Genomic DNA, 144,179 nt, shown 5'->3' with positions numbered 1-144,179 from the left:
CAGAGCCCACAAACCCAGAGCCTGTGCTCCACAACCAGAGAAGCTGCTGCAATGCAAAGGCCGGGGGCTGCAACTAGGGAGGAGCCCCTACTCACCGCAACTAGAGAAAGCCTGCGTGCAACATCGAAGATCCAGAGCAGTCGAAAACGAATTAATTTTCAAGTTTTCATTTAAAAAAGTGCCTAGGATCTGTGCCACTGAGTGGGCAGCCAACATCTAATCTTACACTTAGCAGAAGAGCTACCTTTGCCTTAAGACCTAAGAGTACAGGTAGTCCCATTAGGAAAGGAAACATTCTCACAAATTCTTTACACCTTGCTAGACAAAACTGCCTGTGCTCTGCACAGCTGTTCCTCCATGGCCCCACTCAGGGAGTCAAGTACCACGGCTTTCTCGCTCTCAGACCCTGCACAACAACACATTATCCCGCTCTGGAATATCTTCAATTTAAAAGAAGCTGATCTGTATGATAGAACTAATAAAAATGCCTTTCAGTGGGGAGAAAGACAGCTGAGTTAGAAGCTATGGAGCTATCACTTTCCAGGTCCTTCTCCCTGTTCAGTTTCCTTGTTAATTTAACAGCACTCCAGGGTCTAGACACGGGCTGACCCGGTCTGAGTAGAGTTTTAGCGCGGTCACTGGAGAGGGTGGAGGACGGATTTAAGAGGGCAACCCTGGAGCAAGTGAGACCTGCTCAGAGGGTTTGAAAGGGGCAAAAGGAGGCAGCCAGGGAGCAGAGGCACTGGGTGTGTGACTTTAAGGAACAAGAATCTGCCGGCCTTGTGATACACTGAGTATGGAGGCTGATGGGGAAGAAGTCTAACACGATGCAGGATTCTGACTCCCAGATCGGAGTTTAGAAAGAGGAATGCGTTTACAGGTAGAGAAAAGAATACTTGGTTTGGGAGACATGCAATTGTTTTCATGTGTTTGGAACAGCTAAGTAAAAGTATCAAGTAGTTAAGAGTTATTGATCCAAACAGATACTGGGGGGACTTCTCTGGTAGTCCAGTGGATAAGAATCTGCCTTGCAATGCAGGGGACATGGGTTCAATCCCTGGTCCGGGAACTAAGATCCCATGTGGCTCAGAGCAATTAAGCCCATGCACCGTAACTAGAGAGGCTGGGTGCCACAATGAAAGATCCTGCATGAAGCAACCAAGACTGGATGCAGCCAAATAAATTAAATAAATAAGCATTTTAAAAATAGATACTGCAATCAGTGCTTCACCAGCCTTATTTCTCAAGTCTTTTGAGTCTTTCGGAGACAGGCTTTCCTTTCAGAGAGGCAAAGAATTCATCAATAAGCTAAATAGTGTAAGGTGGGTGATAGAATTGAGGATATTAGCACTGAGCGACCAGTTTCACTTTTCACTTTCCTGCACTGGAGAAGGAAACGGCAACCCACTCCAGTGTTCTTGCCTGGAGATTCCCAGGGACGGGGGAGCCTGGTGGGCTGCTGTCTATGGGGTCGCACAGAGTCAGACACGAATGAAGCGACTTAGCAGCAGCAGCAGCAGCACTGGGAGAAGAGGGCTGCCCTGAGGGCCTGGGACTTTGGGACTGGAGCTGGAGCCAAGGCCACACAGGAGAGAAAGGAGGTGGGAAATGCACATTCAGAGAGAGAAATCTGCCAAGGCCACCAAGAAGCCCAGAGAGGTAGGAGGAAGACCAGGAGAGATGGCTCTCTGAAAAGCCACGCAAAAGGAAGTGACGTAGCAAGTGAAGGACAAAGTGCCAGATAGGAGAAAAGACAGAGCCACGGGGGTGGGACTTAGCAGCTTCCCATGGGTGATCTTCCCCCCGAGTAAGTTTCATCAACCTGTGGGCACCTAAAGCCAGAGGATTACTGCGGCGTTGCAAGCACACAGAAGAAAGGAAGAGGAGAAAGATACTCATTTCTTTTTTGAGGCAGGGTGACTGAAGAGGAAAGAGCAAAGGCTCTATCAAGATGAGAGTCCAAGAAAAGTTTTTCATAATGAGAGGGCAAACTGTATTATCAAACAGTTTTAAAATATGTATATATCTTTGTAACTACCTAAACTTTTATATTATGAAGTTGCTCAAACATACAGAAAAGTGTAATGATATAATGAACCTCCTCGCCCCGACAGATTTTATTTTCTTGGGCTCCAAAATCACTGTGGATGGTGACTGCAGCCACAAAATTGAAAGACGCTTGCTCCTTGGGAAAGCTGTGATGAGAACAGTTAGAGATTCCTTAAAAAAACTGGGAATAGAACTGCCGTACGACCCAGCAATCCCACTGCTGGGCAGACACCCTGAGGAAACCACAATCGAGAAAGACATACATATCTCAATGTTCATCGCAATACTATTTACAGTAGTTAAGACATGGCGGTGACCTGATGTCCATCAGCAGATGAATGGATAAGGAAGTTGTGATACATATATACAGAGGATTATTACTCAGCTATAAAAAGGAATGCATTTGAGTCAGTTCTAATGAGGTGGATGAACCCAAAGCCTATTATACAGAGTGAAGTAAGTCAGAAAGAGAAAGATAAATACTGTATATTAACACATACATATGGAATTTTGAGAAATGGTACCGACAATCCTACATGCAGGGCAGGAAAGGAGACACAGATGTAAAGAACAGACTTTTGGACTCAGTGGGAGAAGGCGAGGGTGTGATGACTTGAGAGAACAGCACTGAAACATGTACATTACCACATATAAAACAGATGGCCAGTGCAACTTCGATGCATGAAGCAGGACACCCAAAACCAGTGCTCTGGGACAACCCAGAGGGATGGGGTGGGGAGGGAGGTGGGAGGGAGGTTCAGGATGGGGGACACATGTACACCTGTGCCTGATTCACGTTGATGTATGGCAAAAACCATCACAATATTATAAAGTAATTATCCTCCAGTTAATATAAATGAATTAATTTGAAAAAAGAAAAGCAATGACAAACCTAGACAGCATATTAAAAAGCAGAGACATTACTTTGCCAACAAAGGTCCATATAGTCAAAGCTATGGCTTTTCTGGTACTCATGTATGAAAGTGAGAGTTGGATCACAGAGAAAGCTGAGCACCCAAGAATTGATGCTTTTGAACTGTGGTGTTGGAGAAGACTCTTGAGAGTCCCTTGGACTGCTAGGAGATCCAACCAGTCCATTCTGAAGGAGATCAGTCCTGGGAGTTCATTGGAAGGACTGATGCTGAAGCTGACACTCCAATACTTTGGCCACCTGATGTGAGGGGCCAACTCATTAGAAAAGACCCTGATGCTGGGAAAGATTAAAGGTAGGAGAAGAAGGGGATGACAGAGGATGAGATGGTTGAATGGCATCACCAACTCGATGGATATGAGTTTGAGCAAGGTCCAGGAGCTGGTGATGGACAGGGAGGCCTGGCGTGCTGGAGTCCATGGGGTCGCAAAGAGTCAGACACGACTGAGCAACTGAACTGAACTGAACTGAATCAGAAGGTACAAACCTTCAGTTATAAAATGTGTAAGTTCTGGAAACCTAATTTATAGCATGGTGACTATAGTTAGTAGTTGATACTTGAAATTTACTAAGAAAGTAGATCTTCAATTGTCTTACCACCCCCAGCAACCCCCTCCACACACACCCAAGCTCAAATGATAACCACGTGAAGTGATCGCTATGTTAATTTGCTTGTGGTATCATTTCACAATGTAAAGGCACACTTGGCTCATTTTATTGTAATTGGCAGATACCGTGTATTAATATTTTACAGACTGAAAGTTTGTGGAAACTGCATCAAACAAGTCTTTTGGCGCCATTTTTCCAACAGCATTTGTTCACTTCTTGTCTCTGCGTCACATTCTGTTAATCACCACATTTCAAACTGTTTCTTGTTTATTTATCTACGGCTGCGCATCAGCGTCTCCCGGTGGTGCTCCTCTTGCTGCGGAGCACAGGCTCCCGGTGCGTGGGCTCAGGAGTTGTGGTGCGCAGCCTTCGTTGCCCTGCAGCATGTGGGGTCTTCCCAGACCAGGGCTTGGACAGTGCCCCTGCATTGGCAGGCGGATTCTTAAGCACTGGACCAGCAGGGAAGTCCCAGACTTTTTCGTTATTATTATTTTTGTTATGGTGATCTTTGATGCTATTACTATGACTTACTGAAGGCTTAGATGATAGCATTTTTAGCAGTAAAGGTTTTTTTGTTCTTGCGCTGTTTGCATGATCATAGTTTCCCGATTAGGGATCAAACCTGGGCCCTTGGCAGTAAAAACACTGAGTCCTAACCACTAGACTGCCAGGGAATTCCCCAGCAATGAAGTATTTTTCAATTAAGGTATGTATCTTGTTTTTTTAGACATACATTGCATACATAATGAAAACCACAATAGAATATAAACATAATTTTTACACTGGGAAATAAAAATAAATTTTATTTACATTGATTATGGCTTTCACATTAATAATTACTTACTTGGAAAATAGTTATTAGGTGCTGGTATTAAAAATGATTGATGACTCATTGGTTTATATGTTTCAGTGTCTTCATTTACCATTAATTTTACTAATTTTTGCCTCAGTTTGGATTACTATTTATCAAAGATACTGGGTTATCTGTTTGTTTGAATGAGATATTTATAGTTGTGGAAATGTTTGCCCTAATAAAAGTCTACTCGAATGCAGCAATATTCACTTTATTGAGGTGATCTGGAGTTGAACCCACAGTATCTTTGAGGTCTGCCTGGTGCATTTGTATTTCACAACATCATGTTGTCTTGAAGACACCTTAAATACATACAATTTTATTTATCAACCATACTTCAATAAAGCTGGAAAAACAAAAATAACACATTAATTGCATAAAATAGGTAAAACATGCCATCTTTTATTTTTGGCTTGCAGGATCTCAGTTCCCTGACCAGGGATTGAACCCAGGTCATGGCAGTGAACTCCTAGAATCCTGACCACTAGGCCACCAATGACCTCCCAGCCTCCACCTTTTCTTAAATTGTAATGTAATGTAACATATGTAATGGAATATGAGTTAGTCCAGCTTTTTTAATTAGTTTTTTTGTTTGCGCTGGTTCTCCATCGCTGTGTGGACTTTTCTCCGGTTGCAGCGAGGTGGGCTACTGTCCAGCTGCGGTGCGCTGGCTTCTCACTGCAGCAGTTTATCTTTGGTGGAACACCAGTGCTAGAGCTCAGGCTCGGTAGCTGTGGTGCATAGGCGTAGTTGCTCTGAGGCATGTGGGATCTTCCAGAATCAGGGATCAAACCAGTGTCTCCTGCACTGGACAGTGGAGTCTTTAACACTGAGCCAACAGGGAAGCGCTGTACAGTTTTTAAGTTTAGAAAAGTCTTCTCTGAGTCTTTTGAGTCAAGTGACCATTTTTTCCCCAATCTTCATTGATTTTTACCTATTTTAGTTACTGTAAGTGAAAGTCGTGTCCAACTCTTTGTGACCCATGGACTAGTCCATAGAATTCTCTAGGCTAGAATACTGGAGTGGGTGGCCTATCCCTTCTCCAGCGGGTCTTCCTGACTCAGGCATTGAGCCCAGGTCTCCTGCATTGCAGGCAGATTCTTTACCAGCTGAGCTATCAGGGAAGCATCTGAGGGTTTCCTTGGTGATTCAGATGGTAAAGCATCAACTGCCTGCAAATGTGGGAGACCCGGGTTCAATCCCTGGGTCAGGAAGATCCCCTGGAGAAGGAAATGGCAACCCACTCCAGTATTCTTGCCTGGAAAATTCCATGGACAGAGGAGCCTGGTGGGCTACAATCCATGGGGTCGCAAAGAGCGACTGAGCAACTTCACTTTTAGTCACTGTAAGAAAAAAATAGATCAGAAATATTTTAAGTAAAAGAGAAATTTTCAAATCTTAGAAATTAAAGATAAACACTATTACCAGTTTCACATACTTCATCCTCCTAATCTTTAGAAAATCTTAAAATTATATTATATACATATACCTTTTGTAACCTGTGTTCTTCTTCTTTTATCAATAAATTTTGCCTTATGTCACTCAGTTCAGTTCAGTTCAGTTGCTCAGTCTTGTCCAGCTCTTTGCGACCCCATGAATCGCAGCACGCCAGGCCTCCCTGTCCATCACCAACTCCCAGAGTTCACCCAAACTCATGTCCATTGAGTCGGTGATGCCATCCAGCCATCTCATCCTCTGTCGTCCCCTTCTCCTCCTGCCCCCAATCCCTCCCAGCATCAGGGTCTTTTCCAGTGAGTCACTTCTTCACATCAGGTGGCCAAAGTATTGGAGTTTCAGCTTCAGCATCAGTCCTTCCAATGAACATCCAGGACTGATCTCCTTTAGGATACACTGGTTGGATCTCCTTGCAGTCCAAAGGACTCTCAAGAGTCTTCTCCAGCACCACAGTTCAAAAGCATCAATTCTTCAGCGCTCAGCTTTCTTCACAGTCCAACTCTAACATCCATAAATGACTACCAGAAAAACCATAACCTTGACGAGACAGACCTTTGTTGGTAAAGTAATGTCTCTGCTTTTCAATATGCTATCTAGGTTGGTCATAACATTCCTTCCAAGGTGTAAGCGTCTTTTAATTTCATGGCTGCAATCACCATCTGCAATGATTTTGGAGCCCCAAAAAATAAAGTCTGACACTGTTTCCACTGTTTCTCCATCTATTTGCCATGAAGTGATGGAACCAGATGCCATGATCTTCGTTTTCTGAATGTTGAGCTTTAAGCCAACTTTTTCACTCTCCTCTTTCACTTTTATCTAGAGACTCTAGTTCTTCTTCACTTTCTGCCATAAGAGTGGTGTCATCTGCATATCTGAGGTTATTGATATTTCTCCCAGCAATCTTGATTCCAGCTTGTGTTTCTTCCAGCCCAGCGTTTCTCATGATGTACTCTGCATAGAAGTTAAATAAGCAGGGTGACAATATATAGCCTTGACGTACTCCTTTTCCTATTTGGAACCAGTCTGTTGTTCCATGTCCTGTCCTAACTATTGCTTCCTGACCTGTATACATAGAAAATTGTCCTGTTTCTATACCATATCAAATTTCTAAAATTTTATTATTAAAAACAATCCATGATAATATTGTAAATCAACAGTACTTCAATATTTTAAATCTTTTGAATTATCATTGAAAATATTTATGATGAACAGTCTTTCTCTTCTTGCAACATTCATATTTAAACATTTAATAAATAATTAAAGTATTATTATTAATTATTATTTAATCAATTATTATTGATTAAAGAATAATCAAATATTCACCCTCTTCACCTTCCCCGAAAAAACTCAGTATTTCAAAATGTTACTCCAGAAAACTTCTACTACTTACACTCACAGGAACAGTACATGGAACGGTGGCTTGTCTGTTTTCTGCTAAGCATTTCATAAGTACCTACTGCTTTCTCTGCTGTGTAGATCTGCATGGATTCTCCTTGGCCACCTTGAGTTTGGTGAAGTGAGCTCGCTCAGTCGTGTCCGACTCTTTGCAACACCATGGACTGTAGCCCGCCAGGCTCTTCCATCCATGGGATTCTCCAGGCAAGGATACTGGAGTGGGTTGCCATTTAACCTTACACTATTATAAGCAGTTATCCTCTTCTGCTTCTTTTGTAGTTGGTGCTGTTCAGTTCCTAAATCATGTCTCTTTGCAACCCCAAGAACTGCTGCATGCCAAGCTTCCCTGTCCTCCACTATGTCCCAGAGTTTGCTCAAACTCATGTCCACTGAGTCAATGATGCCATCCAGCCATCTCTTCCTCTGCTGCCCTTTCTCCTCCTGCCCTCAATCTTTCCCAGCATCAGGGTCTTTTCCAACGAGTCAGCTCTTGGCATCAGGTGGCCAAAGTATTGGAACTTTATCTTCTCCATCAGTCCTTCCAATGAATATTCAGGGTTTATTTTCTTTAGGATGGACTGGTTTAATCTCCTTGCAGTCCAAGGGGCTCTCAAGAGTCTTTTCCAACACCACAGTCAGAAAGCATCAATTCTTGTGCACACAACCCTATTTATAGCACAACTCTCACATCCATACATAACTACTGGAATAACTACCCTTTTTTTTTTTAGCACACTTTATAAACTTCTAGCTTAAAATAATATTTCTTCCATTGAAACACAAGTTTGAGTTTGAAACATATATCACTTTTTCTTGTCCATGATTTTCTTAATTTGAATTTCTTTTTATTAACTGAGTTAGTAGTTTCAAAATTTTTTCCAAGCTATACTGTTCACCATCAATTATATAAAGGCAAAAAAATAGAATTGATAGGCAAGCCAATACAGTTTTTTAAAAATTAAAATTCATTTTTCAAATCCCTAATTTTATATAAAATATGGCAAAATGTTAAGGTATGGCTGAACTGGAGTGTAAGTGAAACAGATACTTTGTTTTTATCACCTTTAGCAGATAATTCATCATTAACAGTTTGAAAAGGCAAAATGACAGGATACTGAAAGAGGAACTCCTCAGGTCAGTAGGTGCCCAATATGCTACTGGAGATCAGTGGAGAAATAACCCCAGAAAGATGAAGGGATGGAGCCAAAGCAAAAACAATACCCGGCTGTGGATGGGACTGGTGGTAGAAGCAAGGTCCGATGCTGTAAAGAGCAATATTGCATAGGAACCTGGAATGTCAGGTCCATGAATCAAGGCAAATTGGAAGTGGTCAAACAAGAGATGGCAAGAGTGAACGTCGACATTCTAGCAATCAGCAAACTAAAATGGACTGGAATGGGTAAATTTAACTCAGATGACCATTACATCTACTACTGCGGGCAGGAATCCCTCAGAAGAAATGGAGTAGCCATCATGGTCAACAAAAGAGTCCAAAATGCAGTACTTGGATGCAATCTCAAAACGACAGAATGATCTCTGTTCATCTCCAAGGCAAACCATTCAATATCACGGTAATCCAAGTCTATGCCCCAACCAGTAACACTGAAGAAGCTGAAGTTGAACGATTCTATGAAGACCTACAAGACCTTTTAGAACTAACACCCAAAAGAGATGTCCTTTTCATTATAGGGCACTGGAATGCAAAAGTAGGAAGTCAAGAAACACCTGGAGTAACAGGCCAATTTGGCCTTGGAATGCAGAATGAAGCAGGGCAAAGACTAATAGAGTTTTGCCAAGAAAATGCATTGGTCATAGCAAACACCCTCTTCCAACAACACAAGAGAAGACTCTACACATGGACATCACCAGATGGTCAACACCGAAATCAGATTGATTATATTCTTTGCAGCCAAAGATGGAGAAGCTCTATACAGTCAACAAAAACAAGGCCAGGAGCTGACTGTGGCTCAGATCATGAACTCCTTATTACCAAATTCAGACTCAAATTGAAGAGAGTAGGGAAAACCACTAGACCATTCAGATATGACCTAAGTCAAATCCCTTATGATTATACAGTGGAAGTGAGAAATAGATTTAAGGACCTAGATCCAATAGATAGAGTGCCTGATGAACTATGGACTGAGGTTCGTGACGTTGTACAGGAGACAGGGATCAAGACCATCCCCATGGAAAAGAAATGCCAAAAAGCAAAATGGCTGTCTGGGGAGGCCTTACAAATAGCTATGAAAAGAGAAGTGAAAAGCAAAGGAGAAAAGGAAAGATATAAGCATCTGAATGCAGAGTTCCAGAGAATAGCAAGAAGAGATAAGAAAGCCTTCTTCAGCGATCAATGCAAAGAAATAGAGGAAAAGAACAGAATGGGAAAGACTAGAGATCTCGTCAAGAAAATTAGAGATACCAAGGGAACATTTCATGCAAAGATGGGCTCGATGAAGGACAGAAATGGTCTGGACCTAACAGAAGCAGAAGATATTAAGAAGAGGTGGCAAGAATACATGGAAGAACTGTACAAAAAAGATCTTCATGACCCAGATAATCATGATGGTGTGACCACTCATCTAGAGCCAGACATCCTGGAATGTGAAGTCAAGCGGGTCTTAGAAAGCATCACAACAAACAAAGCTAGTGGAAGTGATGGAATTCCAGTTGAGCTATTTCAAATCCTAAAAGATGATGCTGTGAATCCTAAAAGATGATGCAAACTCAGCAGTGGCCACAAGACTGGAAAAGGTCAGTTTTCATTCCAGTCCCAAAGAAAGGCAATGCCAAAGAATGCTCAAACTACCACACAATTGCACTCATCTCACATGCTAGTAAAGTGATGCTCAAAATTCTCCAAGCCAGGCTTCAGCAATACGTGAACCGTGAACTTCCTGATGTTCAAGCTGGTTTTAGGAAAGGCAGAGGAACCAGAGATCAAATTGCCAACATCCGCTGGATCATGGAAAAAGCAAGAGAGTTTCAGAAAAACATCTATTTCTGCTTTATTGACTATGCCAAAGCCTTTGACTGTGCGGATCAGAATAAACTGTGGAAAATTCTGAGAGAGATGGGAATACCAGACCACCTGACCTGCCTTTTGAGAAATCTGTACGCAGGTCAGGAAGCAACAGTTAGAACTGGACATGGAAGAATAGACTGATTCCAAATAGGAAAAGGAGTACGTCAAGGCTGTATATTGTTGCCCTGCTTATTTAACTTATATGCAGAGTACATCATGAGAAACTCTGGACTGGAAGAAACACAAGCTGGAATCAAGATTGCCGGGAGAAATATCAATAACCTCAGATATGCAGATGACACCACCCTTATGGCAGAGAGTGAAGAGGAACTCAAAAGCCTCTTGATAAAAGTGAGAGAGGAGGGTGAAAAAGTTGGCTTAAAGCTCAACATTCAGAAAACGAAGATCATGGCATCTGGTCCCCTTACTTCATGGGAAATAGATGGGAAACAGTGGAAACAGTGTCAGACTTTATTTTTCTGGGCTCCAAAATCACTGCAGATGGTGATTGCAGCCATGAAATTAAAAGATGCTTACTCCTTGGAAGAAAAGTTATGACTAACCTAGATAGTATATTCAAAAGCAGAGACATTACTTTGCCAACAAAGGTCTAGTCAAGGCTATGGTTTTTCCAGAAGTCATGTAGGATGTGTGAGTTGGACTGTGAACAAGGCTGAGAACCGAAGAATTGATGCTTTTGGACTGTGGTGTTAGAGAAGACTCTTGAGAGTCCCTTAGACTGCAAGGAGATCCAACCAGTCCATTCTGAAGGAGATCAGCCCTGGGATTACTTTGGAAGGAATGATGCTAAAGCTGAAACTCCAGTACTTTGGCCACCTCATGTGAAGAGTTGACTCATTGGAAAAGACTCTGATGCTGGGAGGGATCGGGGGCAGGAGGAAAAGGTGACGACCCAGGATGAGATGGCTGGATGGCATCACTGACTCGATGGACGTGAGTCTGAGTGAACTCCAGGAGATGGTGATGGACAGGGAGGCCTGGCGTGCTGTGATTCATGGGGTTGCAAAGAGTTGGACACGACTGAGCGACTGAACTGAATTGAACTGAATTGCAGGTTTCCAAGTGAGCTGGGTGGCTCTGTGATCTGGCCCATCCAGGCAGTGGAAACAATGTATGCTAAGGAAACGAGGTGCCAGACCACACTTGGGGAGGGGCTGGAAGATAAAGCATAAAGGAAGTAGGGGAGATGGCCAAGAGAAAGGAGAAAAAGGAGGCCAAGGCCTCAGGAACATCAAAGAACAGTGGACTTAGGAGGAAAAGAGGCCTTGTACAGTCTTTATTTAAGAGGATGCACTTGGGAACCTAAACTGTCTCGATTCACATAGCAGCTGTGAGACCTTGAACAAGTCATCCAACCTCTCTGAGCCTCAGATTCCTCATCTACGCATGCGGGCTAAGTCATTTCAGTCATGTCCGACTCTTTGCAACCCTATGGACTGTAGCCCACCGGGCTCCTCTGTCTATGGGATTCTCCAGGCAAGGCTACTGGAGTGGGTTGCCATGTCCTCCTCCAAGGGATCTTCTCGACTTAGGGATTGAATCGTGTCTCTTATGTCTCTGGCATTGGCAGGTGGGTTCTTTACCACTAGTGCCACCTGGCAAATTCTCACCTGTAAGGTGAAAAATAATCATAGAGTGGTCATGAGGATTAAATGAAATGTACTCCCTATAAAGCAGTTAGCATAATGTCCATGCTGCTGCTGCTGCTGCTAAGTCACTTCAGTCATGTCTGACTCTGTGCGACCCCATAGACGGCAGCCCATCAGGCTCCCTCGTCCCTGGGATTCTCCAGGCAAGAAACCTGGAGCGGATTGCCATTTCCTTCTCCAGTGCATGAAAGTGAAGTGAAAGTGAAGTCGCTCAGTCATGTCTGACTCCTAGCGACCCCATGGACTGTAGCCCACCAGGATCCTCCGTCCATGGGATTTTCCATGCAAGAGTACTGGAGTGGGTTGCCATTGCCTTCTCCATAGTAGCTGATCAATAAAAATGTTATTTTCATTAAGGAAGTTGGAAAGCTTGGGGGTTGTCTAAGGTTTAAGATTTCAGATGCAGAATTATTCTTTTTTGTTTTTTTTTTGACCACAGTGCGTGGCATGTGGGATCTTTGTTCTCTGACCAGGGATCAAACCCACACCCTGTGCAATAGAAGCAAAGTCTTAACCACTGGACTGTCAGGGAAGTCCCCAGAATTATTCTTAAGTACAAGTAATTGTTTCCTACACATAACTGTTTCCTAATTTTATTTCTTAAGGAAATGTCCATATTATTACATCACTTGCCCATTATACATGTATTCACACTGTGTTTTAATTATTTGCTTCCCTAATATAAACGAGGGACTCTGAAAGCTCGGGTGGGCCTCATTTTGGTTATGTTCCCAGAGCACCAGGCATTTTGTCAGCCCATAGCATTTGTTGAATTGATTTTGGAAACCATTCCCACAGAGGCAGATGACTGAGGTAAAGAAGAAAGATCTCCAGGAGGGAACTTTGGGTCAGGAACGACACACTTCGCTAGAGACTAGCAGTCTACAGATTAGATTTCTCTTCTCATTAACTGTGCACTTCCAAGTCTCACAGAAACATATTTTCACAGTGCTACCATCTGCTATGTTCATTACTTGGCTTCTTGCTGCCTCTTTATAAAATTGATAATAAGCATGGTGGTGATTTATTAAAAATTTAAAAAGAGCAAACCTCTGCTGCCTTATTGTTTACACAGGCAGAGATAGCTGCCCCCTATGAAGTCAGACCTTCCTGACTGGGGAAAGGGTAGTAGAAAAAGCAACCAATTAGAAGTAACAGCTGGGTTCCCAAGCTGCCTTTGCTGCTTACTACCTGTATGAATTGAAGGAATCAGTGAACCTACCCAAATCTCACCTGTCTCAACTACAAAATGAAAATAAATACTTGTCCTACCCTTTTTCTTTTGAACAGATTTAAGTGCTTGGAAAGATTGAGAGCAGGAGGAAAAGGGGACGACAGAGGATGAGATGGTTGGATGTCATCACCAACTCAATGGACATGAGTTTGGGTAAACTCTGGGAGTTGGTGAAGGACAGGGAAGCCTGGCGTGCTGGGGTTCATGGGGTCACAGTCAGACACGACTGAGCAACTGAACAACAAAACACATGGAATATTGCCTGTGAAATCCTTGAATACTGCATACGTGCATAGTCGCTCAGTCGTGTCTGACTATGCGACCCCAAGGCCCACTAGGCTCCGCTGTCCATCTGATTTTCCAGGCAAGAATGCTGGAGTGCATTGCCATTTTCTCCTCCAGGGGTTCTTCCCCACCCAGGGATCGGAAGCATGTCTCCCGCAATCTCCTGCCTTGCAGGCAGATTCTTCTACAGACCAGCCGCTGGGAAGCTCCTGAATACCGCATGGTTCCTTCTCTCTTATTTAAATGCACAACAGTGCATCACACATTCACTAGAGCCCAGTTTTTTAAGCTCTTTCTAAAATGGTGCTACTAATAATGCTGTGAAAACGCTTCAGCTCAACACTGGACGCTGCGACATACATTAAGAGCAGTTTACTAGCCAGCTGACATATCCAGTGCGGCACGATATTCAGCAAAAAGTGTTTGATAAATACTTACTGAATGAAAGACAGAAGGAGTGAAGCTGGGCAAGTAGGTACAGAGAGTAGGCTCCTGGCTTTAAACTGCATGAAAGCAGGCAGAGTAGCTGTGTGAAGGAAGCAGACCGATCCCTTTAGGGTTTTGTTTTGGTTTTTTTTTTTTTTTGCTACATTGCTCTGCTTGGGTGATCTTTGCTCCCGGACCAGGGATTGAATCACACCCTCAGCAAAGAAAGTGCAGAGTCCTAACCACTGGACCACCAGGGAATTCCTGCTGCTGCTAAATCACATCAGTCGTGTCCTTAGGCTTTTTAGGCAGGATTTCCAGAATGAGCTCATTGTGTGTTTCCAGAGCTCGTTGTGGCAGACAACGATGAATCTATTTCCTTTCTGTTTTGTTCCCATTGAAGCCATCTCCTCTGTGCCTTTGACTAATCTAAGGAGGTAGGAACAGGCATAAAGAAGAGGGGTTGAATCAGCATTTTTTTTTCCTGAAAATATCGTTAGTGAAACACCAGCAGTTAACAATATTTAACAACAATTAAGAATGGAATAGCGCCGCCCTCGCCACCCATATCTAGACTGCTACCTCTCTTGGGTCTCCCGGCCTAGGGAAATGCTACCTGCTCCAACCGCGCACTCTCCCTTCCTCATACCTCTGCTCTGACACCAATAATCTTTCTTCCCAACTGCCTGCTCAAGTCTTAACACTGCTTTCAAAGATTTCAAAGAATTACTTACTGGATCAACAAGTATTTATTGTGTTCACTGACTATGTAAAATGAGTAAGGATGAAGGGAGTTCATAGTCTAATTCCAGTAGAGGAAAAAATACATACGGACACATTGTTTTAATGCTATATGATAAGAACTTCTTATGCAACAGCTTTATTGACATACAATTCACACACCATAAAATTCTTGCTTTCACAGGGTACACTCCAGTGGTTTTCAGTATAGCACAGAGTTGTGAAGTACACATCACACTCTAAAGTTAGAACATTATGGGAGAATGACATTCTAACATGTATACTATCATGTGAATTGAATCGCCAGTCTATGTCTGACGCAGGATGCAGCATGCTTGGGGCTGGTGCATGGGGATGACCCAGAAAGATGTTATGGGGAGGGAGGTGGGAGGGGGTTCATGTTTGGGAATGCATGTAAGAATTAAAGATTTTAAAATTTAAAAAATAAAAAACTAAAAAAAAAATAAAATAAAAAATAAAGTTAGAACATTACATTACCCCCAAAAGAAACTCCATGTCTATTAGCAGAAATCCCTGATTCCCCTCTCCCTCCCAGTTCCTGGCAACCACTAAACCACCACTTTCTGTGTCCATGGATTTGTCTGTTCTGGCCATTTCAGGCAAATGGAAATATACACTATATGGCCTTTTGTGACTGGCTTCTTTTACATACTGTAATGTTTTCAAGTTTCACCCCGGTTTACAAGCATGTATCAGTACTTCATTCTTCTTTATAGCTGAATAATATTCCATAGCAGAAATATACCATGTTTCTTACAGTTAGGTCTATGATTTTTGAGTTAGTTTTGGGTACAACATTATGTAAGAGTCTAATTTCATTCTTTTGCATATGGCCATCCCATTGTCTTAGAACGATTTTGAAAATACTATCTTTTCTCTATCAAGTGGTCTTGACATGCTTGTAGAAGATCAATTAACTAAGTTTAAGAGCTTTTTAAAAATATTTATTGACATATATTTCATTTCAGTTCAGTTCAGTTCAGTCGCTCAGTCATGTCCAACTCTTTGCGACCCCATGAATCACAGCACGCCAGGCCTCCCTGTCCATCACCATCTCCCGGAGTTCACTCAGACTCACATCCATCGAGTCCGTGATGCAATCCAGCCATCTCATCCTCTGTCTTCCCCTTTTCCTCCTGCCCTCAATCCCTCCCAGCATCAGGGTCTTTTCCAATGAGTCAACTCTTCGCATGAGGTGGTCAAAGTATTGGAATTTAAGCTTTAGCATCAGTCCTTCCAATGAACACCCAGGACTGATCTCCTTTATTTATTTATTTATTTTTACCACCACCACTTCAACTGCTTATGTTAGAACATGAGACCCATCTTTTACACCTTTTCACCTTTATTCCCCCAAATCATCAATTTCAGCCAATTTCAGTTCTTGCAGATGTCAAAGCTGATCTCCTTTAGAATGGACTGGTTGGATCTCCTTGCAGTCCAAGGGACTCTCAAGAGTCTTCTCCAACACCACAGCTCAAAAGCATCAATTCTTCAGCGCTCAGCTTTCTTCACAGTCCAACTCTCACATCCATACATGACCACTGGAAAACCATAGCCTTGACTAGACCTTTGTTGGCAAAGTAATGTCTCTGCTTTTGAATATACTATCTAGGTTGGTCATAACTTTTCTTCCAAGGAGTAAGTGTCTTAATTTCATGGCTGCAGTCACCATCTGCCATGATTTTGGAGCCCCCCAAAATAAAGCCTGACACTGTTTCACCGTCTATTTGCCATGAAGTGATGGGACCAGATGCCATGATCTCAGTTTTCTGAATGTTGAGCTTTAAGCCAACTTTTTCACTCTCCAACTTTTTCACTTTCATCAATAGGCTCTTTAGTTCCTCTTCACTTTCTGCCATAAGGGTGGTGTCATCTGCATATCTGAGGTTATTGATATTTCTCCCCGCAATCTTGATTCCAGCTTGTGCTTCGTCCAGCCCCGCGTTTCTCATGAGGTACTCTGCATAGAAGTTAAATAAGCAGGATGACAATATACAGCCTTGATGTACTCCTTTTCATTTACAATGTGTTAAATTCGATTGTACAGCTTTTTTCAGCAAAGTGATTTAGTTATACATATTTATACATTTTTTCATATTCTTTTCCATTATGGTTTATCACAGGAAATTGAATATAGTTGGATCTTATTGTTTATCCATTCTGTATGTAACACTTGCATCTGCTAATCCTAAACTCTCAGTCCTTTCCTCCCCCACAGCCCTCCCCCTCGTCACCCACAAATCTGTTCTCTATGTAAGAGTTCTCTATGTTCTCTGTTTCTGTTTCATCAATAAAAAGTTCATTTGTGCCATATTTTAGATTCCACATATAAGTGTTATTATATATTCGTCTTTTTCTGTCTGGCTTATTTCACTTGGTATGATAATCTCTAGGTCATTTGCTATGGCAAATGGCATGATATGATTCTTTTTCCTGGCTTAGTAGCATTCCATTGTATCCCTGCACCACGTCTTCTTTATCCTTTCATCTGTAGATGGACATTTAGGTTGCTTCCATGTCTTGGCTATTGTAAATAGTGCTGCCATGAACATAGGGGTGCATGTATCCTTTCAAATTATCACTTTAACCAGCTATCTGCCCAAGTAGTGGGATTGCAGAATCATATGGTAACTAAGAGTTTCTTTTTTGATTCTCGATTGTATTCTATTGATCTATATGTCTATCCATATACTACATTGTCTTGGTTACTACAGCTTAGTAGTAAGTTTTGAAATCAGGAAGTGAGAGTATCAAACTATCTTCTTTTTCAAAATTCTTTTCACTATTCTGGTTCCTTCAGCCTTTAATATGAATTATAGGATCAGCCTGTCATTTTCTGCAAAAAAAAAAAAAAAAGGCCACTGGGATTTTGATTGGGATTTAATCCATGTATCAATTTGAGAAGTTCTATCATCTTAACAACATTAAGTCTTCCAGTCTATAAACATGGGATGACTTACTGTTTAGGTCTTCTTTAGTTTCTTCCAACAGTGCTTTGTAGTTTCCAGTGTATTCATCTTACGCTTTTGTTAAGATCATTTCTAATGATTTTATTCCTCATGATGAGACTGTGAATAAAATTGCTTTTTAGTATCATTTTTGGGCCATTCATAGCTACTGTGTAAAAACACAATTGATTATTTTAGTATATGTGCTGCTGAAGTAGGCACTACAATTGATTTTTGTACATTAATCTTATATTCTGTAACCTTGACAGTTTTTTAATTCAATATTTTTGCATGTGGATTCCTTTTGATTTTCTATTACAATATCATGTCATCTGTGAATTATTTCTTCTTTTCCTATCTGGATGCCTTTTATTTTCTTTTCTAATTACTTGGGCTAGAACTTTTCAGTACAGTGTTGAATAGAAATGGCAAGAGCAGACGTTCCAGTCTTGTTCCTAATCTTAGGGAGAAAGCATCCTGTTTTTCACCATTAAGTGTGAGGTTAGCTGTGGGTTTTTCATAGATGCTCTTTATCAAGTTGGGGAAGTTTCCTTCTGTTTTTAGTTTGTTGAATGTTTTTATCATAAAACGGGCTTCCCTGGTGGCTCAGACAGTAAAGAATCTGCCTGTGATGTGGGAGACCCAGGTTTGATCCCTGAGTCAGGAAGATCCCTTTAAGAAGGAAATGGCTACCCACTCAAGTATTCTTGCCTGGAGAATTCCGTGGACAGAGGAGCCTGGTGGTCATAAAAGAATGTTGGTGGTGGTTTAGTCGCTAAGTCGCATCTGACTCTTGTGACCCTATGGAGTAGCCTGCTAGGCTCCTCTGTCCATGGGATTCTCCAGGCAAGAATACTGGAGTGGGGTGCCATTTCCTTCTCCAGGGGATCTTCCTGACCTAGGAATCAAACCCAGGTCTCCTGCATTGCAGACAGATTCTTTACCAACTGAGCTATGAGGGAAACCCTAGTAAAGTGAGTCACTCTGTTGTGTCTGAGTCTTTGTGACCCCATGGACTATACAGTCCATGGAATTCTCCAGGCCAGAATACTGGAGTGGGTAGCCTTTTCTTTCTCCAGGGGGTTTCCCTGGAAGTTCAGCTGGTCAAGAATTGGCCTGCAATGCAGGAGACCTGGGTTTGATCCCTGGGTTGGGAAGACCCCCTGGAGAAGGGTGTTGGATTCTTTCAAATGCTTTTCCTGTGTTAATTGTAATGATCATATGGTTCTCACCCTTTATTCTACTAATATGGTGACTTATACGGACTTTTATATATTGAGGCAAACTTACATTCCTGGGGTAAATTCCAGTTGATCATAGTGTATAGTTGCTTAACATGTTGCTGGATTCAGTTTGCTTTATTTTCTATATTCATAAGAGATACTGGCCTGTAGCTTTGTTTTCTTGTGATATCTTTGTCTGATTTTGGTATTAGGGTAATACTGCTATTACCAGTCAGAAAGTATTCCCTTTTTTCCATCTTTGGGAGAGTTTGTGAAGGATTAATGTCTTCTTTAAATGTTTGGTAGAACCACCTGTGAACCATCTGGCTGGAAGAGTTCTTAAATACTATATGATAGGAAGTTTGGAGAGTTTCGGGGGGCTGGAAGAGCAAGTGACCAACTCTGACTAGAAGAATGGAAGCTGGAAAAAGAGGAAATAATAATAGTTTTATTTTTATAGCTGATATGTTAGGGGTAAGGAGAATGAGGAAAGGGGCTGGAAAGACAAGCTGGAGATCAGGAAGCAGGACACGAACATGTGATCCAGACCCTCACCAGACATAACCTACTACTTCTCCTATCTGGTTGATGTTGCCATTGTTTTGAGGGCAGGGGATGTAAGGAGGTTAACTGAGGGCTTTTTACGAAAGAATAGAGCCATTGAGCAAATGATGGTGGAAATTTAGCAAGCAGACTCTCTGTCGGTAAAGATCACACTTCAAAGGGAAGAAAGAAGTTGAAGGCTGAGTGCTCAGTAAGGAAGACGGAGAGCGGATAGAACAGGAAGCCCAAGTTGGAGGATGGAACAAGATGAGGATAGAAAACGGGTGAGCCACGCCGGTGACCGAGGGGTTAAGAGGAGCGTTCCTGTTCACACCATCTGCCCCAGCATCCTGGGGCTTTCTCTGGGTCAGAGCTGTGTTCTCACAGAGTCCACACCTCACCAAGCTCTTTGAACTTTGCCTCTTTTATCAGATTTCAATCTCCTTAACTGCAGAGATCATGTCCTGTGTATCCATCATCTACACAGAGATTCATGAAACTCAGAACACACCCAGCGACTTCCCTGGCAGTCCAGTTGTTAAGACTCCACACTTCCAACGCAAGGAGCAGAGACTTGGCTCTGTTCGGGGAACTCAGATTCCACATGTTGTATAGTCCAGCCAAAAAATAATTCATCCATTAAAATTTCTTTGGATACACTTTTTTTTTTTTAAAGGCTCACCAAAGGCCCACCTCCTATTCTTACTCCTGTTTCTCTTCAAAATGAACCTTTCCAAGTCCACCTCCCACCTTCTGCCCCACCACCAAAAGTAAAAGTGAAGTCGTTCAGTCGTGTCCGACTCTTTGCAACCCCATGGACTATACAGCCCACCAGGTTTCTCTGTCCATGGAATTTTTCCAGGCAAGAATACTGGAGTAGGTTGCCATTTCCTTCTCCAGGAAATCTTCTGACCCAGGGATTGAACCCAGGTCTCCTGCATTGTAGGCAGATGCTTTGCCAGCTGAGCCACCAGGGAAGTCCCACCACCAAAACCCTTCTAAATTCTCAGTGTGTGAGGCACTAGTTCCAGACTCAGACTCCAGGGAAGTAAGAAGCAGTGTGTCAGCCTCAGAGGTGGACTCCCAAGTGATGGTTCTAATCCCTAAGCTCCAGCGAAGAGCTCTCCACCGAAAATGTCTTTTCCCTACCAAAAGGGATAACCTTAACCCAAACCAGCTACACAGACATCTCCAAGTCCCATCTAGAAACCCTATCATAGTCTCAGAGGGAGCACACTGTCTGTGTAGTCATGGACACAACAGGGAAAGAGCACTGGGCTGGGAGCCAGGAGACCTGAGCTCCTAGTACAGTCCCTGCGGCTAATTAGCTGCGTCTCCTAGGTTGGGCAGGTCACTTAACTTCTCTGGCTGCTTGTGAAACAAGGAAGTTGGAACATAATTTACAAAAGTCTCTTTCAAGTATGAAAGCAGTAAGCTTTGATGACACACTTGGTATTTTCACTACCATGCTACTGATAACTGTTCTAGAACGTTACTTCTAATAACTCTTAAGTATAATTTATAACCTGTGGTTCTCTTGTAAACAAGCAGAGGTGTCAAATGCAGATTATTTTGTAAAATTTAAGGCGTGATATTGGGCTTCCCTGGTGGCTCAGCTGGTAAAGAGTCTGTCTACCATGCAGAAGACCCCCTGGAGAAGGGAAAGGCTACCTACTCCAGTATTCTGGCCAGGAGAATTCCATGGACTGTATAGTTCATGGGGCCACAGAGTTGGACACGACTGAGCGACTTTCACAAGGTGTGATATTACTAAACTGTTAAGTCAGTTTACTGTAGCTTTGCTTTGGGGGCTTGTTACTGGTTGTGTGTATGTGGTGAAGCTCAGCTCTTGTAGGGAGATAGGTCTGCCTTTGTGATAGTTTGCCTTTTATTTTTGAGAAAAGATTTCTATAGCGCAAAAGTGGCTCACGTAAGGAGAAAGATCTTTCTGCTCTCTCTCCATCAACTTACAGAGTAGATCCAATGATTTTTTGTGTTGCCTTCCAGAATGATGAGCTGATTAATATGCTGTTTGCAGAAATGAATTCTGATTAAAATCAGATATTTTCCCTCCAGCTAAAGCAGGGACACCAGTCTGGACAATAAAGGGAGGTCCTCTTATTGGCAGCAGTTCTACTTCAGAAGCATTTATTCTTCCCTCTCAGGCCAGCAAAACTGATAGGTACCCTCACCAGATTTCTTTCCCAAGTTTTAAGCACAAACAAGTTCTACCGGTTGTTATATGCATACAAAGAGAATTTAACCATGGGAATGAAACCAGCCACGAGGACAGTGATCAATAATTGAGTCTAGAATTTTAATAAAAGCTGTTGTCTACTTGAAGTAGATAATACAGGGCAGCATTCTAAGTGTACAGTCTATCATAGTAACGACCAAGAGCTGTATCTGAGCAGCAGAAGCATCATAGATGGATTTCAGATTTTATATAAAGAGTATATACTTTATTTCATAGCTCCAGTTCCATTTGAGAAGGGGAGCAATACAAAGTCGGCTTTTAGACTTTAAAAAATGGTGTTTAGAATTAGATATTTACAAATGAGACGGTAACTACAAAAACAGAAAAAGGTTGAAAGCGGACAGTAGCTGCCTCTTGGAAGCAGTAATCAGAGTTCAGGGGTATTATGTTCTTTATTATAAGCCGTGTACAACTACTAGATTTACAAAGTGGTATATATTACTTTAAATAAATATATATTAATGTTTAAAACAAGGGAGTTTTAGGAAAATCAATTTGTTGGTAATTTTCAGAAGGGGTCAAGGTACTGGCTCCAAAACCGTAGCATATAATTTTTTTCCAATGTGAAGTTGAATGAGACAGAAAAGGGCAATGTGGTAAATTTTTCACAAAGCTGATTCATACAACTAATATGAAGATCGTCCTTTATTCTGAGATTAGTCTTTCTTTTTGGTGTTAAAATAGCCTTTCTTTTATGAAATAAAGGAGACAGTAAATGATAATTGGTTTCGTTTTAAAATACCCTTCCTGGGAATTCCCTGGTGGTCCATTTGTGCTTTCACTGCTGTGGGCCCAGGTTCAATCCCTGGTTGGGGAACTAAGATCTCACAAATCCTTAGCAAAATTAAAAACTGAAATGCTTTCGATGGCAGTCACCCTTCCCTCTGTTTTGACTTAATTGGTCTGCAAAATTCAATATTTCTATAAACCACTGAATGTGTGGGAAAGGTTAGAGCACAGTGGACAAGTTGCAGCCATGAGAAAGATTCCACAGTTTGGAGCCAGAAAGGTCACCCGAGTAATGTAGAGGGAGTGACCAAGGAGACTTCAAGGGACTTGGTGAAAATGCGGATGGGGCTGGTGGGGTGGGTGGGGGTGGCTGGGGGGGGGGGGGTGGCTGGGAGGGTGATGCCGAAGGCCTTGCCTTCTACTCCAGCACCTTCAGTCTCCATTTCCATTGCCACTACTTCCCATCACAGGCTCTGCACACCATGCTGCTGAGACATCTCGTTCCCTCTTCCTTACTCGCCCCTACCTCTGCCTATTTCACTCCTCTTTCTGGATTTTAATTCAAACACTGCTGCTCACTGGCCTTTCTGGTCTCCCTTATAGTAGTTATGTTCTCTTGTGCAATCCGAGAGCACTGTGTACCTTTAGGATTGCAAATCACTGTTGCAGTGGTGCGTTTGCTTTTGTGATTATTTGCATCCCACACTTAATAGGGGTAAGGACCTTATTTGCATTTATTTCCTATATTTTGTATGTTTTCAGCGCCTACTACCTGTCTTGCCTGGTACACAGGCTGCTGTCAGTACATACTTTTTAAATAAATGACTGAACACTTCCACCAGGACCGACACTTTGTATAGACTGTTACACGCATTTAGGAATCTCTAAGTGAGAATGCACTGACATGCAAATGAATAGAGATACAGTCCTGTCATAAAACTATCACCATTGTCTCCAATGGCAGTGTCCAGCAAATAAACTATCTCAACAGCACTTTGAATACTTCAGAAAGACACAAAACAGGGCAATAATGATTTTGAGGTCTTTGGGTTATATTTTATTAGAGTAACAAGACTGGCTTTTTATCAACCAAATAGATGAGTAGGCGAAGCACAGGGAAAGCAGAGGAACTTAGGAAATAAGAGTAACAAAACTTTTTTTCCTTCCCCCAAAATCTTTAAACACTCCCATCAACCGACCATGACTTAAAACATAAGGTCTGCTGCTGTTCTTTCCTCTCGGAGTGGCTTTTGGGAGATGCAGGGATGTACAGTCATCCCTCAGGGTCTGTGGGTAACTGGTTCTACCGCCCCCCCCCCACCTCCACATACCAAAATCTGAAGGTGCTCAAGTCCCTTCTGTAAAATGATAGTATTTGTATATAATCTACAGCACATCCTCCCATTTAAACCACCTTTGTTGTTCTAGTCACTAAGTCAGAAATTACAGAATGTGTTAAGTAGGGCAGAAATCAGTCTGTTCCTTGTCATTGTTCAGTCACTAAGTTGTATCCAACTCTTGACCCCAGGGACTCCAGCATGCTAGGCTCCCCTGTCCTTCACTATCTCCTGGTGTTTGCTCCAATTCATGTCCACTGAGTCAGTGATGCTTTCTAACCATCTTATCCTCTGATGCCCCTTTCTCCTCCTGCCCTCAGTCCTTCCCAGCATCAGGGTCTTTTCCAGCAAGCCAGCTCTTCACACCAGGTGGCCAAAGTATTGAAGCTTCAGCTTTAGCATCAGTCCTTTTAATGAATATTCAGGGTTGATTTCCTTTAGAATTGACTGGTTTGATCTCCTTGCTGTCCAAGGGACTCGAAAGAGTCTTCTCCAGCACCACAGTTTGAAACCATCTTTAGACTACTTATAATACTTAATATAATGTAAATTATATGTGAATTGTTGTACTTTTTGAATTTTTTTCCCTAATATTTTCCGTTCTCAGTTGATTGAATCTGCCTGCGGATGCAGAATCACAGATATGGAGGTCTGACTGTACTCCTGAGCAAAGGACGTTGAGGCCTGGAGGGAGGAACTCCCTAACTGGCATCTCTCCCTGGATGCCCAGTTTAAATGGATCAGTTCTGCGGTCCCCAGTGAGTGACAGCCGCTCAGTCCTGTCTAGCTTTTTTCGACCCCATGGACTGCAGCCTGCCAGGCTCCTCTGTCCATGGAATTCTCCAGGCAAGAATACTGGAGTGGGTTGCCATCCCTTTGGTCCACAAGGAGAAGTTATATCTTGCCCAGATTCATGACACATTTCTCCAGGTAAAGTTTTTCTGTATGTTTTCCTTCCACAGATAGCAAAATCTTATCTAATGTTTCACCCTGCCTTGATGATGTCTTTAATTTAATCTAAGGTGAGACCCATTGTGGTTGTTGTCTAGAGAGAAAAGTCACTCAGCTGTGTCCAACTCTTCTGAGGTCCCATGAACTGCAGCCCGCCAGGCTCCTCTGTCCATGGAATTCTCCAGGCAAGAATACCGGAGTGGGTAGCCATTCCCTTCTCCAGGGGATCTTCCCAATGCAGGGACCTGCATTGCAGGCAGAGTCTTTACTGTCTGAGCCACCAGGAAAGACCCCTCCTCAAGGGAAGGTTCCAATTTTGTAGTAAACTTCTTGGTTCTCAAGTTTTTCTTCTTTAAAGAAGACACTTCTTTACGTATTTCCTCTCCCCTGGAGATCTATGAAATACACATTATCATCATGCTCAATTATATAGGTGAGAAACTGAGTCCTGGTAAGGTTAAGGAACACACCCACAGCCGTGAAGGTAGCACATGACAGCGCCAATGATTAAACCCATACTTTTTACACACAGATCATCTATAATAATTGCCATAATAAAGGCTCAGACCAGTAATTTGTTTAAATGTGTAATGCACGGAGTAATTCATGGAAAATTATCATGTATTTCATTATCCTGACCATCCTGACTATCCCCCTACCTCTTCACTTCAGAGAGATTGGATTTGTCCAGGGAGTATAAAATATGATCTATTTTACAACTTTATCTGGTACAGATAACTAAGAAGTATCAATGGTTTGTAGTAGCCTCAGAACACAAGGTTTCTATAATACTTTGATTTGCTCTTTTAAAAACAGAAATCTAATTCATATACCATAATATAAACTTTTAAAACTGTACAATTCAGTAGTTTTTAGTCTATTTACATGTTCGTGCAATTATCACCACTATCTAATTCGAGAACACTTTGATTTCACTTTTGAAGGCTCTCTACAGGTTCAAGAGAACCACTGAATACGTGCAAGCGAAAACTCCAAGAAAGATCTGGAGACCTCAGAGCAAGACTGGAGCCCGCAAATGCAATACTGGTATGTAGTCTTCAAAGGGAAGCTGCCTTGTAAGCAATAAGAAGATGAATTCTGGGTTAGGATTGGGGGCTTTCACTGTCAGGCCTGGGTTCAATTCCTGGTCAGGGAACTGAGATCCCACAGCCGCGGGGGAGAAAAAAAAAAAGACTCTGATGTCTGGGTACTACTGTGTCAGTGGTCAGGCCACAGAGGACACATTTGTTTTCTGTCTAGTCTAAGAGCTGCTCCCTAAAAGTGGTAAGAGGGGAATGGTCCAAGGAGCGTGATGAAGATAAAGAGCAGGCAAGTATGATTCATGATGAAACCTTTAAAGAGCTTGCAGTAATTTAGTCTAGTAACGTTATTTAAGAAAACTTTAAAAGATATGAAAGAATTTTTATACAGAAAATGTGACCTTTACTCTCTCCTTTCACTAAGGAAAGGACAAAATGGATTCCTTCTATAGTATGGAGGATTAGGTTAACATAGGAAGTCAGGAGACAGACCCTTCTTAAACATCAAATGACGGTGGCAGCAAACAGTCCTCTGACACTAAAAATATTTGATTTATTAAAAAAAAAACACCTTCTTTTTAGGTTGGAAAGAATAGTATCATTTGTTCACTCAGATTCTACATTAACATTTTACATTTTCTGTATCTTTCTCTTTTTCTTCATATATGTGTATATACACGTGTGTATATATATTTTGGTCAGAATCCTTTGAGAATAAGTTATAGACAATGACTTCCCTTTATCACTAATTACTGGGTAATTCCTAAAGCAAAGGCCATTTTCCTGTTGAATCACAGTAAGATTACAAAAGTTTGTAAATTAACAGTGATACAACACTACTATCTAATTTTCAGAACTTATTCAAATTTTTCCTTTTGTCCCAATAATATTCTTTAGAGGGAAAAAAAAATTTTTTTTTCTGGTACAGGATCCATATTGCATTGAGTTGTCATATCTTAATTCTGGAACAGTTCTTCAGAAAATAATTTTAAGGTCTTTAAAAATTTTAAGAATACAGGCCAGTTACTTTGCTGCCTGTCCCTCAACTTGGGTCTCTTCGCTTTTAACAAAGGTCAGCTTCTGTTTGGGGAGTTTTAGGCGTGTCCTCAATTAAGATCATAGGTGGAGGGTTCATCTCTCACAAGGACTATTCCTATTATATATTCGAATCATTTGTAAATGGTGGGATGGACAATAAAACGTCTTTGTATTCAGAACTCATCGTTTTTGTATCACATAGTTTGCTCAGCGTTCCTGCATTTCACGAGTTTAATTTTTTTTTTTTACAATATCTTGATTTCAACAGATTTGTTTGTGAATAATTAGCCTACTCTTTCAAAAAACACTTGAGACATGAATTACCTATAAACTCCCCTTTTCATAATCTCACCGTTGCAGCCGTGGACTGTGCCCAGGCTCAGGAGACAAACAGCTGCAAAAACGGGTGGGTGTTGTTACTCGCTAAAATCTTTCAACAAATATTTGTGGAGTACTTCGTAGCTGTCAAGCTCTGCTCCAGGCCCCCGGAATCAATTCTAGAACAAAGTAAGGCAAAAAAACCTCCTGTCTGTGTAGTTGGAAGAATTAAAATTCAGATTAAAAAGAATCGGTTACTAGGAAATCAACTTCCTTCAAGAGGAAGCAGACAAGGCTTTTGAGAAAAGGGGTTAGCTCTGAGGTTCGATCCCAACGCGCCCAACGCCGCGGATCCCCGGCAAACGCGCAAGTAATCAAGTTTGCGTTTACCCAAAACGCACTCCCCAGATCCCGACACCAAAGGCCTGAAAGGACGGGTGGGGCAGGACTGCCGGAGCAGTTGTAACATTTTTTCAGCAACAGTCTCCCGCCCGGTGTGTGTGTGGGGAGGGCTGGTTGTTCCCCCCGCACCAGCCGCCGCCGCGCGGGGGCCCCGCACCAGGCCCCGCGCCCCGCAGGGCCGAGCGCCTGGGAACCGCGCGCGGAGAACGCCCCGCGGGCAGGCGGCTCGGGGGAACCGGCTCCTCCGGCGGCCTCGCCCACTGCAATGCAATCTGGGTGGTTTTTCCAGGTCCCTCCCTGCCGCCTTCCGCGCCCAGTCCCTGCCCCCGCGACGCCTGCGGGCCTGGGAGAGCGCGCGGGGACGCGCGGCCTGGGCGGGGCGAGGCTGACGCCGCTGAGCCCGCGGAGGGGGCTATGGGCGCCCTTCCGGATCCCGCACCTGAAAGCACGGGACGCTGGGGCTCCGGCTGCCGACAAGGCTGGTACCCAGCCCCTCTCGGAGGCCCCCGTAGTGCCCGGCATTCATTCTCCCGCTCTCCCGGGGCGCGCTCTGCGGTTACCTGCGTGGCGACTGTCCACGCGGCCTCGAGCTCCTGAAACCCTCCCGCCACCGGCCCTCTCGGCCCGCGCTTCCTCTGGGCGGCAAAGCCCTATCTCCAGCGTCCCCGGAGCATCCTGAAAGGGGCTCAGATTTGTACCTGGCGCGGGTTACTGTAGTGATTGGGGTACGGTTACCGGTTCTCCCACTATGAGTAAAGGGCCGGATAATTGGAGCCGAATGAGGAATACTTCAGACGGCGTTGTGTTCCCAATAAGAGATCGATTTCAAACAAAAATCCAACTTCATCCCCAGCACTTTATCTGGAAAACGGCAACAGAACCCACCAGACGGCCGTCCGACGAGGGAGCAGGGCGATGTGGGGGGGGGGGGGGGTGGTGGTGGCCCGCTAAGGTGGGCGCTCAAATTCCCGGCAGGTTTAGCTGAACGAAGGTAGGGAGATCGCTCGGGGAACTTGGCCAAATCGACACAGAAGTACAAAGGCAATGGTACGAGGTGGAGGGCGGGAGATCTGAGCCACGAACTGTGCAAAAAGCTCTGCTTTGGCTTGATTTAGAAAAACATCAGGTACAGTATTCGATACATTTTATTTAGGGGCCAGGGCAAAGCAAAGGAAGTGGGCCCCTGCACCGGAGGAGGCTGCAGTCTCCAGCGAGCAGCCAGCACCGAACGAGGAGGAGCAGTTAAGAGGAAACGGCGTGGGGGTCCACGGTGCCCGAAAGTTTGTTTGGTGGCCGAGAGTCCAGCCCTCTTCGCCCCCGAGACCCGCGCAACCGCGCGCGGAGGTTTCACTCCCCAAGGTGGGCAGTGAGTGACTCGGTCCGGAGGAGCGTGCGCCCCGAGCCGGGGGCGGGGGGGGGGGGGGCGGCCGGAAAGCTTCCGCCCGCTGTTTGCACTTAAAGGTGTGTTGGGCTCGGGAGCGGCTTTTCCGGGGCTTGGCCAGCGCGCCCGCCACCTCCCGGCCGCCGTTGGCCGGTCCCTCCCTCCGCAGTTCGCCCTCTCAGGGCGCCGCGCCCCGGGCAGCTCCGCACCTGGGCCTCACCTCTGTCCTGCTTTCACCTCCCCGCGCCAGGCCTTTGAGCTTGACCCTTTAGAACCTGCGGCTTCGTTCCCCACAGCCGACATTTCTCCCAGCACACCCCCCTCGCCCCCACCCCTTCAACCTCTCGGGTCCTTCCACACGGGCGACCCGTCCCTCCGCGCCCTCGACGCCTCACCCTTTCAAGGTCCGGCCTCGGCTCCCTCTCTGGGTGGCCGCCGCCTCTTCCCCGCCCCTAGCGTCTCCCCCTCCCCTCCGCAATCAGCCAGCCATTGTCTCCCGCCCCCTCCTCCCCTTCCACCCCACCTCTCCCCCCCCCGGCCCTGGGCGGCCTCCTCCCCCACCTCCTCTGCCACGTCGTGGTTTGAAGGAGCCAATGGGCCGGCCCCGCCAGGTGTCTCTTACCTGCACCACGTGGGGGAGGGGGAAGGGGCGGGCAGGTAGGGCCACATCCCAAAACAGAAAAGCTTTTCAGCCATTGCGCGCCTCCCGGGGGTGCAGCCTCGGCTCCCAGCTTTTTGCATAGCCGCACGGGGCCATTGAATTCAAAAAGGGCAGGCCTCCTTCGCCCTGCTTCCCACCCCCCTTCCTGCCCAGGGCGTGGAGCTCGGGCCAGGTGAGGGCTAGGGTGGTTGGTTACCGCCTTTTGCACCGGCGGCGGCGGCGAGGAGGAGGAGGGGGGTGGGGTGGGTGGGCGCTCTTTTTTTTTTTTCCTTCGCAGAGATTTTAGCACAGGTTTTCCCTCGTTCTCACGGCCGCCCCACCTCGCCGCCTCCCGACCCCCCTTCTCCCCCTCCCCACCCATCGTCATGACGGCGTCTCCGGATTACTTGGTGGTGCTCTTCGGAATCACGGCTGGGGCCACCGGGGCCAAGCTGGGCTCGGACGAGAAGGAGCTGATCCTGCTCTTATGGAAAGTCGTGGATCTGGCCAACAAGAAGGTATTTCTGCACGGTTTCTGTCCAAGGGATAGGCGTGGGGGCAGAAGCTAGTCCGAGTTGGAGTGAAGTAGGTAAACAACTGCTCTCCTTTGCCCACTGGTGAGGTTGGACCCGAGGTCTGGAGAATCCAAGGAGAAAACCAGACTTCTCTTCCAGCCGCTTTTGAACCAACCCTTTCAGCTCTCCAAAATCTGGCCCAGGTGGGGAGGCGGGCGCCGCCAAGCTCTGTTCTCCTGCCGTCGGGGGCCGCCCGGCGGAGGCGGGGTGGGGTCCCTGGGGGGTCCGAGCGCGGACTTCTAGGGCTTTTTCGGACCTGATCCGGGTGGGGGTGGGGCTAGGGGGCAGGGCTGCACCGACCTCTCGGCTACCCGAGCCGCAGGCGACGCGCGAGCCTGGATTCTGAAGCCGGACCCGCCGGGAGGAGTGGGCCTTCCCCACAGGGGAAGGGAGGGAGGAGGGTGAGGATGGAGGTCCCCGCGTTCAGGGAGGGGAAACTGACCCCCTGCTTCTTGTTTGTTTTCTTTCTTTTTCCCGGAGGTGGGACAGTTGCACGAAGTACTAGTTAGACCGGATCACTTGGAGCTGACGGAGGACTGCAAAGAAGAAACGAAGCTCGACGCCGAGAGCCTGTCCTCGGCGCCGCAGCTGGACCAAGCTCTCCGACAGGTGACAGCGCGGTGCCGCGCCGCCCACCCTATCCGCGGCGTCCAGGCGGCGTGCGTTGGTCCCCGGGGCGGGGTGTCGAGACCCGGGCTAGGAGCCCTCGGTGGACCCTGCGCGGCGAAGTCGCTGTTCCTTGAAGCCTCCCAGCTCCCCGGGGTGGTGGTGGTGGTGTAGTTGCTCAGTCGTGTCCGACTCTTGCGACCCCAAGGACAGTAGCCTGGCAAAGCTCCTCCGTGCGCGGGATTCTCCAGGCAAGAATACTGGAATGGGTAGCTATTTCCTTCTCCAGGAGATCTTCCCGGCCCAGGAATCAAACCTGAGTCTCCTGCATTGCAGGCGGATTCTTTACCATTTGAGCTTGGGAAGCCCAGCCCCCGGCGTCTTCGGGCCAAAACTTAAGTTTTCCGGCTGTTTCCTGAATCGCTCCTGGGGCCCGATATCCGCCGGGTTATTCTCCAGTCGTGCGTCTAGCGGAGCTGGAATCCGAGCACCCCCAACCCCAGGCTGAGACCCCGCTGTGGTCTGCGGCTCTGCCCCCGGGGCAGGGGGCGCTGCCTTGCCGGCTGGCGGGCAAGCCTCGCGCGGAAAGCTAGAGGGGGCGCCCCTGCTGGGTGGGAACCGCGGGGGTGGGGGGTTGCTGCTTGGTTTCAGGCTCCTGAGTTCCCCCAAGGGCCCGGTTCCGGTTCCGTTGACCTCTTTAGTGACCTTGGGCCCAGCGCCGGGAGGGTTTGTGGTCCCGACCAGGTGGGGCTGCCCCTTGGGTGGCCGCGAAAGTAGTGGAATCCCCTTAGCTGGGGTTGAGGTGACCCGAAAACTAGGATGCTGACGGGTACTGGACCGCGGCTAGGGCGGGGCGCTGAACACCTGTGCGCAGGTGAGTGTCCTGCGTACTCCCGGCTTCTGCCCTAGAACAAGAGTTGCTAATTACAGGGGAAAGTTACCATTGCTGGGGTGTGTTACAGGAGACATGATACTACGTTTAACAGAGTTCTATGTACCCATTTTTGTTGACTGGTCTCTAAGTCGTGTCCGACTCTTTGCGACCCCATGGACTGTAGCCCACCAGGCTCCTCTGTCCATGGGTTGTCATTTCCTTCTCCTGGGGATCTTCCTGACCCAGGAATCCAATCTGCGTCTCCTGCATTGGCAGGCGAATTCTTTACCACCGAGACACCAGGGAAGCCTTCTATATACCTATTAGCCACATTTACTTCAGAAACTGGCATCTTTAAGTCTAGAGCATCTTAACAGGGAAAAAAAAAAAAACACCAGAGAATGATGTAATCAGAAGGCAATTTGCTGATGAAATGAGACCTCTGACTTATAAGTCTTGAATAGATTTATTACAAAAATGCAAGGAGGAGGGATGTTGAAGGATGCATTTACTAAATTCTTCCGTGGGTTAACTGAGGATTGATTGGAAAACTCCGCTGTCTAAAGGAAGCTGGACCGTTTGGAGGGACTAGGTCCTTCTAATGTTGCCCCAAAGTGGTGTTCTTTGCAGCTGTTAGCTGGGTTTTTTCTGGTTTTAAATAAGAGGGGTCACTTTTCAGAGTTTAGTGAATCCTGCATCTTTTGCATCCCTGGATGTGTTTTGTTCTTTCCAGTTTAACCAGTCAGTGAGCAATGAACTGAATATTGGGGTAGGAACCTCCTTCTGTCTGTGTACCGACGGGCAGCTTCATGTCAGGCAAATTCTGCATCCTGAGGCTTCTAAGAAGGTAAGAGTACCCGTTTCCAGAAATAAATGATTAGGCCTTAGCAGTGACTGGAGGCTTGAGCAACGGTTTATCCAGGTTTCTCTATTTTAAAAATATGCATATGAGGAGTTAGTATGTCATGGGTACAGAATTTCAGTTTGAGATGACAAAGGAGTGATGGTGACGGTTCCACAACAATGTGGGTGTATTTAATGCCTCTAAATTACACACTTAAAATCGTCAAAATGGTAAATATTGTATTATGTATCTTTTACCACAATAAAAAATTTGCAACACTTTTATAGAAATATTTGAGGTAACAGTAGTTTTATAGATACCCTTTGGAGACTTAAAAGTTTGTTTTTGTGTATGTTAAGTTTTGGAGAGGCTTGACACTCTCTCTTTTCCAGAGCATATTAGCTGAATTTTTGACATTTAAAGTGGGTAAAACTGTAGTTAATACGTCGTGATATTCCCATCTGTGTAAAGGAGGGAGCAAAGAAAAATCTTTCAAATTAGAGTGTAATTCTAATGATTTCATTAAAAAGCTTTGCACTCTTTTAAGTAACTAGTTAAATGTTAATGATAGCATACTGTGTTTTGTCTGACTTTAAGTAAATGTGCAACTGATTGAATTTTGTATCAAAGTGATGGCGTCAGCCTCATCTTTTACCTTTACTCATCTTTCTGGTATGGAAAAAAGTATGAAATGAGAACGATAACTATCTTATGTAGATGTGATTTCCCTTCTGGGGAAGAATACTGAGGGATTGAGAAAAAATGGTACCCATAGACAGCAAACCCAGTGTGACCAATTATTGTTAATGTAGTTCATCTTATCAACTTAATTAGTTAGAGCTGTAACTTTTTATTGTGATAGGCAGACACTGAACTTGAAAAGATGGAAGTAAAATATTTTCATAAGGAAAGGTATGTGAGGTAAATCTTGTAATAAAAAGTGTAGACTGGCAGTTGATGTCACAAGTGAGTAGTCAGTGCAGACTTCTTTTTACTCCAGCAGGGAAAGGAAAGAAATGAATGAAATGTATAATGACAACTTTAAAAGTTTAAGGGAGAAACTCAAGTTCCTGTATCATGAGTTGGATAAAAACTCCTCTTTTTACAGCAACCTTAGTAATTGGTGAAAAGAGGAGGGTTATTTGTTAGTTAAATGCTAAACAAATTGCTATACCCTCAATCCAGAAAAAGATACATATATGGAATTTTTTTTTTCCCTTCAAACTCATATGAAGGATAAAATTTAATCTTTCTCTATTGGGTTGGAGTAAAGCAGCAGTTTTTTTTATTTTAGACACACTGCTTTGGATGTGAGACAACCTCCAGAGAAAAATTTTCCTGAGTAACTTCTGTTAAGATTTTGATAAAACTAAAACAATTAATTTAGCATCATAATGAAAATAATTCTATTCATTATAGAAAAATAAGAAAATGGTAAAACAAAATAATCCTTCTAGTCAGAAAACAAAGTGGTTTTTTGAATGTAAACATAATTGAATGTGTTCTTTCAGATTTTTGAAAAAAAGCCTTGCTTTTACAAGGAGCATTCATACTACATAAATCTTTTAGCCTATTTTAAGTTTAATATAATATCAGTATTTTGTGTAAGCAGTAAAAAAAAATTCACTGTCATAAATGGATATACCTATTTAAACCACACTTTTATTGTTGGACTTTTGAGTTATTGTCATTGTAAACAGCTTTTAAATAAGCATTTTTGTAGGTAATCTTAAAAGATTCACAATTCAAGATTGCCTGTTTTGAAAACATCACCATTATATACTGATACCTGTTTCAAATATAGCGTAAGCAAATCACATCTAATAAAATCCAATAAGGAAATTTAGAGACATTATTGCATAAACATTACAGGTCACAAACATTGAAAAGTTTATATCCTTGACTTTATAATGTACAAGTTCCTAATAAGTGAACATAGACTGTCTTGAAGTTTTAAGACAAATCTAAAGTCACTGTAACAAAACTAAACTTTGAAAATTATTCAGTGAGGATTTTTTTTCTCTCAGAAAAGTGACACAATAGTGTGATATTTGCTCTGACAACTGAGCTTTGTTTAATTATAAGAGTGATGCTAGTCAATAGGAACCATATCTTCTTTGCCACTGAGATTTGTGAGATATTCTTTTAAGTCTAATTTGAGTTCTCAAGGTTTAGCCAGAATAATAATGACCCGGAAAACTAATGTGGGACTGTAATTTGGCAGAAAAATAATCCTCTTCAGGTAATCAGGAATTTGCTATCTTATTCTAATTTTAGTGTGTGGAGTATGCTTTATCAGAACCCAGTATTTTAAGCTATGTTTTAATAGAAAGCTATATTTTGATAAAGACTTAGGGTCCTAGGTCTAGACATATGTTGTAAACATATGCATCTGTATGAAAACTGAGAGGACTAATATCCCTTCCTAAAAGTACAGATGGTCTAACATAATTGTGGCTAGACAAAGAACATTGTATTATCAGACAGGAAATATAAAATATAGTAGCCTAAATGTTTTATAGCTTCAGAACTGTTTTAGAGGAATACATAGTGGAGCACAAACGTATAATCCACTGCCTTAAAATGAATTATTTTTTCATGACACTTTTATATAGGATGTAATACTTTAACAAAAAATGAAGACACTGTTTAATTTTAAAAAATTTTTTAATTGTGGTAAAATATAATTACATTCAGTTCTTAGGTTCCTAACTGTTAGGGAGTTACTGAATTAAATGTGTCTAGTTAACAGTATCTACCTTGTCCTTCCTCAGAATGTATTATTGCCTGAATGCTTCTATTCCTTTTTTGATCTTCGAAAAGAATTCAAGAAGTGTTGCCCTGGTTCACCTGATATTGATAAACTGGATGTTGCAGCAATGACAGAGTGTATCCTTTAAGTGGTGACTCAGGAATCATTTGAGAAGACAGCTCTAGGAAAACATGACAGTTCAAGAAACTTTAAAACATTGTATGAAAATTCACTTGTCCAAAATTTGTCTCTAGTGCTAGGGGAAAACAGTACAATCAAAGTAATTATAATTGACTGAATTTGAATGGTGTTCTCCCTGGCGTTAGATGTTGATTTTTGTGAGGTGAACATATAAAATAGAATTCAATTTTGAATTATGGGAGTGGCTTGATTTTGTTTATTTTGTTTTTTCAATTGATGAATGGTTGAATGTGAAGACCAGAATTTTTTTTGACAATTCTAAGGCCACTTATTCTTGATTATCTTGGTTTTGGTGTTTATTTCTGCTTCTTTTGAATGGATAAGAGTGTTTGGGTTTTTAAATTGTGGATGTATACTCTTTACAAACAGCTGTTCATCATTGGCACCCTGTTTAATCTTCTCTGTTTTTCAAACACATGTAGATTGTGGTGATTACTATAACTTATCTGTTGAGATGATAAAATGAGGTTGAGATTTTACCCCAAATTATTTCATTACCAAGCTAATATATCTGATGCATCATGTACTGTAAAAGTAAATTTTATCATCACAAATCTTGTCATGAATGACCCATCACCTTTCATACAGTAAGTCTTTAAAGTGCTAACTAATGAGCAATTATGTGCCAACTATCATATGTAACACTGAGTAATAGAGGTGTTGGGGACCCACCCAAAGCCACTATGAGAATCATCATGAAGTCAGATTCAGGTTATTTTCAGGAACTTTTAAGTTACAGATGCTTATTCTTAAACTTCATTCTTTTTCAGGAGCTAAAGCCTGGTTTTTATTTCAAAATTTCTTGATGAAAAAGATAGTTTGGATATTTTTCCTAACCATTTGTAAGCAGATCAAACTCATTATTTGCTTTCTTGGAAGTAGATAGCTAGAATTTTAGTATAACTGATTTAGCGGCTCAGATGATAAAGAATCTGCCTGCCATGCAGGAGACCTGGGTTCAGTCCCTGGGTTGGGAAGATCTCCTGGAGAAGGGAACGGCTACCCACTCCAGTATTCTTGGCCTGGAGAATTCTATGGACAGAGGAGCCTGGTGGGCTACAGTCCATGGGGTCACAAACAGTCAGACACAACTGAGCGATTTTCACTAAGTTACTGGTTTAGCTCCCAGCAGTTGGGAGAAGGGTAGAATATGCTCATTTGAAGGAATTCTTCACAAGAGTTTTCATTAGAAGGTTGGGACAGTAGAAAAACATGTGTTATGTGTTTTGTTGGTTAGAATGCTGTATTAGTTAGCTCAGGCTGCCATAACAAATACCCTAGACTGGTGGCTTATTAGCAACATAATTTATTTTCTCACAGTTCTGGAGCATGGAAAGTCCCAGATTAGGGTACCATCATGGTTCATCTCTGGTGAGGGCTCTTTCTGACTTTCAGATAGCTGTCTCCTCCTTGCATCTCACAATGGGGTGGGGGCCTGGCACAGCCAGGAATGAGGTGGTTCTTTCCTCTCTTTATAAGGCCACAGGCCTAACAGGGCTCTTTCCTTGTGCCCTCATTTAACCTTAATTATCTCCTAAATAATCTATTCCCAGATAGTCACATTTAGCAGTTAGGGTTTCAACACGTGAAGTTTGGGGAGGGACACAATTCCATTGATAACAAGTGCTAAACAATGTGCTGGTACAAAATAATCAAAAACTTATGCAAAGTATTAATAGATAGTGGAGGGAAAGTCTAATAGAAAAATAATTTGAATAGGAAAGGCAGTATCTCTTTTAGCAAATAAAATCTTTCTCTAGTAATGATAAGTCAGATATTAGTAAAAATTTGCATAGCTACAAACAAGAGGTTCTTACATTTAGGTATTCTGGTTTTTTTCAATGTATTTTCAGTTGAGAGATAACTTGTTAAAAGCTTACCCATTTTTTCTCCTTGGTTTCTTAAGAGCTTAACATATATAAGATTTGGGGTATCAATAAACATCTTCAGTATGGTAACCTGGGCTTTTTACTTGCTCTGTGCTGTATTATCTGGGCTTCCCTAGTGGCTCAGATGGTAAAGAATCTGCCTGCAATGCAGAAAACCTGGGTTCGATCCTTGGACTGGGAAGATCCCCTGGAGAAGGGAATGGCTACCCACTCCAGTATTCTTACCTGGAGAGTTCCATGGACAGAGGAGCCTGGTGAGCTACAATTCATGGGTTGCAAAGCGTCAGACACGACTGAGCAACTAACACTTTTACTTTTCACTTCATGCTATATTACCTACAGATTTATGCTCCATACGCTTTAAAATTTCCATATACCTTTGTATAATTTTTGCATTATCTGACCTTTAGGTGAATGGGTAATATGCTATGCTGACTTTTTTTTCCTGTCATTTCTTTTCATTCTAGCTCCATAATTATTTGTTGGCAATTTTGGTCCCCCCCGCCCCCCAAATACCATAGAACTGAAAATCGGAAATATTTGACTACAATAAACAGGTGAATTATGAATAAAGCTAAGTTAGGCCCCATTTCAGGCACGTGTGTGTGCTCATTTGTGTCAGACTCTTTCGCTATCCCGTAGACTGTGGCCTAACAGGCTCCTCTGTCCATGGAATTTTCCAGGCAGACATACTGGAGCAGGTGACCATTTCCTGCTCCAGGGGATCTCCCTGACCTGTGGATCAAACCTCAGTCTCCTGCATTGGCAGGTGGATTACTTTGCACTGAGCTACCTGGGAAGTCCTTCTCTAGTTCCTCGACCACGGATCAAACCTGGGAGTGTGGGGTCTTAGCCCCTGGGCCACCAGGGAAAGTCCCTCAGGCCTCACTTTTATTTATGGCATTTCCCAGTGAAAGCTTTGTGAACCCTGGATGTGAATGAAGCAGTATGACCGCTTTGATAAAAGGTTTAGGCATTTCTTGTATGAGATTCCGGTTCTCATATTAGCACTTATTTTCCTCTTTTGTCTTTGTGTTGGTTCTAAAACCACTGCTGGAGTTAATGTTAGAGCCTCTCTGAGTTATTCCAGCTGCAGTTTTGTTACCTGCTTTTTTGAGTTATGCAGTCCTAAGTAGAGAGGAGACCTCACTTAGCAAGTGAACTATGGCTGGCATTTTGTAATCAGGTGAAGTGGTAAGGGTGTGATGATAGGAATTGGGGCCCATGTAATTTTTTTTTTAAAGGAAGAAATTTATCATGGATCCCTTGGGAGAAATTAATTCTACTTATCCCCTGCTGAAAGTCCATTTTGATTATGAGGCTGTTTGTATGACTTACCTGTTTGTTTGTTTGTTTTTTAAGAACAAACCTATTTCCCCCACTATCTTGAGTGGAATTACTTCCTCCTGGTTTCTTGACCTATTTGTTAGTTTTGTTATTCATGAGCTGATTTATTCTCGTTAATCGAGACCTTTACCGCTGTTTATTTCATTTTACCAAGCCTTTACTGAGAACTCATTTTAAATGAAGTATGGCCTTATCCAGAGAGCAGGTGAAAGTGGAGAACTGTCGATTGGCGTTTATTGTTTATCCCAGTAATAGCCTCCCAAGAGCCCAGTGGAGGGAAGTATTGCCCTCTTTTTATAGCTAGGGAAACTGATGCTTTGAGGTTTTGTCTTAAGTTAGAAATGGCAGCATTTAAACCTGAGTCCGATTGCAAACATCCTGCTTGTTAACTAGGGGATAAAATTCTAGAATTTGTAAAGATTATTTGACTATTGGGTTGCCTATTTAAATAGATTATCTCCCTTATAAATTTATATTGTTTCCTGAGACTATAATATTCAGGGGGAAAGGGAAGTTAATTTTGTAAAATTTCAATCCAGTAGAAGCGTATTACATCCATATATGCTGTTTGACATTATTAGCAAATGCCATTTCACTAGTGCAGCTTTACAATGTCACGGTAAAAAAAAAAATCACTAAACCACTCTTGTCTGCCCATCCAAGTGTTAGGAGTGTGTCTTTGTGTGTGTGTGTGTTTCACCACTTTGTGATAGGAATAAACCATACATGTTTTGTGGGCGTGCTACTAATGGTTGATGCTGCTGCTAAGTCACTTAGGCGTCTCCGACTCTGTGCGACCCCATAGATGGCAGCCCACCAGGCTACCCCGTTCCTGGGATTCTCCAGGCAAGAACACTGGAGTGGGTTGCTATTTCCTTCTCCAATGCATCAAAGCGAAAAGTGAAAGTGAAGTCGCTCAGTCGTGTCCGACCCTCAGTGACCCCATGGACTCCAGCCTTCCAGGCTCCTCCGTCCGTGGGATTTTCCAGGCAAGAGTACTAGAGTAGGGTGCCATTGCCTTCTCCGACTAACTCGGTAACAGTGGCCTGTTTTTCCCATATGGTAAAGATGGATGTAATAGCCTTACTGGCAGAGTGGTAAGAACACGAGCTCTGGGGTCAGATTTCCTGGGGGTGAATTTACTGGACCTACAGCCTCAGTTTCCCCATCTTGAAATGGGTGTAACTATTGTAGGAATAATGCTGTGGTTCATGCAGCTACTCAGCCACTGCCTGCCCTACCATGCACTCTCCAGTGTAGACTGGGTTGTTGAGTGTCATAGAAAAAGAGAGCCAGCTGCTGATGACTGAAAGGACTTCTTTATTGATTTAGGACCTTATCTAAACTATTTTACACCTAAATATTGTTTTCTAACCTTGTGTGAGACTGGGTATAGGCCTTTTAACATGTCAGCTACATGTTAGTACAGGTAAACTTAAGGGTTAATTTAGCTTCTCCATTGTAAAATAGTGTGTGAATGTGGTTCATTCTGCGCTTATGTGCTTGTTTTTATAAGATTTATCTTTAATTGATAATTTTACAGTATTGATTTCTGTCATACATCAACGTGAATAGCCATAGATGTACTTATGTTGTCTCCCTCTTGAGTCTGTCTCCCACCCATTCCCACCCCTCCAGGTTACCGCAGAGCCCCAGTCTGAGTCCACTGAGTCATACAGCAAATTCCCATTGGCTTTTTATTTACTTACGTTAATGTATGTGCAACCATGCTCCTCTCTCCGTTTCTCTCTCCCTCCTCCCCCACCCTTTGTCCATAAGTCTGTTCTCTGTCTGCATCTCCATCGCTGCTCTTTGAACAGGTTCATCAGCGCCATCCTTTCAGATTCCATATATATGCATTAACATATGATATTTGATTTTTTGACTCCACTCTGTATAATAGGTTCTAGGTTCATCCACCTCTCTAGAAGTGACTCAAGTGCATTCCTTTCTTTTGGCTGAGTAATATTCCCTTTACCACAGCCTTATCCATTCATCTGGCGATGGACGACTAGGACGTTCCATGTTCTAGTTATTGTAAATAGTACTGCAGTGAACATTGAAATACACGTGTCTTTTTCAGTTTTGGTTTCTTCAGAGTATATGCCCTAGAAGTGGTATTGCTGGGTAATATGGTGGCTTATTTGGTTTTTTATTTAAGAAAATGTTGTTTTGGTTTCGCTGGGTCTTCGTTGCTGCAAGAAGCCTTTCTCTAGTTGCGGTGTCTGGACTTGTCATTGTGGTCGCTTCTCTTGTTACAGAGCATGGCCTCTGGAGCACAGGCTTGGTAGAGGCTTGGGGGCTTAGTTACTCTGAGGCATGTGGCATCTTCCAGAGCAGAACCTGTGTCCCCTGCATAAGCAGGCAGACTCTTAACCACTGGGCTACCAGGGAAGTCCACTTGTTTGTTATGATTCGTTGAACTGGATCTTTGTGGTCGCACACACCTTCGTTGCCCTTCTTAAAAAAATAGAGGCAAATGCTGAATCCTCGCTGGTATCTTTTTGCATATGAAAGGGGTTTAAAATATCACCTAGTTAAGCTGGGTTGCTAGTTGACCTTGTTAGCTGAAGTGGGGAAGAAATTATCTTTGGCACCACACGGCCATGATGTGAGCCAAATCGGCCAGTAGTCTGGTTTGTGGTGTGTAATAAGTTAAAGTGACTAGAAATACTGTATATTCTTGGCCAGCACTCAGAGTTGTTATGTTAATTTTATGTGGTTTATTTTGATTATAAAATAGTTTACTTTTAAAATGTGAGTTTGGGAATTCTAAGATAGTTGTTTTGTTGTAGAAGGCTTTTGAAAACATTATCATGGAGTCTCTCCTAATTTGTTTATCCCATATAAATGTCTTTTTCTAAGGTGAAAGTTTTTCTTTTATTTTGCTTTGGCCCCTACTTCCAGCTTATTTCTTCAGAGGTATAACTGACTTGTCAGTTCTGTGCTTTTGTTAACAATAATTCCTCCTGAAGTAATAGTTGTTAGGATGAATCTCATTTTTCTCTCCCTCTTAGAAAGTGTAGGCTTCTGCGGAAGAGTTAAAACTACAGATATATGTTCCCCAGCATTTATTATACAAAAAGTTTTTGTTGCTTTTAATCTTAGTTACATTCTTTAATAGCGGCATTCTTATTTGCTTCTTTCAAAGCTTACTTTAAAATATAGCAGATTATTTGTACAACCTGTTCGATTATTTTATTTTATTTTATTTTGGCCATTCAGTGTGGCTTGAGGAACCTTAGTTCCCTGACCAGGGATTGAACTGTGCCCCCTACAGTGGAAGCACAGAGTCCTGTCCACTGGACTACCAGGGAATTGCCTAGAACCCATTTTTTTAAATTATGCAACTCCTATAAGGGTAATTTTATCACGTTCCCTTTTTTCCTTCACATAATTATAGGAAATTCAGTTCTTATTTGGAGCACTGTTTCAACTTTTTTTGTGGTCTATTCCTTTACACAGGAATTTTATTGAAAAATGTCTGTCTGGCAATATAGGCAGCTGTGTTAGACTATAAAAACGTAGAAGGGGAAGAAGCAAATTTTGTCTTTGGCGGGAGGTGGGGGGCTACTGTTTAATGGCAATGAAAAATGGCCTTGAGTTAGAATTTTGAATTGTGATGCAATTTTAACATGGTTTAAATTTAGTTGGTCCACAATGCCTTTGTTTTATATGTGTGCTTTCTTCTCGAAACTAAAAACTTGTTTTAAACTAGTTTTAAAAAGATGCTATTTATCAGGGAAAATTGAGTGTTCTAAAACGACATGTGTCGCCTTTCAGGCCGTCAAAAAAGGGAACTTCTTTTGAGTGGATCAGTTGATACTGAGGTGCTCTGTAAAATTTCTCTCTGAACTCTGCCTTCAGATAGTATAAGCATGGGTTAAGCCCTGAGATCTGTTTCATTGACCGGGCACCCTCTGTTAAGCTACCAGCGAGGTCTCCAAAGGTCTCCGAGATCTGTGTCAGTGCAGCCCTAGCTCAGGTGTAGCCTGAAACGCTCATTCTGTTCCCACATGTCTGGCTTTACCCTTCCGCGTTTGCTCACGGCGTGTCTCATTTGTAGAGCTGGCCAAGCCTGTTGGTGCTGTTGCGGCCGCCTCGAGGGCAGAATGAGTAAGCTGCATGACGAACCATAAATCAGGAGGCACAGACTCATCTTTCCTTCCCTCAAGATCAGACGCACAGCAGGTCATCCAGTATACACTTATGAATTGATAGCAGAAAGAATCAGTACTAAACGTGTTTTTCTCACTCTCCTCTATGTGGTGTTCATGTTACGTTCTGGTAAGAATTACTCAAAACTGAATGAATCTTCCAAAGACAGTGGTGTGGCTGAGTGGGGTGGTTTGGGCATGCAGGAGGTTGGGTGACTTTTAAAAGTTGCTAGGAGCTCAGAGCTGCTGATCTTCCTGGTGTGTGATGACTTGAAGGGAAACATGTTGGGACCTGTTATGTGGAACCAGGTTAGCCAAATGTCTACAACACATTCTTAATTCAAAAAGTCGAGTTCAGTAAAATAATTCTTCAGGTGCAGATCTATTCTACACAAACAGGGTACTTCACGTTGTTACTTCTGTTCTTTTTCACTTGGCTTTCATATATTTATTTGTTAATTATTATTTTATTACATGTATTATTCCGAAAGTAGTTTCCATAGGTTGGTTTTAGACTTAAACTAGATAAAACGCCTTCTCAGCTTTAGTACAACTGAGAGGATGTCTGCTTAGATGTAATCCGAGTATTCTCAGGTTCAGACGGGATCATGACCCCTGCTAGAGAATTTAGTCACTTAGTCCTCTTTTCTGTTTGTTGGTTTTCAAACTTTAAACTTTTAATTTCGTATCGGAGCATAGCCAGTCAACAGTGTTGTGGTAGTTTTTTTTGGGTTAACAGTGAAGGGACTCAGCCATACATATACATGTCATATATGCATTTAGAAAGCTCCTCACAAACTGTTGCTCAAAACAAATTAAACAGAGCTGTTTATCTCGGGGCAGCGAATTGCATACACATAGTCAGATCAGAACTATATGATAATTCCAGCTCCATTACCTGCCAGCTGGGAAACTTGAGTGAGATACAGAACTCTCCGTCTAGTTTCATCATCTGTCTGGCTTCACTGTCGTCCACCTGGCAGGGCTACTGCAAAAGTATAGGAGGAAGTAGTGTTTGGCACAAAATGGTGTGTAATAAATATCACTGTTTATGTCAGTAGAATCTTAGAAGTTAATAGGTGCTGTGGTAGATGGAAAGAGATCAGAGGAAAGGGAACCTGTGCTCAGGAAATGCAAAGTAGAGTTGAGGAGAGTCATAGTAATATTGTATAGAAATAGTATCTAATCAACTCAGATTGATGGTTGTGACCTCCAGCAGTTGAAGGAGGCTTTGGTGCTGAGTGGGAGTGACCCATGGTCTAATTTGGTTAAGGGATTATGAAGATAAGAGGATTTTATAGGGGAGTTACCTGAGCAAAGGTGACAAGGCTTATGCCTCTTGTCACAGAAGAGAAAAAACTGGTTTGAGTGGAGCATACTCTCCCCATCCAATTCCTTCGAAGTTTAGTTTCCCCCAAGATTCTGCTTTGGGATAGAACGTTACAATGTGGCAAATATTTCTAAAGCACTCTCTATTTTTGGCAGTTTTATTCCTCCAATTCAGAAGTTAGCAATCCTATTCACTAAAGGGCTAGAGAGGCCATGTTTTAGATTTTGGAGGCCACATGCAATCTCTTCTCATTCTTTCTTTACAATCCTTTTAAAAACAGGAAAGCCATACTTTTCTCTGGGCTGCCCAAAAATTGAATGAGGGTCAAGGGCTGCCTTTTGCTGTGTTTTCATCCGTGTTCCTTAAGGTATAGGGTGTGTGTCTCTGCTGATTGGGGTTTTGCCACAGCATCAAATTGCCTTATGTAGTATTTCCTTGGTCAGATATCTTTAAACTTTCTGTCCAGTAATGATCTCCTACATATAAAACTTTTCTCTGAATCAGTAGTAAGGGGTTAAGTTGCTACTCTTTGGAGCTGTTAGTTTTTAATGCTGTTTTTCAACCGGGGCTAGATTTTGCTCACCTGGGGACACTTGGCAAAAATCTGGAGACTTTTTTGGTGGGGGGAGGAGACATTTTTAATTGTTAAAACTGGGAGTAGGTAGAGGTTAACATGGTACTGAAAATCCTATAGTACACAAGACACCATCCCCACTCCCAACAAAGATTTATCTGCCCTACATGCCACTGATGCTGAAGTTGAGAAACCCTGCCTTTATGATGGATGGCATTGGTCTCTGTTTCTTGGATATCCTTCTCTTTACTTCATTGTAGGCCCTTGCAAGAGGGAAAGTGTTATAAGAATTGCAGGGTTCCGGATGATTGGTGGCATAGTTTACATGATATTTTATGGCTAGTCACAGCTCTTATTTCTTAGTTCTGTAAAGGCCCTTAAAGGCCCTCCCATCTCCCCAGAAAAATTAGCGCAGTTGTCTTCCTAAAGTATCTTCATCCTTTGGCTCCAGTTTTTCTGTCCTGTTATTACATTCTTTGAAAATGGCCCTGAATTAATAAATCCAGTACAGTCTGCCAATGATGATCATTTTTTTTTAAAGCTTATTTTGCACTGGGGCATAGACAAACAATGTTGTGATAGTCCCAGGTAGCAGGGAAGGGACTTAGCCACACACATACATGGATCCATTCTCCCCCACACTGCCCTCCCATCCAGGCTTCCACGCAACATGGAGCAGAGTTCCCTATGCTATACAGTAGGTCCTTGTTGGTTCTCCATTTTAAATATGCCAGTGTGTCCAGGCAACTGTAAGTTCATTCTCTAAGTGTGTGAGTCTTTCTGTTTTATAAGTTCATTTGTATCGTTTCTTTTTAGATTCTCTATATAAGGGATGTCATACAGTATTTCTCCTTCTCTTACTTCATTCAGATGACAGTCTCTAGGCCCATCCATGTTGCTGCAGGTGGCATTAGTTCATTCTTTTAGTGGTTGAGTGATAGTTCACTGTATATACGTGCCACATCCTCTTTGTCCATTCCTCTGTTAAGGAGGGTTCAGGCTGCTTCCAGGCTATCAGGTTGCTGTTGTCAGCAGTGCTCCAGGGAATGTTTGGGTGCATGTATCCTTTCAGATCATGTTTTTCTTCAAGTATACATGCTCAGTGCTTCAACTGAGCACACCCAAGAATGTTCTGTTTTGGGGCTTCCCAGGTGGTGCTAGTGGTAAAGAACCTGCCTGCCAATGCAGGAGACAGACTCGGGTTTGATCCCTGGGTCAGGGAGATCCCCTGGAGAAAGGCATGGCAACACACTCCAGTATTCTCGCCTGGAGACAGAGGAGCCTGGTGGGCTGCAGTCCACAGGGTCACACAGAGTCCGACGCAGCTGAAGCGACTGAGTACGCACAAGCAAGGACATATGCCCAGGAGTGGGATTGCAGGGTCCTGTGGTAGCACTGTTTTAGCTTTTTTAAGGAATCTCCCTACTGTTCTCTGTAGTGGCTGTATCAATTTACATTCCCACCAACAGTGTGGGAGGGTTCTTCTCTCCACACCCTCTCCAGCATTTATTGTTTCTGGATTTTTTTTTGATGATACCCATTCTGGCTGGTGTGAGGTGTCTCATTGTAGTTTTGTAGTTTTGATTCCCATTTCTGTAATCATTAGTGATGTTGAACATCTTTTCATGTGTCTCTTGGCCATCTGTATGTCTCCTTTGGCGAAATGTCTTATTTAGGTCTTCTCCCCATTTGTTGATTGACTTGTTTATTTTGATGTTGTTAGGCATCATGAGGTGTTTGTAAATTTTGGAAACCGGTCTGTTGACAGTCGTATCATTTGCAAATATTCTCTCCCAGTCTGTGGGTTGCCTTTTTGTTCTGTTGTTTCATTTGCTATGCAGAAGGTTTTGAGTTGAAGTAGGTCCCCATCTCTTTACTTTTGTTTTTATTTCCCTTATTCTGGTAGATGGGTCGAAAAAAGATGCTGCTGCAGTTTCTGTCAGGAAGTGTTCTGCCAGCGTTTTCCTCTTAAGAGTTTTATTGTGTCTGGTCTTATATTTAGGTCATTAATCCATTTGGGGCTTCTTTGTGTGTACGGTGTTAAAGAATAATCTAATTTCATTTTTTTACAAGCAGTTGCCCAGTTTTCCCAGCACCATCTGTTGAAGAGACCATTTCCAACATCGTGTCGTCTCGCCTCCTTTGTCACAGATTGACCAAGGACAATCATTTTAATGACCCCGGTCAGCGGTCATTACTTGGTTGCTTGAACAGCTCCTGGGATTGGTTTTCTAATCCCTCAGTGGGCAGCACATTTATTTCATCACTCGGTGATTAATGTAAAGACGGAATGCAGAAATTATCCACCATTTTAGCTTGATTATCCTATGAGTATACAAAAAGGCATCTGGTGAGCTCAGATGTTTTTTCAGTCATAAAGTGACCCTCTTAAAGTGTCCTTATCGTGGGTTATGAAAGTCAGTCACCTAAAATCGAGGAGCTTCAAGTATTAAATGCCTGCTTTGTGTCCTCATCTTGTTTTATCTCATTTAATCTTCACAAAAGTCCAGGAAGGTAAAGGTGACCACAGCTTTGGCTTTACAAATAGCATGAAGTTTAGTGGGGTTAAGTAATTTGCCAAGGAACATATGGCTGCCTTTCTACATGCAGTATATTTAACTACAGAGAAATGTAACTGGTTGAGAGACAACAGAAAAATGATTTTGCCCAGTGTGGGGAAAAGCAATGCGATGTCTCTATTGGAGAAGGGAAAGAGGAAGCTGATGTGGATGAAACAGAAAAGGATTTTGAATTGAGAACAGAAAAGAATATAACTCATTCAGAAGACTGACCATAATTCTTGGTGGGAAAGAGATCTCTGAGTTGTTTTTACGTTGTATCTTCTTTGTTCACAGTTAAATGGTACCTACTTTTTATTAATATTTGTCTTCATTTTTTACCCATATTACAAAATACCAGTCAGAAAACATTTTTATAAAACATGTTAACAACCACCATACAGATGGCTGTCTTCATTTTAAACTCGAGAAAAGGTAGTCCTGTAGTATTATTTCTTATGTGCATTGTACTACACTATAAAACTTATAACAAAGTGAATTCATGACAAAGTGACGGTAGCACTGAAACTTGAAAATAAAAGAAATGAACCATTTTAATGACTGTTGGCTTTCTAAGTTAACTGTTTTGACAAAGTCACATGCTTTAGACTGCAAATTCATAAAACCTGGCAGAAACCTCTTTTGGTTGCGTCTTCAACACAACTTGAGCCATGCATTTCTTAAAAGTCATGTTTCCTGGCTTATCCAGACAGTGTACTCACATGATCAGAAGTCACATTGGTCACGGTTGGCCCTGAGTACTGGAGTTGTTTCTACACATCTACTCTGAAAAGACAAGCATTTGTTGCCATCCAAGATAGCTGTGTTATGGTACTCCAAAAATCTTGTAGAAAGGAGTTCAGGATAAAAATAGTATCAGAGATACAATGTTGTCAGTAATCTGAAAAGTTTTTGAACATTAGGCTTAAAGCCATTTAATACCTTGTGATTTTGGTAGATGTAACTATATCTTTAGGTCAGCATGGTGGTTGCCTGTGTGTGCTGTAAAGGTAAGGGAGGGATTCTGTTAATTTCACTGTATACTTCATGGTTTGACAGTAAAGTGCTCATTATTCATGCATTCTCTACCCCTCAATAAACATTTTATTCCTGGTATTATTCCTCAGGACAGAATTGTTTGGCCATCTTAGTCCAAAGGGGCAATTGGGTACTTCAAAAACTGTGGGTGAAGTCCAGGCTGATGGGAAACAACTATTCTGAGATTTCAAAGAATTTTCAATCTAGATGCATTTTACTTGACTTCCTGGCTCCATGACAGTTTAATTTGGGGTTACAAGCAAGCTCATTTTACCTCCCCAAAATATTTCCTTAACTTAATTTCCCAGGTTTAAATTTTGAGAAGAATAGTTCAGCCTCCCGGTATGGAGCATCTCAAGTTGAAGATATGGGAAATATAATCTTAGCAATGATTTCAGACCCTTATAGTAAGTACTGGTGTTATAACAGTAGGGACCTAGAATCTGATCCCATCCACTTTCTGTCACCTATGCTTCTGAGTCCCATTCTGCCCCACCCCCCCCCCCACCACACACACCCCCCCACACACACTCACAGCTTTTTCTCCAGCTAAAAGGATGACTTGTATGTTCTCATTTTAGATCACAGGTTTTCAGATCCAGAGAGAGTAAATTACAAATTTGAAAGTGGCACTTGGTAAGTACTTGCATACTACTCCATTGGAGTCTTTCAATGTGTTTGTATTCATATTGTGGTATTTAACTCCCCTTATATTTTAGTGACTTTACTGACCCTTTTGGCTATCCATTTTCTACTATTATGTCATTCATTAATGGAGATTGTGATTTAAAGTGAGCTTGGATGTGGGGATTAACATTTAATGAAATATTTGTATCCTTAGTCACTGAGACCTTAGGGACATCTTGTGTTCCTATCTGTGATTTTTAGTTTAGCCTCTCTGAACTGTCCATCCTCACTGGAAAATTTCCAAGGGGGAAAATCCTAGGGCTTAAAAGAGTTCACAAGGTTTTTGCTGAGATAATTTTAAGCATGTTCTATCAGCTCCTACTTTAAAGCACAGGAAATAACTGGGGAGAAGTATGAAATGCTGGTATCTCCATTTGTGATCACAGGTAGACCTATTTGTACATCACTGCACTGGCTTGCGTGAGATTACTTGGTGCCTGAAGTGAACAGAAACTTCTGACATCTTTGCCCATTAGAGAGACAGTGAGGCCTATTGAGTTGTGGGAAAAGTGACTCATTAAGAAAATGTCCTCAAAGTACTGAAAATAAAAATGTGGGAGGAATAGAACATCAAAAGATGTCAAAATACAGAATAGGTGATTTACAAATGACTCATTAAGGTATGGGAACTCCCAAGCATTTTCATAAACACTCTATGATGCCTCCCTGTTTGATAGGGGAGATATTTTAATGGCAGACTTCTGACCGTGCACACGAATTACTGATGTGGGTTAATTACCAGCTTTATGGGAATCTTAAGTTTTTGCAGTCAAGCTAGATTTAAACCCCACTGGTGTACTGGCCAGATCAGAGAATGAGTTTAAACCTATGCTTCTCAGCTCTAGGAACTTAAAGGCCATCAGGGTATTGGGAGGATTTTTCTTCCTATGAATTGATCTCAGGTTCTTGTGAGAACAAGGAAGCAGCAACTTAGCTGATAGGCGGTTTGCTGGGTGATTAAGCTGTGCTGAACTTGCATAGGGCATTGCCTTTTTGTAGTTACCCACCTGAAGAGTACTTTGAACTATATACCCAGAGAATTTTTGAAGTTACGAAGTATAGTGGGCAGTATGACAAGTTTGTCTGAACTCCAAATGAAGAATAGCTCAAGTGCAAATAGGCCAGGTGTCTTAGGAGGGGGTAGTACGTCAGACTGCCTAGCATTAATCACGTAAGCTGAAGTTTTGCTTGATCCACAGCAGCAAGATGGAACTTATTGATGACAACACAGTAGTCAGGGCACGAGGTTTACCATGGCAGTCTTCGGATCAAGATATTGCAAGATTCTTCAAAGGACTCAATATTGCCAAGTTGGTTTTTCCTTAATCTCTATTTGACTTAACAGTCCCAAGGGGATAAATAGATACTCTGTCATTTTCCTCCTCACTGTTGTTGTTTTTCCCCCCATTGTTTTCTGTGATTTTTCAAAGGGGCGGTGCAGCGCTTTGTCTGAATGCCCAGGGTCGGAGGAACGGAGAAGCCCTGGTTAGGTTTGTGAGCGAGGAGCACAGAGACCTAGCTCTGCAGAGACACAAACATCACATGGGGAGCAGGTACATCGAGGTACGTCCTCAGCCTGACAAGGTGCCGTCTGACAGGCCTGGCGTCTTGAACGAGTGTGCGCGTCAGAAGGCTCAGAAACTGCATTTCATTTCCCTTTGTCTTTCCTTAGGTTTACAAAGCAACAGGTGAAGATTTTCTTAAAATTGCTGGCGGTGAGTACCTTTCATACAATGTGGCTATACTGAGAAGGATCTAAAATTTTACTTATATACCAAAGGCAGATAAATACAATCATGAATGTTTTTTTACTCCCAATGAAACATAGGAGTTGACTTTTATTCTTTTGACAGGAGGAAGAAATATCCAGTGGTATCAGGTAGTGTAACACTTGTCCTAAGGCTTAAGTCAACCAACTGTAGTTAAATAGCAATTAAACATATTTCTATACAAAGGCCAAAGGGTACATGTAAAGTCACGTACAAAGGGAAAGAGTCGTTCATGAAAGAAATTAAATAGTCTGAAAACTTTCAAACAGCCGTAACGGCCGTACCCAAATACCTGGAATCGTTGCATATCTGCTTCTAATTTTTCTCTCAACTTCATAACTCATCAGTGGCCAGGAACATGGTAGCTTTCTGGCTTCTAGTATTTTAGAATACGTGATGTTTGAAGTAACATGGTCAAAAAGAAGTAGGAATAGGAAGTCTTTATCTAATTCTGGAGTGATTTGTAACTGTAAAACCTAAAAATAATAGATAAAAAATGTCAACTGTGGTTTGTCCAGCAGATGTTTTTCTTTGCTCATATTGCTTTAATTTCCTTTCTCCTTTTAGTATATTATGAATATCTTCTTAAATATCTCAATGTTTCTCAGTGCTCATTGCCAGGCTTCCCAGGTGGTGGTAAAGAATCCACCTGCCAATAAGCAGAGGCACAAGATGAGGGGTTGATCCCTGGGTTAGGAAGATCCCCTGGAGAAGGAAATGGCAACTGACTCCAGAATTCTTGCCCAGAAAATCTCATGGACAGAGGAGCCTGGTGGGCTACAGTCCATGGAGTCACAAAGAGTTGGACATGACTTAGCACACATATGCAATTATATTTACCATAATTTTTTATGAAAACAATCATATTGGAAGTAAGCTCCAATTGCCCAACTTTTCACTCGCTAAGTATGTTGCAGTGAATATTTATTTATCTCTGTATGTGCCACTCATTAAGATAAATTCCTAAAAACGGGATAACTAGATCAAAGAATATGGACATCTTAAGGGGTTTTGGACACATATTGCCAAAATATGCTAAAGTAGCTTTCACTTAAATACAGAAAACTCTTATATTCCTTCATTATCATTTTGTTATTTATCCCTGATAAAAATTTTTACAACTGTAAAACTTGTAGTAACAACATTCTGTTAATACAATTTGCTGATATATTTCTTGCACTTATTTCTTGAAATAAACCAAGGTTTCCAAATTAAAAACTTCAAGTTAATAGGGTTTCCAGTGTTTGATATTCATTGGGCATAAAGTATATTTGGAAGTGCTATGGTCCTGAGGTTCCATGGTAGATAACATTGTACATCGCAGGTGGCAAAGTTGACTGAGTGTTTATTTGAGTATTTGCTACAAGGCAGCATTGTACAAAATGCTTCATGTTCAGCAGAGTATTGATAATGTTGAAACTAGCTGCCAAATGTGTTCATTATCCTCTCTACTTGAGTATGTTTGGACCTTTCCTAATAAGTAATTAGGAAAACAATAACAAAAATCACTAAATGCTTTGTATGTAATCACTTATTCTCATAATTTATGAGGTAGGTAATTTTACTCCCGTTTTACAGATGAGCACACTGAGGTACAGAGATTAAACTTGACTGAGGTCACAGCCTGGAAAATGATAAAGCCACAGTTGCACCCAGGCATTCTAGCTTCAGGGCCTGTGCCCTTAACCACCACGACTAGTTACTTCTTCTTCAAGAATATGATTGTTGGTCCATGATTTAACTGTATGGCTACTTTCTTAAATTAAGAGAAGTATTTTATGAAAATGGTAGAGGGGAAAGTTTCAAGTTAATTGGAAGTGAGTTCTGATTCCTGGAATGTTACTATGAATTCTTTGGGTAGTGCAGGTCTTAATTATAAATTCAGGACATTGCCAAAGATGTCACCATTTTAACTTTGGTGAAGTTGATGTCTTAACCGTTTCTCCCTGTGCTGCCTGCTGTTTGTCTTCCCAGGTACATCCAATGAGGTGGCCCAGTTTCTCTCCAAGGAAAACCAAGTCATTGTCCGCATGCGGGGGCTCCCCTTCACGGCCACGGCTGATGAAGTGGTGGCCTTCTTTGGACAGCATTGCCCCATCACCGGGGGGAAGGAAGGCATCCTCTTTGTTACCTACCCAGATGGTAGGCCCACAGGGGATGCTTTTGTCCTCTTTGCTTGCGAGGAATACGCACAGAACGCACTGAGGAAGCATAAAGACTTGTTGGGTAAAAGATACATCGAACTCTTCAGGAGCACAGCAGCTGAAGTTCAGCAGGTTGGTGGCTTTGCCTTATTTCTGTCCGCTTTTTGCTTAATTTATTTTTTAATTGAAATATAGTTGGTTTGCAATGTTTTAGGTATATAGCAAAGCAATTCAGTTTTATATATATATATTCTTTTTCAGATTTTTTCCATTATAAGGTATTATAAGATTGAATATAGTTTCTATTCATTATTTCAGATCCCACATTATTCAGTGTGCTAAAATAAAACTTGGAAATTACAGAAAGTATAAGCACATAAAAAAGTCTTATTCTGTAACTAAATGAGAGCCACTATTAATATACAAAAAAAATTCAATCTTTAATTCTGTATCTAACAGCAGCATATAATTCATTTAGAAAGTCTATTTGCCGGGTTTTGTTTTGTTTTGTTTCCTATCATTAGAAATTTCTAGGTAAACGTGCTAATAAAATGGTCAGTTTCTGATTGATTTCTTTAGAACTGGATATAGGGAAATAAGGTTTTAATGTCTTGCCAAATTTATTTCCCAAAAGGCTTGATCAGTTTCATACTGCTGGGAGAGTGCAAAGTGTCCTTTTGTCCTGCTGCTGGTCATCCCTTTCAGAACTGAGCACTCTTTTTGAGACACGGACAGAGCAGTCAATTCCCGAAAACATGCCAAGATCTAAGCATAAAACCATCTCTAGGGTCTCAAGCCTTTCAGCTGTTCTTCTTGACTTACAAGCTGATCATTTCACTTCAGGGGTCAGTTAGCTTTGCACCTGAGATCATGTTGACTGTTTTCACATGGCTCTTCAACTTATTCTACTTGATTCGATAGTAGGATATAGTCATTTTAGTGATTTTCTTTGGTCTTTTTTGCAAGCAGTTCAGACACTGACTCTACTGTTACTTCAGTGAGTTCCTAATATGATTTTGTCTAGCTTCTGCAAAGCCCATTGTAATGATTTAAAATAGTTCTCCAAAGTTAAATAGAACCATCATCTGCTAGAATATCAGACTGATTTTATGCTGAAATAAATGTAAGCGAAATGCTACATTTATTCTGTGTTCTATTGTACTGGTGCTCTTGAATCTTAAACTATGAGCATACTTGTAGTATAATCAATTGTACTTGTTGAAAGTGAGAATCATAAATTCTGAATCTCTAAAATATGCTGAGCATGCTCAAGGCTTAAAACATCCTGCCCAAACTAGAGGGCGGGGGGTGAAATTTTTATTTTAGATCTTTAATTCAAAAGAACTGTTTCATGGAAATCATGCCCTAGAATGTATTACCCCAGAGCCTTGGCGGCGGCGGCTGCTGCTGCTGCTGCTAAGTCACTTCAGTTGTGTCCGACTCTGTGCGACCCCAGAGACGGCAGCCCGCCAGGCTCCCCCGTCCCTGGGATTCTCCAGGCGAAAACACTGGAGTGGGTTGCCATTTCCTTCTCCAATGCATGAAAGTGAAAAATCAAAGTGAAGTCGCTCAGTCGTGTTCGACCCTTAGCAACCCCATGGACTGCAGTCTACCAGGCTCCTCCGCCCATGGGATTTTCCAGGCAAGAGTACTGGAGTGGGGTGCCATTGCCTTCTCTAGCTACTGTTTGTTTATTGGCTTGGATGTAGAGTATTCTGTCTCTGACTCTGCCATAGGTGGTTTTGAGTGTAGGGGGCAGTTTTCTCTTTCCTGCCTCCCATCTCTAATAATTTATTTTAATACGTACTGAAGTAGTCTTAGACTTTCCGCTGTCTTTGTTACTAATAATCACTTAACTCAGAATCTTTTTACTCACCTTCTATTTGGCAGGTACTGTAGGTGCTAGACCATTTCCTGTCCCAAGTTTGTTTATAACCACATTTGTTTTCTATTCATGTTCTTCCCCCAATGTTTGTACAGTGTCTGGATTGTTTGTATATTTTCTTAAAGTTTTGCTTTCTCTTTGGCTGTGTTGTGTTTACTTTTTATTATTGTCGCCTCTTATTCACCTAGCAGTTGGACAGGCTGTGAGTGAGGAAGTTAGGGCAGTTTGGAGGGAGTTCATGGATTGTCTTATATTTTTAGTTATGAGCTGGCAACTAGTTGGGCTTCCCTCCTAGCTCAGTCGGTAAAGAATCTGCCTGCAGTGCCGCCTGGGTCTGATTCCTGGGTTGGGAAGATCCCTTGGAGAAGGAAACGGCAACTCACTCCGGTATTCTTGCCTGGAGAATCCCATGGGCAGAGGAGCCTGGTGGGCTACAGTCCATGGGGTCCCAAGAGTCAGACACGACTTAGGGAATAGACCACCACCACATGAGATGATAAAGGCTACAGTGGTAAATGGTTCAGAAATCTTGGGGATTCCACACATGGCATTTGCACAAGGACCTCCTCGTATTATTAGCTAATAGGCGTACTCTAAACAACAACAAAAGTAGACAACAACTTTGTAACATCAATTTTGCCTGGGAGCAATTCTTTCTCCACTCCAAAATGTTCCTGACCTCTCATCCATTCTCAAGAGAGCTGAATTCCATGAATTTAAAAGACAGGATCCTCTCTTTAGCCACTCTCTCAAATTCACATGGAAATTGATTTTCTATTTTCACTAATGAATTTTTTTTTCAGGTTTATGTTATCCAGGCATTCTGCTTTACATATCATTATAAATGTGACATATTTTAATGTAATTGAGTCACTATTTGACCTGTGGTTCCTTTGCTGGGTCGTTTTCTTTATATTCTTGGGTTTGGAGGTGAAATGTGAAGATAATATTGAGAGCACAATTTAATGAAATGAAATCTAATAGGTTGTCCATAAGTCCGCATTTTAACAATATGTCCTGAAAAGCAGCAGACTTGAAGAGTACTTTCTCAAAGTAGATAGTGATGCATTTGTCTGTGGGAGAGGGTGAGGGTGGGATGATTTGGGAGAATGGCATTGAAATGGTATATTATCCTATGTGAAACGAATCACCAGTCCAGGTTCGATCCGTGATACAGGGTGCTCAGCGCTGGTGCACTGGGATGACCCAGAGGGTTGGTATGGGGAGGGAGGTAAAAAAAAAAAAAAAAGTCCTTAATCCAAGTTCATTGTGTTGTGTGTGGCATATACCTCAGAATGCCTCCAACAAAAGTGGGCTCACCATCTCCCAGCTGAAAAGCATGAATGACTTTCTCTGTGAATGCTTCTCAGACTATGATGCTGGTTGATCACCCGGGGATCTTGTTAAACTGCAGACCCATACGGACTGAGTTGGGGTGGAGCTGAGAGGATGCATTTCTAGCCATTCCCTAGGGACGCCAGCACTGGCCTGCAGGCAGCATTACAGTAGCGAAGCTCTAACTGACTTCTGTTTTGCTCCGAGCACAGGTGCTGAATCGATTCTCCTCGGCTCCTCTCATTCCACTTCCAACCCCTCCCATTATTCCAGTCCTACCTCAGCAGTTTGTTCCCCCTACAAACATTAGAGACTGTATACGCCTTCGAGGTCTTCCCTACGCGGCCACAATTGAGGATATCCTCGACTTCCTGGGGGAGTTTTCCACTGATATCCGAACTCATGGGGTCCACATGGTATTGAACCACCAGGTAAGAAAATCACTTACTGGAAAGCTGATTTGCTGCTTCTTCTTAAAGACACTCTTCAGTAAACAAGTAACAATTGTTCATCTGTTTGTATAGTATGTTTTGCAGGAAAAATTTAACTATAAATGCAAGAGATCTTTTAAGATGAGCTCCAGAAAGAATGCTGGAGTTGGTATAGTAATTCAGATTCAGCTTTGATTCCATTATCACATACATTCACCAAGGCATCAATAGCATCAGGTCAGAGAAAAAGACGTTATCAGCATTTTACTACTGCAAGTACCGAATTCTGCTGGAGTGAGAACGCAATCGTAGACAACATTTAAAAGCAATAAACATGTCTGTGCTCCCAAGTATTTTGTATCCATAGATGATTTAGAAATGGGTTATTTCATGTAGCTATCAAATCACATTTAGTAGAATGCAAACTCAGAAAGAATTTGTATCTATACCACTTGGAACAGTATGTGATCATAAGAGACATTCAAATGTATTAGTGTATTTGCGTGCGTGCTAAGTCATTTCAGTTGTGTCCAGTTCTTTGTGACCCACCCAACTTCAGCCCGCCAAGCTCCTATGTCCATGGGATTCTCCAGGCAAGAATACTGGAGCGAGTTGCCATGCCCTCCTCCAGGGAATCTTCCTGAGCCAGGGTTCAAACCCGCGTCTCTTACGTCTCCTGCTTTGGCAGGCGGGTTTTCACCATTAGCACCACAGTTGTTGAGAATCCTCTGAAAAATCTAACAGATTCTTAAAGTATGCAATATATATTCTAAGCATATTAAAAATAGGTCTCGGCTTGGTATCTCTTGCTCTTTAAATAAAATTAATTATATTAGTTGCTGGGCAATTTGCCAGTATGTTGTGTTATCATAAGCAGGACAGAACTCTAAATACCCATATAGCATGTAATTCTAATGAAAGTTTTGGAACTGTTTATTAAAAAGCCAGGTTGTATTAATTTTTGAAAAGATATTTTCTGTGCATTACAGTCTGAATATAGGTTTGTATTAGAAATGCCCACTTTCTCTAAACTGCTAGTTTCCCACTTTCTGTTCTCTTGTGAAGATGGGTCACATTCATAACCATAATCCAGTCTCACTGGAAAGTGCATGCCACTGGGTATAGGGAACCAGAAGATATTGAGTCCCCGGTTGATGCTCCACACTAACACGTGCTCACTCTTAGGTCACTTTTGAGCTATGTAACTTTTTATCCAACTAGGACTCCTCTCGGCATGTTTCACTGATGGGAGTCCTTTTGAATCAAATTCCCCACAATTCAGCATCACCAGAGAATTGTTTGGGTTCTGAGTCACCATTTCTAATAATCTAGGGGCCATTATTACTCTTTGATTAACAACTGTGGACAGATTTGCCTCTCATTGACCCTTGTGACCTACTGTGATTGCACCTGGGAGAAGTGCTTCTTTGATGACGGACAAGCTCTTAGCTGCCTCGAAGATGTTAGTTTTCCATCTTGGACTGGGTTTCCCTGGTGTCCTTAATTTCCCTGGTATGGTAACTCTGATGGTAACTTGCATGGTAATCATTTGCCATAACTAGTCCCTTAGAGACTCGAAAGAAACCCATAAAATTAAAAAAAAGGAGTCTTATGAGCCAGTTGTATCTTTCTTTCTCTCCCATAAAATGTCTATGCTAAATAGGACTAAGGCATTCTGGTCCTGTGTAGCAGAGATCCACCAGCTTTGTTTTAAATAGGATTTTTAGCAAGCTGTTAGTAACCGAGGAAATGTCTATAATACCTGTTGCCCAAGGTTTAAAATGGAGATGCAAAGAAAGAGGTGCGAGAAGGGCTCCCTCTCAGTGCTGGTGCTCCAGCTCCGGCCACCCTTCACCGTGCTCTGCAGTCCCAGCTCCTCTCCTCCTCCCTGCCTACAGGCCACATCCCAAGCTAGGCAGGCTTCAGGAAGGAGGAAAAGGCATGTTACTCGTCAGTGAGGGACAGACTGGAGAGCCCATAGAGAACACTGGTTTGTTCATTTTCATGTAGGAGATGGGTAAAGCTCTAATACTGGTTCTGTTACTAGCTTTTTTCAGTTGAGTGAGATTTAATCAGATTTTTCAGAAAGGGAAAAACCCAGTGTACAGTCCTGTAGTTTGAAACCGCAATCACAAGGAGACCCTTTCAAAAACCCATAAATCTAGTTGATAAAAACCCAAAAAGGATCACTTTCAGCTATGAGCTCTCAAAACTTACTTCTTCAAGGTTTTGTGGGCAATTCTGTTGATTAGGTGATGAAACATAAGTCAGGTTTCAGTAGATCTTACTGTCACCCAGATTTTGTGGCTAAAATGTCTGTACCATGGGTGATTGTCACTGTGCATGTTTTGTAAGCAACCACTTCCTTGTTGAAGGAGACAGTCTCCTTTTGTTTTTATTCTTCCTTACGCGCTCAGGGCCGCCCATCAGGAGATGCCTTTATCCAGATGAAGTCTGCGGACAGAGCATTTATGGCTGCACAGAAGTGTCATAAAAAAACCATGAAGGACAGATATGTTGAAGTCTTTCAGTGTTCAGCTGAGGAGATGAACTTTGTGTTAATGGGGGGCACTTTAAATCGAAATGGCTTATCCCCACCGCCATGTAAGTTACCATGTAAGTTTTTCTTGGGTCTTGGCGCTATTCTACGCTATATGCTGGTAGGTGCTTAAGCTGCTTTCATAACTTTCTGTGCCCCTGGTTCTTTCTAAGGCAGGTGAGGTGGTTACATAAGGCTTTCCCATCTGAAATCGGTAGTATCTGGTAATCATTTAAGACCTTGGTTGTGGACACCCATAATTAGAGATGCTACATATACCTCCTTTCAAATTATATTCTTGCTTTTCCAGTGATAAGCACTTGATTTCTGAAGCTTAGTGTGCTCAAGATAAGCACTGACTCTGGGAGGCAACCTGGCTATGTAGATATTTTAATACGCATTTAAAGGTTAAATATAACAGATCCTTTTTGTTTTTTTCCTGCAACATATTGTGGGTTGTTTTTTTTTTTTTTTTTTTTTTCCCAAGCAAAGGGTGATTTGATGCCCATTTTGCATTTTTAATTTTTTGAGCATTAAGTATTTTGGGGGAAGGATAACCTGAAGAGCATCTCTCTTGCTGTCCAGGATATCTGGACAGTTTAGTAAAAACTAAAATGCGTAAATAAATTAGCCAAAGTTACCATTGGATCACAGGATCAGTGCTTAAATCAAGCCGTGCTGTTGCTCATTGGCACCTGGGTGCAAGCCATCTGGAATCCTGTTTGAGAGGAATAAGCCCTTTAGCATGGAGACCAAGTTCTGGTTCACAACTAAGGAGCATCTGGAGATCTGATGTTCGAAACTTGAATTCCTGAGAAAGTTTTCCGTTTTGAATAAGACTTTTTCTTAGGAAGTATGTTGGGTATGTTTAAAGAATGTAGCACTCAAAGTATAGTCTAAAGATAACTAAGAAAGTGAACTGGATGGTGTGCTTGATTCCAGTAAAATGTGGAGTGTTAAGACATCACTTTCTCGTATAGAGGAATCCATACCAATAAACCTATTTGATAAACTGTTATTCATAGAACATTTGGTAGGGCTTAATCCTTTATTGCCCTTGGAATTCCTAAATGCTAATATTCCATTTATCTGCTGCTTGCTGTTGGTGAATATCTAAGAATTGATCACTAATGACTATAAAGTTTAAAACATTCTTATTGGGCTGAAGTGGATATCTTAATGCAATCTGTTGTTTGTTTCCTGTGCATAAACCACTGATAATATCAGTAACTTTTACAATTTCCTTTATTGATAATCTATCAAGCATTGTAAGATAAGGGAATTTCTCCATCATGTATAACCCCAATTCTTTATACTGTGATACATTTTTACTTCTCTCTTCCTAGTGAAAAAAATGGTCATTACAAGCTTCATAAGACTTGTATTTCTCTTTCCCCCATCACAAACCCTAAAATAATAATTTTTCAAAATTTAAATGCATTTGTACATAAAAACTTACTTCCATATTTTTATTTCCTTCTGAAGATTTTAATTAAAATTCAGCTGTTTGTCATTTTAATGGAAGAGTTTGCTAATCTAAAAAAATTAGAACCAGTTTGTGCACGCTGTCGTGCTTGTTCTGGTAGTTTAGTCGTTTAGTCATGTCCGACTCTTGCCACCCCTTGGACTGTAGCCTGCTGGGCTCCTGTGTCCGGGGAGATTCTCCAGGCAAGAATCCTGGGGTGGGTTGCCATTTCTCTCTCCAGGGATGCTTGTTCTGCTGCACTTACTTTTTTCTGCCAACTCACTTTAGGTGACCCTCTCTTTATGACTTAGGTGCCTCAGTTCTGTTTGCCCTTTTTCTGGACTTTTTCAGGCCAGGGATCATAATTCTAAAATTATCTACACACTAGGTATCTAACCTGTAACAGTTTTTGATGGATATGAAGGAGGCACCCCAAAGTTGAATATGAGATCAATATGTTAGTCTTGGGTTTCTGGTTTGTTTGGAGGGGTTGGGGTTTTTTGGTTTTGTTTGTTTGGGGCTGCACTGCTTGGCTTGCAGGATCTCAGTTCCCCAACCAGGGACTGACCTAGGCCACGGCAGTGAAAGCCCAGAACACTAACCACTAGGCCACCAGGGCACTCTCAGGTCTCGGGTTTGTGTACCCTTATTCAGCTAACTTACTCATCTCCAGAGACACACAGAAACCTCTAAGAAGACCCACAGACAGTAGAGGTTTTCATGTGAAAAGTTATCCATTGGGCCTCAGCTGTTTGCAAAATATATTAGGTGATCCTAGGTTTGAAAATTGAAGATAGGGACCCCACATTCAGGCTACCACTCAATTATCTCTCTTGTTGGGTGCAGATGTCCTGAAGAGTTGTGCTCATCCCACACATTAAAGCTAGGGACCAGCAAGTGGTCTGACTTAAGTGAGTTGCTGTCTTCAAAGACTTTGCATAGCCAGAAGACAAAAAATCCTGTCCTTTCTAATCTAATCTGAATCCACTTTTCATCAGCTGACTCTCAGGAAGACTTACACATATTATTTCTTCAGGATTCTTTTTCAAGGAATCTGACTTTTACTTTTTTTTGCACTGGTCTGAAGATGTCCATTCATTTTGAACACCCACCTTCTGGGTTGCCTTGAAGTGTGCACAGTACAGAGATAATCTACTTTTTGGTTACTCTGCTCTGTCACGGTCTATGCTTCGGCATAGCACATGGTCCTGGCGAATAGTATTTTACCCTAACTGTGCTGTGCTGTAGAATTGATAAAAGGATGGACTGGCAGTGGAGCTCTCAAAAGGGAAAAAAAAGAAAGCTTTTAGTTTGAAGTTACACAAGATGTCAGTCTGTCCTGTGTTTCTTTCCTCGAAGAGTGAGTTTGTGGTTTCTTGCACTTAGGAGCAGGGTTAAAAAAAGAAAAGAAAAAATTGTGTCACGAAATTTTGAGAAGACTTGAAAGTCCACTTAGAACCTTTTTCTTTTTTTTCCCCAAATTTCAAACTAAGAACCATTCTTTAGGTAGATGGAGTGTGTGAGATTTGAGATTGCTCCTAGGTATTATCTATGTAATCAAAAGGCAGTTGCCTGGGACGGTGTGCAGAACTGGTCTCTTTCTTTAAATGTGCCTCAGTGCTTGCATGCGTCAGTATCACTAATATATCTCAAGGTCTCTCTCTCTGTTTGTTTAGGCCTGTCCCCTCCCTCCTACACATTTCCAGCTCCTGCAGCAGTTATTCCTACTGAAGCTGCCATTTACCAGCCCTCAGTGCTCCTGAACCCACGAGCACTGCAGCCCTCCACGGCGTACTACCCCGCGGGCACCCAGCTCTTCATGAACTACACAGCGTACTACCCCAGGTAAGGCTGACAGGAACAAAGGACTCCTTTGATAGCCGCCACCTGAGTCCACAAAAGAATGTCACCTGCCACGTGGAAGGTTAGCATGGCAGGCTGCAGTTTCTGGTCATATATATATATCTCTGTCCAAGAAGGTTGTTTCAAGACAACCAGAATGTTTATTTTTTTTTTCCATCTCTTATTGACAGCATAGTCTTTTCGATTACTTGTGTATACAACTCTCCCTTTTTCCTTCTGTTTTAGGGTTGTTCGTGAGTTAGCCCAGTAATCATTATAGAGTGACAGTATCATGTGAATGAATTACAAAACAAGAAAATCTGTGGTGAAGGCAGTTAATTTTTAAGGATTCATGTCAGCCCAAAGTAGATAAAAACTGTTTTAAATTTTATAGGGCTTGTATTCTTTCCCTTCTAAGTCTTTACTAACAAGTCCAGAATGAGATTTTTCAGTACTTTCTTAGACTCAACATATTTTAAATCTGATTGTTTTTAGTTGTTCTCAATTTCTTGGAGGCAACAGGATATAATGGAGAGAAATTCATCAGTCTCATCTCTTCTACCCGCAGCAGTTCACTTAACCTTTCTGGTTCTTAAACAGTGATGGGATCAGCCATGTTTCTGGAGTCCCTGAGTCCCTCCCAGGTCTGATTGCCTGTGATTCTAACTTGGATATATAATAACTTCTCATTCTCAATCTTCTTTTCAAAAAAAAATTTTAAATCTTTGTTTAGTTACTAACCAGTTCACTTTATTAAAATAAAATTTTACTTTGGCACAAGCAATGTTGCTCAAAATTCTTTTTTAAGGTATGCAAGGGCCTTGTTTTTGCTTTCTCAACCTATTTAAAATAGATGTGTTGAATACATCCACCAATGTACCTGTGAGGTTTTGACCTGGAACTTAACTGTCTGATCTCTAGAGTTATGCCACACTGTGGCTTTTTATTTTTGTTGCTTGTTTGTTTGTTTGGCTGGGGAGTTTCATTGGCCTTGAGGCATGGCTTTCGGGATCTTAGTTTTCCGACTAGGGATCAAACCTGAGTCCCCTGCAGTGGGGTGTGGCGTCCTAGCCACTGGGCCACCAGGGAATTCCCACTGTATTTCCATGCCCTCTCCATCTACAGCGTCCTCACAGGGAGCAAGAACATTGAGATCTTGGTGGCAGTGAAGCTTGCAGCCAATAAATTTAGTTTTTTGGGAATTTTAAAAACTTTCATTCTTGTTTTTAAATGGAAAATATTGAAAGTTTTCTTTATTGGGGAAGAACAGTGAGAAAACATGATAATCATCAGCTGACCATCTTTTGAAAATTTGAAAAGGTCCAGAAGCATGAGTAATTATTCTGGGTTGAGTACTGTGTCAGGCACCCACTCCAGTCCCAATCTGTCAGCTTCTCTGGAGCCTGTGACAGTCACTTGCTGGTAGCGGCTCTGGTTATAAGAAAGATCTTGGTCTTTCTTATGCCATCAGAATGCTAGGAGTGGGATGCTCTGTGCCCCTGGGTGTCGGGGGCACTTTCTTGTGCCTGTAATACCCTTGGAGAGCATCCAGTTCCATCATTGCCTTGCTCTCTAGACACTGTTAAAAGAAGGAATCTCTTAGAAATAGTTTCCCATCATAGTGAGTTGGGAGCTTAAGTCTGGAACTGAAGCCCCAAAGGCAAGAGAAACTGATTTATGGCTTAATAGTTCCTGTAATTTTTTTCTACCAGTAGTTTTAAAGTTTGTAATGTCCTCCTTATGAAGTCTAAGAGGATAGAAGTAGTGAGTAAAAGTACATTCAGATTTTACATAACTCTAAGTCCAAAAGTAACCTCAGTTATCAATTTGAGAATCTACACATCTGTGTGCTTGTAAATAATGTGACATACTAACATATGCTTGGTTTGTCTTTTCAACTTGCTAGTATGTCACTGACTTCTTGCCTAAGGAATATCTGCAAATTTACCTCACTCTTATAACTTCCCATGATAACTAACAAGTTACTTCCCATTCATGTAACTTTCTAAGAATGAAAACATGTCATAATTTTAAAATTCCTGTATTTTTATAGACATCTAACTGTATCTTTCTCTATTAAACCTCATACTGATCGTTAAATACTTCTATGGAACAGTTCCACAAAAGTGGGATTTTTAAATCATGCTTGTGTGTTGTATTTAAATTAATATTTCCAAATAACTCCTAGTATGTTTCATTATTTGAATTTTCATTTCCTTCATTCTGGGAAATTATACACACGAACAAAGTGTTCAAACATTGGAATGTTCTGTTAACCAGACTTAAAGTCTGATATAATCTAAAAAAAATATTCCAAAAGTCATCAAATATTTCATAGTTTTGGGAGAACACCACTAATTTCTAACCTCACATGACCCTAATGTAAATGTTGAAAGTATATTTTGGCTTATTTACTGATGTGTAGGAAAATGGGAGATAGCATACTTCAGGCTAAAATAGGATATTAAATCGGAAGCTCTGGAGTTTGTCTCTTTTCAAATTAGAAATAAATTTAAATTCCCTCCACTTTAAAAAAATACTTTATTGAAGTATAGTTGATTTACAGTGTTGTTTATCTCTGCTTGTACAACAAAGTGATTAATTATACACATTTCCTTTTTCTTGTTCTTTTCCATTATGGTTTAATCTGTTATTCAGTACCTCTGTGTGTAACACATTTGGAGTATTAGGATTAATAAAATATGAACTCTTTCTGCCATAGGGTAGCTAACAGAATTCATCCCTGTGCAAAGTCAGTGACTTCAAAGGGCTCCTTCTGCTAGAGGGCATTTGTGCTTATTTTATTTCCTCCTACTTGGTATACCTTCCAGTGGGTATTGCTCTGAGAATATACTGATAGCATCTCTCACCATAAGGATTTGGATTACTTAAGGAACATGTAAGGAAAAAAGCAATGAACCAGTTAATTGCTTTTTGTTTATTACTAGATGAGTTTCTAGCAATCTAAATGTGTGGCTGTGACAACAGCGTCTTGAAGAGCTAGTGAAATTAAAACAAGTGGTTCTGTTTGCTGCTTAAGAACATTGTTTTTTTCTTTCTCCACTTGAAAGAAGGTTTCAGGTACCAGTATGCCAGAGATTAGCCTAGGATACAAAAGAAGTGTTGATGCCCACCCTGCTTATCACTCAAAACTTCTCTTCCATTACACCTTTTCTCTCCTATTACATAAAGTCCTACCTTTTGTTCTGACCTCTCATTTTTCTTAGAAAAGAATATTCTCTTTTGCATCAGAGCTATAAGCACAGGTAAGAAACGTGCTAGATCTTCAGCTAAATGTCATATAATTTAAAGAAAGGTGGATTAACATAAATGTCTTGTGTATATCCATTGCCTCGCCTTTTGTAGGACACATAATTAATAACATATTCACCTTGAACCAAAGTAGAAGGCAAGGGGGTGCTTGACATTTTTAATGAGGGATGCTTTATTTGCATGCCCACTGGAAAGGGTAGGGGTTGGATGGGGGATCCTTTTATTTCTTGGGATAACTCGTTATGTGAAATCAGCTCCTTTCTATCCAAGCATTAAATACATATATTTAGAAATAGTGAAACATTCTGCAGTGCTTGGTTTGTCATGTCGTTTTTGTATTCTCTCCTGAAATTCTTTGTACTTGAACCGAAAGAATTCCAACCCTCTGAGAGATGCCTGCATTTGCACTTGGCTTTCTTGTTCCAGTCGCCTTTGTTTTATTGAGATAAATATAGGTTCACACGCTATGTAACAAACAGTACAGAGGCATTCCATATACACTTGAACTCGTTTAGTCACTCAGTTGTGTCCAGCTCTTTGTGACCCCATGGACTGTAGCCCACCAGGCTCCTCTGTCCATGGGATTTCTCAGGTAAGAACACTGGAATGGGTTGCTGTTTCCTTATCCAGGGGATCTTGCTGACCCAGGGACTGAGCCATGTCTCCCGCTTGGCAGGAAGATTCTTCTCCGATGAGCCCCTGGGGAAGCCACATTTACTTGCTGAAAGCTTTCTGATAGGACCAAGAAAAAGAAAGAATTCTTGTTTTAAAATTTTCTTTTTATTTTATAACAAATACTTAGTGTCAAATGCAAGCTGGAACTAAGCATGCAATAAAATGACACTCAGTTCAGTTCAGTTCAGTCGCTCAGTCGTGTCCGACTCTCTGCGACCCCATGAATCACAGCACGCCAGGAGTTCACTTAGACTCACGTCCATCGAGTCTGTGATGCCGTCCAGCCATCTCATCCTCAGTCATCCCCTTCTCCTCCTGCCCCCAATCTCTCCCAGCATCAGAGTCTTTTCCAATGAGTCAACTCTTCTCATCAGGTGGCCCAAAGTACTGGAGTTTCAGCTTTAGCATCGTTCCTTCCAAAGAAATCCCAGGGCTGATCTCCTTCAGAATGGACTGATTGGATCTCCTTGCAGTCCAAGGGACTCTCAAGAGTCTTCTCCAACACCACAGTTCAAAAGCATCAATTCTTCAGCACTCAGCCTTCTTCACAGTCCAACTCTCACATCCATACATGACTACTGGAAAAACCATAGCCTTGACAAAAATGACACCAGAATGTTGTAAAATGTGATATTAGTGCAATTTCAGACAATGCAATAATGAAGACGCACCAGATAATTTCTGTTGGTGGAAACAACTTTTTTTTTCTTTCCCAATTTGAATGTCATTTCTAAATGACATAAGCAAGAACTGTTGTGGACCATGGACTGTACTATCAGTGCTTGAGAATTCAGTGTAGTTTCATGGAAGAAGTAGTTGTTTACTAAAGACCTTATATAATGAGGAACTCAGGGAATTTAAAATATACTTAAAATTATTAACTTCAAGGAAAAAGCTTTAATTACTCAAAGCACTTAATTGACTTCAATATATAGTTTCCCGCCTCCCCCCCATTCTTTTTCTTAAAAATGTTATTTTCAGGCATAGCTTTTTAAAAACCTATTACAGAAATTTTCAAACAAGTAATTTGGGAATATATCTATTACTCAGTATTTTGCCAATCTGGTGTCATCATATTGAGGACATTTTAAAGCACAGAAACCTAGACATCATTTCTTTCATGTGTTACTATTTATGCGCCCAGTTTATCTCTAAGTGCCTTATTCTTAAGCATTAATGCTGTTGTTGCACTCGATTTCTTCTCAACCCTGTGGACTACAGCCCGTCAGGCTCCTCTGTCCATGAGATTCTCCAGGCAAGAATCCTGGAGTGGGTTGCATTTCCTACTCCAGGGGATCTTCCTGACCCAGGGATTGAACCCATCTCTCTTGGGTCTCCTGCATTGGCAGGCAGATTCTTTATTACTCTGCCACCTGGGAAGCCCTTAAGTATTGATAACTTTAGTTAAAGCAGATAAACTTAACTAGAACACATATGCCTATCTTGATAAACAAAATAAGCCTCTTTGCCTCCACTGCCCTATGTAAGCATTTCCTTGGTATATATTTATTGCACTGAAGTAGGTTTAAAGGAAAAACTGACACTTGTCTATGAATTTATTTAATAATGGAGTAATGCTTTTTATTATTTAAATTCAAAATAAACCATAATAACCACAAAATTAGAATGGGATTGCTTCCAGACAGGGTGTGATTTGGGAGGAAAGAATGCGATGGAGTCTTCTTGCTTGCCTTTTGCTTGTACCTTTCAATGTTGTCCTCAGTTCCTATTCAAAAATAAGACAAAAGTGCATTTAAAAAACAAAAACCCAATGAAATGTGCCTGTCTGGAAATTGTTGTAATGTAGCATGGATCACAGTGTGTTTTGCTTGCTTCTTCATCTACAACTTTTCATCAAAATACTACTTTTTAAACTGTTGTGGTTCTCAAAATATGTAAGATCAGTTATCATTTTGTGCTTTAAATCAAGCAAAAAGGTTACTTTTAAAATAATTTCTGGTGTCGGATATAGTTTTCATTCAAATGTAAAATGAAGCTTTGTGGGGACAATTCTTGTTTTGAGTAAGCAGTCTGTAACTTTACTATGTATTTGGAACATTATGATAAATGTAGTAGGGGGTTTAAATTTTTGTAATCTTTAACATAATTGGAGTAAATTTAAGTTTAGCTACCAAACAATTTTGACAGTGCCTAAATTTGCTTACCATTTTAGTGAAAGAGATTCTCGAAATAGTTCTTTATTCCTTCCAAAGTGTTTTTATATTTGTTGGTTACTTCAACTTTCTCCAGGAGGGAGATGCACTTGGAAAGAGAGACTTGTAGCCTTTAAAAAGAGCTAACAGAAATGGAGGATCCGCGTGTACTGCCCAGTCCATCTACATGAGTATTAAGCTCAAAAGAATGTTGCAAAGTCAGCCTTCTTGAGACTGTTCACTTCAGATGAACAAGTTAGTTCAGAAATTTCCAAATGGAAATTGATTCCAGCCTTTACACTTGCTAGGATTAAAACATTGTTTCTCCAGTCACTTTCCAAATATAGGGTCTTTATGTCACTAGGGGTATTAATAACTGTTAAACAAAGACTCGGTGCAGTAATTTTGCAAGGAAGTAGAAACCAGATTTCTTTTTGTAAGACTTCTTAGGATGTTTTCTGTGTTAATGTGTTTTTGATGTATTGTGACTCATTCAGAGGAGAGTATATTCTCTCCTCTAATTTTCTTTTCCCTTAACCTCTTTCTCTAATAAGGTAGATAATGCTTTTGATCTCTGTCCTCTAGAGAAATATGACAAGTCATTTCATTGTTTTGTCATGCTATAACTGCTTCTACTTTGGAATGCTATCCGTGTTGCCAATGTTTGAAGTGAAGTGAAGTCACTCAGTCGTGTCCAACTCTTTGCAACCCCATGGACTGTAGCCTACCAGGCTCCTCCGTCCCTGGGATTCTCCAGGCAGGAATACTGGAGTGGGTTGCCCTTTCCTTCCCCAGGAGATCTTCCCAACCCAGGGATTGAACCTGGGTCTCCCATATTGCAGGCAGATGCTTTACCATCTGAGCCACCCGGGTAAGTTGTAATTATTATGAGAATTGTTTTTGAAAGAGTATATATTTAGTTTTCTTGGTTGTTAGACACCTTGGGCTTCAGTGTTTTCATGTATCTTCCCCTGTTCTGAAAAAGAATTTGTAGTGATGTATTAGGATACAGAGTATTTTTTTTTAATGTGATATAAATTAAGACTTGATAAAAATATAGGAAATGTTTGATAGTCTGGCAGTTAAATTAATATTGGGATAACAATCATGGGCTTTGGGCAGGAGGAAACTTGAATTGCACACTCATAATTTCAAAGGAAAAGAAGTCATAAATTTCTCAGGGAAATCCAGTTTTTCTCCTCGTTGAGTTTGAGTGTTATTACTCAAATCCATAGAGAGAACATGGGGGAGATCTTCCACTTTATAACTCATGTGTTTGACTCCAGCCACAAGTATACATATATCCCCTCCCTCTGAGCCTCGCTCCAGAAGTTTCTTAACATGATCTCAGAGTCGCCTGCTGACTGAGTCTTAGCAGCAGTGTCTGCATAACTGTGATGCTCTAGCAGTCTTTTGAAAATAAACCTTTGGGGAGAACCCCCCACCATGCTGTTTTCTTTTTCTCTTCATTTCTTCTCACCTCCCCTCAGGTCTTTGCTGGTTCAGGCAGCCCCAACAGGGTTTCTTAGCAGTTCAAGGGCAGTCTCCTTGTTAGTTCATACAGTCTGTCCATGCCCTGTAGGAATTCCGTGTTCAGTGTTGGGTTGACTCATTCATTTGGACCTTAACCCTTGGGTTCCTTTGTGGTTCTATCAGTTTTTGAATCTTTGCAGCTTTTGAGTACCGGTTACATTATCCCTGGTGGCTCAGATGGTAAAACATCTGCCTGCAATGCGGGAGACCTGGATTGGGAAGATCTCCTGGAGAAGAAAATGGCAACTCACTCCAGTACTCTTACCTGGAAAATCCCATGGACGGAGGAGCCTGGTAGGCTACAGTCCATGGGGTCGCAAAGAGTCGGATACGACTGAGCGACTTCACTTCACTACATTATTGGTACTATGTCCATCTGAGACTTTTTTTTTTCACAGAATGTTGGGATCTTAAGTTTCCCAACCAAGGGATTGATCCCATACCCTGCTGCAATGGGAACAGTCTTAACCACTGAACCACTAGTAAAGTGCTTCTAACAATTTAATTTTAGAGTAACCACTAGAAGAACTATGGTATCCATTAGTAGCAACTCCAGTTCGCTTCCCTTCTACCCACTTTACTTGCCCCTTCCTCATCCCTAAATAACTATGAATCTATTTTCTGTTTCAATGGATTTGCCTGTTCAGATGTTTCATATAAACAGAATAATGCCGTTTGTGGTCTTTCATGACTAGTTTCTTTGATTTAGCTTGTTTTTGAGGTTCATTCATGTTGTAATGTGGATCAACAGTTTTCATTCCTTTTTATGGTTAAACAATATTCCATTGTAGGAGTATACAACATTTAGTTTATCATCAGTTGTCAGACACTTGGGCTGGTCTATTTTCTGACTATCAATACTGCTGTATACATCTGCATTCAAGTTTTTGTGTGGACCTAGATTTTCAGCTTTCTTTAGTTAGGTATGTTCATAGGAGTAGAATTGCTGGGTCATATGGTAACTTTATGTTTAACTTTTCAGAAACAGCCAAACTATTTTCCAAAGGGGCTTCACCAACTTAACATTCTCATTAACAATGTTCTGGCATTTTTCCTTTCTTTACACCCTTTTCAGCTCTTTTAACTATTTTCATGGGTGTGGATTTGCTATCTCATTATGGTTTAGATTTACATTTCTCTAACTATTGATTTTGAGTAACTTTATATGTAGCTATTCACCTGTTTTCTTTGGAGAAAAGTTTATTGAAGTCCTTTGCACATTTTTTAATTGAGCAAATTTTCTCAACTTTTTTAGTTGTAAAGTTTCTGTATATATTCTAAGTAGGACATCTTATATGACTTACAAATATTTTCTCCCAGTCTGTGGGTTGTCTTTTCATTTTCTTGATGATGCCCTTTAAAGCACAAAAGTTTTTAAGTTTTGGTGGGTTTTGTTTTTGGCCGTACCACATAGTAAAATCACGGATTCCTAACCATTGGATCACCAGAAGGAAAAAGTCAAAGTAGAAAGTGTTAGTTGCTCAGTCATGTCTGACTCTTTGCGACCTGTTGGTATGTCCATGGAATTCTCCAGGCCAGAATACTGGAGCAGGTAGCCTTTCCCTTCTCCAGGGGATCTTCCCAACCCAGGGATCGAACCGAGGTCTCCTGCATTGCAGGCAGATTCTTTACCATGTGAGCCACCAGGGACTAATTCCCCAAAAGTTGTGAATTTTGATGCAGTTTTGTCATATAGAATGCAAGGTCATGAAAATGTATTACTACATATTCTTATAAGAGTTTTGTAGTGTTAGCTCTTGTACTTAGGTGTATTATTCATCTTGAATTAGTGTTTTATACAGAGTAAGGTAGAAGTCTCAGTTCATCCTTTTGTATGTGGACATTTCACTGTTCAGCACCGTTTACTGAAAAGAGTTATTTTCTCATCAAATTATCTTGAAACTCTTGTCAAAAATCAGTTGACCAGGGACTTCTGTGAGTCCTAGTGTTGACTCCATGCTTTCATTGCTGAGGGCCTTGGGTTCAATCCCTGGTCTGGGAACTGGGATCCCATGGGCTAACAAGCAAGCAAATGAATTGACCATAAATGTAAGTTTATTTCTGGCCTCTCAAATTCGATTCCATTGATCTTTGCCTACCGTTATGGAAGTACCATACCAAAATTACTGTAGTTTTATAGTAAAGTTTTTAGGAAATTCAAAATACTTTGCTCTTTTTCAAGAAAGTTGGGATGTTCTTGGTCATTTGTAATTCCATATATGTTTTAGCTTCAGTTTTGTTGATGTCCGGGGGGAAAAAAGACAGAATATCATAGCTATTTCATCAAATCTATACAATATTAGAGTATTGCCATTTTAACAAAATTAAATTGTCTGTTTATGAACATAGACTGTCTTTCCATTTATTGAGATGACTTCTATTTTTTAAGTGTTTCATAGTTTTTAGTGTGTAAGTCTTGCTGTTCCGTTGTCACTTTTTTTGTAATATTTTGTTCTTTTAATGCTATTATGAATGCTTTCCTTATTTCATTTTTGGGTTGTTCACTGTAGTGTATGTATGTATGTGAAAGTTGATCAGTCGTGTCTGACTCTTTGCGACCCCATAGACTGTATATGTAGTCCACGGAATTCTCCCGGCCAGAATACTGGAGTGGGTAGCCTTTCCTTTCTCCAGGGCAACCCAGGGATTGAACCTAGGTCTCCCCATACTGCAGGTGGACTCTTTACCAGCTGAGCCACAAGGGAAGTCCTGTTGTAGTATACAAAAATGTAATTGATTTATTTTGTACATTGATCTTATATTTGTAACCTTGCTGCTTTGAATGAATGCTGCCTGTATGGGGGGAAGCATTGAGCAGGAGTTAAGAAATCTGGGTAGTTCTTTGGTTTTGTGAAGAGCTAACTGGTTGTTAGACCTTCGGGAAATTATTTAACTCGTAGTTTCCGTTTCTACCTCTGTGAAAACAAGAAGGTGTGGCTGAATGATGGCTAAAGTCCCTCTCAGCCCTGAAGATCAGCACTCCCTCTCTGCTCACAGTTACACATAGATTGACTTTTGGTCTCTAAACAGACTCTCCTTGCAGAGAGTTGTAAAAATCTCTCCAAGTAACTCAGATATGCAGATGAGTTGACAATGACTGTTTTAGAGACTTAGATTATGGGCAGCTTGATGTCAAGTAATATTTTCAGGCTTCCATATTTTAGATATGATGAAATGGAAGAACGGTGATGGAAATAGCAAGAGTGAGAATAATAACAGAACAAAAAATTACTGCGTTTTATGGTTTGTGGAGTATTTCGATACGTTAAGTCATTGATGCTGAAGGACAGTTCTGTGAAACTAGGAAGTGTTTTCATTCCTGTTTAAGAAATGAGAAAATTGGAGTTCAGAGAAATTAAGTGACTTGTTCAAGGTTACTGTGCTAACAAAATGGAGGCTAGGATTGGATTCACCATCATCTGGTATCATTCCTGTTAAGCCATCAGTTAGGATTATGTAGGGTAGATAATCTCAAAAATTTTTAGTCCCTTTCATTATGTTTACTTGTCTTTGAAGTGGGATAATTACCTACTTAGAATGATTTGTGCTAATAATCTAAAGCTGTGAATCTTTATTGCTCTTTTAAGCTAATGACTTTTTAAAAAATCCCTATGCATATACAAGTATCAAGCAACTAATTGTGAAAAACAGATTGGTATGGGACATGGTGAAACTAATTTCATAATATGGTAATAACTTGAGTTACTACATAAAGAATGATTAGTTATTCATGTGGCTTGTGTTTCTTGGAGGTAATTGTTGCAGATACACTAAAAGGACCCACCAGGAGTTCCCCCTCATGTTAATGGTGGTCAGTGGAATTTGTTTTGCATCCCTTCTAGTTTACTTGGCCCCTCCCCCAACACACACTTTCTTTTTCAGTTCGGTTGGAAGAATGACTCATGGGTGCTGTAGTACTTTGCTCTCATATTGTTCTGTACTTAACTGTTGTGCATTTGCTTCTATACAGGGAGAGAACAGTGTGTTCTTGGGAGCAATCATTTTGTATACTTCTGGTCTCTGGCTATGGTTCTGTTACTCTTTTGTGTTCCTGACTTTCCTTGCCTTAGTATTCCTAGTAATTAGCCAGTTAATCATCAACGAGCTGGGCTTTGGAAGTGGTGCTATGGTTGAGTGGCTGCAGAAGTTTCCTTCTCTCCTTCCTTCACTTAAGAATCTCGGACAGAACCGGATCTCTGGGGACACCCTGCATCTAACTCCGCATTAACCCTTCTGTCTTTCCAACTCGGGGCTTTTGTAGAAATGGGGGACAGAATAGCTTGTGGTGTACTTACCTGCCTTGGGAGAGAGAACTGAGAATTCTAAGAAAGGTCACATTGAGAAAGTGTTTCTTTAAGTAACTATTGTTTTTAGAGTAAATATTAGACATTGTCTGTTTCTATTGGTTCATTGTGCTTTCTCTCCCTTTAGCCCCCCAGGTTCGCCCAATAGTCTTGGCTACTTCCCTACAGCTGCTAATCTTAGCGGTGTCCCTCCACAGCCTGGCACGGTGGTCAGAATGCAGGGCCTGGCCTACAATACTGGAGTTAAGGAAATTCTTAACTTCTTCCAAGGTTACCAGGTCAGTACCTTGAAGAAGAAAAATACTAAGCGCCCTTATTACTTAAGCTGATGTGCCTAAAGAATGCAGCCAGGAATATTCTCTGAAACTCATGTGTGTACAAGTGCTTTTAAATAGATTTGCTTTTTGAAGAAGCAGAGTCAAGGGGGACTCATTATCTGAGTGCTTACTTCAAACTCATCCCTTTGGAAGGATTAGGGCTCTTCCATGGTGTTTTAATTACTTCCACTTAATCTTAGGTGCTTTTCTTTTTCTCTCTTTCAGTTGGGCTACTTTGAGAAAGCTCTTTATGCACACAGTGGTGTGGGTCTTTCCATCTAGAATAAGATTGGCTAAGAAGGAATTTTCTTCAAAGTCAAATTGTTGACTAACAAAAAAATAAGAGACTTTGAGTATTTAAAAAGTAGTCTGAGTCCTTTCTGCCTGGTATGGAAGAAACAGGGTGACTCAATGAATCTTTAGATGGTAACTCTTGAAAAGAGCCGTAGGAAGTGTTTCTTTTATGATAACTCTAATGAAACTGATTTTTACTGTTTTCCATTTTTCGAACACTACCTGTGTCCATCAGTTGTTCTTTGATTTTTGGTAAGAGCTCATTAAAAGCATGCAGAGTCTTCTCATTCTCATCTCACCTGAGAGGATACTTTTCCTTCCTTAAATCACATGGTTAGACCCAAACTCCTTCTTCCCTACAACGTCTAAAAATCAGTATCTTGCAGTCTTTTACTTGCACTAAAAGCAAAAATGGTCTTTCCTCTTGGAGCTGAGCCTTGCTTGAGTCATTAGAGTTGAGAAGCATTTGTAGGGCTAATCATCAAGTCCTGAAGCATTAACCATACAAAACGATAAGGGTTTTGCCTGCAGGCGCAGTTGCACTGGCACTCTTAGAATAGGTTTACAAGGTTGGTGTCCATGAACCATGGAGTCGCAAAGAGTTGGACATGACTTGGCGACTGAACAACAACAAATCCATAAATCGTGGAGGATTGTGGCGCTCAGCTAAAGCAATGTCAGTGGGGATGCCCCAAACCTACCAACTTACCAGCATGGGATATTTTTTGACAATTGAAGAAAATCTACGTCTGATAGTGAAAGGCTGAATGAAATTGGACAAAAGTTATGTTTTGTTACTGCTTGGCTTAGCACATTCTTTGCAGACATAGCTGTTTTTCAGAGATCAGCAGATACTTTGCTTCTTCCCTACCTGTTGGAATCCTTAAGAATGGTAAAAAGTTACTTCCCAGACTTCATATCTGATTCACTAGATTACGAAGAGAGAATTTTACCAATGGCTATTGAAAAGATAAAATCACATGGAGAATACATTTGAGTTTTGTGTTTTCTCCCATGATTTTCCAGTTGTTTTGACGAATTAATTTTTATTACATTCAAACTGAATAGCGTTAAGTGGTCATGCATACAAACTGTATGAGAGTATACAAAACTGCTCTTCTAATGGGTATTTATCAAACCACAAACACATAATAGCAGTTATTTCTAGATTTATGGCTGAAAGATTTACAGGCTTCAAAATTAAGATAAACTACTACAGATTGACGTTATTTTATCTTCTAGTAGCCTCTAGGGAATTATTTAGTGTTGGAGCAGACCTAGTATAATCAGAAGCAAAAAGATTCTGCCAAACTATTTTGTCTCAAGGCATTTGCCTTCATTTCTGAAGTGCTTGGAATTTATGAACTGGGTAGATAAATTAGGATTACATGGGAACCTCAGTTATCTAATTCAGCATATCGAATTATTCCTGAATAGTTCTAAGGTAGTTAAAATGCATACATTCAAAATCTTTTGTATATAACCTAGTTTCATGTCACTCTTACATAAAATTTTACTTTCTGCTGTCTTTAAGAGTCCTTGCCTTCTTATTTCTTTTTGCCTGTTCTCAGTTGTTTTAGTAATGGCCACTAACCATGAAGCTCTAGATTCTTTTAGATATGGCTTTGTCACAAGATAAAAAAATCAGTGGATGACTTTTTTAAAAAAATTGTTCTGAAGTGTAATCTTTATGTCTATCTTTATATATGGGGCCTTTATTGCTGTTGCTTACTTATTGGGAGGTTTTCATTTGATTTCTGGGTTAAAATTTATCCTACATAATTACATAATTTATTTATGTAGGTAATAATTATGTAGGTAATAATACCAAATCCTTGGTAATAATTGTTTGAATGAGTGAATGAAATCTCTTTATGGTTTCTGATTCTGTCTTTTAAAACATACATATATATATATTATAATGGCATATGTCATTTTTATAAATGTTACTTTTAATTTTTAGATCTTTGGTTCCCCTTTCCTCAGCAAAATTCTTTCTATAAAACTATTCCCACTTAATTTTTCCTTATTTGATTTGGGGTTGAAGGGGCTGGAAAGGGCTGATTTACAAAAAGAGAAGAATTGTGATTCTAAAGCAAGATGCAGGATATAGGTTCTGCTATCAAATCTGCATTTTTGTAAATTAACCTGAGTGAGGCCCATTTTGATAAATGAAATTAATAGAATGAGAATTGAAAATATGAAGGCAAAACTAAAACTTTACTGATGAGGACGTCATTCTGGTCGTGGAAGTAAATCTTTGTCTTTATTTTGGTTGATGGACCTCTTACTCTGAAATGGGCTCTTAGGTGTCCTTATATTAGTCCTTTAACTTTTTCATTTGCTCTTGGCATTAAGCTTTGCTGTCAGTGGCTTTGCATTTTCAATAGTGCTAATTTTCTTTTCTCCTCCAAGTACTGACTTTAGTGATTATCTCTTTGGGTCGCTCACTGCTCTTAACTTGCTGCGCTGCTGAGAGAACTAGATTGATACTACAAATACAGCTAATGCTCGTGGTGCCATGGAAACTGTATTGTTAACAAGATCTGAGTTGTTTGGTAATGTTGTGGTACACTGTTCTTTTTCTATCTGCATGTTCATCTAACTTCCCGCTTAGAAGAGATTTTTATGGTATTTAGACATGTTAAGTAAGAAACGATTTGAGATTCACAGTTACTTATATGGCTTGTGTCAGCGTTAACTTGTTTCCTATGGTTTTAACGTCCTGTATGTAATTCAGTTGGTAGAACTATTCAGTTGAAATACTAACCATCTGTAGTGATTGTTTGTCCATCTTTTGATCCTGTTTGTTTTAACTTGCATTTTTAGTATGCAACCGAGGATGGACTTGTACACACAAGTGACCAGGCCAGGACTCTATCCAAAGAATGGGTTTGTATTTAAGGGCCCCAGCAGTTAGATCATCCTCAGAAAAGAAGGTAAGGCTCCATGCTGTGGAAGTTAAATTATATAAAGGGCCTAACAAAGAGAGATCAAGAATCTCGATGTTTTTTAAGTCAGGTGGGACTTCTCTTCCCTTTATGTGATATAAGAAATGACAGAAATTTTGGAAGAAATGGAGACTGAAATTAAGATTGTCATCTTAGTATCTAAGCGATATATATGGAAGCGGTTGTATGTTATTTTGGCGTACGGGAAAACTTCCATTTGGAAATTATTTTAAAGTATACAGTTAAATGATATTTAGTATATTTGCAATATTGTGTGACCACTATTTCTGTCTAGTTCCAAAACACTTTTATCAGCTCTGAAAGAAAATCCCATACCCATTAAGCAATAGCTCCCAGTTTTCCCTCCCAATAGACCCAGGCAACCCATCTACTTCATTTCACATGTTTTTGAGGTTTATCCATGTTATAGTATGTATTAGTACTTTATTCCTTTTTTGTGACTGATTAATATTCCGTTTATCAAGTCAGAATTAATATTCTGGCTCGATGGACATGAGTTTGAGTGAACTCCAGGAGTTGGTGATGGACAGGGAAGCCTGGCGTGCAGCAATCCATGAGATCACAAAAAGTCAGACACGACTGAGTGGCTGAAATGAATATTCCATTGTATGGCTATATGAGATTTTTTTTTCCCCCCATATATCTATTGATGGGCTTATGGGCTGTTTCCACCTTCTGGGTACTGTAAATAGTGCTAATATGAATAATTATGCACAAATATTTGAATATTTTAAATTATTTTGGGTGTATATTTAGGAATAGAAACACTGAGTCATATGATAACTCTATTAAGTTGGTTATACCTTTTTTTCCTAGTTTCTCTTTTCTAAAGTTGTGATAAAATAATATATAACATAATACGATTTTAGTCATTTTTTAAGTGTACAGTTCATGGCATTAAGTACATCCACATTGTTTACAAAGTCTAGCTCCTGAACATTTTACCTTCTTATGCTGAAACTCTAAATAACATTAAACACAGTCTCCTATCCCTCTTTGCCTAGCCCCCTGGAAACCATTATTCTTTTATGTTTCTGTGCATTTGACTATTGTAGTTACCTTATAAATGGAAAAACACAGTATTTATTCTTTCGTGGCTGACTTATTTCACTTAGCCTAATGTTTTTTAAAGTTCATCTGGATATACTTTTTAAGTATGCCTCATTCCAAAATGATTGTAAGGTTTTTGTTGCATGTCTTCCTCCTCTTCTAAAACTAAACCTAGAGGAAAAGGATTCTGATAGCTTTTTGAATAATTTTTTCTCCCTGCTAATTCAGTTCAGCTCAGTTGTGTCCGACTCTTTGCAACCCCATGAATCACAGCGCACCAGGCCTTCCTGTCCACACCAACTCCCAGAGTTCACTCAGACTCATGTGCATCGAGTCGGTGATGCCATCCAGGCATCTCATCCTCTGTCGTCCCCTTCTCCTCCTGCCCCCAATCCCTCCCAGCATCAAGGTCTTTTCCAGTGAGTCAACTCTTCTCATCAGGTGGCCAAAGTATTGGAGTTTCAGCTTCAGCATCAGTCCTTTCAATGAATACCCAGGACTGATCTCCTTTAGAATGGACTGGTTGGATCTTCTTGCAGTCCAAGGGACTCTCAAGAGTCTTCTCCAACACCACAGTTCAAAAGCATCAATTCTTCAGCGCTCAGCTTTCTTCACAGTCCAGCTGTCACATCCATACATGATCACTGGAAAAACCATAGCCTTGACTAGATGGACCTTTGTTGGCAAAGTAATGTCTCTGCTTTTCAATATGCTATCTAGGTTGGTCATAACTTTCCTTCCAAGGAGTAAGGGTCTTTTAATTTCATGGCTGCAATCACCATCTGCAGTGATTTTGGAGCCCCGAAAAATAAAGTCTGACACTGTTTCCCCATCTGTTTGCCGTGAAGTGATGGGACTAGATGCCATGATCTTAGTTTTCTGAAGTAGAGCTTTAAGCCAACTTTTTTATTCTCCTCTTTCACTTTCATCAAGAGGCTTTTAGTTCCCCTTCACTTTCTACCATAAGGGTGGTGTCATCTGCATATCTGAGGTTATTGATATTTCTTCCGGCAATCTCGATTCCAGCTTGTGTTTCTTCCAGCCCAGCGTTTCTCATGATGTACTCTGCATATAAGTTAAATTAACCTTCCCTTAAAAAATATTAACATTGTGTGTGAATCTCCTCAAAAGAGCTAGTTATAAGGAAGGACATGGTCAGGAATTGGTGTGGCTTATTTCTTTTTTTTTTTTTTTAATTGGGTTGCTGAAATTGTTTTTTTGGCATGTCATTTGGTAACCGTTTTCATGGCCAAGGACTATGTGGGCTTGAATCACATGGATTCTAAATTAGAGAAAAATGTTGTCATTGCAGTATTGTGTTTGAGAAGATGACAGTTGGGGGTCTTAGTCTATCATTCTGAAGTTGTAGAAGCCCCAGTTCTGGATTGGAAGTGTTGATTCTCTGCCATTTTCAGTGGGGTTTCAAGATGCTATCAAAGGGCCCACATCCATGGAGAATTTTCCAGTCCACAGACCAGTCCACTGTGCATTTTCTAGTACATGATGATGAGAGCACTTCAGGTGTTCTTTGCTCATCTCCCTGATGCTGCCTATGAACTTGACAAGCACACTGTGCACAAAATACATGTTTTGAATAAGAAATGACTAGAATTGAGGATTTCTCTGGTCATCTAATGGTTAGGACTCGGCAATTTCACTGCCAGGACCTGAGTTCGATCCCTGATCAGGGAGCTAGATCCCAGAAGCCTCACGACCAGAAAAAAACTGACTAGAAGTGCGACATTTTGAAATGTCCTAAATTGACTATGACCGTTACTCAGTACCGCTAATTCTATCCTAAAGTTTGTATATTTAGGGTCATGGTAGGATAACAAACCAGGTCCTTTGTTAAAATCCAGGCTTTTGCATTTAACATCAGATTAATCTGCCTTTATATTGAGGAGTTTTAAAAGCTCACATGGAATACTGTATGAAATACTTGGCATAAGTTATCTCATTTAATTATATCAACAACCTTGGGATGTAAGGATCATAAAAGTATTTGTGCTCCTTGTAAAGAATTTGAAACATATAGACAGTTTCAAGGAAATCAGTAATCATCCCACCATCTAGAAATAGCTACAGTGAATGATTCTTTTTAAGTTCTTTTTTTATATGCCCTCTAGGAATTTTGAACCTGTTTCTTTCCCTGTAACCTTTGGCTGTGACTGTATATTTGCATATTTTTCTCCTCATCCACATGCATATTAAATTCATTAGCATTAGTCATCTTTGACGCCAATAGAGTGGCATGTGCTCTGAGAGCACTTTTATATCTGCAGTCTCATTGGAGTTTCAACACAGCCCTGTGAGGCCTCAGGACATGTACCTTGGCTCCATTTGTCAGAGGAGATGAAATCCAGAGGGATTAGACAATTTTTACAAGTCATACAACTAGTGACCAAGCTGATCTAAGACCCGTAGTTTCCAGCTTCACTCTTGGTGCTCTTTCCTTTGGGCAAATGAGAGCACAGCAGTAAGTGTTTGCGTTGAACTAATAGTGACCCAGAATGTCTACATCCTGATTCCTGGAACCCGTGTCTTTTGCCTTACCTACCAAAAGGTGTAAATTAAGGATCTCGAGAGGAGGAGTTTATTTTGGATTACCTGGGTGGACCCTAAGCGGGATTATAGGAAAGAGACAGACAGAGGTCAGGTAGACACATGAGAGAGGAGGTGGAGGTATAACTACCAGAGATCGCAGTCAGGCAAGGGACACCTGTAGCCGCCAAAACTGGGAAGAGGCCAAAAGGAGATGTTTTTCCTGCACCCTACCCTCTGGAGGGTGTGCGGCCTGGCTGACACCTTCATTTCTGACCTCTGGCCTCCAGAATTGTTAAGAATAAATTTCCCCTTGTTTTAAGTCAGTTTGTAGTAATTTGTTACAGTAGCCGCAGGAAACTAATATGTTGTGTAAAAATTCACTGAAAGAACAATGTCACTGCTCGTTATAGAATCAGATAAAGGTAACCAAAGCCCATGGTGAGGTCTGGTAAAGTCACACTCTGTCTTTTCCTGTAGCCTTGTCCCCTCAAAGGAGCCTATATTTGCAGAAAGTAAAAGTGAAGTCGCTCAGTCGTGTCTGACTGTTTGCGACCCCATGAGCTGTAGCCTACCAGGCTCCTCTGTCCATGGGATTCTCCATGCAAGAATACGGGAGTGGGTTGCCATTTCCTTCTCCAGGTGATCTTCCCGACCCAGGGATCGAACGCGGGTCTCCCGTATTGCAGGCAGACGCTTTACCCTCTGAGCCACCAGGGAAGCCCAGACTGCCCCCTAAAAGATAATGCTTGCTTTTTTGGTCATAAGAAACCCCTAAGGACAGCTCACAGGCTATTAAAGATGCCCAAAGTGTGTATGCCCAGCAGTGGGATTGCTGGGTCATAAGGTAGTTCTATTTGCAATTTTTTAAGGAATCTCCACACTGTTCTCCATAGTGGCTGTACTAGTTTGCATTCCCACCAACAGTGTAGGAGGGTTCCCTTTTCTCCACACCCTCTCCAGCATTTATTGCTTGCAGATTTTTGGATCGCAGCCATTCTGACTGGTGTGAAGTGGTACCTCATTGTGGTTTTGATTTGCATTTCTCTAATAATGAGTGATGTTGAGCATCTTTTCATGTGTTTGTTAGCCATCTGTATGTCTTCTTTGGAGAAATGTCTATTTAGTTCTTTGGCCCATTTTTTGATTGGGTCGTTTATTTTTCTGGAATTGAGCTGCATAAGTTGCTTGTATATTTTTGAGATTAGTTGTTTGTCAATTGCTTCATTTGGGCATACACACCGAGGAAACCAGAATTGAAAGAGACACATGTACCCCAATGTTCATCGCAGCACTGTTTATAATAGCCAGGACATGGAAACAACCTAGATGTCCATCAGCAGATGAGTGGATAAGAAAGCTGTGGTACATATACACAATGGATTATTACTCAGCCGTAAAAAAGAATTCATTTGAATCAGTTCTGATGAGATGGATGAAACTGGAGCCGATTATACAGAGTGAAGTAAGCCAGAAAGAAAAACACCAATACAGTATACTAACACATATATATGGAATTTAGGAAGATGGCAATGATGACCCTGTATGCAAGACAGGGAAAGAGACACAGATGTGTATAACGGACTTTTGGACTCAGAGGGAGAGGGAGAGGGTGGGATGATTTGGGAGAATGACATTCTAACATGTATACTATCATGTAAGAATTGAATCGCCAGTCTATGTCTGACGCAGGATGCAGCATGCTTGGGGCTGGTGCATGGGGATGACCCAGAGAGATGTTATGGGGAGGGAGGTGGGAGGGGGGTTCATGTTTGGGAACACATGTAAGAATTAAAGATATTAAAATTTAAAAAATTAAAAAAAAAAAAGATGCCCAAGGGGCACTTCAGAGAAGGAGGTTGTGATGACTGGCTGGAAAAATGCCTCCTCACATGGCCAGAGTTCTTGTCGCCTCAACTTTCACTGTGAGCTCCAAGCCTTATACTCAGGATCTCAAAGGGCAGGGTCAGCTCATAAATTTAAATTTGTCAACAGGTGCTTCCTAACTGTGTTTACAACTATATTTTGCATACATAAGGAGAAGATAATTCTTTTGAGGGAACAGTTCCTTTCTCTGTAAAAATTGGGGAAAAAAATAACTTCTACATATGTAACATTTTTGGGTGTTAAGAATTAGGTGGATTAATGAGTATAAAGTTACACAAACTAAGGTTCTTTCTGTATACAAGTACCTATTTTGTTGTTCTGAATACAATAATCATTACAGGGTTAGACGACTCTCTACATTCCAGACTTATTCCGATTTTACTAGTGTTTTCGTTAATGTCCTTTTTCTATTCCAGGATCCAGTCTAAGATTTCACATTTAGTTGGTTTGTCTCCTTGGTGTCCTCTGGCCTGTGTTAGTGTCTCAGTCTTAGGTTGTTTTCTTGACCTTGACAATTCTGCTTTACACTGTTCTTGAAGTCTTGTGGGCTGTCCTTTAGTTGGATTTGTTTTTTTCTTGTGGTTCGACTGGGGTAGTAGGTGTTAAGAAAGAGTATATGGAAGTGAAGATCCCGTCTCATGAAGTTTCATGATATGTATTATCTGTTGTGTTGTACCCAGGTGACCTCCCTGATGATATCAATTTTGATCTCTTGGTAAATGGCTTCATCCATTCAGGCTGTCTTAACACAATTCTGTGGATTTGGCTGGCTTATAAACGACAAACATTTACTCTCTCACAGGGTTCTGAAAGCTGGAAAGTCCAAGATTAAGTGCTTCTGGTTTCCTTGTGTGTGTGTGTGTGTGTGTGTGTGAAACGTTTTGTCTGTTTACAAGGTATTTTTGGAAGCTCTTGTAATGCATTAAGCCTGGTATTGTCATAGCACCTAAGTTTCATGGAAAACAACAACAAAAATCTCGATGTAGCTCTCATTTGAATAGGTGTGTTTTTTTCTCTTTTTTTGGCTGCACTGGGTCTTTATTGCTGTACTCGGGCTTTCTCTGGTTGCAGTGATTAGAGGCTACTTTCCAGACTCCGCATTTCGGTGGCTTCCCTTGTGCTGAGCACAGGCTCCGTGTCCTCGGGCTTCAGCAGTGGCAGTGGCAGATGCAGCACTAGGGGCTGGCGGGCAGTAGCTGTGGCACATGGGTTTAGTCGCCCTGCAGCGTGTACGATCTTCTGCAGCAGGGATCGAACCTGCGTCTCCTGCTTTAGCTGGTGAATTCTTAACCACGGGGCCTCCAGGAAGTCCTGAAGGGTATTTTTTTATTCTTGGTCTCTTAAGTGTATAGTTTGGATTACTTTGTAGATTGAATAAAAGTTTTCTTTTCGATCAACATAGTGGCTAATATTTTAGTTTCTGCCCCCCAAATTCAAGATATTTTTTGAATAAAAAAGAGCAGCTTTGAAAATTGGACAAAACTTCTCTCTTCCTCCTCCAACTAGGATTATAAAAATGGGCCAGAATGACAAATAAATATTGATTCTTTTGACTTAACTGACTAACAGCCTTTCTTTGATTAAAGAATTTGAGTTACGGGTTTTATTTTATCTTAAAGGAAGAAGAAACTGTTCTTCTGTCCTAATCAAAGATCCCACCTATGAATTATACTTTTCAGAAAAGAGATGTCAAAATTATTGGGAGGAAATGAAATATTACAACTACAGACAGTCCCTACATACGAACAAGTTCTGTTCCGAGAGTACTTTTTAAGTCCAGTTTGTTACTAAGTCCAACAAAGTTAGCCTAGATACCCAACTAACACAATTAGCTATATAGTATAGTACTATAATAAGCTTAAAATGCTTTTCACACAAATAATGCATAAAAAACAAACATGAGAAATAAAACATTTTCCATATTACACACAGTGCCTTGAAAAGTACAGTAGTACAGTAGGGCAGCGGGCACACAGGGGCTGGCATGGAGTGAGCAGGCGAGGGCAGCTACTGACCAGAGGAGGGATGGGCGGTGGGGCAGCCGAAGGACCGGCGGCAGTAGGAGACGCAGGGCAAGCTGCACCTTCCCTCGCACGCCTGACGCTGATGGCCCAGGATCTGGTTCTTTGCTGGCTTAGCTTCTGTCTACCCTCTTGAAAAAAACGATCCAGCGACATCTGGGTAGTAGCTGTTATTTCTCGTCATAGAGGACGCAGTAGCACTGGATCGCATTCTGAATGGCTGCTGCAAACTCCTTGAGCCGCTGTAAGTTCCCCCGCTGTTCCTCAAAGACTGACGGTGCCTCCTCAAATAAACAAAATCCCCTGCCATCTCCTGTGTCGTGAATCTCTTCAGTTCTCTGTTTACTTCTTCCCTCTTTTCTCTCTTTGTCCTTTCTCTGGGCTTCCAGTGCCATCAGGTCTCTAACTTGTATTTGCATCTTTGAAAGTTCGCAACTTGAAGGTTCATATGTAGGGGACTTATGTAATCAGAGTTGCAGGCATTTTTTTCTTTTTAAGGTGTGTAGGTTCATTGCATAGGACATAACACCAGTTGGTGAAACCAGGTATCTTAAAAGGATTCTTTGTAAATATACATAGAACTTTTAATGGCAGCTTAGTGCAAAATACAGCATTATATGTTTTGACACAGATCTTACTAGAAACGAAAGACAAATTTGCAGTTGTACCTTAAAAGTTGTCTTTGCATAAGAGTGTTTGCTCTTCTGCAGCTATAGGGGAATATGAAACATTTTCTCCTTATCTGTCTGAGATTTTCTTTTTTGTTGTTGTTGACAGCTAGGAATCTACAGCTGCATTGCTAAATTCTAAAGTTGCATTGGATACCATGGGGATTAAAAGGCAGGTCTGAGAAGGTTAAGCTTTTAATTTTTTCAGAACTTGTCCACATTTCCACAAAACATGAAGATATAACTTTCAGCATCTACAGTGATTTCCTACTGGAATACTAGTAGTCTGGGCTGACAATGAGGAAGCTAGAATTCATTGACTCTGATAACAGACAGGTCCATAGTTGACCAACTTGGCTGCATCCAATTCCTCACTCTCAGCCCAACTCGCAGCAAATCCTGGCTTGCCGCCCTTCCACTGCCAAGTCCAGAGGAAGCCAGGGCTTCAGTGTCACTGGCCTCACTTTAAGTCCATCTCTGAAACCATTGTGGCCAAGGGCACACAGGCCTCTAATGGGCTATATCTGGGTCACTTGTTGGGCTCCGTGGTAAAGTTGCCTCTTTCTGGCCTTGAGACTGGGGGCAGGGCAGTCATTTAAGGAAAATCAGGTGCTATTGCCAAAAGATAGACAAAATAGATACTGGACAGCAATAATAATGTCGGGTCATTGATAGAGATTTTCCTATCCAAATTTAGTATCCAAAGTGAAAGTGAAGTCACTCAGTCGTGTCCGACTCTTTGCGACCCCATGGACTATAGCCTACAACGCTCCTCCGTCCATGAGATTTTCCAGGCAAGAGTACTGGAGTGGGTTGCCATTTCCTTCTCCAGAGGATCTTCCCAACCCAGGGATCGAACCTGGGTCTCCCGCATTGTAGGCAGATGCTTTACCATCTGATCCACCAGGGAAGTCCTGGAGCAGGTTTCAATGCATAATATTTTAAAGCTAAGTGCTAAATTATGGTCCCTTTGAAAACCACATTTAAAAATGAATTCTAACAAAGAAACAAAAGTTTCTCTATTCTTAAGAGTACCTGAATCTAAATCTGTATTCCAGTTTTGAAATCTTTTATATTTTTTATTTTTTGCTATATGCTGATTCTTAGTTGTGGCTGATTCTTAGTTTGATTTTCATTGCAGTGTGCAAACTCCTCGTTGTGGCATGTGGGACCTAGTTCCCTGACCAGGGATCAGACCCGGGGCCCTCTGCATTGGGAGCACAGAGTCTTAGCCACTGGACTGCCATGGAAGTCCCAGAATCTACTTCTAAAGCAAATCTAGGATTAACCACAATTACAAATTGGCCATATGAACAGAACTAAACTCTGAAGAACTATATTTCTATCTTCATTTCTGTTTCTCATTTACATGTGAAAGTATACACATGCCTAGTTAGTTTTCATTTTAAAGATTGTGTGTGGGATATAAGTAAATAGCACAGAAGAACCAATTTGCATTCACATTCTAGATCTTCCAATTACTGGCTTAATTGCTCTGTGCCTCAGGTTTCCCATCTGTAAAATGGGGGTGACATGGCAATATAATAGGATGGTTGTAAGGATGAGATAGTCCACATAAAGGTGGTTTTTATAGATTGGCCACTGACACATAGAACTCTTTTGCTACAGTGTCATTATTTAGTGCTTTTTTTTTTTTTTTCCTTTTGGCCACACCACGTGGCATGTGTGGCTAATTCTCCCACCAGCTATGAAACTTGTGCCCCCTGCTTTGAAAGCATGGAGTCTTAACCACTGGACCACCAGAGAAGTCCCCTCTCAGTGCTTCTTACTGATAACAAATATTCTTGTTTGAATTTTTTTGAAATTTCTTACATTAGAATTTAATATTAAATTTTTGTCTTACTGGCTTGATTTATTTAAAAAATGGTATTGAACCTCCACTATCACTAAAATGCTTGGATAACTTGGGGACCCAGAATAAGGAATGGAGAGAATAGTCTCCTCACAAAGGATTTAAGTGGGGAGGTAAAAACACACATTATCCCATGCATGATAATATGGCTAGGGTATTGTGGAAATGCCAGTTATCACATAAACTTCACTTGTCAGCAGTGTATTCCCTGAGAATTTGCTGTGTAAATACCAATTATGTCTGTAAAATACAAATTTGGAATCCTTTTAAGATTTTTAGACAGTCTTTTTTATGGCGACTAAGAATTGTAAAATTGAGAGACTAATTTTTTCTTTTGTTCTTTTTTTTTTTCCAGTATTTGAAAGATGTATGGAGATCCTGAAACCTTCAGACATAAGACAACTTCCAGCAACTTCAGGAGAAGTTTGTCTACACTCAGGCTGCAGTATTTTCAGCAAACATCACTGGACGGTGGGCAAAGGCCCTATCTTTTGGTGGAATGAAAAATTTGAGCCAGTGAAGCCAAATTCTCATTGCAAGCAGCATGCTTGACTCCTTGCTCACTGCAAACAGGCATTTAAAATGTGAATTTGAAATCGGGTGTCTCCATTACTACCAGCTAGTATGGCATCATAGGTGTTTCCTAAGTTTTAAGTCTTGGGGGGAAAAAAAATACTCCACTAACATCTGCCATCTCCACCAGGAACTCTTTTCTGGAAGCTCCATTTATGTGTGTTCCCACTCTTCTCCCCATCTTCTGCACAATCACGTGCTCTTCTGAAGTAAAAATAAGGTCTTGGAGTACGTAAGTCCCAGACTTAACAAAAAGAAATAAAGCTATTATTTTCCCAGTCTCTTGGCCATCACAATGTCTTACAGTTAAAAGCCACCAAAAAACTATTTTTAAAACACCTTGGAATAAGTGAGAAGAAATGGCACACCCATCACAAAACATATATAGTTTAAAAGTTGCAATTTTTTCTCAGTGGGTATCAGTTGTAATAAAAATGAACTAGGGGCCAAAATATAAAACCAAAATGAAGCAGCTATATGTAGTTATTAATTTCTAGTTCGAACTGTAACTGAATACTGTGGCTTCATATGTATTATTTTATACTATACTTTTCCCATTATTGATGGTTTGGACTTTAATAAGAAATTCCATAGTTTTTAATATCACAAATGAGAATATTTGAACAGTGTATTCTAGAAAGCAATATACTAACTAAAGTGAATGCTTGTATATAATATAGCCTTAATCCTTTTTCTCTAATGCCTTAACTGTCAAATAATTAAAACTTTTAAAAAGCCTAGGGTTATAGTCAGCATGCTAGACTGAGAGGTAAACACTGATTGATGAGAACAGGTACGGATGCTGTCAGTGTTTAGCACTATGTGTTTAGCTGTGTTTATGCTCCAGAAGTGCAATATTAGACACTAGCTAGATAGTACTGCTGCCTCGTGTAACTCCAAAGAGAAAAAAACAGAATTTGATTAACCGAGTGCACATGTTCCTTTAAGTTACTCTTAATGTCCTTAGCTTGAATGCAATGCCATACAGATTCATGTGGCTGCTATTTTTATTTACTTTGCATTATTTTGATTAATACCTTCAATGGAAAGCCAAACATTCCCTCTTCACTGACCAGTAATGGCCCTTTAACTGCAGTAGGAAAAATAAGAAAAACCATGTTGTGTGAAAATTGGTGATAACTGGCACTTAAGATCATAAAAATAGTTCTTTATACTTGGCTGCCTTAAGATGCTGTTTGCCCAGAGCTCTGAAAGACTTTAAGATAGGCAGTAATACTACAATACTACTGAATTTTTGTAGAATTGTTACATTTGATAATAAAACTTGCCTGTTGAATCTCCATGTTTGCATTCTGTTTTGTAATTAGAAGAGTTAAGGGTAGTAGGTGAAGGGTGTGGTGGGTAAAGCCGTCTTTCCTGAGGTGGTAGGATATTTCCTTAAGTTACTGTGAGTATTTGTAGGTGTGCTCTCTTGTGTCTGACTCTTTGCGACCCCATGAACTGTAGCCCGCCAGGCTTCTCTGTCCATGGAATTTTCCAGGCAAGAATACTGGATTGGGTTGCCATTTCCTTTTCCAGGGGATCCTCCTGACCCAGGGAATCGAACCTGCATATCCCATACTTCCTGCATTACAGGCAGATTCTCTATTGCTGAAACACAGGGGAAGCTATCAATGATTAATGCACTCCAGATACAGATTAAACAACCAGCCTTAGAGTATAAATCATTGAGACTTTGATCCCAAAATTCTTAAAACTGTAGTCATAGTTATTAATATGTAGTCCTTGCATCTTATTATTAGAGCTCTGTTTGCTTGATAATTTGAAAACTTATTGGAGCCACATAAGACATTTCTTAAAAGCCATATAATAAAAGCTAGAACTCTAGTGTTTCTGAATCCCACAGACTTCTTTATTCCAGTTTCTCTGCTAATTCTGAGTTCTCCAATATTCTCTCATCCAAATTTTATCCATTTTTTAGGAACCAGGTTAAGACTTGCCTGACTTCCGTTTTACAGTTACATATATTGACCATATCGTTATTTGATGTATGTACTCTTTATGGAGTTCGATTCAAGATCTAGTACATTTTTACACACATGATCTTGTTAAGTACTCATCAAGTGAAGTTTAGTTCACCTGGGACACTTTTGCAATCTCAGTCCTTGCCCATATCATTTGTAAGAGTGAAGCAATTGCTTTCCGGTTTGTGCTTCAGCTTTGGGTGTGAAAAGGGAGCAGAGCCCTCTGGGTAATCTAAGGTTCTGCTCCAGGTTCCTGTACCTTTATGTCTGGTAGGCATTTAATGCCCAGCTATTCCTTGCCTTAAAGAAAAACAGGTTGCCTAGGCTAAGGAGATAGCTATTTACCTCCTTGAAATAGTACCTCATATAGTTGCCCTTAAGGCAGAAAAAGAACATAGGCGATGGTATGAGATTAAGAAAGGCCGGTGGGAAAGAATTGAGAATAGAGAGTATATATTTAAAAAAAAATCTTAAAATCCGTCTCTTAGGTTTATAGTTGGTTACATAATTTCTGTTCCTCTCTCTGCTTCCCCCAGCTCTTTGGGGAAAATGTTTTTAACATACACAAAAATAGAATGATGGCCACCAAGCCTCTATCCAGCTTCAACAATTACGAACTCAAAGCCAATCTTGCCTATAGATGGATTATATCATCAATTGTTAAGTCTGTTACATACAGGATTATATGTAGTTATATTGTTCAGTCACTATGTCGTGTCTGACTGTGATACCATGAACTGCATGCAGCATGCCAGGTTTCTCTGGCCTTCATTACCTCCCCAGGTTTGTTCAGACATGTCTATTGAGTCAGTGAGGCCATGCAACCATCTCATCCTCTGTGGCTTCCTTCTCTTTCCCTCAGTCTTTCCGAGTGTCAGGGTTTTTTCTAATGTGTCAGCTCTTTGCATCAGGTGGCCAAAGTATTGGAGCTTCAGCATCCATCCTCCCAATGAATATTCAGGGTTGATCTCCTTTAGGATTGACTGATTTGATCTTGCTGTCCAAGGGACTCTCAAGAGTCTTCTCCAGCAGCACCACAGATTGAAAGCATCAGTTCTTTGGCACACAGCCTTCTTTATGGTCCAACTCTCACATCCATACATGACTATTGAAAAAACCATAGCTTTGACTATTCAGACCTTTGTCTGCAAAGTGATATCTGCTTTTTAATATTGTCTAGGTTTGTCATAGCTATTCTTCCAAGGAACAAGTGTCTTAATTGCATGGCTGCAGTCACCATCCACATTGACTTTGGAGCCCAAAATGAAATCTGACACTGTTTCTGCATTTTCCCCATCTATTTGCCATGAAGTGATGGGATTGGATGCCATGATCTTAGTTTTTTGAATGCTGAGTTTTAAGCCAGCTTTTTCTCTCCTCTTTCACCGTCAAGAGGCTTTTTAGTTCTCTTCACCTTCTGCCATTAAAGTGGCATCATCTGCATATCTGAGGTTGTTGATATTTCTCCTAGCAATCTTGATTCCAGCTTGTGATTCATCCAGCCCAGCATTTTTCATTATGTTCTCTGCATATAAGTTAAATAAGCAGGGTGACAATATACATCCTTGAAGTATCCTTTCCCAGTTTAGAACCATGTCCAGTTCTAACTGTTGCTTCTCATCCTGTATACAGGTTTCTCAGGAAGCAGGTAATGTGGTCTGGCATTCCCATCTCATTAAGAATATTGCACAGTTTGTTGTGATCTGCATAGCCAAAGGCTTTAGCATAGTCCATAAAGCAGAAATAGATGATTTTTTGAAATTCCTTTCCTTTTCCGTGATCCACTGTATGTTGGCAATTTGATCTTTGGTTCCTCTGCCTTTTCTAAATCCAGCTTGTACATCTGAAGTTCTCTGTTCACATGCTGCTGAAGCCTATCATGAAGGAATTTGAGCATAATCTTGCTGGCCTGTGAAATGATTGCAACTGTTCAGTAGTTTGAATATTCTTTGGCATTGCCTTTCTTTGGAATTGGAATGAAAACGGACCTTTTCCAGATTATATAGATTATCCATATTTCTTTCCACTTTTCCCACTGTTGTATTATTTTGAAGCAAATTCTTTGGGCCAAGATTAAAATGGAACTCCAAGTATAAAACTGGGCCATGGCAGGAATTGTTTTAATGAGCAGTGTGTGTGCTCAGTCATGTCTGACTCTGTGACCCCATGGATGGTAGCTCACAGACTCCTCTGTCCAGGGAATTTTCCAGGCAAGAATCCTGGAGCGGGTTGCCATTTCCGCCCCAGGGATAGAACTCAAATCTCTTGGATCTCCTGCATTGGCAGGCAGATTCTTTACCACTGCACTACCTGGGAAGCTTCTTAGTGAGAAGAGGCAAAGGCTAAATAGGACTGAACTGGTAGAAATGATTCGGTTTCTGGATTTCTGCAGTTGTGTTTTGTAATCCATTCCCTATCCCATGTGCCAATATGAGACACAGACTAGACAGGATATGGTGTAAGCTGAGGACTGGAAGGCCACAGGATGGAATTTAGGAATGAGAGCCCTGAAGGAGTACCATAGGGAGAAATTGTTTTTCTACATTTTTGCTGCCTTCTTTAAGTGAATTTTGAGGCCAAGATCCTAAGGGATCAAAGGTTCAAAAACAAATGACTAGCTCCTAACTTAGAAAAATTAAAGGGAAATGTCCATATTTCCGTGTACTTCCCCTCAGTTACTTTATGTGGAAAGTGGAGGGATATTTCAAGCCAAAACCAAGCTGATAATCATTACCTTGGAAGAGTATACAATCAAAAAAACACTGAGAATATGTATAAATTATATTATACATATATTAAAAGCACAATAAAAAGCACTGTGTAGGTTAAATGATTCTTCACAATAACCTATTAGATGGCGCTGGTGGTAGAGAACCACCTGCCGATGCAGGAAACATAAGAGACTCAGGTTTTATCCCTCCGTCAGGAGGATCCCCTGCAGGAGAGCACGGCAACCCACCCCAGTATTCCCACCTGAAGAATCCCATGGACAGAGGAGACTGGCAGGCGACAGTCCATGGGGTGGCTGAGAACCGGACTCTATTGAGGCGACTTAGCATTTATTAACAATAGCAACACTATTATTATTTTTACTGACCAGGAAATTAAGTGTAGGTGAAGTAGTGTCTGTCATGGCTGCCCAGAGGTACAGGAAAGGATCTAGAAGATAAAGATTTGGAGTCTAGTTGATGTGATTAGTGCTCTCATAGCTGCTGCTTAGCAGTTCTGGCTCTTTTCCTAGCATTGCACAAATACAATCCATCATTACAGAGTCATAGAGTTGGGCTTAAAAATGTTCCTTTGGTCTGCCTTTTCATGTTATAACCACCGTACCATCAGTTCAGCTGCTGAATTATTCAGCAGCTACGTACTGTTGCTGTGCTAGAAGGCAATGTTGATAAATGAGTAGCAAAGCTGCTGATTACACACTCAAATTTGAGCCAGTGTTTTTTAACCCATATGCAACCAATATGATAGTGGCGTTAAACACTAGAAACATATTTTAAAAAATCAACATGGAATTTTCATCTTGTTCTGGATGGTTCTCAGCGTATGTGGGTGACAGAGACAGAGAAAGAGATTCATCCTTCCTTCCCTGATGGTGTTTCTCATGGTTTCTTCCTTAGCCACCTTCTCTATTTTCTGGGCAAGTTCGCTAACTTACTTCTGCATTCTTCTTTGGAGCTACCAGCTTCTAAACCCAACAATTCAATGGACATTTATTTATATTTAAATATCTCTCTGGGCATTTCAAATGCAACATGTTAAAACAAACATATCTTTCTATGTTAGCAGGTCTGAAAACCTGCTACTTATCTTTACTTCAGGAAATAGCACCACATAGTATCAGGTATTAATGTTAAGAAAGCCATTTGTAACTTCCTCACCTCACCATCCTCATCATCAGTATTTCTCACCAGTTCTTTGCCTCATTATTGAAAATGTGCATCAAATTCTGCTTTCCTCTATTGCCAGAATGCTTTTTTATAAGAATAATATTCCAAATTATTACATTTTAAAATAAAAATGTTTATTTATTTATTTGGCTGCACTGGTCTTTAGTTGCAGCATGCTGAATCCTTAGCTTCAGCATATGAACTCATAGTTGTAGTATCTAGTTCCCTAACCAGGGATTGAACCTGGGCCCTGGGCATTGGGAGTGCGGAGTCTTAGCCACTGGACCACCAGGGAAGTCTCTGATTACATGTTTTGAAACCACTTTATTGAAGTATTATTGAGATATAAAGACTGTACTTAATATGCAACTTGGTGAGTTGGATCACTGAAAAAGCAAGAGAGTTCCAGAAAAACATCTACTTCTGCTACAGTGTGGGAGACCTGGGTTCGATCCCTGGGTCGGGAAGTTCCATGGAGAAGGAAAAGGCAACCCACTCCAGTACTCTTGCCTAGAAAATCCCATGGACGGAGGAGCCTCGTGCCTGTGGGGTTGCAAAGAGTTGGACACGACTAAGTGACTTCACTTTCACTTTTCTGTTTCATTGACTGTCCCAAGGCCTTTGACTGTGTGGATCACTACAAACTGTGGAAAATTCTTAAAGAGATGGGAATACCAGAATACCTTACCTGCCTCCTGAGAAAACTGTATGCAGGTCAAGAAGCAACAGTTATAACCAGACATGGAACAACAGACTGGTTCAAAGGAGTGACTTGGGAAAGGAGTGTGTCAAAACTGAATATTGTTACCCTGCTTATTTAACTTGTATGCAGAGTACATCATGAGAAATGCCAGACTGGATGAAGCACAAGCTGGATTCAAGATTGCCATGAAAAATATCAATAACCTCAGATATGCAGATGACACCACCCTTATGGCAGAAAGTGAAGAGGAACTAAAGAGCCTCTTGATGAAAGTGAAAGAGGAGAGTGAAGAAGTCGGCTTAAAACTCAACATTCAAAAAACTAAGATCATGACATCCCGTCCCATCACTTCATGGCAAAGAGATGGGGAAACAGCAGAAACCGTGACAGACTTTATTTTTTTGGCCTCCAAAATCACTGCAGATGGTGGCTGCAGCCATGAAATTAAAAGATGCTTGCTCCTTGGAAGAAAAATTTTGACAAACTTAGGCAGTGTATTTAAAAGCAGAAACATCACTTTGCTGACAAAGGTCTGTATAGCCAGGGCTATGGTTTTTCCAGTGGTCATGTATGGATGTGAGAGTCGGGCCATGAAGAAGGCTGAGTGCCAAAGAATTGATGCTTTTGAACTGTGGTGTTGGAGAAGACTCTTGAGAGTCCCTTGGATTGCAAGGAGATCCAACCAGTCAGTCCTAAAGGAAATCAACCCTGAACATTCATTGGAAGGATTGATGCTGAAGCTGAAACTCCAATGCTTTGGCCATCTGATGCGAAGAGCCATCTCATTGGAAAAGATCCTGATGCTGGGAAAGATTGAGGGCAGGAGGAGAAGGGGGCAACAGGACAAGATGGTTGGATGGCATCCCTGACTCAATGGACATGAGTTTGAGCAAGCTCCAAGAGATGGTGAAGGACAGGGGAGCTGGCGTGCTACAGTCGATGGGGTCACAGAGTCAGTCAAGACTGAGCGACTTAATAGCATACTAGGTAAGCATATTAGTGAAACCATCACCACAATCAATACTACAAATATCTATCACCTCCAAAAATTTCTTCCCACCCTCTTTAACTTTTGTGTGGGTGTGTGATAAGAACACAACAAAGTGATTATGTGTTCTTCACATCTTTTCTACTAAAGGTTTCCATTTGCTGTTTAAAATACCCAAACGTATTACTCATGCTATCGGGTGAGCTGACTTCTGCCTGCCTCTTGAGTTTTATTCAGGTACCCTTACCCTCATGCTCTACATTTTGTTGTCTTTTTTCCCGGTTGTTGCAGGAGTGATGCACTGTTTTTTGTTTTTGTTTTTTTTTCTGTTATCTTTCTCTTCACTGACTAACTACTATGCAGAATCTTACCTTTCTAAGGAAGGCCTTTCCTGACTCACTAGACTCTATAAATTTCCCTATAATCTGCTCCCCAGATTGTAACTTCAATCAAGGTAAACTGTATCATCTTCCCCTCTGAATCCTTCCTGACTAGGCAGCACTTCCTAGGGAATAAGTATCTGTTGAATGAATAAGTGTATGTTCATTCCTGCAGGTGAAAAGGAATATGCTTTATGCAGTTTTCCTTTAAAGTTGTCTATAAATTTAAATCTTAAAAGTAAAAAATTGTTTTTCTTTAGCACTAGTTAAAATGTTAGTATTATCTAGTTATTAACAGTATGCTTTTTACACTAAAATGTAAAGTCAGAGTCACCTTTCACATTGATGTACACATCCAAAGAGAAAGTTTGGTATAAAATTCACCCAAACATGATTTTGGATGCCTCTGCCATCTCCAGGACTCACAGTGACTTTTCAGGGTCCTATTCTCAACCAGAGTGCTTATGTGGAACTGTAACAAGATTTTTAAACTTTATCTGTATTTAAATGATGTCATAATTGGTGAACAGATTTTTTGTCTTTTTTTCTTTTTTACTGTATTAAGAAAAAAATACCATGGCAATTACCCTGTTACACTTAAATTGTTATGGTGATACATCGTAATTTTGTTGGGAAAACTTTTCCCCCGACAATCACTGTATGCTTTTGGTTTTAAGATATATCTGTACTTTGGAAGTGCAACTAGTCCTCCACACAGCTGGTCTAGATACACCCGATCAGTCATCTGCAGTGATTGGCTGGGTGAGAAGTTTATCAATGGTAGCTCTAGGAGGCACCAGGCCCATCCAAGGTCTAGCTGGAACCATTTTCAGGGTGAGAAGACAGCATCAGCAGTTTCACGTATCAGTGCTTGAGGAATGGCAGATTCTTTTCTGAATTCGTAATTGATGTACTCAGAATCCACCTGCTATGCCTTCCCTCTATCGTGAGAAAGACTTTAATCTGTTATTTACATGGGTCCAGAATGCTGGAGAGTAATCAATGCTCGGGAGCTGCTCATGGGGCAATCTCAGTCCATAAATAGGGCTGACAAAGGAACGAAAGCCAAACCAAACCAAAAGCAGCATACTTAATTCAATGGAAATTTCAAATAAACAACAAGTAGTTTTTAGCTTAAGCTGGCCCAAATATTGCATGGAGCATATTATACTAAAGTGTCCTATATTATCTGCAATTCTAATATTCATTCAACTAAATTTCACAAATATTTATTTACTTACTTACCTGAGGGCTTACTTACCTGCAAGAAGAGAGGATGAAATCTTGGTCTACTAAACTAGAAGCTTTGTCTGGGAAAATCTTAAAAATAAGCCATTTAGTACCACTAATTTTTTTAATCAATAAATGAAAGAATGTGTTTAATTAATGAATTAATGATTTCTTACAACTAACTGGTTAAAAAAAAGTCTTTTCCTGGAGGAGTTTTAACTGTAGGAAAAAAGTATACTTTAGAAATGTCCTAGAGTTCAATTGTCTATGTTCAATTGTCCTATGTTCAATTTAAAAATATTTAAATAGAATACACATTGTTTAATGTTTCCCCACTGGTGAGGCTTATACAGTTTCCCAGTTTGACTATTGCTTTGTATGACTGTAATTCTCCCAGTTAGTGGAAGAGGAAGACAGCCGATCCTTGTGAGTGATAACAGAGCAAATATATTCAGGAGGCACCGAAGTACAGCTTCAAACAATCAGGAAAAAGTGAGGGCTGCTTGAGAAACAACTGCAGGAGCCACTGACAATATAGCCCTTTATTTCCTCTTTTACAGAAAAAAATTAATCCATAGTCACAAGAAGAACTAACAACAAGCTAAGACAAAACAGCATCTACTCATAGTTTTCATGGTTAGTGTGAAACATCCAACTTATCTAAGACATCCACAGCTCATAATATTAGTTCAGTCAGTTCAGTTCATTCGCTCAGTCATGTCCGACTCTTTGCGACCCCCTGAATCGCAGCACCCCAGGCCTCCCTGTTCATCACCAACTCCAAGAGTTCACTCAAACTCATGTGCATCGAGTTGGTGATGCCATCCAGCCATGTCATCCTCTGTTGTCCCCTTCTCCTCCTGCCCCCAATCCCTCCCAGCATCAGAGTCTTTTCCAATGAGTCAATTCTTCCCATGAGGTGGCCAAAGTACTAGAGTTTCAGCTTTAGCATCATTCCTTCCAAAGAAATCCCAGGGCTGATCTCCTTCAGAATGGACTGGTTGGATCTCCTTGCAGTCCAAGGGACTCTCAAGAGTCTTTTCCAACACCACAGTTCAAAAGCATCAATTCTACAGCGCTCAGCCTTCTTCACAGTCCAACTCTCACAACCATACATGACCAAGGAAAAACCATAGCCTTGACTAGACGAACCTTAGTCGGCAAAGTAATGTCTCTGCTTTTGAATATGCTATCTAGGTTGGTCATAACTTTTCTTCCAAGGAGTAAGCATCTTTTAATTTCATGGCTGCAGTCACCATCTGCAGTGATTTTGGAGCCCCCCAAAATCAAAGTCTGACACTCTTTCCACTGTTTCCCCATCTATTTCCCATGAACTGATGGGACCAGATGCCATGATCTTCGTTTTCTGAATGTTGAGCTTTAGGCCAACTTTTTCACTCTCCTCTTTCACTTTCATCAAGAGGCTTTTTAGTTCCTCTTCACTTTCTGCCATAAGGGTGGTGTCATCTGCATATCTGAGGTTATTGATCTTTCTCCCAGCAATCTTGATTCCAGCTTGTGTTTCTTTCAGTCCAGCATTTCTCATGATGTATTCTGCATAGAAGTTAAATAAGCAGGGTGACAATATACAGTCTTGACGTACACCTTTTCCTATCTGGAACCAGTCTGTTGTTCCATGCCCAGTTCTAACTGTTGCTTCCTGACCTGCATACAGATTTCTCAAGAGGCAGGTCAGGTGGTCTGGTATTCCCATCTCTTTCAGAATTTTCCACAGTTTATTGTGATCCACACAGTCAAAGGCTTTGGCATAGTCCATAAAGCAGAAATAGATGTTTTTCTGGAACTCTCTTGCTTTTTCCATGATCCAGCAGATGTTGGCAATTTGATCTCTGGTTCCTCTGCCTTTTCTAAAACCAGCTTGAACATCAGGAAGTTCACGGTTCACGTATTGCTGAAGCCTGGCTTGGAGAATTTTGAGCATTTCTTTACTAGCATGTGAGATGAGTGCAACTGTGCAGTAGTTTGAGCATTCTTTGGCATTGCCTTTCTTTGGGACTGGAATGAAAAACTGACCTTTTCCAGTCTTGTGGCCACTGCTGAGTTTTCCAAATTTGCTGGCATATTGAGTGCAGCACTTTCACAGCATCATCTGTCAGGATTTGAAATAGCTCAACTGGAATGCGATCACCTGCACTACCTTTGTTTGTAGCGATGCTCTCCAAGGCCCACTTGACTTCACATTCCAGGATGTCTGGCTCTAGATGAGTGATCACACCATCATGATTATCTGGGTCGTGAAGATCTTTTTTGTACAGTTCTGTGTATTCTTGCCACCTCTTCTTAATATCTTCTGCTTCTGTTAGGTCCAGACCATTTCTGTCCTTTATCAAGCCCATCTTTGCATGAAATGTTCCCTTGGTATCTCTAATTTTCTTGAAGAGATCTCTAGTCTTTCCCATTCTGTTCTTTTCCTCTATTTCTTTGCATTGATCCCTGAAGGAGGCTTTCTTTTCTCTTCTTGCTATTCTTTGGAACTCTGCATTCAGATGCTTATATGTTTTATTTTCTCCTTTGCTTTTTGCCTCTCTTCTTTTCACAACTATTTGTAAGGCCTCCCCAGACAGCCATTTTGCTTTTTGGCATTTCTTTTCCATGGGGATGGTCTTGATCCCTGTCTCCTGTACAATGTCACGAACCTCATTCCATAGTTCATCAGGCACTCTATCTATCAGATCTAGGCCCTTAAATCTATTTCTCACTTCCACTGTATAATCATAAGGGATTTGATTTAGGTCATACCTGAATGGTCTAGCGGTCTTCCCTACTTTCTTCAATTTAAGTCTGAATTTGGTAATAAGGAGTTCATGATCTGAGCCACAGTCAGCTCCTGGTCTTGTTTTTGTTGACTGTATAGAGCTTCTCCATCTTTGGCTGCAAAGAATATAATCAATCTGATTTCGGTGTTGACCATCTGGTGATGTCCATGTGTAGAGTCTTCTCTTGTGTTGTTGGAAGAGGGTGTTTGCTATGACCAGTGCATTTTCTTGGCAAAACTCTATTAGTCTTTGCCCTGCTTCATTCCGCATTCCAAGGCCAAATTTGCCTGTTACTCCAGGTGTTTCTTGACTTCCTACTTTTGCCTTCCAGTCCCCTGTAATGAAAAGGACATCTTTTTTGGGTGTTAGTTCTAAAAGGTCTTGTAGGTCTTCATAGAACCGTTCAACTTCAGCTTCTTCAGCGTTAATGGTTGGGGTATAAACCTGGATAACTGTGATATTGAATGGTTTGTCTTGGAGACGAACAGAGATCATTCTGTCGTTTTGAGACTGCATCCAAGTACTGCATTTCAGACTCTTGTTGACCGTGATGGCTACTCCATTTCTTCTGAGGGACTCCTGCCCGCAGTAGTAGATATAATGGTCATCTGAGTTAAATTCACCCATTCCAGTCCATTTTAGTTCGGTGATTCCTAGAATGTCGACGTTCACTCTTGACATCTCTTGTTTGACCACTTCCAATTTGCCTTGATTCATGGACCTGACATTCCAGGTTCCTATGCAATATTGCTCTTTACAGCATCGGACCTTGCTTCTATCACCAGTCACATCCACATCTGGGTATTGTTTTTGCTTTGGCTCCATCCCTTCATTCTTTCTGGAGTTATTTCTCCACTGATCTCCAGTAGCATATTGGGCACCTACTGACCTGGGGAGTTCCTATTTCAGTTTCCTATCATTTTGCCTCTTCATACTGTTCATGGGGTTCTCAAGGCAAGAATACTGAAGTGGCTTGCCATTCCCTTCTCCAGTGGACCACATTCTGTCAGACCTCTCCACCATGACCCACCCATCTTGGGTTGCCCCGCAGGCATGGCTTGGTTTCATTGAGTTATACAAGGCTGTGGTCCTAATGTGATTAGATTGACTAGTTTTCTGTGAGCATGGTTTCAGTGTGTCTGCCCTCTGATGCCCTCTTGCAACACCTACCATCTTACTTGGGTTTCTCTTACCTTGGACATTACCAACATAGTCTACAACATGTTTCAAAGAGTTGAAAGAACAGGATAAAACATGACCAAAGTACAAGTCAGAATATAATGCTGGTAAGAGTGTTATGTGTTTTCAAGGACTAACTGATCATACCTGGTTCAGACTTCACAAAGGAGATGGTATTGAAACTAACTTAAATATATTACTTAATGGATAATTACAAATTTATGATATAATAAAGGTGAGAAAGAGTTCCATATCTTTAATAGAAGAAAAGCTGAACTAATGCAAAGATTTCACACTAATTATTCTATACATTAAGATGGAGAATTAGATAGAAGAGTATCTTTTAAAATAGTCTTGTATTTTTTTGGTTTCAAGTAGGTAAGTTTTCAGGGGCTTTTGTTTTGTATTTGTCTCATATTCTGGTAACAAACAGTACTTGGCACACAGAAGACACATGATCAATTTTAAGATAGAAACCTTAAGAGTCATTCTCAGCTCATCATTGATGACATCCAATCTGTCACTAAGCCCTGTAGATTTTACCTCCAGCATTTTTGGAATCCGTTCTCTTTGAACACTTTTATTTCCATTGCCTTATTTCAAGCCTTTATTTTTTAACCCAGTTATTACGATACCCTTCTAATCTACATTTTCTTAAAAGACTTAACTTCTTAAACAAAGCATTTCACATCAAGCCCTAAAGATACCCATTGCATACAAAAGGTGTCCTTAAACTTCTAGGTGGTGGTTTAGTCTCTAAATCGTGTCCAACTCTTGCAACCCCAGGGACTGTATCCCACCAGGCTCCTCTGTCCATGGGATTTCCCAGGCAAGAATACTGGAGTGGGTTGCATTTCCTTCTCCAGGGGATCTTCCCAGCCCAGAGATGGAACCAGGGTCTCTTGCACTGCAGGCAGATTCTTTACTAATTGAGCCACTGGGGAAGCCAGACTTCTAGAGAAGGCAGCAAATCGTACTGTTCTTTAAGTGTAGACAGTAAATAAAAGACCATTTGAGAACATCTCAAGTGTTTAGGATTGGTCAAGATGAGGCAAAGGTTAATGAAACGACCCTTCAAATTCTGGATGGGAAACTAGCAGCCCATGGTTTGCAGTCATAAAATGGTCAATGAAGTCAGGATCCGAAGTTATCATTCTGATTATCACACATATTAGGATCACGTGCACACATGGTTGTATATATTACCATCTGGAATCACCTGGTCGTATCGCGTTATGGAGTGATGTAATGAAAGCTCAGCTATACTGCTAGGTAAATGGCAACATCTTAAGCAGTCAGGAGTACGTCTTTTTGAATGAAGTTGATATTTGGAATAAAAAACGTCTTATTTTTCTCATAGGGAAATTACACTGGTTCAGGGATAAATTGATTCATTCTCAGACTTATGGGAAGGTTTAGGGTTCAAGGGAAGAATATTCCTATCAGGGAACACAATCACAATTCCACCATTTATATCTAAAGATTGAATATCTCTCCTTTCATATTCCTATTTGATTTTGAGAATCACTATTTTTTCTCTTTTTCTACTTCTGTGTAGCGCATGTACGACTTGAGGAATGGTCATCACCTCAAGACCCTTGACATGGAAAACAATGGCCCTCATGAGGTGGAGCTCTGCTTACTTCTCATCTGATAAGCTGGGCACTGAAATCTGCTGCTTGTGTACATGGGCTCTTGTGGTTTTCAGTGACCAACAGTCTTGTTCTCTCTTAGATTTGATTCAGGCCTTTTTTGGGCAATTAGTGTCTTCCCATAGAAACCCATGTTTCTAACTCCTTGTCCAATGTTACTTGTCAGGCAAGAAATATTTACAGGTGACCAAAGGCATAAAAGAGAAGCGAAAAACAAAGGAGAAAAGGAAAGATATAAGGATTTGAATGCAGAATTTCAAAGAATAGCAAGAAGAGATAAGAAAGCCTTCTTCAGCGATCAATGCAAAGAAATAGAGGAAAAGAACAGAATGGGAAAGACTAGAGATCTCTTCAAGAAAATTAGAGATACCAAGGGAACATTTCATGCAAAGATGGGCTCGATAAAGGACAGAAACAGCATGGACCTAAAATAGAAGCAGAAGATATTAAGAAAAGATGGCAAGAATACACAGAAGAACTGTACAAAAAAGATCTTCAGGACCCAGATAATCATGATGGTGTGATCACTCATCTGGAGCCAGACATCCTGGAATGTGAAGTCAAGTGGGCCTTGGAGAGCATCGCTACAAACAAAGGTAGTGCAGGTGATCGCATTCCAGTTGAGCTATTTCAAATCCTGACAGATGATGCTGTGAAAGTGCTGCACTCAATATGCCAGCAAATTTGGAAAACTCAGCAGTGGCCACAGGACTGGAAAAGGTAAGTTTTCATTCCAGTCCCAAAGAAAGGCAATGCCAAAGAATGCTCAAACTACTGCACAGTTGCACTCATCTCACATGCTAGTAAAGAAATGCTCAAAATTCTCCAAGCCAGGCTTCAGCAATACGTGAACCGTGAACTTCCTGATGTTCAAGCTGGTTTTAGAAAAGGCAGAGGAACCAGAGATCAAATTGCCAACATCTGCTGGATCATGGAAAAAGCAAGAGAGTTCCAGAAAAACATCTATTTCTGCTTTATGGACTATGCCAAAGCCTTTGACTGTGTGGATCACAATAAACTGTGGAAAATTCTGAAAGAGATGGGAATACAGACCACCTGACCTGCCTCTTGAGAAATCTGTATGCAGGTCAGGAAGCAACAGTTAGAACTGGGCATGGAACAACAGACTGGTTCCAGATAGGAAAAGGTGTACGTCAAGACTGTATATTGTCACCCTGCTTATTTAACTTCTATGCAGAGTACATCATGAGAAACGCTGGACTGGAAGAAATACAAGCCGGAATCAAGATTGCTGGGAGAAAGATCAATAACCTCAGATATGCAGATGACACCACCCTTATGGCAGAAAGTGAAGAGGAACTAAAAAGCCTCTTGATGAAAGTGAAAGAGGAGAGTGAAAAAGTTGGCCTAAAGCTCAACATTCAGAAAACGAAGATCATGGCATCTGGTCCCATCACTTCATGGGAAATAGATGGGGAAACAGCAGAAACAATGTCAGACTTTATTTTTTGGGGCTCCCATATCACTGCAGATGGTGACTGCAGCCATGAAATTAAAAGACGCTTACTCCTTGGAAGAAAAGTTATGACCAACCTAGATAGCATATTCAAAAGCAGAGACATTACTTTGCCAGCAAAGGTCCATCTAGTCAAGGCTATGGTTTTTCCAGTAGTCATGTATGGATGTGAGAGTTGGACTGTGAAGAAAGCTGAGCGCCAAAGAATTGATGCTTTTGAGCTGTGATGTTGGAGAAGACTCTTGAGAGTCCCTTGGACTGCAAGGAGATCCAACCAGTCCATTCTGAAGGAGATCAACCCTGGGATTTCTTTGGAGGGAATGATGCTGAAGCTGAAGCTCCAGTACTTTGGCCACCTCATGAGAAGAGTTGACTCACTGGAAAAGACTCTGATGCTGGGAGGGATTGGGGGCAGGAGGAGAAGGGGATGACAGAGGATGAGATGCCTGGATGGCATCACTGACTCGACAGACGTGAGTCTGAGTGAACTCTGGGAGTTGGTGATGGACAGGGAGGCCTGGCGTGCTGCGATTCATGGGGTCACAAAGAGTCGGACACGACTGAGCAACTGAACTGAATTGAAAGCCTTTGACTATGTGGATCACAATAAACTGTGGAAAATTCTTAAAGAGATGGGAGTACCGGGTTAGGCTACCTGTCTGCTGAAAAATCTGTAGGTAGTTCAAGAAGCAACAGTTAGAATCGGACATGAAACCATTGACTGGTTGAAAATTCGGAAAGCAGTATGACAATGCTGTATATTGTCATCCTGCTTATTTGGCTTATATGCAGAGTATTTCATGCGAAACGCCAGCCTGGGTGACTCACAAGCTGAAATCAAGATTGCTGGGAGAAATTTCAACAATCTTAGATATGCAGATAATACCACTCTAATGGCAAAAAGTGAAGAGGAACTAAAGAGCCTCTTTGATGAGGGTGAAAAGCTTAACTTAAAACGCAGCATTCAAAAACTTAAGGTCATGGCATCCAGTCCCATCAGTTTATGGCAAATACAAGGGGAAAAAGTGGAAGCAGTGACAGATATTATTTTCTTGGGTTCCAAAGCACTGCAGAGAATGACTGCAGCCATGCAATTAAAAGATGCTTGCTCCTTGGAAGGAAAGCTATGACAAACCCAGCCATTGTATTCAAAGCAGAAGCATCTTTTTAATATGTGACAAAGTCAAAGCTATGGTTTTTCTAGTAGTCATGTACAGATGTGACAGGTGGACTGGAAAGAAGGCTGGGCGCCAAAGAACCGATGGTTTTGAACTGTGGTGCTAGAGAAGACTCTTGAGAATCCCTTGGAGAGCAAGGAGCTTAAACCTAAAGCTAAACAAAGATCATGGCATCCGGTCCCATCACTTCATGGGAAATAGATGGGGAAAGAGTGGAAAAAGTGTCAGACTTTATTTTTTGGGGCTCCAAAATCACTGCAGATGGTGACTGCAGCCATGCAATTAAAAGACGCTTACTCCTTGGAAGAAACAGCCTAAATAGTATATTCAAAAGCAGAGACATTACTTTGCCGACTAAGGTCCGTGTAGTCAAGGCTATGGTTTTTCCTGTGGTCATGTATGGATGTGAGAGTTGGACTGTGAAGAAGGCTGAGTGCCAAAGAATTGATGCTTTTGAACTGTGGTGTTGGAGAAGACTCTTGAGAGTCCCTTGGACTGCAAGGAGATCCAACCAGTCCATTCTGAAGGAGATCAACCCTGGGATTTCTTTGGAAGGAATGATGCTAAAGCTGAAGCTCCAGTACTTTGGCCACCTCATGGGAAGAACTGACTCACTGGAAAAGACTCTGATGCTGGGAGGGACTGGGGGCAGGAGAAGGGGACGACCGAGGATGAGATGGCTGGATGGCATCACGGACTCAATGGACATGAGTCTGAGTGAACTCCGGGAGATGGTGATGGACAGGGAGGCCTGGCATGCTGCAATTCATGGGGTCAGAAAGAGTCGGACGCGAGTGAGCGACTGGACTGAACTGAACTGAAAGGAAATCAACCCGAAATATTCATTTGAAAGACTGTTGAAGCTCCAATAGTTCGGCCACCTGATGTGAAGAGCTGACTTACTGGGAAAGACTCTCACTCTGGGAAAGAGTGAAGGCAAAAGGAGAAGGGCCACGTCAGAGGGTAAGATGGTTAGAAAGTATCACTGACTCAATGGTCATGAATCTGAGTAAACTCGGGGAGATAGTGAAGGACAGGAGAGCCTGTCATGCTGTAGTCCATAGGGACACAAATACAAGACTTAACGGCTGAACAACAACACTGCTGAGGGGGAAAGATCCAGGTATATTTGGAGAATGCCTGATATAATAAAAATGAAGACAAACAGTATGCAAGTTAAATCTACGTTCCATTGCTGTGGAATATCTAAACTGCACCCTCTATTACTGGCCGCAGTATTACTGTTTGTAAAATAATGTTATGAAATGCAGATACGTTTGTTTAACCACTTTGGGCGGTTAAAACACTTAAGTTGCAAGTACAAGTTTTTTTCTTGTAAATGTCTGCTGCTGCTGCTGCTGCTAAGTCGCTTCAGTGGTGTCCGACCCTGTGCGACCCCACAGACGGCAGCCCACCAGGCTCCCCCGTCCCTGGGATTCTCCAGGCAAGAACACTGGAGTGGGTTGCCATTTCCTTCTCCAATGTGTGAAAGTGAAGTTGCTCAGTTGTGTCCGACCCTCAGGAACCCCATGGACCACAGCTTTCCAGGCTCTTCCGTCCATGGTATTTTCCAGGCAAGAGTACTGGAGCGGGTTGCCATTGCCTTCTCCGTCTTGTAAATATCTAGCGGGCTACTAAACCAATGTGCCAACAACCCAAATGGGTTTTGCCGCGCTCTGAAGGCACTCTGAGGATTCAGGAGCCCTCGCTCAGACTAGCTTGTTGACTTAGACTCGCTCGACCTCCTTTTCCTCTCTGTAAAATGGGGCAGGTACGGGGGCTGGATCTGGATATCCTCTGGACTGTGCCGTGCTTAATGACTCAGTCGTGTCTGACTCTTTGCGACCCCATGGACTGCAGCCCACCAGGCTCCTATGTGCACTGGGAATTCTCCAGGCAAGATCACTGGAACGCGTTTCCATGGCCTCCTCCAGGGGATCTTCCCGACCGGGGATCGAACCCAGGTCTCCCGCACTGCAGTCGGAGTCTTTACCGTCTGAGCCACCAGGGAATACCTGAGTCACAAAAGTGCCAGAAGGGCCCTCGGGCACCCACCTTTGCCGATGTGTGTGTGGGGAAGGGCCTCAGCGGGAACCCCGGGATTTGTCTCCTGGGGTGTGGGCGGAAGGGGCCCGGAGCGCCAGCCGTGGGCGGAGCCACCCCCGTCTGAGCCGCCTTCCTTCCTGCCCGCTCAGGCCCAGGCGCTCGCGCCAAACACTCCGGCCAGCCCTCCGCTCCCAGCACTCTGGTTCCAAGGCGGCCCGGGGCGGGGGGACGCGGTTGGCGGCGACACCGGAGGGGGGGGGTGAGTGGGCGGGTCAGGAAGTGGGGGCGCGGCGGCGCGCGAGCGGGCCTGAGGAGAGGCGCGGGGCTCGGCTACGCGGAGGCTGGAGACGCCGGGCGGCGCTGGAGCCCCGAGGGAGTCCCCCCCCCGGCCTCCGCGGGGACGATGGCGGAGGAAGAAGGTGACCGGCCCCGGGGTCCGGCGCGCTTACGGCCGCCAGAGGTCTCGGGAAAAGGGCCGGGAGACCCGGCGGCTGGTGGCGCGGCTGTCCGGCGGCGAGGAGCGGGACCGCGGCGAGGGGGGCGGGAGGCGTGCGGAGACATCGAGAGGGAGTGGAGTGGACGGCCTGAAGTCGTGCCGGCTCGAGTGGGAGGCAGAAGTGGAGCTTGAAGTTGGAAATCGGGTCGCGGGAGAGAACGCCGTGGGGGGAGTGGCTGAGAGGAAGGGCCGGGAGCTGCTGGTGAGCGAGCGGAGCGGGGGACAGACTCGGGTTGAGAAGATGTCGGTGCGAGTGCTGAGTGTCTCCTTCGGGAGTGAAAGTCGTGTTGCCGAGTGCCCCTCGGGCTGAGTGCGCTCCTGAGACGTCTGTGGGTGCTGACGAGGTCACCCCTGGGTGAGAGGAGCCGCACGCCAAGGTGGGGACAGAAAGAGGCAAGGGTTTGGGGTGAAAGGGGTAATGAGGTGGATTGGGAGGAGACGAAGAAGCAGAAACGGAAGAGTGAAGGTCAGCCAATTTCATTTACAGGTTTAGGGGGCGACGCCACAGGGAGAAGGACTGGGTGCCTTTGGGGGGATCCGGAAGCCCGGAGTGCTTTGAGAGTGAAAGTAGGTGGGCTGGAGAAAGCTTTCCACGTCTTCAGGGCCACTGCCAAGACAGCTCACTCAGTACTGATCCACAGAAGTTGATAGGTATGAGAGAAAAATGGGGAGCTGGGCGGAACTTCGCTAGCGAGAGATGTTCTAGGAAACATTTGTGTCACATGTTCATAATAGGCATGGTGCTTTCAGGCATAGATATAATGATATCGCCTGACTGAGCAGTTAGACTTTTCATTCTGGAAAATATGACTTTTTAACCTTGTTGAGGAGGGTTGTGAACGTGATCTGTTTAGACTGAAGCCTTGCTAAACCAGGAATGCAAGAAGGGAGTCTGAAGAATTCAATGGAAAACAGTTTACAACAAATTAAGAATTGTTTGCTCTGTGACTTGCTGCTCTGTTCCTGCGCCCAGTCTTGCTTCATATTTGCCTCCTCCTCCTCCTTAAGTTTTCTGGGTTAAAACTGGTCTAATTTAAGACACTGTACCTAAAAACAGCTTCAAAACTAAATTCTTTGTAGTTGGTAAGGAAGAATGTATTTCTGTTTGTCGCCTAGGTTTTATCTTTGGTTCCAGTATATGTGACAGATTTTTTCATATTTTTTACTTTTCTAACTACCTGCAAATCTTGGGGTGGGTTGATAAGCTCACTTATATGTTTCCATGAGCACTTAAAGCATAAAAAAATTAAAACTGCAGTACTAAAAGTCTTTAATATTATATATCATGCTAATGAGGAATTGTTTTAACAGGTTAAAGTTAGACCTAACTAAACAGATATGATGTGGAACCAGTTGTGATTTCATAAGCCATACAAGTTTGTGAAATTTACTTCCGTGATATAAAGTGAAAAATGACTTTGTAGAACGACAGATAATCCAAAGGAATGAAATACCTCTTACTTGGAATAATTAATGCATTGAAGTTTTGTTAAGTTATAGTTTCATTCAACAGACTTTTAATTCCATAAGTATTTGGCTGTCTAATGTGTTAGGTGTGCTTCCCCAATGGCTCAGCAGGTAAAGAATATGCTTGCAATGCAGGAGACACAGGAGATATGGGTTGGATCTCTGGGTTGGGAAGATCCCCTGGAGGAGGAAATAACAACCCACTCCAATATTCTTGCCTGAAAAATCCCATGGACAGAGGAGCCTGGAGGGCTACAGCCCAAAGGGTCGCAGAGAGTCAGACATGACTGAGCACAGCAACAACTAGTAATTAAATTCTTATTTATTGAAATCTAGTAATGTTATTTATAATAAACATGTCTATGTGCTAGGCATTATTCTGAGTACTTTATGTTTATTAGGCACTCCATACTTTTTCAAAATGTATGCTATTTGTATTCACTGTATTAAAATTTGACTAAATAGTCTATTTTACTTGTATACACATGTTTTCTATATTGCTTTTTTGCTTATCATTCACTTCACTTGGACCCTTTTCTTTGTCCTATGTTTTCTCTAAGTAAATACTCTTTGGGAATCTCATCTTCTCTTGATGCTGTAGAGAGTCATGGTATTGTATTTGTATATCCTGGAAGAAATGTTAGAGCAAAGAAAGTGACAGCTTTGAGTAGAGCAGTATTCACACTTTTCTTGGAAACTGCTATGTATAGTCTAGATGGACATTTGAAAGCCTATTTGTAGCCTTGTTAACTGTATGATGTGAAGATCACAGAGCCAGAGACTGAAATAGTAGGTTGTTCTGTGGCTTTGTTATCATTTTTATTTACTGGACTTTTTCTTTACAATGCTAAAATTATAAGATAGCGAAAAGAAAATTTGAATTCTAACCCAGAGCTTTCCTATCAGAATGAATAATCTGGTTTAGCCACTGCTTTGGTCTTTGTTGCTTATCCACCTAGGGATTCTGGGCTTTGTCTGTCAATTATAAAGTTAAAAGATCAGCATAAAGAAAATGAGGTAAAATCTGCATCCAGTTTTGTTTTATAGTCACAGGCAAAAAGTTTAGGAACAAGATGGAAGAGATTGGTTAAAAAGGTTACTGTATTTCCTAAATAGTACTTTTTGCTCCCACAGTTTAATGCCACTGAAATTGGCATGTCTTAAAATCAATGCAGGTATTTAATATGGTAGTGTTTTGTTTTGTTTTCCTCTTGAAAAACTATTATTAAATGGTGTCTTAAAATATATGACATTTTAGAATCAAGAAAATAGTACTGAAATTCCGTGGCAGTCCATTGCTTAGGATTCTGAGTGTCCACGTTAGGGGTCATGGGTTTGATCCCTAGAGAACTAAGATCCTGCATCCTGTGCAGCATGGATGCAAAAAACAAAACAAAAAAACCCATGTGTGTGCACACTCTATTAAAATCTCTGTAAAGTGATTCATTTTATAGAGAAATTAAAAAAAAAAAAATGATAGCTTTTTGTGAAGAACACTTTTCTGTGAATATCCTCATCCTTTCCAAGTTGTTATCTTAAATGCATACTTTTAGACTTTGTGTAATAAAAAAAGCTCTATCTAACTCATTGGTCACATATTTTGTTTGGCTTGCCTGGTTGCTCAGACAGTAAAGAATCAGCCTGCAGTGCAGGAGACCTGAGTTTGATCCCTGGGTCAGAAAGATCCCCTGGAGAAGGAAATGGCAAAGCACTCCAGTATGCTTGCCTAGAGAATCCCATGGACAGAGGAACCTGGCGGGCTCTAGTCCACCATGCTGCAAAGCGTTGGATACAATTGAGCGACTAACACTTTTAACTTTCAGTAGATTTGTTTACTTGATTTCTGAAATTACCCAATTACATTTTTTAACGTGTTTAATCATGGATGTGTGTCTACTAGTGGTTACATTCTTTTTAAAATTTGTTTATGTAATTATTTGATTTTTGACTGTTTTGGTTCTTCGTTGCTGGGCTTTCTGTGGTTGTGGGGTGGAGGCCTACTCTCCAGTTGTGGCGCAGGGCCTCTCATGGTGGTGGCTTCTCTTGCTGTGGGACGTAGGCTCTATGGTGCTCAGGCTTCAGTAGTTGTGGTGCACGGCCTTAGTTACCTCACGGCCTGTGGAATCTTCCTGGACCAGGGACCAAGCCCATGTCTCCTGCATTGGCAGGCAGATTCTTAACCACTGGACCACCAGGGAAGCCCTGTGTTCTTTTTCAATAAAATTTAAAATGATCGCTTGCAACAAAAGACTTTGTTTGGCTTTACATAAATTTTCATTCTTGTTGACTGCTTTTAACTTTTGTTTTAACCCATAGCAAAATTAAAAGGAAATCATAAATGAGGAATATAATAGTATTTATTAGTTGTCCCAGATTTGTATGCAAAAATGCTCAATATCCATGGTATGACTTTTCTAATAATGTCATTTTCCAATCTGTTCACTGACTTTGCTACTTAACATGATTATAAAATAAAGAATAAATGATATAAAAATGGTTAAAATTTAGACTAGTCAGACAGAAGCCGCTAAGTATATAGTATTTTTTTTCCCTCAGTATGTCAGTGTTGAAAGACATTTTTTTTGTTGTTGAAAGACATTTTAACAAACATACAAATTTGGTTTGAAGCTTTTTTAAAATAAATTTTATTCATTTTCCACAGTAAAGTTAGAATTAGCCATCTGATATCAGCAATAGTAGCTAATTAATTTCTCCTTTTTTGACTTCTCTTTTTAGACTCATTAAACCCTGCTTCTATGGAGAAGGCAATGGCACCCCACTCCAGTACTCTTGCCTGGAAAATCCCATGGATGAAGGAGCCTGGTAGGCTGCAGTCCATGGGATCGCAAAGAGTCGGGCACGACTGAGTGGCTTCACTTTCACTTTTCCCTTTCATGCATTGGAGAAGGAAATGACAACCCACTCCAGTGTTCTTGCCTGGAGAATCCCAGGGACGGGGGAGCCTGGTGGGCTGCCGTCTATGGGGTCGCACAGAGTCAGACATGACTGAAGCGACTTAGCAGCAGCAAACCCTGCTTCTATAGGAAAGAGATAAATTCTTGTACCACCTTAAACCTTGACAGCCCATGATGGTGTTCTATACCTACATGACACAGTCTGCCTCATAATTAACTAGGGAGGAAGAGTAATTAGGGAGAATATAGTAAATTCTTGTTTAATTTGGAATTTAGTTTACTGATTTGAAAGTACTTTCTGCATTACATTTTTTTTAATCGGTTGTAGAAATAGTAGATAATGGAATATTGGAAAAATTTCTGAGAGCTTCCCAAATATAGGGATTTTTATAGGTTCAGCCTATTTTCTGAGACCTAAACATCTAAGACTGTAGAATGATAATGATAACACAGCACTGTGAAATTCTGTAGAACCTTCAGGATTTTAAACAAATGAAGTATAATTTTATGATCAATTTATTTTATTATATTTTTATTTTAAAAAATTGTTAATTCATGAATAATGCATATGATACTCTCAGGTAACTTGAAAAATAAGCCAGTTTATTAAGTAACACTTTGTTCTCTAGTCATTCTGAAAAAGTTTACTTATTTTAGGATGTTTTGAAAATAGCATCATCTCAAGAGAAGAGCTCAGTTTATCAATAAGACTCTGAAAGCATGTATTGGAGGCAGAACTGTAGAAATGTTTGTTTTGCAGGGAGTGCTAAAATAATTATGAAAAGAGTTATCTTTGGTACTAATAGTTCTTCATGGGACTTTTGCCTTAGTATAATAAAGGTAAATCAGTTCAAGATACAGACAGAATAATTTGTTACACACATTGCAATAACGTCTCAAATATTTTAAGGACCAACTATAGAACTGCGCCAAAGAAAGAAGCCAAAGTCTTCAGAAAAAAAAGAATCTGCCAAAGAAGAGAAAATCAATGACACTCCAGTTCCTGAAAGAGCTCCAAAATGTAAGTTAGATTTGGAGGTTTTTTACTATTATAAAAATAGTTATGTTAGGTAGTATATTTTACAGTAATATTTTAAATTATAAGTTAATTTTGACTTAAGTATGTGGTGCTATCAATCATCTTTCATTAGGTTTTGCTGTAGAACAATTCCTAAGTGTCCCTGGCTTACAGAAAACATTTATTTCTGATTAACTTGCATATTGTGGCTGTCGGTTGGCTGATGAAGCTTCATGTGTCCTGAAGGAACAGTCTCTATTTGGGATGTGTGTTTTTTTTTTTTAACTTTTTTGTTTTAAATTTTTTGTTTTAAATTTATTTGGCTGCTCTGGGTCTTAGTTGTAGCATATGGGATCTAGCTCCCTGACCAGGGATCGAACCTGGGCCCCCTGCCCTGGGAGCTCAGAGTCTCAGCCACTGGACCACCAGGGAATTCCCTGGGATGTGTTCTTGTGGCAGAGAAAAAGAGCAGGAGACAGGCAGAGTCATGCAGCACCTCTTAAAGCTTTTGCTGAACTGCACACTGTCACTTGTACTTGCATTCTATTGGCCCAAAGAAGTCATCCAGTCAATCCAGGCCATGGGATGGAGAAGTTTATTCTGACTACAGGATGCACGACAAGTCACGTGGTAATGGGCAGGGATGAAAAATCTTTACAGGAAAGGACAAAGTAGTTGGGAGTAATAATAATAGTCTACCATATTCTGGCCTTTTGGTCATAAATATTTATTTCTCTCCCTCAGACAGAGTATGCTTGATACCTCCCCGACTCCAAGGAAGACGCTCAGTCTTACCTAATGAGGGCATCAGTCTTGAACCTAAGGTCATCTTATTAGGGTCTATTCAGAGTTAGCTCTGACTCATTCTGATCCAAAAGAATTGAAAAAACAAGTTACTTGCTCTGTGTCAGGGACCCCCAAACCCAGTCTTATGTTCAGAGATTGAACAATCTAAAACAAAATCAGCAAAGGGAAAAGGCATATGGGCAAAAGCTTCCAGGACACAGGACGTGCATAATTCCTTCAGCCTCAATTTGTGGCATTTGTTGTTTTGTCTGCCTGGGAAGCTTATTAACAACTCTGCTCAGGATTTTTAGTGATGGCTGATCATGTAACCTCTGCTTAATGCATGCAAAAGTTCTAGACTCCTAGAAAGAAAGCAGTAGGTGTGAAGCATACTATTTTCACAAGTAAGTTAAACACAGTAAACCACTCATTAGAAAATGATGTGAAACCTTTGGAAATCCAGGTTCCCAGAGACCTACCAAGAGCTTAGCTTTTAAGCAGGCTTTTCTTTTTTTTAAGCAGGCTTTTCTTAGCAAAGCAGTTATAAGCCTGCTATGGTAATCTTTTCTGTACATGTCCACTTTTCCATTATACATTTTTGGTTGGAGACAGGATAACCAAAATAAATGCTTCCATTCAGAAAGAGGAAGAGTAAGAGATACATTAAACACTGGAGGTCTTCCTCCTCTGGAGAAGGGAATGTTTCTTGATTTGTCACTAGCTGTTTTCCTTGGGGGTAGTTGCCCAGTTCATTGTTCTTTGTGGTCCTTGGCTTTATCCTCTGAAGGTCCTTCCTTTTCCATTATCCTCCTGAACCATATCTGAAAGTGGCTCTGGAGAATATGCCATCCTTAGGAGCTGAACAGCTTTTACCAATAGATTCTTCCCAAAGGGAGTTCAAAGCCAATTTATATAAATTTGTTCAAAAAAGATAAACATTTTGGGAGATGGAAAATAATAATACATCATATGTGTGATAAATCATTTTATTAAACTGTTTCTTGTGAATAGTTACAATTCTAGTACTAACTTTTGTTTTTATTACTTTAGATAATAAGATCACAAAAGAGATTATTACTAGAGTACCTTGCTTATGAACTGCTTTGATTGCAGGAAAGAGATCCATTAGAACAGAACCGGCCCATTTGCCAGCAGACATGTAGAGGAAAATAGGAGTCCGAAATTTCTGAGACTTGTAGTGTTGAAGTTAGTATTGTTTGTCTTTTCAAGTAGTAAATCATAAAATTGAGAAATACTTTAAGTAACAAAGACTGATAAAGATGAATCCTTAGGGCAATGACCAAATGAAGGGCATGATCGGTTACTTAGTCTGTTAAAATGTATGAGGTTTAAAGTAGTTCCTAGTAACTCCTTTCAGTTGAATAAAGCACTCAGGGGAAAAGAACAAAAGGTGTGGCTTTTGTGACAAATAAGCAAAGCTTGATTAGTTCAAAATACAGGTAGTTAAACCTCTGAGAGAGGCATATCTAGAAGAAAAATTTGGGGTAGTTATTGGAGAACAGAGCTGACTGGAATCAAGTAGGTAAAAAACCAATAAAATTGTTTTTTTCATTGCAAAAATGAATGATTTAATTTTGTAAAATTAAGGTACAACTTAACAATAAAATGCACAGAATTATAGGTATTAAGTGAATTTTGGTACTTGAATACAATTAAGATACATAACATTTCCCTTATCCCAGAAAGTTCTTTTGTATCCCTTTCCAGTAGAGTTCCCCTGTGCCCCCTAAAACAACCACTCTTCTGATATTTTAAAATATTGATTAACTTTGTATGTTGTAGAATTTCATGTAAATAGAATCACACAACATATATGCCTTTGTGTCTGGATTCTTTCACATAGTTCAATATGTTATCCTTAAAATGTAATCATTTTGAGATTCATTCATCTTGCTGTAAGAGTTTATTCCTGCTTTTCTAGTTGGATATTTGAGTAATTTCCAAGATTTAGCTATTATGAATAAGGCTGCTTATGAAAACTTGTACCAGTCTTTTTGTGGACATCTATTTTTATTTCTCTTGGAGAAGGAAATGTCAAGCTACACCAGTATTGTCTGGGAAATCCCATGGACAGAGTAGCCTGGTGGGTTACAGACCATGAGGTCACAAAGATTCGGACATGACGTAGCGACTAAACAACAGCAACAATTTTTATTTCTCTTGGGTAAATACCTAGGCAAATTGACGGCTAAGCTTAGAGAGATACGTACTGTCAACAGAGCTGCCAGCCTAGGTTAAGAAGAACCCAGCTATTCATGTCTTGAAATGATGTTTGAATTCCTAACTTTCTACATTCAGGAAGCAGGCCGAATAGGCTTCTCTTAGGATATCTTTCCTGAGGAGTAAGTGATTTTTGCCTTTGAAGGAAAGTAGATATTTGTGATGAACGGGGCAAACCCTGATGGATTCTTCAGTTGTTCACAAATATTTTCTCCCTTCCCTGAAAATGTGTTGTATGTTCTTTCCCATTATTGTGTTCATTTGGAGTGCCTCTCTGAAACAGAGTGTACTTCCCTACCCCATTGTCAGGTTTATATATGTGAGTTGCTGAGCCAATGGACTGTGAGTTAAAGTAGCAGTGTACTTGTTCTAATCAGAAGTTGGAAGAGGCATTATATGTTTTTGCCTGTTCTGATCTTTTCCTCTGTAATGAGAACAGCATGTCCCAAATAGGGACTGATGCCATTCTGGAACTCTGAAGATACAAGAGGAGCCACAGCTAATCTAAAATCTGGAATTGAGTGGGGAGTGACTGCTAATCCAAAATCCATAGTAACATGAGTGAGAAACAAATCCTTGTTTTCTAAGCCATTGGAAGTATGGGGGTCACTTCTTCACTATAGCAAAGACAACTAATACAGTGGTCATTTAATATGTTTTGGAAAATACAGTATAGGCAATTGTTCTATTAAGCAATTTAGAGGTAGCTACTATAGAACAGTATTTTCCCCCGACTACAAAAATGTGTTTTTAGGATCAAAAATGTGAAAATAGAGAAAAGTGTAATAAAAATAAAATATATGTGTAATTCTACTGCTGCTGAGTCGCTTCAGCTCCGCCGTCCCTGGGATTCTCCAGGCAAGAACTACTAGATAATAGCTATTAAAATTTTGACAAGTACTGCTTATATTTTTTCAGTGTATTTGTACTTTTTTCTTTTGTTTATTTTACTTTTTGTGAAATTGAGTACTATGTTTCTTTTTTTTTGGCTATGTGGCTTATGGGATCTCAGTTCCGAATAAGGGAGTTAACTTGGGGTTGAAACATACAGAAGTTTTTTGATTAGGCCTGTTTGTGACTAATGTAACTTAACTGGAAATCAGTCCTTTACTTTCCAGTTTTCCAATTTTAAATGGTAATTTTTTTTTTTTTGGCCATGCTGCACAGCTTGCTGGATCTCAGTTCCCTAACCAGGTATTGAACCGTGGTTGGGCCATGGCAGTGAAAGCCCGGAATTCTAACCACTAGGCCACCAGGGAGCTCCCATGATAATTTTTAAATAAATGATTTCCAGGACCCAGAGCTCTTTATTTTTTCTAAAACGTATATACTTATACAGAACACTGATAGCTTGATTCCAGCTTTGACTCTACAGAATCTTCACAAAAAATAGTACTAAGATAAGGCATTTATATGTAGGATTTGGTTGAATGTATTTTTTGTAATAGCCCTTGATTAACAGGATTAATTTTCATTGTCCAGGAATTAATTTAAAAGATACAGGAAAAGATACGTTTAGTGCTTTTACCAAATTACCATGTTAGGTAAATTTTCTTGTAGTCTTTTTATAGGTTATGTTGTGTCAACACTGCTTTAATTAACTATCTTATATATTTTTGCAAGTATGCTTTTATAGCCCAATAGTAATAACTATTATTTACTTATCTCTTGCTTTGTGCCAGGGCAAATGCTTTCCATTTGCTATTGGAAACAGTAATTGTAAAATAATTGTGTCATGCTGATTCTTTTTAAAAAACATTTATTTACATATTTATTTTCACCTTTGGCCAAGTCAAATGACTTGTGGGATCTTGGTTCCCTGACCAGGTATTGAACCCTCGCCCTTGGCAGTGAAAACAAAGTCCTAACCACTGAATCACTAGGAAATTCTCTGATTCTAATATTTCTTTTATTGGGTAGTATCTTTCAAGCATTTTTAATATAATTCTTACTAATTTACTGATATCTAGCTAGTATTTAATGTCTCTAATGTGCTGTGCATACCAGTATTTATTAAATAATTTATTAAGCTGCAGTTTTAGTTTAGCTAAATTAGTAAGTCAGCAGGTTTGTTTTTACAAACCTGTCAGTCATTCAGTAACATAACACTGGGCATTGGACCTTGAGGCCTGGGCTTAATTTACTGAATCTTTTTTTTTCCCCCTGTAGTTTTATTGAGATATAATTGACATACAGCACTGTATAGGCATAATGATTTAACTTGCATACATCATGGAATAAGTATCACAAAAGTTCATTAGATACAGAATTAAAGAAATAGAAATTACAGAATTAAAGAAACGTAAATTTTTTTTTCCTTGAGAACTCTTAAGCTTTACTTTCTTAACAGCTTTCATATATAACATAGCAGTATTAATTATATATACCATATAGTACATTGTATCCCTAGTACTTATTTATCTTACAGCTGGAAGTTTGTACATTTTGACTACCTTCATTCAGTTCCCTCTTCCCCACCTCTCACCTCTGGTAACCACAAGTCTGATCTTTTTCTCTCTGAATGTTTTTGAAGTATAATTGACCTACAACAATATGTTAGTTCCTGTTACACAACATAGTGAATCAGTAGTTCTGTAGATTTCAAAATGATGACCACCGTAAGTCACCTTGCCATCTGTTACCATACAAAGATGAATTCTGTCTACCAGGGGGACAGTGGCTGGGAGGAATTGTTATCGAGTTTGAGATTGATGTGTACACACTGCTGTGTTTAAAATGGATAACCAACAAAGACCTACTGCGTATCACTGGGAACCCTGCTCAGTGCTATGTGGCAGCCTGAATGGGAGGGGGATTTGGGGGAGAGCAGATACATGTATATGTTCAGCTTAGTTGCTTTGCTGTGTACCTGAAACCATCAAAGCATTGTTAATTGCCTATACTCCAAAGTAAAATTAAAAGTTTTTTTTAAAAAAGATATATAATTATTGACTATAGTCCCCACACTGTACATTTCATATCTGTGCTTCATTTATTTTGCAGCTAGAAGTTTGTACATCATAATCCCCTTCACCTATTTCTTCATCCCCCCACTTCTCTGCTGTTTGGCAACCACCTGTTCTCTGTACCTGACTTTCTTTCTGCTTTGTTATGTTCTTTTCATTTTTTTCAGATAACACATATAGGTGAAATCATATGGTATTTATTATTACACTGAATCTTAATAGCTGTAGAAGGGCTAAATCATCCTGTGTGTAGAAAATTCAAATGTGTTCTATGCTTTTGACAAGAAGTATTTGCATACATATATATATGTAACAGTTGTGTATGATCTTTTAAATATATAATCATCAACAGTCATTACCTTGTATAATTCAAAGAGCTATAATTTGTAGTGTGTAAAGTATTCCTCAATAAAAATTACTTGATAAGAAAAAAAAAAAGCAATAGTAATTCTAAATGAACCTGTATTTTTTTTTTCCCTAGATATTTGGTAGTACATTCCTTTTACTCCTTTTTTGAATTGATAGACTTTTATTTTTTAAAAACTTTTTCTTTTGTATTGGAGTATAGCCAATTAACAAACAATATTGTGATACTTTCAGGTGTATACTGAAGAAATTCAGCCATAATATACATGAATCCATTGTATGTTATGTATATCTATAATATGTATAATATACATGTATCCATTCTACCCTGCTGCTGCTAAGTTGCATCAGTCATGTCCAACTCTGTGCGGCCCTGTAGATGGCAGCCCACCAGGCTCTGCTGTCCCTGATAGACTTGAATTTTAAAAACTATTTTTAATTTATAAAAGAATTGAATAGATAGTATAGTACAGAGTTCCTGTCTTGCACACCCCCTGTAAGAATTTATTAGTATGGTTCATTTGGTACAAATAATGAACCATATTATTTTTGTTTTAGCATCAATAATATATATTATTTATTTTATTAGAGTATAGTTGCTTTCAGTCGCTTTAGATACTATTTTTTTTGAAGTGGTTGATGGAATACTCTTGTGTGCTCAGTTGGTCGGTCGTGTCTGACTCTCTGCAACTATATGGACTGTAACCCACCAGGCTCTTCTGTCCATGAGATTTCCCAGGCAAGAATACTGGAGTGGGTTGCCATTTCCTCTTCTAGGAGATATTCCCAGCCAAGGGATCAAACTCGCCTCTCTTGCTTTGGCAGGCGGATTCTTTACCACTGCGCCACCTGGGAAGCCCTCAATATGTTAACTAAAGTCCATACTTTCTTTAGTGTTCGTCTAATGTTCTTTTCTGTTAAAAAATAAGGGATCACATTCAGGATACCACATTACATGTAGTTATAATGTCTCCGTAGACTTTTCTTGGCTGTGACAATTTCTCAGACTTCCCTTATTTTTGATGACCTTGACAGTTTGGCGGAGTACTGACCAGGTTTATTGTAGGATACCCCTCTGTTGGAATTTGACTGCTATTTTTCTAGTGATTAGACTGGGATTATGTGTTTTGGGTAGGAAGACCACATAGTTAGAATGCCATTTTTGTCAAACCACATCAAGGATGCATACTACTTTTGATTACTTTTTCTTTTTAATAGAATTGCATACATATAAATGTCATCCATCACTGATTACTTTTGATATGCCTTTTCAGATATATTATTTCAGCGCTTTGCAAAGATATTCATTGGCTGTCTTGCAGCAGTGACTAGTGGTATGATATATGCGCTCTATTTATCAGCATATCATGAACGGAAATTCTGGTTTTCCAACAGGCAGGTAAGAAGAAAGAATGTTGAGCATATGAACATTTGCTTCAATATTTAATATTAATTTTAAAAATGCATTTTCCAGGGGGCCAAAACATAAAAATGCATGGTAATATGATAAGTGTTTTCTTATGTTGTGGCTGTAAGCCGTTAGGAACAAAATGGTATAGAAGCTATTTTGAGTTATGGTATCAGCCTGAAAGGTATAATAGATTGTATTTCAAGGTCACAGAATAGAAACAATGAGGGTGGTTTTCTTCATGCAATTGATTTATCAGGGACTTAAAAAATTTTTTTTTAATTGAAGGATAATTGCTTTACAGAATTTTGTTGTTTTCTGTCAGACGTCAATGTGAATCAGCCATAGGTACACCCATGTCCCCTCCCTCCTGAACCTCCCTCCCATCTCCCTCCCCATCCCACCCTTCAACCTGTCACAGAGCCCCTGTTCCCTGAGTCACACACACAGCAAATTTATCAGGAACTTTTTTGATGGCAGTGAAATGTTAAAAAGTCTAGTCAGCTTTTTAGTAGTTTTGGTAGTTGACATTTATGAAACAGTCTGTGGATGTTTCAGCATCAAAATATTTTAATTTTTGGATTATATGATTAGAATGTCTGGAGGTGCTGAAAATGATTAGCAGACATAATGGTATTTATTAAAATGTTGCTTCATATTAGTATGTTTCATGTTTGGTTTTAAACCCTGTGTAACCCACAGACGTTTGCTATGGTTATATTCATAATTCATTTGGCCTTTGAATAAGTTTTTTCAATCTTATCTTTGCAGTCACATATATCTGTAATATGCATTGGCAAAGTTCACAGGATTACTACTTGACTTTAAAGATTTTTTGTTTTTGTTTTAGGGGAAGCTCTTTTGTTGGTGTTCTTATTTTTGAGCAAGTAGTCAAGCTGACTATATGTTTTTCAGACATTGATTTATCTAACAACACCTAAACATTTAGCTGAATAATTACTCATCTGTATTGATTTGACCAAGACTATTGCGTAGCCTATTTCCTTGAAAATAGTAGTTTTCAACACTGAATGTGCAGTAGAGTCATCTGGGATGATTTAAAAACTAACACAGATTCTTAGATGAAGCAGAGAGAGTATCTGGGGTCAATATTGCACAGAGTCTTTCCACATGATTCTGTTACGTAGGCAGAATTGAGAACAACAAGGGTTTGGTAATCTAGAAGACATACATGAAGAACTTTGTTTTCCAGAGCATTGTGATGAGAGCATCATTTGGGAGCTTTTTCAGAGTAGCAGGTTCTCAGGCCATACTTTAGAATCAGAATCTGTGTTTGAATAAGATCTTTAGGAATTTGTATGCACATTTAATTTGGGAAGCACTGATTAAGAGTTTACATCTTTGAAATTGTAGAAAGAAAATCCTGTATCCATTCATAAAAAATGATTTTCAAGAAATTTATTTAAACTAGTAAACTAAATGAGAAAAAAAGAGCTCGAAAAAAGGGCTCTAGATCTGATCAGACAGATCTAGAAAAGACTTTATATGAGATTCACAGTGTACAATGACCACCTAAATTCTGAAGTCTTGCAATTAAGAAATTCATTTAACTTTCTTTAATCTAGCCTTTACACAACTTAACCACAGAATTCTTTTGAGGTAATACCCCTTAATATTAAGAAGTTCTATTGATCAAACTTTGGGGAAACTGCTCTGATATCATTTGTATAATGATGTGATACAATTGTATCAAATTATGATAAAATTATTTGTGAAAATAACTTTTGTTTAAAAGATTATTGATTTGTGAAAGTTTGATTCATCATGAAAAGCACAGATTTCAGTGTTTTTGACTACCTATATTCTTGGTTTGTTATAGCCCAGTTTAGGAATTTTAAAATTTATTTACTTCTCTGGAAGTTCATTTGAAAATCACGGATTAGTTATCTGCTGCTCTTCTAAACCCTAATTATGGGCTTGCTTTTCTGGATACATAGGGAAATGGAATAGTAATAGAAAAATAATACTTTCTTCTTAAACTTATATTTTTATTATGGACTTGTGACACCTCAGCTGTCATTTTTTATTACCTGCCACACTATTCTTGTGCTTCTATGATAATACTTTGGGTTTTCCTTCTAGATTTTTCTTATATGTAATAGGCAGATAACTTATGAGTTACAATCCAGTTTAAACCTTAGGTGTTTCATTAAAGTGATTGCCAGATTATGGAAAAGTTTAACCTTATTAATATGGCCACTAGTGATTAAAGGAAAATTCAAATATGTCTTTGGATAAAAGGATAAATAAATAACATTAATTTGGAATATGAGGAGAGAAAAAGATCGCAGTTGAAATTTAAGTCACTGAGTATTTAAATAATCATTTAATTTTCTTTTAGGAACTTGAACGGGAAATCACATTTCAGGGGGATAGTGCCATTTATTACTCTTATTATAAAGATATGTTAAAGGCACCTTCATTTGAAAGAGGTATGATAACTACATTTGTATATTTAATAACAGTATTTTCCTAAAATAAAGCATTGTTCTTCTGTGTGGGAGCTCTTGAATATAGAGGTTTGTCTCAGAATATAGATATTGTGCTTTTTATGTAGTTAATTTAAAAATTGGAAAAGGAAGGCACAGAGTATTGTATTTTGATATCCTTCTTGATAATAAAGTATTTAATGACCTCTGAATAACATGTTCAATTTTCATAAAAACAGAATAAATAACCTGGAGAAAAATTTTTCTGACTCTAGGTGTGTACGAACTGACGCACAATAACAAAACTGTATCTCTGAAGACTATAAATGCAGTTCAGCAAATGTCTCTGTATCCAGAACTTATGGCCAGCGTTCTATATCAGGCAACTGGTAGCAGTGTATGTGTCTCTTTTGACTTTAATATTCATTTTCTTACATATTTATGAATATTCAAAATTATATGCTGTCATCCTGTTGTCTCTTCCTCTTTTTTCCCCCAATTAGGAGATTATTGAGCCAGTATATTTCTATATTGGCATTGTTTTTGGATTGCAAGGAATATATGTTACTGCTTTATTTGTTACAAGTTGGCTTATGAGTGGAACTTGGCTAGCAGGAATGCTAACAGTTGCATGGTTCATTATTAACAGGTAAGAAAGGTGTTTTTAGTGAAACTTTACAATTTTTGTGACTGCAGTAGTCAGAGTTCTAAAAATGGCTCCCTCCCTCCAAACTTTACATGCCCCTAATTCCTACCTGTGAATGTGAGATATCATTCCTGTGGTTGTGTTACGTCATATGGCAGAGTTGACATTAAGGTGGCATGATTACCTGGTGGGCCTGTTCTAATCGTGTGAGCCCTTAAAAGTGAGCAGCTTTCTGTAGCTGGTACAGAAGGGAAGTCAGAGATACTTGAAACATGAGAAGAATTTGATGCCTTATTGCTGGATTGAAGTGAGGAGGAAATGAATTCTGCCAACAGACACTGAGCTTGTAGAAGGAATACCAGGCCTGGATGAAAACTACAGCCCCAGTTGTTGCTTTGATTTTAGCCTTAGAAGACGGTAGCCTTAGCCTTAGTCTTAGCCTTAGCCTTAGGAGAACAGAGAATCCAGCCATACTGTGCTGGGTTTGTGAGCTAATAAATGTGTGTTCTTTCAAACCACTACATTTCTGGTCATTTGTCATGCAACAACTGAAAAATAAAACACTTCTCTACCTCTCTTTTTTTTTCAAACATAGCAACTTTAGCGTACATGGATACACCTCCTCTTTCTTCGTTTATTTAAAATTAATGACACGGCTTTATGAAAAGAAGGAAGAGGCATCAGCTGTATCAGTTTTAAGCCAACCACTTTATTTATGAATTAATAAATCCATTAATTTGGATTAGTGTGTACTTTAGATTAATAAATCTGTTCCTTTTGGTGATCAGAGAAGTACCACTTCTTTAATAGTGAGGTACAAAGAGAAGGGGATGGGGCTTCTTTGAATTAGAGGGCTGAAATTTTCTTGGCATTGGACAGTGTCAAAAACTTGTTTTTTCAATGATCCTTGTTTTGGTTTTGAAACATACTTCCTCTACACAGCGCTTTCTCCCCATAACACTTAATGTGATTAAATTTTAGAATATGAGACATTTCTTTTGTTATACATTTTCCTTTGGCAACTGCCAAATGAAAAATATGATACTTCCATGTTATTGAGATTCATATATAGGGCTATATTTCTAACTGGGCTTTGTTTAGGGTCATATGCTGGCAACAGTTGATGTAAGGGATTTGAAAAATCTTCCTTAGGGCCTTCCCTGGTGGCTCAGTGGTAAAGAATTTGCCTACACAGATTCTACAGGAGACACCGGTTTGATCCCTGATCTGGGAAGATCCCACATGCTGCTGAGCAACTAAGCCCTTGCACTGTAGCTACCGAGTTTGTGCTCAGGGCCAGGAGCTGAACTACTGAGCCCATGTGTCCTGGAGCCCATGCTCCACAACAAGGAAGCTACCGCAGTGGAAAGCCCGTGCACCACAACTAGAGCGTGGCCCCTGCTCACCACAGCTAGAGAAAGCCCGTGCAGCAGTGAAAACCCAGCATAGCCAAAAACAAAACAACCTTCCTTAGCAGTTTTCAAGTATAGCTTGCCAGCTTTTATGAGTCAGGTATGTTTCTTAAAAGTACAGGGATGGGGGGCTTTCTTGGTGGCTCAGTGGTAAGAACCCACCTACTAATGCCAGAGTCCGGGGTTTGATCTTTGGGTCAGGAAGATCCTTTGGAGAAGGAAATGGTAACCCATTACAGTATCCTTGCCTGGGAAAACCCATGGACAGAGGAGCCTGGTGGGCCATATAGTCCATGGCATTGCAAAAGAATTGGATAGTTGGACACAACTTAGCAACAAAACAACAATTATTTAAAATAGAGACCTTCTAAAAGGATTGCTTTCTAGGCTATCTGATGTATAATAGATCAGCCCAAGACTTAAAAACAACAAACATTCTCTCGTACCATTTCTGAGGGTCAGGAATCCAGAGCAGCTTATCTGGGTCGTTCTGGCTCAGGGTTCCATGTGAGATTGAGTCAGTAATTGGTTGGGGCTATAGTCATCTGAAGGTTTGACCGGCCTGGACCATTTTTACTTTTCACTCATGTGGCTTTTTCAGGAAGCCTCAGTTCCTCACTGGGTGTTGACTTGGAAGGCCTTAGTTTCTCATCTCGTGGACCTCTGCAGAGGGCTGCTCACGACTTGGTTTAAGGTGAATGATGCAAGAGAGAGGGGGGTGAATGTGTCATAGTGGAAGCCAGGTTCTTTTATAACCTGACCTCAGAAATGATAGAACATCATTCTGCCATATTCTGTTGGTCATATAGATTAACCATGGCACAATGTGGGAAGTGGCTAATGGGTTGTTAATACTGGTTTGCTGTTCAGTTTCTAAGTTGTGTCTATTTGTGACACCATGGACTATAGCCTGCCAGGCTCCTCTGTCCATGGGATTTCTCAGGCAAGGATAGTGAAGGAGGTTGCCATTTCCTTCTCCAGGGGATCTTCCTGACCTAGGAGTCAGGGGCTATTGTGAACCATGTTGGAGGCTGGCTTTAATACTCATTTCATTTAATCCCTAGATCTTTCTTCATCAGAATTTCAAAGAGAAGAAGACCAGGCAACTTTTCCATGTAAAAATAACAGCAATTAAAAAATAAATAAGATCCCCTGTCAAATAAAATATTTTAAAGATCTTAGAATTGTAACAAAATTGCCTTATTATAATTTGGTTGCCTTATTTAATGACAATGTATCCTGGGTAGCTAGAACAGGAGTTAGGTAGAAAAACTAATCTGATATATCTCTGTTAAAATATATCTTTTAGCAATTTAGAAATTCTTAGCAAGTAGTTTTTCTTTATATGTTTGTTTTGCATTGGTTTTTTTTTTTTTGGTATATATTTTTCTTTTGTTTTATTGGCCACATGTTGCATGGCTTTGGGATCTTAGTTCCCTGGCCAGAGATTGAACCCACCTCCCCTGCAGTGGAAGCAGTCTTAACCACTGGACCACCAGGGAAGTCTCATGTTGGTATATATTTTATATGGCAAAATATATGTTAATGCCAAGAAAGAATATGCTATCTTTTTTATTCATCAGCTTTGGTTTAAATATGATTGCCTGGAAAAGTATAAAAAGATGAGTTATTCCATTGTATTTTGAGTATTAGTTATATTCTTAATTGCATTTTGTGTTCCTTAATATTAGAATTAGAAAGCAGGATAGTAAAATAGCTCCTGTTTGTTCAAATTGAAGGATGTAGGCATACTAGAAAATTCAAAAAAATTTCAGGAAGTAGCACTGTGTGTACAGTAGTGGGGAGAAGTAAGATGATTCCGTCTGAATAGTCTTATCACCAAAATGGGGTAATCTGAGTCCAGTCTTCATGTATAAAGAATACAGAAGTTGCTCTTGGTCCTCACTGATCTTCTCATCTCAAATAAATACCAGAAAACCACTTTCAGGGGATCCAACTTTGTATTTGAAGAGCAAAAAAATTATATCTGATTAAAAGTCTATACTAAGTTTAATCTTTGGCCAAAAAAAGATTACTAAACCCATTGGTGATTAATAAAAGGTAAAATACAAGGAATGCACATGTTGTGGAATTAACAGAAAACAGTGGTAACACGTGGTGCTGGATCTATAATAATCTTATTGGTATACTCCAGATACTTGTGGAATTATTAGGTTTCTCAATTTTAGATTCCAGTTTTTCCCAGGAATTTCATTTTATCCAAAAAATTAATTTTAAAAATAAGGGAAGATTTCACTGCCTCAGTAGTATTATTTGTAATAAAATGAAAGATTAGAAAACCTAAATATAAGGGGACTAATAGGTAAACTATGTCGATGCAAGAGAACATATAGCTATTTGAAATGATACTAATATTGCATAGGTATTTTTCAGCTTTCACACATGATACATAGACACGCCAAACTGTTTTTCATATCTAATCTAAATCAGTGATTGTGAGCTTCCCTGTTGGCTCCATGGTAAAGAATCCACCTGCCAGTGCAGGAGACATGGGTTCCATCGCTGATCCAGGAAGATCCCACTTGCTGTGGAACAGCAAAGCCGGTGGGCCACAGCTGTTGAGCCTGTGCTCCAGAGCCTGGAGCCACAGCTGGTGAGCCCACCTGCTGCAGCTGCTGAAGCCTGTTCATCCTAGAGTCTTTGCTCTCTAACAAGAAGCCCCTGCAGTAAAAAAGTCGACAAACCACAACTGGACAGTGGCCCCCACGACTAGAGAAAAGCCCATTCAGACAAAGACCCAGCACAGCCAAAAGCAAATAAAAAGTCAGTGTTTCTCAAGCTTCACATATGTGTATTTAAAACTTTATAACCATGGGTTTCATCTGCTGGCTTAAATAATCTGAAGGATGCGTGCATGTGTGCTGTCGCGTCAGTCGTGTACGACTCTGTGACCCCACAGGCTGCAGCCCGCCAGGCTGCTCTGTCTGTAGCATTCTCCAGGCAAGAATACTGGAGTGGGTCGCCATGCCCTCCTCTAGCGGATCTTCTTGACCCAGGGATTGAACCTGCGTCTCCTGCATTGGCAGCTGGGTTCTTTACCACTAGCACCACCAGGAAGCCCAATTTGAATGATGATATTACTTAAATATAAAACATAAAACTATGTTTCAAACTCCTTGTGCTGAAAACATTTATGATAGTATTGAAACCAATTTACTAATGAAGTAACAAACTAGTAAAATATTAACTAGAAACATTAATGTGAAAAATGGTATTTTGCTAATGCCAAATTTCTGCTCAGCATGTATATAGTACCGGAGCTTCCCTGGTGGCTCAGTGGTGAAGAATCCGCCTGCTAATGTAGGAGACACGGGTTCAGTCTGCGAGTCAGGAAGATCATTTGGAGACAGAAATGACAGTTCACGCCAGTATTCTTGCCTGGGAAATCCCATGGACAGAGTAGCCTAGCAGTCTACAGTCCATGGGGTTACAAAGAATCAGACACGACTGAATAACATATACCAGTTCACTAGGTTCTTTTGAGTTTGGCAGACCTACACAACTGGGTACTGTGAGATGACTCAGATCTCATGTTGATGTTATCCATTATGAAATTTTTTTTTTTACCATAGTTATCTGTACATTTTGTTTTTACTTGGCAATACATCACTTAGTATTAAGAAAACCATCTCATGTTTTTTTTCTGATTAACCCAAGGCAGTTGAAGTAGTACTATGTAACCAACTGGATTATTAACACAGACGTGAAAGTGAGTCCTGAAATCTTTTGGCAATAATGAGTTACAGAGTGGTCATCCAGTTGATTCCCATTATGTTTATGCTATGATGTATTTGAAATGAAAACACAGAAACTCCGAGTTGGCTGTCTCTGGGAATATATCCATAGGCCCAGTTGATGAAAGTAGTTATTATTTGAACTGCTGGTTTGTGCTGCTCTCTGCTCGACTCTGCCACTGGGGAGAAAAAGTAAGTCTCACTGGATTTTGTCACATCCCATTGTTATCCTTCTGGGGCTTACAACCACCAGGGATGGTGGTGTGGGGAAGAATGTTGAGTAGTGCGGGCATTCAGGACAGGCTGTGAGGAGGCTTGTTCATGTAGAGAACTGGCAGAGTTATTCCGTTTTTGCTGCAATGACTAAGAAGTTTCCCTCATCTCTTCCCAGACAGTGTTTCTGGTGCACAGTTTTGTGGGTTTCACTGTGCTGATCTGTGTGTTTGGCAGGGGTAGTGAGTGAGTGAGTCTTTGGAGTGAGGATTACAGGTCCAGCTTCCCAGTTCTGGGCTGGTAGAGTGATGGCAAAGTCCTGACTTGAGAATAGACATCCTCTTCTTCCTGTTTGCTGACTAATGACATGTGAATATCTTGTTTTGTGTTTTAGAAAACTAACTTTCACAACAGACTTTTAGAAGTAATATCATATGAAAATAGGTGGTCTTTAGAATACATGATATTCACAAAATGGTATTGCAGCAATCACATCTGGAGAAGAAATACTTATTCCATACATAATAAAATAAGTTCCAATTGGGTTAAAGAATTAAAAGTAAACAGTGAGACCAATGATCACTATACAAAAACATTGGTTCCTGTTTTTAAAAACTGTAGTAAGTAAAGTCAAAAACAAGGTAATATATAACAATAGGAAGGAACTGGTTAGATTATGATAAACATGTATAGTTATGTACCATGCCCATTCAATGTTCTTGAAGTTTATGGGCATATATATTATAGAAGGGTGCTCATAATACATTGTTAAGTAAAAATAGATCATACAGAGTTATAAAAGAGGAAAGATCTAATACTGTTCACTAGGTTCTAGAAACTGTATTAAGTGTTTTTCACCTTGTATTTCATTTGATCTTCCATGTTTTTAATATGTGTGTATATATATATATTTTCAATTACATGTACATTCATAGAACACAGCTTATATTTAGCAGTTTTGAGGTATAACTGACATAGAATAAGCTGTATATATTTAAAATGTACCAGTTGATAATTTCAGATGTTTAGATACACTTGTGAAACCATCAACAAAATCAGTATAGTGTTATCACCACCCAGAGTTTAGTTGTGCTATCTGGTAATTTCTCCCTTGTTGCTCTTCTTACCCTACCTCTACCGCTGTTCCACTGTCTTCAGGAAACTGATGATTTGCTTTCTGTCACTGTAAATTGGTTTGCAGTTTCTAGAATTTTATGTAAATGGAGTCATGCGGCATATAATTTTGTTTTTTCCTTCCATTCAGCAGAGTCATTTTGAGATTCACGTATGTTGAGTGTATCAATAGTTCATCCCTTTTTATTGCTAAGCAGTGAAGGCAATGACGCCCCACTCCAGTACTCTTGCCTGGAAAATCCCATGACGGAGGAGCCAGGAAGGCTGCAGTCTATGGGGTCGCGAAGAGTTGGACACGACTGAGCGACTTCCCTTTCACTTTTTACTTTCATGCATTGGAGGAGGAAATGGCAACTCACTCCAGTGTTCTTGCCAGGAGAATCCCAGGGACAGGGGAGCCTGGTGGGCTGCTGTCTCTGGGGTCGCACAGAGTCAGACACGACTGAAGCGACTTAGCAGCAGCAGCAGTAGCCTATTGTAATGCTGTGCCACATGAAAAAAAATGTTCCCCAGCAAGGGATTGAACCTGTGCATTTGGCAGTGAAACAGCAGAGTCCCACCCACTGGGCTGCCAGGGAATTCCCTGTACCACAATTAAAAAAATAATAATTTTACTTATTTGTGGCCGTGCTGGGTCTTCATTGCTTTGCGCGGCTTTTCTCTAGTTGCGTGGAGAGGGGGCTCCTCTTCATTGTGGTGCTCAGGCTTCTCGTGGTGGTGGCTTCTCTAGTTGCGGAGCACAGGCTCTAGGCGCGTGGGCTTCAGTCCTTGCAGCCCACAGGCTCAGTAGTTGCTCGGGGCTCCGAGAACACTCGGGCTCGGTAGTTGAGGCTCACAGGCTCAGTAGTTGAGGTGCACGGGTTTAGTTGCTCTGCAGCATATGGGATCTTCCCAGACCAGGGATTGAACCCTGTTCCCTCCATTGGCAGGTGGATTCTTAACCTCTGTGCTGCCAGGAAAGTCCCTGTACCACAATTTGATTGAACCAAAATAAATGCAAGCATGTTTGTCTCCATTAGGAGAATTATGCAGCAATTCTCATGAAGTATTTTAAAGCAATAGCACCATTGTGTTTGTGTGTGTGGGGGGGGGATAGCCATTGAATTTATGGAGATCCAAATTTAATTGTTGGGAAGGGAGTCCGCTATGGTAGAGGATATGCATAGGAGACAACGCTCAATGAAGATTGATACAGGAGAAACTTAGGAGGCACCTCCGAAAACATTCTGTGTTTGTGATTCTGGAAATTTTCAAAGCTCTCTAGTATCTGTCATATACAGGGCTACTGTAATGTTAATTTTGGATAACCTGCTGATTGAAAGGAGCGTTAAGTAGATATTAGAAGATACGCATTGTAATCCTAATTGTGTCATCTTCTAGCTAATGACTTGATTAAGTCACCACTTCTTTGAGCTTCTTATTCCTTTTACATAAGAGTTAGTATAAGAACTGCTAATTCCACAGGACACACTGTGCTCTGGAGAGAGAACCATGTCTAGAGATAGCCCTCTAGAGAGGGATAACCATGTCTTTTCTAAGGGAAGGGAAAATGGGGGTTGAACTCCAGTGTACTTGGAACAGTTGTGTTTTGTAGCATGAGGCTGTATTTGCCCAGAGTAGAGATGCCTTTTTCAAATTCTCACAAAGGCCCATCTATTCATTAAGCAGACTCAGCAGCACTGAGTCTTCCTGGATGGGAGGTCAGGTGGTAGTGAAACAAGGGATTTGTTGTAAGATGCTGTATAGGTAATGGTGGCTTTGACCATGCCTACCTCACAGGATCTGGAGAACAATGAGATATGTGTGAAAGTGCCTTGAAAAGTGTAGTGTTACACAAATATAATGTCTTGCTCTTTTGCTGTTCATCTGTGGTTTATTTTAGGGTAGATACAACAAGAATTGAACACTCCATTCCTTTAAGAGAAAACTGGGCACTGCCATATTTTGCATGCCAAGTTGCTGCACTTACAGGCTATTTAAAAAGCAACTTAAATTCTTATGGAGAGGTAAGATGCAAATTTATTTGTCACAATTCTGATGTATTGCAAATGTATATAATTTTAAAGCTATTCATATGAAAAGTTATATTCAGTGCAATCTAGTTACTACATGACATATAATCTTGTTATAACTTTTTCTGTAGTCTGGTTGACAGTAAATTATATTTAGGAGAAGGGAGATGTTAACTTGTTTTAGTGCAGTTACTTGACAAATATGAAGAATATTTTCTTAAGAAAATGAATGTTTCATTGTTTTGCTGTTTCTCTCACTTTTGGGACATTCATGGCCTTTAATCATCATGAGTTGAAGAATGTTAATGAAGTTAGAAAGTTACCGCAAGTGACAGCAGTGGTAGCAGTGTACATTTTGTTTACATTAACATTTTACATTTTGTTTGCCTTATGTTTTCTGTGACTGAGGTATAGGTAAGCTTCAGGAGACTGTCCTGGGTAGTTTAGATTCTTAACTTTTGTTGTTGTTACTGCCATAAACCCTTTCAGGAATCAGGTGAAGCTTAGAGACTCCATCTCAGAGTAATGATTTTAAATGCATGAAATAAATATGATTATAAAAGGCAACCAGTTATATTGAACTTGACTTCAATGTAGTAATCTTTTGACAGTGTGTCTGCCTGTCTTGGATTAAGAATTCTCAGCCTGTAAAAGGGACTGACTACAGTGACCTGGTTGGTTAGGAAATAGGATTCGTTTATGTTTCCTTTGTGAAATCTCTGAAAAATACTCTTTCAAGGATGTCAGATGTCCTGAGCATAGCAAACTTTATTTCATTTCCTATGGTACTAGAATTTCCTTTTTTATCTAAAATAACACATTTTAGATTGTAATTTTTCTTTTGCTGGTCTTGTGTAAAGACCTTTCTAAGGAGGAATATTTTCTATAATAAGAAGTCTTTAATTGAATGTTTTCCTGTTAGATTGTGCAGCCTTCTAGGGAAGAATAGTTCTTCAGTTTTTGTATAAAAGTGTAACTTAGCAAAATGAACTGCCGAAGCTTCTTTATATTTACCATTATTTTGAATTAAAGTGAAAATTTTGTTGCCACAAAAAAGATGTCTTTGGTTTTTTTGGCCATGCTTTGAGGCATCTTAGGTTCCCTAGCAGTGATGAAACCCGTGCCTTCTGTGGTAGTAGTGAAGTCCTAACCACTAGACTTCCAGGGAATTCCCTACCAAAGATAAAATGATTTTTAGTAAAATCATTCTTCTGGAACTTCCCTGGTGGTGCAGTGGTTTAGACTTAATTTTCCAAGGCAGGGTGCATGGTTTCGATCCCTGGTCTGGGAGCTAATAAGATCCCATGTACTTTGCTGCCAAAAAAAAACGAAAATATAAAACACAAGCAGTATTGTAACAAATTCAATAAAAGACTTTAAAAATAGTTCACATCAGGGTTTACCTGGTGGTCTAGTTGTTAAGAATCTGCCTGCCAAGCAAGGGACATGGGTTTGATCTTTGGTCTAGAAAGATCCCACATGCCTTGGAACAACCAGGCCTGTGCAACTGAGAGCCTGGATGCTACAACAAGAGAAACTACTATGATGAGACGCCCAGACTCCGCAAGGAAGAGCAGCCCCCATTCTCTGAAACCAGAGAAAGCCCACACACAGCCACAAAGACCCAGTGCGGCCAAAAAAAGTAAATTAAAAATGAAAAAAAAAATCATCAGGAAGTGTATTACTAATAATAAAAATTTTAAGAAATAGCCCATGTCAAAAAAGTTTCTTTGAAAAAAAATTATTTATTTTAAAAGGTATTTCAGAAGAGATAGAATGAAGTATAAACTTATTTTTCCCTTCTATACCGTATTCTATATTTTTCTGAATATCATTGTTTATTGCCATGTTATGTATTCTTTCTAGTACTATAAAAAATTGTTTTAATTAAAGAAGGACTTCCCTGGTGGTCCAGTGGTTAAGAGTCCATCTGCCAAGGCAGAGGATACAGGTTCAATCCCTGGTCCAGGAAGATTCCACACAGTGCGGGGCAACTAAGCCCGTGAGCCACAGCTACTAAGCCTGTGCTGTAGAGCCCGCATGCTGCGAGAAGGGAGACCACCACAAAGAGACGCCTGTGCACAGCAGCCCGAGAGCAGCCCTGGCTTGCTGCAAACAGAGGAGGCCTGCGCAAAGGCCATGGGGCCCCTGTGCAGCCAAAATGCACTCATATATATAATAATAATAAAGTACATACATTTAAAAAGTAATAAATACATCTACAGTATACAGATGGTAAAAAAAAAGTCAGTGTAAATGGATAGATACACAGTGAAAAGTATATTTCCCTTCAGTTCACTATTGTTTACCAAAGACATGGTGCTTTTTTGAAGGGATCCAAGAATAGCCTTTTGAGAAATCTGTATGCAGGTTAGGAAGTAACAGTTAGAACTGGACATGGAACAACAGACTGGTTACAGATAGGAAAAGGAGTACGTCAAGGCTGTATATTGTCATCCTGCTTATTTAACTTATATGCAGAATACATCATGAGAGACGCTGGACTGGAAGAAACACAAGCCAGAATCAAGACTGCTGGGAGAAATATCAATAACCTCATATATGCAGATGATACCACCCTTATGGCAGAAAGTGAAGAGGAACTAAAAAGCCTCTTGATGAAAATGAAAGAGGAGAGTGAAAAAGTTGGCTTAAAGCTCAACATTCAGAAAACGAAGATCATGGCATCCGGTCCCATCACTTCATGGGAAATAGATGGGGATACAGTGGAAACAGTGTCAGACTTTATTTTTGGGGGCTCCAAAATCACGGCAGATGGTGACTGCAGCCATGAAATTAAAAGATGCTTACTCCTTGGAAGAAAAGTTAGGACCAACCTAGATAGCATATTCAAAAGCAGAGACATTACTTTGCCAACTAAGGACCGTCTAGTCAAGGCTATGGTTTTTCCTGTGGTCATGTATGGATGTGAGAGTTGGACTGGGAAGAAAGCTGAGTGCCAAAGAATTGATGCTTTTGAACTGTGGTGTTGGAGAAGACTCTTGAGAGTCCCTTGGACTGCAAGGAGATCAGCCCTGGGATTTCTTTGGAAGGAATGATGCTAAAGCTGAAACTCCAGTACTTTGGCCGCCTCATGTGAAGAGTTGACTCATTGGAAAAGACTCTGATGCTGGGAGGGATTGGGGGCAGGAGGAGAAGGGGACGACAGAGGATGAGATGGCTGGATGGCATCACTGATTCGATGGACGTGAGTCTGAGTGAACTCCGGGAGTTGGTGATGGACAGGGAGGCCTGGCGTGCTGCGATTCATGGGGTCACAAAGAGTCAGACATGACTGAGTGACTGAACTGAACTGAAGAATAGCTTATACTCCTATTTTTGTTTACATGTTTTTCTCCTTTTTTATTTAAACATAATTATTTTTCTGTATTGTGAAAGTATTCCATGAGTTTCTCCCCCCTCCTCTCCCATCCTCTTTCATTTTTTCCCTCTCAATGTTATGGTAAAGGAAGTAAATTATGTTCAGCAGTTATTTGATTATTTGTAACCACTCATCTGGTACTGGGCTTCCCTGGTGGCTCAGATGATAGACAGTCCACCCTGTGGTGCAGGAGACCCGAGTTTGATCTCTGGGTCAGGAAGATGAGCTGGAGAAGGGAATGGCAAACTACTCCAATATTCTTGCCAGGGAAATTCCATGGATAGAGGAACCTGGTGGGCTACAGTCCATAAAGTCACAAAGAGTCGGACACAGCTAAGCAACTGACACACACATCTGGTACTCAAGAGTACACAACAAGAGCAAAATATCTATTCGAATATTAAAGCAGTAGAAATATTAAGGATTGTATAAAAATATGGTGGTTAAAAAAGAGCAAGTTATTACTGTGGTGTATTCTTAACCCTTCAGCTTAAAACTCAATTTTTTAAGAAAACAAAACTGCACTTTCTGCCATCATGATGCCTGTGAAAAACCTTATGGCATGGGGGAGCAAAGAAAGAAGCAGGTCCTAAAGTTTACTCGCGACTGTACACACACTGTAGGGCTTCCCTCATAGTTCAGTTGGTAAAGAAGCTGCCTGCAATGCGGGAGACCAGAGTTCAATCCCTGGGTTGGTTGGGAAGATCCCCTGGAGAAGGGAATGGCTACCCACTCCAGTATTCTGGCCTGGAGAATTCCGTGGACTGTATAGTCCATGGGGTTGCAAAGAGTCAGACACGACTGAGTGACTTTCACTTCACTATACCCACCCTGCAGAAGATGGAATCTTGGGTGCTGCCAATTTTGAGCAGTTTCTTCAGGAGAGAATTAAAGTGAATAGAAAAGCTGGGAATCTTGGAAGTATTGTAATAATTGAAAGAAGCAAAAGCAAGATTACTGTAACGTCTGAGGTACCTTTTTCCAAAAGGTATTTGAAATATCTCATCAAAAAATATTTGAAGAATAACCTGTGTAGTTGTTAAGAGCAAAAAAAAATTTTTACAAATTGTGTTGCTGCTAAGTAACCAAGATGAGGAGGAGGAAGATAAAGATTAAAATTCAGTTATCTGAAATATTTTGTATGTTGTTGCTCTTTTGTTGTGTGGGATTCTTTGTGACCCTATTGACTGTAGCCCAGCCTGCCAGGCTCCTCTGTCTGTGGGATTCTCCAGGCAAGAATACTGGAGTGGGTTGCCATTTCCTTCTGCAGGGAAACTTCCTGACCCAGGGGTTGAAACTATCTTCTCCATTGGCAGGTGGATTCTTTCCCACCGAGCCACCTGGAAAGCCCAATTTTGTATGAGATCTTCACTAAAATTTGGAAACCGAATAGATACATATATATATAAACTTATGTTTGCTTCCCCTTGGATTCACCCTATACATAAACGTGTGTGTGTGTGTGTGGTAATGGAAAGAAGATTTGCACCTGAATCAGTAGTATTGACCACCCAGCAGTCAAGTCTAGTAGAAGCTACCATTTAAAAATACTTACTACTTCATCTCTTAGAATGAAAGAAAATTTTACTGAATTTTCTTCCTTTTTTTTTTTTGTCTTCCTGAGGTTCTCATTATGATGTTGAACATGAAGGGCAAGTGGTTGATTTCTTTGTAGAATGTTTGATTTCAGATCTTATTGTTTATGTAAGGATTTAATCATAATTATGTGATTTTTAAAACAAAGTTTTAAGAGTTGCTTTAAAGTGGAACCTGTAACAGCTGCAGAAGTTCAGGTAACAACCTTATGGGTTTATATAGTAACAAAGCTGTTAACACTTAGTTTCTTTCTTTTGTTTTCCCTAGAGGTTTTGCTACTTGTTGATGAGTGCTTCAACTTACACCTTTATGATGGTGTGGGAGTACAGCCACTATCTCTTGTTTCTTCAAGCAATATCTCTCTTCTTGCTAGATAGTTTTTCACTGGAGCAGAGTGACAAGGTATTAATGGCATTTCAAAATTATGATTTTAAATCTGTAGAATTTTAAATCTAGTGTTTATAGGGTTGTATAAAAACCATTTAACTTTTAAACTTATTTTGAAATGCTTTAATAAGCTCTGATTTATACTTCTACTCAAAAGGTTGTTAAACTCATTCTTCCCTAGTCCTTTGAAATTCCCTTAAGCATGGACTGTTTATCCAAAGTCACCCCTGTGCTTCCTCTCTATTTCTAGCCATTTCTCCATCTTCCTTGTTTCTTACAAAAAAAAGTGAAATATAGGACATGTTCAAAAGAGTCTATGTATGCTATATATATCCCATGGGCTGAGTATCCAGGCCATGGGGTCACAAAGAGTTGGACATGACTGAGCAACTGAGCACACATATAGTATATAGAAAAAATATGAGTAATTGAGCAGCCAGGCCAAGAATTGGAGCATTTCAGCACCCTGGAAGCCCCTTTTCCCCCGTCGTATCCAATTCCCTCTCCGACAGAGGCTAACTGTCCTGAATTTTGTTAATCCTTTCCTTCTTTTTCTTTATTTTTTTTTTTACCACCTATCTATGTATTCCTAAAAATACATTGTTAAATGATAATGTATTGTTTACTTTTGCCTGATTTGCTTTTGAGATTCATCCATGGTGATATACAGAGCTATATTTCATTCATTTTTATTTATTAATGTATTCTGCTGCTAAATAACATTTCAGCTTTTTTCCAGTTTATTGTTCATATGACCAGTGTTGCCATAAGCATTCATATACATATCACCTGGCTCAGAAGAGTTTTCTAGAAGATATACCTCATAGTGGAATTAGAAGTCAAAGGATAAGTGCATATTCAATCTAACTAGAGATACCAAGCCTTTCCCCAGAATAGTTATATTGATTTATACTCCTGTCAGCAGTAGTTTCCTATAGACATTCAGTTCCTTTGTTTATCTTTTAATTTTTTTGCTTTGTTATCTTTCTTTTCCTTATTTATAAACATTTGTTGAGTATTTAATATATTGGCTTATCTAGAAATTTGGGAATCTTCATGCTCATCCTTTTTCTTCTTCTTGGTCCAGAATCCTGGTGATTAGGTTATTTAAATAATCATTAACCGAGTATAAGGTTGTTAACTTGTTAAGTGAAAGGGTAATAAGTACCTAAAAGTATTACAGAGGTAAAGCTTCAGGAAGTAGCTACCACCCTAGAAGCTGTGGAAGAACTGGGAATTATTAAAACTTAGAGGAGGGACCCCCATGGAGCTGAAACAGACCTCTGGTAAAGAGCCACTGCTCCACTTTGCTGGTGTCTCTGTACTGGAAAGAAGGGCTCTCTGAAAATGGGACCCAGATTTCTGAGAATAGTAGTCTGGCTAGCTGATCCCATGGTCTCTGAGGTAAGAAGATATGATAAAGCTGATTCTTAAAGCTTAAGAAAACTGCAGCTGCATCGAACTGCTGTTACAGGAACAAATTACTCTGTTGGAGTGAAGAAGCCTCACTAAGGTGATCCATCCAGGAACTGCAGGCCACAGGAAGGAATACATCCCTGCTCTGTCCTCCAGCCTTACCTCTCAGGAACACAGATTGGCAGAGCTTAATAGGGAGCCAAATGGAAAAGCAGAAATACAGATTATAAGGTTGGCCCCAGCATTATGAATCTGGGATAGAGGCATAGGTTTGGACTAAGAGAATCTGCAGCCAAAATGAAAAAATAGGATATTATTAGCACCCAGAAGATCAGTAGAGCCCTCTCCTTGTGATTGTGTCAGTCTCCCAGCAGTGAGGTATCTTTTTAAAAAATGGCTCTGGCCTTTTAGGGATGTTTTTTCTGTGTGTGTATGTGTTTTTTTTTAACATCACTCTGCCTTTTGATTCCTCCCCCTCCCCAACTAATGTCTATATTTTGTCTTAGTTCTCCCCTTTCTACTCAATAAAAAGCATCTATTTTATGGTAGATTAAGTTATTCTATTGAAGTTTAGAAAAGAAACCTAGTAAGACAATAACTTTCTAGAAGAACTAGGAAATTTATTTAATTTATTAGGAAATTAAATTTAACTTTCTTATTGTCACTGTTAAATGGACCAAGTGCAAAAATACTTTTCTCTGGTGCTGTATTTCATGGCAATATATTTTCCTTGGGTAGGTTTTGGGAACTACTGCTAAAGATTATGATTTTTTACTTGCATAGCTTGATGTTGCTCAGGTAGATGAGACAAACCAAGTGAAATGAAGTCAGAGCCTGGGATTAAAGAAGGTTCTTCTAGTCTGATTTAGACATCCATGATTTCAAAGCTTTTTACTTTTTTTCTGGAGAGTTCTTTCTAAAAAGAAAGAACTATATTCCATGATATTAAAAGTACAAATTGAAAGGTTGTACAACACTGTCCAAAATTATAGTAAAGCATTTACTTTATAATTGTAGTCAAATTTTATCTAATGGAAAAATGTACAGTAAAATTCATTTTATTCTCATTTTTGTCCCAACAGATTCATGAAGTTTATAAAATCTATATATTTTCTCTCTTTCTGGGATATTTACTGCAGTTTGAGAACTCAGCTTTATTGGTGTCTCCTTTATTAAGTTTAGTAGTAGCCTTAATGCTTGCTAAGTGCCTTCAGGTAAGTAGAATTGACTATCATTCTTGGGGTGAATTTTTAAATTGTTAATTTTTAAAAAATCTCATTTATTTGTTCATATGGTTCCTCCTCCCCATAGTTGAATGTGAAGAAAGGAACTGTTGTGGCTAAAATAATGAAAGTGATTAATTTTTACTTGGTGTGTACTCTGACAGTGACATTGAATATTATAATAAAGGTAAGTAACTCTGTGTTGGAGATTCATGTAGTAGAGCAGTTTGAATAATTTAATGAGAATAATGGGATAATAATAGAGTTTATACAGTAATATTTTTAGTTGAACAGTAATCATACCTAGTATATTAGGTGGGACAATAGGATTCTGAATTTTTTCTAGATATACTTTTAAAAATTCTATTTTATTTTTCATTTAATTTAAAATGTCATCATTACCCCAATTAGCATTAAGTAATATGTAGAATAAATTCAGATGAGTAAAAGACATTCAAAAGAGTGGGTAAGTTGTTTATACTAGGTGGAGAAAGGTTAAAATTTTCTTACTACCTCATTATACTTTTATGCTTAACTATAAGGTAATGTGATTGACTTACGCCAGTAAATCTCCTTGCTTCATAGTTATTCCATGCATTTTTAATTCACATTTTTTGTTTCATAATCTTGCTATGTTTTCTAGTTCTAGTAGTGGACAAAAGCATATTGCTATAAGCATAACTGATAGTTTGCTACAACTAATAGTTCTAACTAGTGTTTTTATCCTCCAGATGTTTGTCCCACACAAAGAAAATGGACATATGCTGAAGTTCCTTGAAGTAAAATTTGGACTAAATATGACTAAGTAAGTTTTAGATTATGTAAGTTTACCTAACTCTCTACCACTTAGAAGATAAGGAGCAAAAATAATCAAAGGAGGTAGTATGCACCTAATTACATACCACTCAGAAAATAATCTGGATATTATAATATCTAGAAGAAATATGACATTAATACTTTTCTTATTTTAAAAAATATCTCATTTAGGTCTTTTAAAATTAGATATACTTAAAAAAAGAAAAAAAAAGAAAAAAAAAATTAGATATACTTAAACCTCAGTAGCATCACAGTAACTACTTTCTCCCTAAATGAGGAATGATGATACAATCTAAGGTCAGGATAAGTTAAAGATTTAAAATGAATAAAGAACCAAGGAAATTTTAACCTCTAACCAGCAAAATGCTAATATTTAAAAGAATATGGGGATTTCCTTAGTGGCACAGTGGATAGGAATTTGCCTGCACACTGCAGCAGAGTAGCCCTTGCTCACGACAACTAGAGAAAGCCCACACAAAGCAACAAAGACCCAGTGCAGCCAAAGAAAAGAGTATGAAGTGAACTATAATTCAATTAAAAAAAGGTTCATGGTATATTACAAATCTGTGCTTTAATAAAAATGGGGTATGGGCATAAAAATGAGGTGGTCAGTAAGATATTTATTTCTTAGCAAAGAATCTCACCTTTGGTCATAATAGTGGATTGGGCCAGAAGCTGCCTTTTTAAATTAAAAAACAGTATACTTTGGTTGGTTGGTTAAGTACGTTTTTAAAATCTAAAATGAAATAAATGATTTTACATACCGATAGAATCCATTTGCATAGCAGAAAACATATATTTACCTATGAAAGTGTTAGTTGCTCAGTCGTGCCTAACTCTTTGCAACCCATGGACTGCAGCCCACCAGGCTCTTCTGTCCATGGGATTTTCCAGGCAAGGATACAGGAATGGTTTGCCATTTCCTTCTCCAGGAATCTTCCTGACCCAGGGATCAAACATGGGTCTCCTGCACTGCAGGCAGGATCTTTACCAACTGAGCTACCAGGGAAGCCCTTAATGCCAGGTTCATTCTAGAGTTTTCCAAGGTTACAGAGAAAGGCAGTGAAAAGGCCAGTCGATTACGGAGGTCTACAACCAACATTTACTAGTTGCCTGCTGAATTTCAAACCTACGAATACACCTTATAAAGATATGGTCCCTAGTTTTATGAATCACACAGCCTCTTAAAGGATTCTTTTGTCTTAGTAGATATGAGTTACATTTCAGAAGACTTCTGTGGTGTTTAATCCATGTTAAACATTAAACAGTTGGTTAACTAATACATCACAACATGAAACTTCATGCACAGTATCTAAAATTACACATAATCTAGCGAAATGTATAGGTGAATATTCTCCAGGGGATCTTTTCGATCCCTGAATCAGGAAGACTTCTCTAGTTCATAAGTAGACCCTAGAACCTTATCATCATTTACTGCGATTACATGGGATTTTAGATACCATGCATAAAATTTCATGTTGTGATATACCAGTTAACCAAGCGTTTTACGTGGCATAAACACTAGAGAAGTCTTCTGAAGCATGAATCATACCTATCTACTAAGATAAAAGAATCCTTTAAGAGGCTGTGTGCTTCATAAAGTGAGGGACCATGTCTTTTTAAGGTGTATTTGTAGGCCTGAAACTCAGCAGGCAACTAGTAAAAGTTGGTTGTAGACCTCTGTAATCGACTGGCCTTTTCACTGACTTCCTCTTGTCACTTTGGAAGACTAGAATGAACCTGGCATTAAGGGCTGCTTTTGTTCAGTGTTTCTTAGTTGATCTTGTATAGTGCTCCTTTGTTCTGCATGTCAGGTACTAGATTTGCTTCACAAGATAATATACTTGGTATTTTAATATTAAAAATTAGTCCTTGTCTTTAAGGATATTGCCAGCTCATTAGGTAGTTTTTATACAATTAATGGCATATAAGTGGTACAAATCGTTAAGTGCCTTATATTCAAATATACCAGTTGGATATCAGGGTTTGTAATGTTCATCAGAATTTCAGGAAATTCTGTTGAGAGAAACTTTTAAGAATCACTAAAGAAGTGTTAATAAATATTTAATGTGCAAGATACTGGGCCAGGTACTCTTTGGGTTACAA

General features: G+C 40.4%; 2 protein-coding genes and 1 long non-coding RNA gene across 11 annotated transcripts in view; 2 read left to right on the top strand and 1 right to left on the bottom strand.

Annotated features, from left to right (window-relative positions):
- Positions 1-14,770: 14,770 nt before the first annotated feature.
- On the bottom strand, positions 14,771-21,407 carry LOC132657197 (uncharacterized). Its single transcript, XR_009595008.1, has 2 exons — positions 17,655-21,407; positions 14,771-16,654 (listed from the first exon to the last, which is right to left on the bottom strand). It is a non-coding gene; the product is annotated as an uncharacterized LOC132657197 (long non-coding RNA).
- Positions 21,408-28,963: 7,556 nt separating this feature from the next.
- Positions 28,964-89,778, top strand: ESRP1 (epithelial splicing regulatory protein 1). 7 transcript variants are annotated; one of them, XM_027973218.3, is made up of 16 exons: positions 28,964-30,019; positions 30,557-30,685; positions 32,290-32,403; positions 35,175-35,289; positions 48,555-48,653; positions 48,828-48,882; positions 50,133-50,243; positions 50,364-50,496; positions 50,606-50,648; positions 52,677-52,978; positions 56,279-56,497; positions 58,915-59,101; positions 62,178-62,346; positions 74,409-74,559; positions 77,722-77,831; positions 88,260-88,371. In XM_027973218.3, exons 1-15 carry the CDS (start codon positions 29,888-29,890, stop codon positions 77,794-77,796), a joined length of 2,034 nt encoding a protein of 677 aa, XP_027829019.1. In that variant the 5' UTR covers positions 28,964-29,887; the 3' UTR covers positions 77,797-77,831; positions 88,260-88,371. The 7 variants fall into 7 exon arrangements, with proteins under 7 accessions (XP_027829019.1, XP_027829023.1, XP_027829020.1 ...); XM_027973222.3 differs by having other exon boundaries at positions 58,915-59,113; XM_027973219.3 differs by lacking the exon at positions 50,133-50,243 and having other exon boundaries at positions 58,915-59,113.
- Positions 89,779-106,653: 16,875 nt separating this feature from the next.
- Positions 106,654-144,179, top strand: part of DPY19L4 (dpy-19 like 4) — a 61,685-nt gene continuing 24,159 nt past the window's right edge. The window contains exons 1-12 of one of the 3 annotated variants that reach the window (XM_060393942.1): positions 106,654-106,885; positions 112,668-112,754; positions 113,757-113,867; positions 121,498-121,622; positions 123,994-124,084; positions 124,357-124,478; positions 124,585-124,730; positions 133,124-133,247; positions 138,499-138,633; positions 141,117-141,248; positions 141,346-141,444; positions 141,989-142,062. In XM_060393942.1, coding sequence (XP_060249925.1) covers positions 112,688-112,754; positions 113,757-113,867; positions 121,498-121,622; positions 123,994-124,084; positions 124,357-124,478; positions 124,585-124,730; positions 133,124-133,247; positions 138,499-138,633; positions 141,117-141,248; positions 141,346-141,444; positions 141,989-142,062 — 1,226 coding nt within the window. In that variant the 5' untranslated portion in view covers positions 106,654-106,885; positions 112,668-112,687. Of the gene's footprint in view, positions 106,886-108,255; positions 108,388-112,667; positions 112,755-113,756; positions 113,868-121,497; positions 121,623-123,993; positions 124,085-124,356; positions 124,479-124,584; positions 124,731-133,123; positions 133,248-138,498; positions 138,634-141,116; positions 141,249-141,345; positions 141,445-141,988; positions 142,063-144,179 lie in introns of those variants that run through there. The other 2 variants (XM_042254470.2, XM_004011832.6) reach the window with 2 other exon arrangements.

Source organism: Ovis aries, chromosome 9 (assembly GCF_016772045.2).
Source record: "Ovis aries strain OAR_USU_Benz2616 breed Rambouillet chromosome 9, ARS-UI_Ramb_v3.0, whole genome shotgun sequence".
NCBI lineage: Eukaryota > Metazoa > Chordata > Mammalia > Artiodactyla > Bovidae > Ovis > Ovis aries.
The sequence above is the reverse complement of the archived record's forward strand: the minus strand, read 5'-3'. Positions and strand labels throughout refer to the sequence as shown.

What these genes read in the sequence shown, in the direction of transcription:
- ESRP1 (XM_027973222.3), top strand. Translation starts at nt 29,888, where the DNA reads ATGACGGCGTCTCCGGATTACTTGGTGGTGCTCTTCGGAATCACGGCT. An exon ending in TGGATCTGGCCAACAAGAAG is followed by an intron (nt 30,020 to 30,556) that starts GTATTTCTGCAC and finishes TTTTTCCCGGAG; the next exon opens with GTGGGACAGTTGCACGAAGT. An exon ending in AAATTTGAAAGTGGCACTTG is followed by an intron (nt 48,883 to 50,132) that starts GTAAGTACTTGC and finishes CTTGATCCACAG; the next exon opens with CAGCAAGATGGAACTTATTG.